This window comes from Haliotis rufescens, unplaced genomic scaffold (assembly GCF_023055435.1).
Source record: "Haliotis rufescens isolate VD_foot unplaced genomic scaffold, xgHalRufe1.0.p SCAF_3, whole genome shotgun sequence".
Lineage (NCBI taxonomy): Eukaryota > Metazoa > Mollusca > Gastropoda > Lepetellida > Haliotidae > Haliotis > Haliotis rufescens.
Genome location: NW_025964001.1, coordinates 44,456,996 through 44,574,038, shown reverse-complemented (window position 1 = coordinate 44,574,038; position 117,043 = coordinate 44,456,996). Strand labels below are relative to the sequence as shown.

General features: G+C 39.5%; 9 protein-coding genes across 14 annotated transcripts; 7 read left to right on the top strand and 2 right to left on the bottom strand.

The window, feature by feature from the left end:
- The first annotated feature begins 8,262 nt into the window (after window positions 1-8,262).
- On the top strand, window positions 8,263-29,254 carry LOC124124228. Its single transcript, XM_046487359.2, has 10 exons — window positions 8,263-8,485; window positions 9,221-9,351; window positions 10,018-10,115; window positions 10,719-10,937; window positions 11,466-11,557; window positions 25,341-25,471; window positions 25,625-25,716; window positions 26,027-26,242; window positions 26,598-26,636; window positions 28,809-29,254. Exons 1-10 carry the CDS (start codon window positions 8,348-8,350, stop codon window positions 28,889-28,891), a joined length of 1,239 nt encoding a protein of 412 aa, XP_046343315.2. The 5' UTR covers window positions 8,263-8,347; the 3' UTR covers window positions 28,892-29,254.
- A 3,380-nt stretch (window positions 29,255-32,634) lies between these two features.
- On the bottom strand, window positions 32,635-38,054 carry LOC125384390. The gene is made up of 5 exons (XM_048403439.1): window positions 37,841-38,054; window positions 36,020-37,032; window positions 35,739-35,805; window positions 35,268-35,442; window positions 32,635-34,337 (listed from the first exon to the last, which is right to left on the bottom strand). Exons 1-5 carry the CDS (start codon window positions 38,052-38,054, stop codon window positions 34,202-34,204), a joined length of 1,605 nt encoding a protein of 534 aa, XP_048259396.1. The 3' UTR covers window positions 32,635-34,201.
- On the bottom strand, window positions 36,897-39,560 carry LOC125384259. Its single transcript, XM_048402999.1, has 2 exons — window positions 37,841-39,560; window positions 36,897-37,032 (listed from the first exon to the last, which is right to left on the bottom strand). The coding sequence occupies exon 1, from the start codon at window positions 39,531-39,533 to the stop codon at window positions 38,070-38,072; it is 1,464 nt and encodes a 487-aa protein (XP_048258956.1). The 5' UTR covers window positions 39,534-39,560; the 3' UTR covers window positions 36,897-37,032; window positions 37,841-38,069.
- A 2,944-nt stretch (window positions 39,561-42,504) lies between these two features.
- Window positions 42,505-48,296, top strand: LOC124124219 (interferon-induced protein 44-like). Its single transcript, XM_046487350.2, has 6 exons — window positions 42,505-43,024; window positions 44,509-44,564; window positions 45,325-45,513; window positions 45,979-46,122; window positions 46,724-46,895; window positions 47,703-48,296. Exons 1-6 carry the CDS (start codon window positions 42,505-42,507, stop codon window positions 47,981-47,983), a joined length of 1,362 nt encoding a protein of 453 aa, XP_046343306.2. The 3' UTR covers window positions 47,984-48,296.
- A 134-nt stretch (window positions 48,297-48,430) lies between these two features.
- Window positions 48,431-55,830, top strand: LOC124124197 (interferon-induced protein 44-like). Of its 2 annotated transcripts, XM_046487317.2 has the most exons (9): window positions 48,431-48,801; window positions 49,938-50,006; window positions 51,005-51,201; window positions 51,917-52,258; window positions 53,204-53,259; window positions 53,458-53,643; window positions 54,179-54,325; window positions 54,635-54,827; window positions 54,988-55,830. In XM_046487317.2, exons 3-9 carry the CDS (start codon window positions 51,018-51,020, stop codon window positions 55,254-55,256), a joined length of 1,377 nt encoding a protein of 458 aa, XP_046343273.2. In that variant the 5' UTR covers window positions 48,431-48,801; window positions 49,938-50,006; window positions 51,005-51,017; the 3' UTR covers window positions 55,257-55,830. The 2 variants fall into 2 exon arrangements, with proteins under 2 accessions (XP_046343273.2, XP_046343281.2); XM_046487325.2 differs by lacking the exon at window positions 49,938-50,006.
- Window positions 55,831-55,895: 65 nt separating this feature from the next.
- Window positions 55,896-68,050, top strand: LOC124124178 (interferon-induced protein 44-like). 4 transcript variants are annotated; one of them, XM_046487294.2, is made up of 8 exons: window positions 55,896-57,863; window positions 59,592-59,650; window positions 60,165-60,530; window positions 62,816-62,874; window positions 62,991-63,167; window positions 63,352-63,495; window positions 63,787-63,955; window positions 64,830-68,050. In XM_046487294.2, exons 1-8 carry the CDS (start codon window positions 57,787-57,789, stop codon window positions 65,123-65,125), a joined length of 1,347 nt encoding a protein of 448 aa, XP_046343250.2. In that variant the 5' UTR covers window positions 55,896-57,786; the 3' UTR covers window positions 65,126-68,050. The 4 variants fall into 4 exon arrangements, with proteins under 4 accessions (XP_046343250.2, XP_046343234.2, XP_046343261.1 ...); XM_046487278.2 differs by having other exon boundaries at window positions 59,465-59,650; XM_046487305.2 differs by lacking the exon at window positions 59,592-59,650 and having other exon boundaries at window positions 56,547-57,863.
- Window positions 68,051-69,211: 1,161 nt separating this feature from the next.
- Window positions 69,212-77,441, top strand: LOC124124209 (interferon-induced protein 44-like). Its single transcript, XM_046487339.2, has 7 exons — window positions 69,212-69,364; window positions 70,988-71,513; window positions 71,911-71,966; window positions 72,721-72,909; window positions 74,326-74,472; window positions 75,000-75,171; window positions 75,838-77,441. The coding sequence occupies exons 2-7, from the start codon at window positions 70,991-70,993 to the stop codon at window positions 76,116-76,118; spliced, it is 1,368 nt and encodes a 455-aa protein (XP_046343295.2). The 5' UTR covers window positions 69,212-69,364; window positions 70,988-70,990; the 3' UTR covers window positions 76,119-77,441.
- Window positions 77,442-83,587: 6,146 nt separating this feature from the next.
- Window positions 83,588-93,507, top strand: LOC124124163 (interferon-induced protein 44-like). The gene is made up of 7 exons (XM_048402998.1): window positions 83,588-83,696; window positions 88,972-89,521; window positions 89,877-89,935; window positions 90,292-90,474; window positions 90,792-90,938; window positions 91,927-92,098; window positions 92,626-93,507. Exons 2-7 carry the CDS (start codon window positions 88,996-88,998, stop codon window positions 92,904-92,906), a joined length of 1,368 nt encoding a protein of 455 aa, XP_048258955.1. The 5' UTR covers window positions 83,588-83,696; window positions 88,972-88,995; the 3' UTR covers window positions 92,907-93,507.
- A 7,043-nt stretch (window positions 93,508-100,550) lies between these two features.
- Window positions 100,551-116,436, top strand: LOC124124148 (interferon-induced protein 44-like). Of its 2 annotated transcripts, none has more exons than XM_046487240.2 (8): window positions 100,551-100,615; window positions 109,454-110,003; window positions 110,363-110,421; window positions 110,716-110,808; window positions 110,949-111,131; window positions 111,471-111,617; window positions 113,076-113,247; window positions 113,706-116,436. In XM_046487240.2, exons 1-8 carry the CDS (start codon window positions 100,577-100,579, stop codon window positions 113,984-113,986), a joined length of 1,524 nt encoding a protein of 507 aa, XP_046343196.2. In that variant the 5' UTR covers window positions 100,551-100,576; the 3' UTR covers window positions 113,987-116,436. The 2 variants fall into 2 exon arrangements, with proteins under 2 accessions (XP_046343196.2, XP_048258954.1); XM_048402997.1 differs by lacking the exon at window positions 100,551-100,615 and adding an exon at window positions 102,628-102,877.
- Window positions 116,437-117,043: the final 607 nt, after the last annotated feature.

The window sequence follows — 117,043 nt, the reverse complement described above, 5'->3', positions numbered from 1 at the left end:
AATGCGGTTTCTTCAACAAATACCTTCGTATTATGCGAGCGATATATAACAATCTTAATGCTAAACGTTTCGGAGCATCGAAAGGGTTTGTAAATAATGAAATAGCCTATTTCATATTTCATATTTGAGCCGCCGAGTAACAGTAACAACGATCTTCTGAAACATTTTGAAAGACACAAATCAGCATAAGCTACGTTCTGAGACCTACAAGCCTGTTAACAGCCTGCATACATAGAAATCCGGTTATCAACTGAAGTTTCCTCCTCGTCCGACCTCACGACACATAAATTCACTGACATGATTCAGTTGCCTAATCGTTCCTCACACTCGAGTAAGCAGGTGAGGTGAAATGGGGTTTAGTGTGGCGATAAATAGATGGTACGTGTGTTTACCCTGCCTGGCGCTCGGCATTAAGGGGATAAAACAAGTACTGGTCAGCTCCAAGTATATTGTGTCTAAATGGGGTATTCAAGTTAAAATGTGGCATGGTATCTCAATGGGCTAGCACTATAAAATCGGCATAAGTCCGGACTAGTACAAACAGACACACACGCCCGTCGCTTTATAAGCGTTATAATCTTGAACGCGACGTTATATTAAACCCCATTTCACCTGACCAATATGTCATGGTGGGCCTACTGCAGATTCTTACTCTTCCATGTGTAGATGAGTTTCCCAGGACTATTGGTTGGGTAGAGATTGTAACTCATGAAAGAACATTTCCCATCCGGGGTTGTTGGATCACTGAAAGAGATTGTGAAATAGTTGTTAGGAATGTGCATATGTCAATACTCTAAAACATAAACATAAACGGGTATCAATATTAAAATGTATCGCATCAGATCAATGCTTGCCAATACTGTTTCATACCACATTAATGTAGATTTCAAAAGCTGACCACCCACCCACCAACCCACCCACTCACTCACCCAGATTGTGATTCTCGGCTCATGAATATCACCTACATCCTATCCGGGGATTTTACAGAGTGGTTATCTTTAGTATTTAGCATTCCCTCGTGCCGTGACCTAATAGATGCAAATACTGTTCAAACGGTTTCAAGGGTAACTTGGCAAAATACTTATAACTAAATTTACTTATAGGCGGTGTTGAGGAAGGAATATGCATGCACATTAACGTTACTTCAAAGGAAGTATTGTACTCCCATGTCTTACCGTCCGTTTATGTAGTTCGTAATGTTGCCACTCGTTGTTTGAATGTAGTTGTGGTAATAGTCATTAAACCTTTCTTCTGGCGAATAGTATGCCGGAGTATGCCACTGATATGCATACCATTTGCCTACGTACTGCAACATAGATGAGATTGGCATGTGTGATCATATAAATACTTGTTTGCCGCAGTCTGATTTGTTGACAAAAGCTGTTATATGGAACGTAAATCCCGAAACCCGTCTAAATAAGTATATTTTTCGCTGTAATAGTCTATTGAAAAAAATATTCATTATATATCGAGTTTCACGGATGGTTATCGAACCTTGTTAGTACTGAAGAACCCCTCTCTGCATTCTCAGAACAAATTCATTGAAGAATATGACGTCATGACAAACCAAAATGACGTCACATCTGTCGTTTGAGTGCATGTAGAAAGAGAGAATGCTGCGGATAATATTTTTCGTTTACAATGGTGACACATATACTGAGGGCGAAAAGTAAATATACCAACTTTGTAATTTTATGTTATTGTTCATATTGATAGAACTGGTGTTAAATTTGATTATGCCTATGTAACCTCAACTCATCCCTGCAACAGTTTGTAAAAAGTAATCCGTGGCTGGGTAATTTTCGTGTAAAAGTAATTTGGTTCAATGAAGACTTAGTAATAAATGAAGTAATAACTGAATTTGCAACCACATGACCCCTACCATGTTTGAAATGTTGTAAATATGTGCTGAAGAAAAAAAACTTATTGATTTTCAAAGATAAGATTATATCGCTAACGTAAGATATATTCAATCGAAAATCAAACATATGATAGAATCTGACTGGTATAGTTTCTTTGGCTTCTCTGTTTGCTATTTGCGTAGAGATTTCTGCTTGTTATTCTGTGCTGGATACACGGATATTTCACATTGAAAACCGGGAGTCACTGTCACAACGCTTTGATGCAAGGCCCATCATATATTAGAAAGATCCGCACATTGTCGCCTCTACCCCACTCAGGGGAATTCGAAGGACCGCGAGCATCGACCCGGCGTTTCTCGATATTCTGCTGTCTGATGGTAACGGATTCATTAAAAACACGTCGACTATGTTGTCCGTCACTGGTTACAGAATCCTAAATTCGTTCACCCAGTGGCCTCATAGATTTATTTACATTCAGACAGTGACGTTCAAATTGCCTCATGCCAGTGACGAAGGCTTAATCGACTGCTGGTGATGATCTGCAGGCTTCCGCCGTGATCCGAATTCAGCGAGATCAAATTCAAATGTTTATTGTACCTGACAATGTCTGAGTTACAATGTGTTGCATAATGCGATTATTTTGGGAAGACCTATTAACTAGCACTTCCACTACAATATCACAAGTGAACGTCAACACACAGTGACGACAACCATAACTTGATTGCAAAAGGCAAACGTCATTTATAATTTGTACAGTCAGTGTATTAGTGTACAGAGGTTTCTCATGTGTGTGTCAAAATGTTAAATGCATAATATACAGAAATAAAAAGATACAAGCATGTGCCTCTAAGCAGTAACAGGAACGCATAAAGAAGATGTAGATCAAATATTACTTACCTTATCAAGGTCGAAGTTGGGCTGAATGAGTAGGTTATCAACAATGCAGCCATTGCCTTCTGTGAGGGGTAACACGTTGAATAGCAGTATACAACATACCCTAAACAAGTTGTTAAAGGACATCGTTCCCTAAAGTATCAAACTCAATTCCAAATCAGGTGTGTAGACACAAACAAGTCTTATCCAAAATGCGTATGTACATGTACCTCTGAGCTGTTTAAATGTTCTATCTCAAGCTGTATCCTTTCAGTATTGCAAAACTATATAAATTCGTCGTTCGTTTACAATGGGAAATCTGGTAATGCTTGGTCAGTCAAGCGTTGAATTACGGGAGAGGTCCTCGGGCCAACTCTACACGTGTGGCAAAACAGATTCGATGCAAACGAATCTCCTGTGTTTGAAGATATGCAGTAGTATAGGGATATCTACCACTTATGCGCCTCAGTCAACTGATCTCAAACATGCAGTGTGAACGTGCAAGTTTATTCCCAAACGCCACTGAACCGTGTATGAACATATTTGAAGGATCTGTACGTTATCTATTCTTATAGTCTATAAAGGGAATAGTCTATGGTCGATGTTATTAGATACCATTTGGATATTATTAGTGAGAACATCCTAACCCGTACACCGTACTACGAAAAAGACCAGGTGACCAGTCAGGCTCTGTCACCTGACTGGGCGCCGTCGTACCCAGATGGCGTTCATTCATTCAGACTCAATGATCTTCAGTGATATAATTTGAATATTGTTCATTGTGGCTTTAAAATACATTTCCTGTCTACCTCCATGCTTTACCTTAAACTTTAAAATTGATTAGACTGCAGTACATAATTAACTCAGGTGTCGGATGAAACCCATCAGTTGCGGAAACAGTTACCCAAATGTATAATAATAGCGAGTAAACATTTTTAGATAAAAACACACACTTTGTAATGCAGTATTAAATGTATGATGATTGTTTTCTGATTGTATAGCATTTCCCCGTACGTTATTCAATTGTCCGGGCTTGTAATCTCAGTACAAACTACGTTCCCCAAAACGACAATTGCATGGAGTCTTGTTTACTCCTCTTGCAGCGTCTGGCCTAGATCAGCTTACGTAGATGGCCTTTGACGTTGTCGTACACGTGTGCGGATAATGTCCCAGACATGCTCTGTGGGTGAAAGGTCAGGACTCAGGTTTCATCCTTGCATGCTGGTGATGTTTTGCTGCAAGAGGTAGTCAGTTTCGATACGTGCACGGTGCGCACGACCGTTATCGTCTTGAGACAGAAAGCGTGGACCAGCATGTCATTACAGACACAGCCCCTATATATGTCATGTTGTCTTAAGCTGACGTTCGCATGACGTACTTTGTACGCCTGCAGACACGTCCACGCCTATCCAGAAAGCCCAGTGCGACTCATCTGAAAACAATACACCAGACCATCGGTGATTCCCCCAGTTTCTACGCTGTAACACCATTGACGTCTGGCTAGAATGTGTCGATGTATGAACGGTGGTTAAACGCGCGGTTGCGGAGCATGAAGATTAGCTAACTAGAACTTGAACTCTGGTGGCCTGAGGCAAGTGAATAGCGAATTGGTTGGCTGTTTTGTCTCGTTTTCTTACAGCTTATTTTGTTGCTTATATTGTTGACCAGGGCGCTCTGTACGGGGGACGATCATGAACAGTTCGTAACCTCAGAAACCTGTTCCAATGTTTGCAAATCACAGACTGAGACACTTTAGACATTCTGGCTTCCTTCTGTCGCTTTGAAGCATGCCAGTAGCCCTCAGGCGTTCATCACTTGTTGACGACGCATTCCCAATCTGATCACAAGTACTAATGAGAGCGATTTAACGAACTTTCGCTTAAGTGTCAAAATCAAGAATGACCCCTTACCCACAGGCACGGAGTGGCAGTCCATGGCAGTAAAATTATATATCATGATCCCCTACTTCCTTTTGAGAATATATACAGCTGAAATATAACCGATAAAATTACTATATTTTTACAATATCTTTTCCTTCTCTTGAATGATCGTTACTGGTTAATGATATGATTTAATATGAATAATTCATGTTCCATGAAGAAATCTGTGGCTACAAAACGTTTTTTTCTTTTTGTCTCATGTGAGAAAGGGGAGAATTTGTGTTCACCTGTTTATGGTTGAAATTTAAGATTGAAATTAACTACATTCAACATCATTGTTCATTTTCATCTTGCGAGTTCAACCATGGATGTCGTTATCTTCTTGTACTTGATATACACCCCAGACCCTATTCATAAAGAAACGCACTGTCATCCTGTTTTTTGTTTGCATTTCTTTACATAATATTCTTCCATAACGCGATTACATTGCGCATAGTATAAATTAGTATCCTATATGTAGTATATTATTCATGGTTAGGTCACTGCGGCAGATCTGAAAATTTAAGCTAACATAAGCTGTTGATGACAGTTTTTATTTGACCTGTTGGCGTTATATCGAGGAAGGGTGGATACCACCAGCTCCGTGACACAGAGCTACAATGTACGTGGAGGTTTCTGAAGATGAATCTCTTTGCCCTTATTACACTGACAATAACACAGTCCCTTTATGCTCTAAGAACGACACGTGGTACAGCCTGTGAAGAATATGTGTGTCCGTAGAACATACGAAGGTTGATTGATAAGTTCAGCGCCTTACTTATATCTACGAAAATATCGAAATGTTTTGTTGTGAACATTACGTGATGTCACAATGATGTACATAAACAAACACGTGCGTCAACTGAGCACAGTTTCCCTGTGATATTAAGTAAAATAACAGGTGTCTGTGACCTTTACAAACATGGACAAGCTTGAGGAACGTGTAGTGATCAAGTACTTGTAGAATAAGGGTTTAACACAATAGCCATCCGTGAAGATCTGATGTTCTCGATATCGCGATACAAGTGGCGTATTACATGGTGTAAATAAAAGCGAGAAATCCGTTACCACAGTCTAAACGAAATCTCTGCTAAAAGCAGACCCCAGTTTTACAATTCCGACTACATTATCAAGTGTTTTTGGATTAATATCAAACAGTAAAGAAATCAGGTTTCAGCCTGAAACACTACCACGGAAACATTTTGTACCAGTGAATGGGGTATCATTTTTGTCGTTTATGCGTCCTCCAATGCGTCACTTATGCGTCCTGCTTTTTAAAAGCTTCACTATAGCGTGAAATGTTGTAACCCTGATCAAACAACTTTCAAGCAAGAGTCGTATGACGCTTCTTGAATTCTTCGCGGAGAGAGTATAACTTTGCTCGATTCATTTGGAAAGTTGAAGCCATCCGTCCCGATCTTGTCCTACGGTCTTGATTTTTGTTACTGAATCTTTATTGTCAGGTTATTAATGTGAAACAAATGAGGCGGTTTCACTGTGTCAGGTGGGTAAATCAGATGAAGTAAATTTGCCCTGTATCAGATACTGGATATACCTGAAGCTTAAGTTATAAAGTTTTGCATAAAATGATAACAACGCACTTACAGATGAGGACACGTGGTTTGTACTCGTATGCAAGCTTAACGTATTCATAACTACAATTTGTAGAATAAATATATGACCATACAAGTACATATTCATGGCTATTTGTAAGATATGTACGATTTCCTAATGTTGTGGAAATTCCATGATTCTAATGCTCTATAAATGTAACCACTGAGATTGTCTTTATTGATATACAGTCAAACGCCGTTGTGCCGAGGTTAGGTAGTTTCATATCGAAACTGATGAATAAAGAAAGAAAACGCAGGGACCATGCTTAACTTCGAGACAACCGTAAGTTAGACACATCAAAGTTCGACACAACGGTGTTTGACTGTAAGTTATAGTTTCTTGGTTCGCTTTCCTTCACATTTACATCCTGACAATGTTCATAGTAATCACTCATATTTAAACAGTACAATAGAACACAATGATAGAGAGGCCCTGTAACATGCATTCTGGTGATAATGTCCACACACTAACCTGTTCATATCTAGGGGGGGGTCGCTCTGACAAGCAGACACTTCATAAGGTGCTTATAGACTCTGCTTACACAGACCAATGACCCCATTGTGCACATACTATCTACTTGTCCCGGCTTGGATGCTTACAATGTCGCGAACCTTACGACCTATGTATAACGTGTAGTATAACGTGCTTCGGTTAGAGAGTGGGATACCAATTGTATGTCCTCCTGTACAGTTCCATTGACATCTAGCTTTCGTGACTGCGATCATTACGAACGCTCATATCATTCCAATGTGTCAGGATGGACGCTACCTATCCTCTCCACCACCATCTGCAAATACAAAAGCGCCGTCAGTAAGGCCTCGGTCGTCTGTAATTTGCAGTCAACATTTTAAACAGATATCATGTAATACAATGTACTTACGTGGTCATGTCTGCACAATAGGATGCAGTGTCCTTGGATTACATGAATTGATACAAATGATTAGCTATAGTTACCTAGGTTTGCATGAAACATAAGATGATATCATTTCACCTGACGTTGCTTCCCAGCGCGTTTGTGTCGTTTGTAGCATCTGCTTGTAAGACATTAATAACGAAAAAATGGACGATAAAGAGAGGGGGTAGGATTACTATTTAGCTGACGTACAAACTATGATTGAGGCATTTGTAGTTGAATATCTCAATACTACCATTTAGTAAACTTCTAAAATTGCTTTTAATCAACACGTATTACTGTGTATACTCAGCCAATAGGTTTTCATCAATTTATTCGCGTGAATACATAACATACAACATGTTTTCACACAATACATGAAGTGAAGCATGCAAATAGTAGTTCTGAAGCGTCCAATGAAGTTACAACGCCGTGCAAACAGTGCGCCTCGGGGTTATGACGCAGAAGGTGACGTCAGCGTCTGAGACTGAGAAGCACATGAATTCCAGCTACCTGGTGTACCTGCAATTTCAAATACGCTCTCTAAGTACTTTGTCTACCTACATTGGCACCCCTATTGTTATATCCCGATAACAATAACGATAACTAGCTACATACATGTAAACATACATGAATACATGCATTCATGCACGCACGCACGCGTGAGGTGGAATGGGGTTTGAGGTGGCGTCCATGATTATTTCACAAAAATAGCGACGTGCATGCCTACCTACCTACCTACCTACCTACCACCTACCTACCTACCTACCTACCTACCTACCTACCTACCTATCTACATACCTACCTACATACCTACCTACATACCTACCTTCGGTCGTTTTTTGCAATATTTTCAAACGTCTGAATAAACCTTGCTTTCATATCATGCGAACAAAAAGCTTGCAACTAACTTTGTGTCCTACTCTGCACGGCGCCCAATGCATTTTTACATGTACACTGTGTTTGCTCTGTAATGTGTATTGTGCATTCAAGAGTATGAGAGGATTTCGTTTTGACACTACCTACAAAAGGACTTGTGTCAATATGTACATACCCTCATTTCATAGATTAGAGAGTCCTATATAAGCCACGGTCAAGCCGGCCTACGTGCTACCCTATATATATATCTACACAGCATATGAAGAGCATATAGTCTTCTTCATGGCCAGTTAACATCGTCATTCAACATGTTGGATTCCATAATCAGCAAAATGTTAGCTGTCATTCGTCTTGCGCTTTTCTCAGCGAGTGTCTTTGTGTTTGTTAAAGGCAATGATTGCATCGTAGACGATATAAAGGTCCAAGCGAACTTTGATACAGATAGGGTGAGTTTTCTTGACATGTTATGGTTCTATTTCAATTTTGAATTGTCCATGTACTAATTACAATTCCTAATATGCATCCCCGTTGTATCTGCACAGCATATATTCATCCCATGCATACATGTGTAATAGTGACGATGGCGTTATTTCTGTTTGCTCATAAATGTATAGCTTTTGAAGCAATTGCATTTGGACAATGGCAATTATGCCAGATGCTTGCACATGGTCAAAATAATAAAAAATAACAGTGATTAATGTTGAGGTGAGGTGAAATGGGGTTTAACGTTTCGTCTAAGATTATAGCACTTATATAGCGACGTGCCGTGTGTGTGTGTGTGTGTGTGTGTGTGTGTGTGTGTGTGTGTGTGTGTGTGTGCGTGTGCGTGTGTGTGCGTGTGCGTGTGTGTGGCTGCTTGTACTAGTCCGGATTAATGCCAGTATTATAGTGCTAGCCCACTGAGATACCACACCGCAGTTTTACATACATACCCCACATAGACATAGTATACCTAGTATAGAGTCCCGAACCGACCAGTCCTTGTTTTAGCCCCATAATGCCGAGCGTCAGACAGTTAACAGTAAGTATCATCTTTTAACTTATTTTGGTATGACCCTGACGGGGATCGAACTCCGGACCTTCCGAGCGGACGCTCTATCCACAAGACCACGGAGGTGGGTTTTGCTGATGAATTATGTCTCTGGTAATGCTACTTCACACATACCTCGTTTCCTTCGCAGTATATGGGGAAATGGTACGAGTATAAATGGTATGCCCAATCGTTCATACCGGAAGAGGAAAGGTATGCAGACTACTACCACTATTACATTCCTACCGATGACAAAAATATCACCAACTACATCAGTGGGCGGTGAGTATCAGATTAGAGTGAGATTCTAAGATGTATACGGTTTCTTTGTTTACGTGAGGGATCTCAGGCATTTACCCATTGTATTAGAAATGTGATTTTATGGCAACTTGGAAACATTTTCCATGACATGTCTGATCGGAATATCGAAGACCAAGCCAATAACAGTTTATAAAGTACCAATCAGTAGACTCGCGTATTTCCGTATCATCGCTTACGAGTCAGCTTTTCTTGACATGAGGCCAATTGTTTTTATTTTTATTTTTTTTAAAGTTTTAAAACAAATTATTTAAAATAAAATACAAAAGTATTCTTTTGGTGCTGACAGAGCGCTAGTACAGCGCATTGTTTTGTTATAATATCACTAACTTAAGACATTTTCAATTGAAAATCAAACAAATGATAAAATCAACTGATATAGGTATAGGTATAGGTTTATTGCCTCCTCAGTTCACAATAAAAATAGTTAACTATTTTAGAAGATTTCTCTCTCCTTCTCCTACTTGGGGTTGTGTTTTTCTGACGTTTGGGAACATTTTGCTAACGAATGTGCCATGCTTAGTTGTGTCAATTCCTGTAGCAGATGATTCTGGCATAAAACTGGCACCTTACTGTTCTTGTTCCCACCATGTCTTATTGCTTTGTGTATACTATCTTTCCCCTACACAGTGATCCATCGAAGCCTGACGGGGAGTGTTTCTTTTACCACCGGGAACTCATCCCGACTACAGTGCCTGGGAGGTTTATCTGGCAAGACACCCCATCAGGTCAGTGATAGGAACACACAATGCCTTTTATAAAATTGTCAAGTTTAACAAATCTTATAGTAAGGATGACACTTACTTTGTAAAGTACACATTCTTGTACTTATATTTGGGATGAATCCCATCCGGCATTCGAAGCCACACCCACAGAGTGAGGCACCTAATCGCCAGCACACAAATTCAGTGATTCAACTCACTCACCCACCGTGACTTAAGTCAGTGATAGGGGCGGTCGGGTAGCCTAGTGGTTAAAGCGTTCGCTCGTCACGCCGAAGACCCGGGTTCGATTCCCGACATGGGTACAATGTGTGAAGCCCATTTCTGGTGTCCCCCGCCGTGATATTGCTGGAATATTGCTAAAAGCGGCGTAAAACCATACTCACTCACGCATTAAGTCAGTGATAACCTCCTGTTAACACGAACATATCAATATTAGGTTATTAATTTGACACTAAATGTTAGTGTTGGGTCCATTACCAAAAGTATCTTCAAAAAGCGTATTAAACCGAACCTCGGTTATTGCTTCTGTGTTTAGTAATAATGTCAGTACGTTTTACCACACTGCAAATCTGAATACATGTTTGTATTTTCCTTTTGATTTAAAAGATGCAATGTCCTACTGGGTGTTAGAAACAGACTACACCCAGTACGCCTTTGTGTACGCCTGCTCAAATGTATCCTCCACCCGCACATGTACTCAACCCCGGGCATGGATCTGGAGTCGCACCAAGATCATTCCTCAGATTGTAATGGATCGAGCCCCTTCGTTCTTCAACAGGACCTGCCTTAATGAGACCTCCTTCCTGGATACTAAACAGGACAAGGGTAAGATTTGGATACAGTTTATCACGTTCAGGTATTAATTTCTTGGGTTCGTGAGTTTACATCAGCTATTACTGAAGTGGTCATGCTTTTCTTTTTTCTTTTACCGTTTACAGAACGCGTGTTATATTGTTCATATGTTTGTAATACTATTTTGTATAAACGTATGTATCTTTTCTTACATGTTTTTATAAATGAATGTGTATTTACATTCATTTCGTCTGAGGGGCGGCCGGGTAGCCTGGTGGTTAAAGCGTTCTCTCGTCACGCCGAAAATGTACATGGGTACAATGTGTAAAGCCAATTTCTGGTGTCCCCCGCCGTGATATTGCTGACATATGTCTAAAGCGGCGTAAAACTCACTCACTCATATCATCTGAAAAGCAACTGCATAGTTTGGTTAAAGGTAACATGTTTACATTGTGTAACGTGTAATCTTCCATTAAAGCGTAAGCAATGTAGGCCCACATTAAGTCACAATCAATAGGTTGTAGACGTGAAGTCATAAATGTTTATTTATATATCCTCTAGAATGTGATATACCAGCGCAGTACAGGACAACAGAGGGTCAAAACTGCAATGTTTCAACATTTCAAATACAACAAGACTTCGACATAGCCAAGGTACATGGCAAAGAAATTTGGGATAACATCTTTTACAAAATCGGCCAGTGTCATGACAGAAAACAAGGAAAGTAAATACACGACGAATAACATCGTACACTCAGTGGATACTTATTACCTGCCTATGTATTTGTTGGGAACGTTAAGTATTTGTGATTTATATGAGGGGTTGCCGGAAAATTCTTAGGCTAACTGCAAAGGACGTAGACTACACCCTTAACAGTTTGCACATAGTACGTATCATACTCGCCATGCTTACAGGCTGCATTTGAACAAAATCCAGCATATGTCTGCACGCATCAAAGGGACTAGGCCTTCTCTGTTGATAAAAAAATGGACAAATTGGCTACCATGCTCTCATAAATGTATCTCTATATGAAAGGGCTACCTCAAACAGCTATCCGTATGATGATGATGATGCTTCCTTTGCTACTGTTAAGGGGTGGGCAGCGGAGTTCCAGAGGGGGAGAGAGAGCCCCTAATGTGATTTAAGATCAGGAAGACATTAAACTGCAACCCCTAAGGAAAACGTTGATACAAAATAATGCAGTAGGCATCTATCATGAGCGATAGAGCGAGAGAGAAAGAGATATGTGTGTTGGGGGGCGGGGGTGGGGGGTTCTGAGGAATGTTCTGCGCCTGACAAGAGTTTCAGCGTCATTTGAAGCTTTGAAGCAGACTGAGCTAATTATGTTACCAATTTGTAAACATGAATGTGGCGTGGCTTCACCACTATCAGCCTGAGACTGAACAATACAATACTCAAATATACCGTATATAACGTCTCCTCCTCTGAAGAAGAAGGCTAAGTTTGTTCTCTCGGCTGAGAAGATAATATGATTCCGTTAGAATCCTACTTTTAGACTACCTCCCGACAGGTCTGACTAGTAATGGCCAAAGTAATGCTAATCTGCTTAGGCAATTGCGTGAGAATACCAATGCTAAACCTCGTGGGAAACTCACTATACATGTGTGTGTGTGTTGTTCCACCAGGACAATGCACTTGTACACAAGTCTGTTGTCGCCATGGCCGCAGTGTATGACTGTGGCTTTATAACATTGAACACCATCTTCCGTATTCACCTGTTTTAGCACCATCAGACGGCACTGCAAACACGAAAACGTCGTTTTTTTCCGTATATGGTCATTCGACAGAAAAACGACGTTATTTGGACGTTTTCAAACCATCGTTTTTCCGTCCAAATAACGTCGTTTTTTGACATCGGAATTTACTGGGAGAGAACGATAGCGTTAAGCTCCTCCCTTTCTTGATTGACATTGTCAATCAAGCAACAGCGTCTACCGGTATTTCTACTTCTCAGATTTCATTGGTCAGTCCCCGCGTGTTAGATTACAGGCCCGCGTTCGACGCTGCACTCGAAGCGCTTAGCGGAAGTACTGAAATCAATCGTTCTGCGCATGCGGATTACTTAATGCCTTGACCAAATTTTCCGTTCTGTGCATGCGCGATTTCGCATTTTGTTTCCTAGATTTAATGTCACCACTATTTGACAATGGTTCATAAACACAGTCACGTGAAGGTTCGGAATCGTAACGAGTAACTCCATTTAAATTGAAAAGGATTCCCAGTGATATGGGAGATTCCAAGATGAAACTATTCTATGGCCATCTAGGCTGCCACCCAAACCGATCTAAACGGGACCCGATAGCTTATTGTATGCTATATAGTCATATGGAAGTGGACAAGAACTATACATTGTATTCCGGCCGATTGTTCTTGCATTTACTTATAAGTCAGGAAAATGGACTTAAAAGGGGAGTTGTTGAATGTAATTATTTTAATTATTAAATGTTGCCTATACACTAATCTCGACGAACTTCTCATTGTTCTGTTTATGTCATCCTATATACTATTAGTATGTTACCGTTCTAAAGTCAACCTCTCACATAACATTATATTGTTCATAGTATCAAGTTTAATCAACAATATCAAGAGCAGCGATGTAAACCACTGAAACTCCCAAACACAAGGCTGTTATCAAGCGGTAGTGCAGACGTGATGCATCGTAAAAACTGTATCGTGATGTCTTCAGAAATTCAATTATACTACGAGATAGTACGGCTAACGCTGACTCACCGGTGGAACAAAGACAATATCGCTAATACAGATATAACGTATTTGAATGTTAATACTAAAGACAAACAATCATTATTTTTGCAGTGACGATATAACACGTATACACGTTTATTGTTAACTTTCATCAGTTTTGCTCTTCATTTTAATAACTTTGTTTTCACATATATATGTAACAATACCCGACAAGCATGTCATACATAATTATGGGGCAGTTTTCAATCTTGTACTGACTTACTCTGGTGTTAATGAGCGAAGTTTATTGGCTTGTTTGTAAAACCCCGTTTTTCTTGTAATCCTATTATTACTTAGTTTAATTCTATCTAATGACACCCTGTTCTCTGGATCATGGCTCCGTGACTATCCATAACAATTAAGATGAACATTCAGTTCAAGTTAATGAATGAGTTTGTTTTGACGCTACAGTCAGTCAAAAAACCAATGCTGTGAGGTTTGATAACACACTTCTACCAGGTCGAACATCGTGGATCCTCATTTTCTGCTTAAAGAGAATTATAGTTCATATGCTAATCCATCTGCGAATACCCTCCAACTCAAGATGACCTTACTTGTTGCTAAATCTATCATCTATTCCCCTAATCTCACCCGCCCCCACCCCCCACACGCACGCACGCAAACGCGCACACACACACGCACGCAAACGCGCGCACGCACGCACGCACGCGCACACACACACACACACACACACACACACACACACACACACACAAACAACTGACCTAAATAACTTGGACAGGAAATACTGCTGATATCCTCTGGTCAACTCAGCCGCGCCACCGCAGAATGTTCGTCCAACTCTGCAGGGGGCATTCTCAGTGGCTTCAACCGCGCTGAAATGTTTTCGCCTTGCATCCAAGATGGTGGACAAGTGAAATCGTATGAAATTTGGCTATTTTAGGTCCTATCTCTTTTTTGATTACCCAATAAAGTCAATTCATAGTTACACGGTTGTGAAGAAGCTTACAACTTTATAAGACTTATTCATCTCATTCCAAAAAGCTACTCGCGCTCACATAAAGTTGTGGTTATTATGTCACTGTTTTATTTCTTTAAAAATATATTACATGTTCAACAATAACAATTAAGATGAACATTCAATTTCCGATATAAGTAAATGAATAAGTGTGTTTTCGCCACAATCAGTCAAAAACCAACGTTGTCCGGTCTGATGACACACAATCTACCAGGTAGCACATTGTGTACACCCTATCCCCCTTGAAGTCTCCACTGTGGGTATTCCTGGGGACGAAAAGTCCCCATGTACCTAGGAATTTCATCAATACATTCATGCGCGGCATTCTCTGCCTAAAGAAGATCATATAGTTAACATGCTAATCCAACTCGAACTACCATCCCGCTCAAGATGAATGTTTTATGTAACATCCAACAGGCCCACATTTACGCACGCACGCACGCGCACACACATATTTGGATTTACCAATCCCTGAATTGAGAAGACGTGCGTTACGAAGCTCCTCCAAGTCATCATCAATATCCGTATATGTCTGTGATATCATTACCCATCCAAAGCCGAATATACATTTATTGTGTTTTCTTGACAACAGATGTTATAATTGGGATAACACTTTCTGAGTAAAGTACAGATTCTCGTACTTTCTTGGGTTGAGCCCCGTCCTGGATTTGAACCCACACTGTGAGTGAGGCACCCAATCGCCAGAACACAAAGTTGGCGATCTAACCCAGCCACCGAACCAAAAATGTTAGTCCAGATGACGTATACTTTGTGTACTCCTCTGACAAGAGAAAAATGGCACGGCTTCTATGACCGAAAGCTTTGAACCAACAATGCCTTTAAGAAAGTGGTCAACAGTAACACACATTATATTTGGATACCACTCTCTCAGTAAACTACATATTTTTAGGGTGGAGATAATAGACGTTGATGGTTGATTATCAATGGACAAATTAAAGCCAAAACTTAACTTATGAATGATTGGTAATGGGAAATGGACAATGGGCAAACGGGAGGCGGGGTAATCAGCGCCATGCCATCTGTTGGCTTCCCTTGTTGCGTTCCCTTCTTTGCTATCTTTTTACTTTTGTTGTTCTTACAGGTACAAATATATGTTCTCTGCCTCATAGCATTTAATAATATGCACCTGATGAAGGAGAAAGTATATATTCCGAAACGCAGTGTTCCTCCGTTGACATCCATGAATATTTTTCCTAGTGTGTATCAGTTCTTAATGCCCCTCAAAGACTCAATCTAGCTTTGTTTTTAAATGTGGTGATATTTGCGTAGAATTTAATATGGTCATGCCTATATACATTTGGGTCTTTGTCTACATAAGCATTTGGATATACAATTTAGAGCTAAGGACATTGCTAATTCTGCAGGCATGAAGTACACGTCATAGCAAGCTGTGATCTTTATTCATACTTATTCGTAATGGAGATCTGTAACTGAAGTTTACCGTAATCTTCCGCAACTCTCACCTCCTGACCAGTTGAACGTCTTTGTGCATTCAGATGCCATTGTAAAATTCCAGGCTGCCCCTCTTTCTGTGATGTTTTGACGGATGAAATCTATTGCGTTATAATAATCTCTGTTTGCTGATATATAATATGTACATGTAAAATATTTACGATATTTTAGACGTGTAATTCGATGCATATGCAATGCAATGTGAACATAAGTGCGGATGCACGAAGGCGGTTATAGTCATAGTTATACTGCGATGGATGTAGGGGAATGGTAGGGAGGGTGTATGTATGTATGAAAGCACGAATACCGATACATGAGGGCGGATATAGTTATAGTTCGATGGATGTTGGGGAATGGTGGGAGGATGGATTATGTATGAAAGCATGCGCATGGATCCATGATGGCTGACGTAGACATAATGGTAGGGAAAGAAGAATGTGATGTGTGTGTGTGTGTGTGTGTGTGCGTGCGATCATGCGTGCATGCGTGCATGCGTGCATGCGTTGTGATACGAGGGTTGGCGAACATGTTGTCAGATGATTGTGTGAGTAAGTTAAGTGGTTGAGGATGTGGCAGGTATGAGTATTGATACATGCAGACTTGGGGTTGGGGGACTGGTTGTGCCTGTACTGAGGTCTTTTGTTTCACTCACTTATAGTGTTTTCTTTCACTCAAATACTGTTTTACGCATTTTAATGACTGCAACTGTAGTGACTCAAAGGTCATACTGGCCGGGCATTCAACATATCTACCCCAACTACATACGTAGCCATTTTTATGGTGTACAATTCTTCTTCTACCTCTCACACACACACACACACACACACACACACACACACACACACACACACACACACACACACACACACACACACACACACACACACACACACACACACACACACACACACACACACACACACACGCATTAATTGTTTTATTAAATGTATCTTCGAGAGTCAGTAAGAAACTAGAAATAACTGCCTTTGTTCTGTAAACCTCACCAAGTTTCAGCTTTCGCCTCTTCCTTTGTGGACTGAGGTTTCACATTTGTAAAATGATCTCTCTTATCTGTCTGTACCATCAACTTAACTGCCCTCACCCCCTGCAGTTTTCCCGTCCTATATTGCCAAGCAGTTGACCCACAAGGAGGAATACCGCCCTCCCTCAGTCCAGTGATACTGTGCCTAGCACAATATGTTGGGGATATGTAGCCTTGCTGTGGGCAAACATTTTGTAACAATTTGGCAAACTTTGATATGTAAACAGCAAATATAATTCAGTTTTATTTCAACAAAAACGGAAAAAATCGGATCCTACTTATTTTGTGGATACCATAACAATAAATCAAGCCAATAGATCGTTTGAGCTGGCATGAATATAAAAAATAATTAGCAAGTCGTTAGTCATAATTCCCTCTGTTGGTCCCACGTGAAATGTTGTTCATGAATAGAATAGATGGCTGATAGACGTTCGACCGAATAATATCATTTGCTAACTTCAACTGTTCATCTAATTTCCATGAATGTATGTTACATAGTTCATATGTTCATGGGCTTCTTCACTGAATGTATAGTGTGGAGGACTACTTCACTTGAGGATAAGTAACATAAATAATGATGATAATTATGATAGTATTGCCATTATTATTCCTTCAGATTATTAAAAAAAAAGTTATTATGTTTTCATAGAGAGAAAGAGGTATGGAGATTGTGAGATTATTTTTAGCATCGGAATTGTTAACATAATTCTTAAAGATATTATGTTTTGTTTGTTTGTTGTTAAATGCTGCACTCAGCAAAGTAAGGATATTAAAACATTACATTTAGGTTCAGTTGTATTTTTATATTTGTATCATTTTGCAAATGTTACAGAGACCTGATAAGGGATATATAATCATGTATAGTCGCTATTCTTAAAGTAAGAATACGTTAGATTTATCAACCAGAAATATTGCACACAAGAGGATAATCATATTTCATGACACTATTCAACGTCGAAGTCAACGATATTTGTGTATGTTATTGCTACATGACACGGATACGTCATGATAAAGCAAAAAATTATTAGAAATTGGCATTTGATGATATAAGATAGCTACACGATAAATCACAAAGAACAAAGAAGGAAGCGATATTTATTTCACGATAAAACATTGTTCTATCATGACGTCATTTATTGAGATTCGAACATGCACTCGCAACTTGAAAAGTAAAATTTGTAAATTTGACCTTATTTTTGAGAGGCATGTGTCTAGTGAGTTGTTCCCAATAAATGTTGCTGGAGAATCCGAAAATGAGAGTGATATGACAATCGGTATTGGGAGGAAAGGTACAGATGATTGACGAGAAAATTGTGAGAATATGCGGGACCAAACTCAAATCCTAAAATGGATTTATCTAGCATGGCCGCTGTCGGATTCTATTCAAGGAATCATCATTATTTAAGTACGGGTAAATATTGTAAAGCGTGTATTTTTTCCTAATTTAACACCCTGAAAGAGGCTGTAAGTAATGTTGATATCTCATATAGAATTAAATGAGTCTCGGTCGTTGTTTATCGTACAATAAACAACTCCCATTCGTCGTTTGTTTCTTAATAACATGACCATATACACTAACATTATATCTTTTCATGTTTATCGGTCAACAAAAGCGACATAAGCATTTCCATTATCATGAGAAACCCTTGCCAAAAGTAGCGCCAACTGCACCATTGCGACAACATCAGGAGCATGTTTCATGATTCATCATAATAAATGATGACATTGGATGCTCGCAAAAACGCGAGCTCATTCCGATCCACTAGTTGCACCCGCCACAAACACATCCAAAGGCAAGCCAATTGTTCACCCGAAAAGGCAGAGAATTGCATCTGACATCATTTTTGTCATTGATACGTCAAACCTGGAAATGCCGTCTACACGTCCAACACAAAGCCCAAGCCAGGACCCAAATCCTTCAAACCCGGCCAAAGTTCTGTTAATTACATACATTTCCCCCTAAGCTTAAATAATCTATACTAGTTCTGAAGTAAATCGTATTTACCCGTATGAATCGTCTTATGTTATTTATTGCCGATAAACAGAATATGCACACTTTCTGAAAGTACTGTGTGATGTCACGCACCAAACCTATACTCTCGATATACATGCTGCTCTTACTTAAAAAAGAATATTGGGTTAACAAGATACGTATATTAAAGTACCATGCTTTCCTGATGTGCTCTCATTCTAATTTGAAATAATGGCATAAATAGTTACCACTCATCTTTCAATATTTTTCAAGTTTGGGTTAATCACGAACATATTTGAATATGTACAACATCTATACTTACTTATCTTTATACTTAAAGGCATCAGGTTTGTCTGTCGTAAGACCCCGAAACAAATATGTCCAACACATCCCAATATTTGGCTCTTGGCTCCTTGTTCTTATATTTTATAAGTATTGTTTAAACAACTGTTTTTTTCTGTAAAATATGTTCATTTCAGAAATTAGATGTTATTCTAGCATTAGGTCTGTGGTACGTTTACTGCATCAGCATTACATTAAAACGATATTACATTATATAAATCCATACAGAGGAAATGCTTAACATTTATCTTTTAAGGAAGAGTGCAGGACGACTTGCTTTATACATATAAATGTGGACATATATGTATGGACATTTGGATGATACAGATATACCTCCTTAAAGATAGTGTTCGTAGATGACTGTAGAAAATGGAATAATTATGTGAGTAATCGGGTTAATACCACGTTCAGCAATATTTAGCCATATTGCGATATTGGTTTCCAACATACAAGACGGACCATGAAATTATGACTTGAATTTAGACCTGGCTTTCTGGTGTGATGTAACAACCCAGAATCTCCGGTAGAAAAAGGGCTCAAAGCACGAATTAAGATCACGAGATGATACTGATGTATGCATCTGGACATACATTTGCGTAGTATTACTACCTTAATTCATCAGTATATATGTATTTTGCATAAAAGGATATTATAGGATCGACGCTGACATGCGCATATAACCTATTTACCAGTGCTGTAATATTTCATTTCTTCTGACACATATCGACACGAGAAATTATATTTAAATTTAAAAGGAGCCCAAGTGGGATAGAAATTTGAGTCTGAACCTGTTGAACAAGGCTTGTTTCATTTTGGGCTATAGCATTGCCGGAAGGCCTGGGCGGAAGGGAACACCTGTTTGCACCCATCAGATACCAATCACAACTTCTCTCTCCAAACGAAAACAAAGTACGAAAAATGTCGGAAGTGTATCCTTCTAATTTTCTATTTAGATACATGTTTTAACTTTAAAGTAATTATATGTATCTCATGTATTATTGGTATCTGTGATGCTGGTACCGTTTTGTTGCCATTGTGTAGCTTTTGTGGAGTTATTATGAATATCAAATACATGCCTTGAAATATGGACTTGTGAAAGAACTCATCATTGAATCATTTGCATTTAAATTAATGCATATACCATTTACTTGGCGTGTATGGACATATTATCCATCTACTTATACACACTTATTATGGACATATACAGAATTTCATTGTACCTTATTATTTAAAAAAATACCCGTGAAGATCCGGGTTAGAATAGGCATTCAACAACCCATGCCTCTACGAAGGCGACTTGGCTCGCTGACTTGGTTGATGCATGTCATCGTATCCCAAATATGGTATATTGCTGAGTGCGGCGTTAAACAACAAACAATCAAACAAAATCTATATAATTATTAAACACCTTCCAACAATGAGAAATTAAACTTATATTTTCTAAATATTCTGTTATATTTATAACATAATTTGATTCATAATTTAATTATTGCGTTGCTTTCTTCCCTGTCATTCAATGTGCATGTTCAAACCCCTAAACTTTTAATATTTCATTTTTCATAAATGGCTACGTTAGTGCGTTGCCTAGATCTCTCGTTACCTACTCACAAGAATAGATTAAAATAATTTGTTTTACTATCATATTTCTGTTTATCTAATTCATAATACAAAATTGATAATTCATTTATAATAGTATAGATCATATTCGTGTATATCACTATCTGATGCTAAGGTTTTATTTCAGAAAATATAATTAATTCAAAATGTAGAAAGATACACAATTTGCCATTATTTGACTTTTAAACTGTACAAAGTATGATATAATGATCAGAATACCTGTAACGGGTAGTATTTAAGAAAGAAATATTTGTCGAGAAGTCCCATTTTTTAGATATGCCCTTCAGTAGTATTATTGCATATCTCCAGAGAGAGGTTTACATTGTAGTTCTCATTATTTGTGGATAATTCAAAAAGCAACATAGAAAATATATATGCTACCATGACGAAAGAATACAGAGTATACATAACTCGCAACTCTATATATTCAGCAAACAGCCCAAAACCGAAACTCCACAACATATCCGATTACACTGATTAAGGCTGTCCCAGTTCTCCATGCGATACTGACGCCCGTTCGTCTCCCAGACCATACAGAATAAATTTAAAAGGAATCCAGCTCAAGTCTAGAACGATTTGGCAAGCCTAGATTGCCTTAATTCTATCCATGAAATTAAGCATTAATAAAACAATATTGTTCTTGTCTGCTTCAGGTTATATTTTGTAGATACTTATTTTAACTAGGAAATTTGTACTGACACCGGCGCTGTCCCTATTGAAGCTATCCATAAGAATTTCGAATTCCCGTCCATTGTTCGATGTCAATACATCGATGACAAGTGAGGATATCATAAAGTAATCGTTGATGCCGCGCTACACTTTGATAAAAATTATAATCAAGTTGACTGGTGTGTACATTACTACAGTGAACATGTACATGATCATGCCCTAATAACCAAATGCCGTAATGTCAAATACTAATTTATTATTGTGTGATGAATTTAACTGGATCAGTGGTAATATGTAATATTAATATTCCATCAATTTCTTTCCTGATTGGTCCATCCATGTCTACAAAATGAAAATAATACAATTAAAATGGAGCATAGAACAATTCTTAATTTCAGGCTAGAGCTGTGGAAATCTAGACTTTCCCAATCATTATAGACTTGAGTTGGTCTCATGTTTTACATTATTCTCTTGGGTCAACGTCACAGCTCATACCATACACTAACAAGACCAGCTTGCCCCCCTCCGGAGCGCCTGGATTTTGGTTATATCATCTAACATGGCCAACTCTGCTCTTAAGTAAACAAGAACCTAATCAGCGAGGGGTCCTTTATCATCCCTATGTGGCTGCTTATAAAAATCTGATATCTTTTCCCAAAGACCTGGTTAATAATATATTTTCTGCTGAATATTCGAAACAAATAGAGTGAGTTGGTACTACATGTACATATGTATACGGTTCTATTTTAAATGCAGCGCTCCATTATGAAAACAATTTGTTTTAACGCCGCTCTCAGCAGTATTCCAGTGATATATGACGGCGGTCTGTTGTATATGAAATATATGCAAATTGAATCTTGAATCTTGAAAGTCGTAACATGTCCGCAAATAAGTATCACATGCAGTATACAGTATATCAACTGCAATATACTGTATACAGTATAAATCAGTATACAGTGTGTCGCGAGCTCTGCGCTGGGCTGGAGCACACATTTCCTACACCTCTCCCTTCGGCAAACACATCACGAGGGTTGCAACGAGGTCACAGGTCAGGCGTGCACTCGTCAGTTGTATAATACGGTCGAGAGTAAGATCTTCCGGAAGACCACTGCACTGGAGGTATGTGGATTATTGAGGAGGTACTACGTGTTTGGAACTGGGAGTTGAACACTAAGCACTTTTAGAGAAGAGCTCACAATAAAACGTTATGGACTCGCGGACGGACTTGTGTTTTCATTTCAAGACGTACATTTATCAGATTGAACTTCCTAACTGTAACAATAACTGAACTTTACGCCTTTTATACACATTTGTGTTGGGGCGACAATGCGACAACGAGACATATTTTGACCTTGAAAATGTCGCGTTATGGCATCGTCGCCCTTTTGTAAAATAAAGAAAAGGATTATCAAAGAGCGACAATGCGAACACGCGACAATGCAACAAATGGCCAATTGTCGCGCTTTTGTTAATTTTGACACGTTTTGCTTGTTTTTGTAAAGGCGTCAATGCGACAATGCGACAACGGGACAATGTCCCTTCCATAGTAATCCGTGCAAATAAAACTGAGTAATGAAATAGAAGTCTGACATGCCAGTTAAAAGATAGAGTGTTGCAGCTTCTGATTTCATAGATCTTCAAGAAGGGTTATCAATAATGGGATGGGTGATGAGTTCAACTGCATACGCTGTGATTAACAAAAGTGCTCCGAGTCAATACATTTTGTCAAATGTATGACATGTATTACGTGAATGAACATATTGTTTATACTCGTCCATGTTTTTGACGGACAAAATAATTTACATGCTCGGTAAAACTGAGGACGGGCATCATTGTGTGTTTCCGTGCTTTGTTCAGGTGAACAATTGACTTGTCCATGCATGTTTTGTGACGGGTGCCACTTGTGTGGCAGGATACGCTCACCATTGGAGGACTTGAACCACTTCGGATTTTTATCCCACATCAGTCTGATACACCATGATATAACTGAAATACTGTACAGTTGAAAATGATGTTTAATGCGATTACCGTAGTGTGTTACTGCAACTGTTCATATTTTGTGCAGTGATGTTATGTAATATGTAAAAGAAAGCATATTCAATTATCCAATTGATTTAAATAGAATATACTTGCGTCAGTGTATTTTATTAACGCCCCAAATCGTAATTTAAACACATAAAATAACAGATCACGCATGGTGCCTTGACCTACTACTAGATTTAACGGGCCACCCCGGAATAAAATAGTTCCCCCAAAGCGAGGAACATATGTTTTAGTATGTTTACAAGAAATATATTCCAAACAATATCCTCATTAGATGAGAAGATCTTTTACAGAATTACCTCAGTAAGTCAATTACAATGACAGAGCGTCGTAATACATTTACATCAAGTACAATACGTCAAAATGGCCGACACGATAAACGTGACGGGAGATATTTTCGAAGTTGTTAATTAACCTGTGGCTATTTCAAGCCTTTGGCATCACTGATCAATTGGCCGATCATTGAAAGGTGATTGTGAAGATGTGTCAAATAGATACTAAGGTAAATTCATAGATTTCTGTAAATTGTCACTGCGACAGTTTGGATTTTTTTTCGTGTTTTTTCTCTCTGGGATGGGTTGCAGCGAGGGTATCCTTAAATGGGCTTGCAACCACGCTTCTGTATGAATTCGTACCAGGGAATTCCAAGGGTTTTCCCAAGGAATGTGGAAGTAGTCAGTGTTTACGCCTTTTCAAGAATACAGTCACGTGAAGAACGTCATGTGACCGACCTCTCGTCCAAGTCGTATATCTTGTAAACTTCACATTTAAAAATTAGTTATTGTTATAACCAAATGAAACACAACCCATTATCCGATAGGGGTAACTGTACATAGCCGTTACCACAATAAACTTAGTAACATTGTTTGGTTTGACTTCTTGGCGCGTGTCTGAATTCCATTAACATGTAACATATCCTAAAACTAGCTTATCAGCAAATCTCGCTGCACTGCGCGCGACAGATACAAGAGCAAGGCATGCCAGAAATACGAAACCTAAAGCTTCCGATTGGAAGCTGATTGGCCGTTAACAGTTGTACAAGGCGGAGTAAAAAGCATCGTTTTTCCGTCCATTTTACGCTTGAAAAACTCGACCCTTTTCTGGACACTTTCTAGACGCTGACCAATTAATCAATTTTAATGAATTTTTAGTCGTTTTTCCGTCCAATGACCATATACGGAAAAAAACGACGTTTTCGTGTTTGCAGTGCGGGAAGAAAGATTTGTCTGGGAAGAATTATGCAAATAATTAGCAACCAAGTCCATTCACTCAGTTCCACATAGTCAGGCCACATTTTCAGCTACCCCTGAACATCAGTAGGCTGGTGGTAGTGTTTGATGACAATATGTATAACAGTTGACATCACATTCACATTATCCAATTTATTTTATCAATTAAGAGATGCGTTTCTACGAAAACGCAGGACGACCAGGGTTTAAATAGTTCATATCTTTATTTTCCCATGCAATATATTTCAAAATGCTGTTCTTTCGTGATTGTACTGACAATACATCTGACCCTGCTGACTGTTGACAGTACTCTGGGAGCTGGTATGAAATGAGATGGTTGGCTCAGTCCTACATTCCACCGTCTGAACTTTTCCAAGACTATCAACACGAGTACGTTGTGGGAAGTGACGGGCAAGTGTCCGCCTTCATCAGAGGAAGGTATGAGTCGTGTACCACTGGAGATGTTGCCCTGAATCTTACTGCAATGTTACTTCTAACCTGAATACCAGAATAAATACACTACGTAGCTTCAGGAAATATTCTCTTGTATACACCAAGACGAGATTCAATAGATATAGCTCTCTTTGTAAGGAACAAGCAAGGCTGTTTCTACAGGGAGGCCATAATGGAACAGTCAGAAACCCCGGGGAAGTTTACCCTCAAAGTGAAAGGCAACAGTGATGGTATGTATTTAGTATTGTATTAGAACAACCACCAACATACTGTATGGGGAGCCTCATCTATTTCATTAAACAGACAAAATGAAATCTAAACAGATGCCTCTCTTAAGCTAGATATTATAACAATATCAACACTATAGTCTTTTCGTTTTAGGAATCTTGTTATGTCAAGACGCTAGGTGGCAGAATGTGTACTATGATCGAGGAATGTCGATTATGTCTAGGCGAAACCTGTCCAACCGTACCTTAATCCTACACCTTATTCTTATCGAAGGATATTGTGTGACCAATTGAGCTGATGTTGTCATTTCAGATCAGTATCCATACTGGGTCGTTGACACAGATTACAGCAGCTATGCTGTCATGTACGGATGCTTGAAGATGAACAACAGCGAGTGTGTATCTGCCAGATCCACTGTGTGGAGCCGCCGCCAGACCTTGTCTCCACGGCTACAGTCCCGAGCCAATACCATCCTACAGATGTTGTGTATAAACCCTGCAGCATTCCTTCTGACGTCACAGAAAAATGGTAACATAAGCAACTTGCAATCACTGAATACAGGTTCCACTTGCAGCGCGCGTTATAATATCCGTCAGTAAGACCCCGGCTCAGTCAAAGAGCAAGAAAAATATAATCGATTTAATAACACGTTCTCGTTAACTATATTGTACAATTATATTAAAGTCACTACCTTTGTTGATTATATTTTATGGATTTCAGGTTCGCATTAATTTTTTGGGGTAAAATATATTTGGGAAAACGATACATTAATTTGTGTTATTCACTGCGGAGTGAAATGAAATGAGTGAGAATAATTCTTAACATGCAATTAGTTATATCTTATTCCTGTACATACTGTCTTCAAACACGTGCACTTTTTCAGCCTGTCCCCCGTACTTCGGACAGTCAGCCTGTGAACCAGGTAGGTACGCCCATGTTATAGGATATTAATCAATAAATAAATTGCAAGTGATTCTATGCCATCTGATTGGTTAATCAAGCAATGTATTGTACGTTTTTGTTCCCCAGAAGTCGAAAAGGCCACGCCCACTTGCGGACTACTGTTTCCTGATTGGCTAATAATCTGATGTCACCGACTTCGTTTTGTTCTCACAGTTTTTGTGGCAATATTTGTCGTTATGGCCTGTTTATATGAATTGATTTCAATAAAACATCGTTTATTGGGGATTTACGCAAAGTCTGCAAAAACATTGAAGTCATTTCTTAATGACATAGTGACCTGTTGTCTTTGATCTGTCAGTTCTTCATCATTATCGTCATATATGTCAACATGTGCATTACGCGCATTTACCTGTCATGGGGTTCAGACATTGTTCCCCCATCCATAACAGAAGAAGAACATTACCCGACCATGAGGTCTTTGAGTCACAAGGTTGCTTAAGAAATCACATAACAGAAGATGATAAGTTAAAATGTATCACCAACGATACGAGGGCTGATCAAAAGGTTCTAACTCTGACTAACTTTCCACTATGGGCCATAACACAGTAAACTAATCAATGTAGTACACTGTTTGAGTAGTGCATTGCAAGTATATTCGGTCTGTTGAGGCCGTTTGTATATTAATGACAGCCACTTCAACGCGATAGGGGTCCAAATGGACTCAGCAATAGCAAAGAACGTTTACCGAGCAGTCATGAAGTTTTTTTATCTTAGAGAAACGTACACCCCAAGAAATCCATGACCGCATGTCACAAGTGTAGAGGGGATACGTTTTTCCCCAGCTATTCCACTGTTACAAGTTGGGCAGCTATGTTTAAGGTCGAGCGAACAGGCCTTGATATGACCCTAGGTCTGGACGACCCTCAACTAACATCAATCAAGGATATAGAAAACGTATACTGTCAGATAGACGTATTACCATTGCTGAACTTGAGGAATGCACATGTCTAAGGAATGGACCCACTGAAACTATTATTCATGAAAATCTACAGATGAATAAGATATCTGCTCGTTGAGTACCAAAGTTTTTAAATTACAATCTTAAGGAAAAGTTGTGGGTGGAGGATTTCGTCAAATAGAAAAGGAGATTAGTAACGGGTGATGAAATATATGCCTACCACCATGATGCCGCTGTCAAAACGTCAATCCAGTGAATGGCACCATGCCACTTCTCCGGCACCAAAGTCTACAAGAACAGTGAAGCAAGTAATGACCACTGTATTCTGGGATGCAAAGGGTTTGATCCTCGTTGAATACCGAAAAAGTCAAAAGATGATTACCGGTCCCTACTATGCTGATAAGCTTTATTGCCTGAGAGAGTTCATCAAAGAAAAGCTGCGAGGAATGCTGACTGTTGGAGTTCTATTTTTGCATGACAATGCCTCACTCCTCTCGACCTACAAAGGCTGCTGTGCAACAGCATGGGTTCCATACTCGCCAGACCTGGCACCAAGTGATTTCCCCCTGTTTCCTAAACTGAAAGAACAGCTTCGTGGAAAGCACTATGACGATAACGATGACCTCAAAGCTGCAGTGAATAGGCTTTTTCAGGGTGGCTACAGAAAACTTCTTTCTTCCTGGCTGGAGTTGAAAAGCTTCACTATCGATATGAGAAGTGAATTGAAAAGCAGAGAAAATTATGTTCATAAGTAAAACTAAAAGCACTTTCGCAGTTGTTGGATTTGTTTGTTAGGCTTAGAAAAAAACCCCTGATCAACCAATTTTCTGTCCCTTTAGACACAAATGTCATTGACAAGATTCCGGAAAAGGTTTTGGACCTCGCTTTCGAATTGTCACACTTGCATCCCTAGTACCCAGTTCTCCGAAAAGTTCTGGGTGGGTTTGACTTTGCAGTGCCTTCTGTGAGAAGTCCCATTCGCTGTCTGGGCTGCGTGTATAAGGGGCAAGGGAATATTGTTGAGCGCGGCTTTAAACGAAAAACAACAGTAATCCATTGAAAAAGAAGCCGTATAATCATTCAGTTTTCTATTTGCCTTGATAGTATTTGTACACTTTATTAAATAAATACACGCAGTTAATACGTATCATGTATAAAGTCTTTATACCATGTTGTGGTAATGTTTTGTTTTGTTTGCATTATAAATTTTCAATATTATATTTTTAATTGCAGCCAACGGGTCCGTGAACGTTGTCAACACTCCACTGATGACTACCGTTATTGCCATGATGATGCCCCTTCTAGTCTTCCAATAGTCACGACATGGCTGAAGTAATGCAAAGCGTTAACATTAAACTCACTCATTCACTCCAATACTTAGCTCTTACATCTGTTTCTCAAAGAGTGGGGCGTTGGGGAAGGCCACTGGTTAAAGCGTTCGCTCGTCATGCCAAAGGCCGGGGTTCGATTCCCCATATGGATGGTGAAGCCCATTGCTGGTGTCTCTCGACGTGACTTTGCTAGAATTGCTAAAAGCGGCGTAAAATTATACTTACTCAGCCGCCCACTTTTACGCTTAAATGACTTGAACTGACGTATATACCTCTATGTATGATGTTCATGGTTGTTTTTACTACTATATTGATTATACATTGTATAAACCGAGGTACAAAACAAAGCATACCGAGTTTGTTGTTTATGTCATTGAACATTGAAAGAAATATTGATGAATTTAATTATGTCTCTTTAACCCACACTCATTCCTACAGTTTGTAAAGTTGTGGCTGAGTAATTTTGTATAAAAATATATTGGTTCATTGGAGATTGAGCCAAGAAATGAATTTAAAACCACAAGACCCCTACCATGATTATTCCGAAGAGAAAAAATAAAATGTTTTCGTATTTCAATTTTCCACGCCGCTTTAGATGTGATTAAAAAACACTCATAAAAAAGCAGGTGTACTTGATCTTCCTTCAGTTATGGTTATCAAAATTTCGTTTCCGAAGCAAAGCGACTCGTTCTACGTCATGCATTTATGCAACACATATTTTAAAGACTGTTATCACGTGTTTTAACCATATAGTGAAAATAAAAATATAAAAAAAGTAATTACATTATTTCGACCACTCGTTTGAGGTTGGAGATGAGAAATATATACATATGACAATATATACATGGATGGCCCTGAAAATTGCCATTCGTATTAGGCGACTAAATGCTTTGATGGTGAGCTGGATTACAACAATACATATACTATTATGAATATAAAGCTCATGTTGTTCGAGCATTGAAAACCAGATGAAATATATAATTCCTTTACAAGTTCATTTCAATTTTCATTATTATTTTGAGGCAAAACCCTTTCCCCTAACACTTGCAACAGTGGAATAATGATTTGTACCGTATCACCTTCATGTATAGCTTCCGTTGATAACATTGACAACAATAAACGCGTGGAGTAATTGTCACGCGATTCGATCGTAATTACGGGTGCACTTTACGATTTTCCACAAATTGCCACTTGCTGCATAGAGTTAGCTTCCTTCCTATAACAGACCGAAAGTTCACTTCCTTGTTCACGAGAGGGAGATCAGCACAGCGGATTGCCCTCTTGAAGTCCATTGGCCTCCTTGTTCTCGGCACAAGACGTGTGTATGTTATTGCTTGTCAATCGACCTTATCCTCATTGCATGTTCATTTACACACAGTAACGTTTATTTATACAGAACTCTGACCAACCCACCGATAACGTTCAGGTACAGCTTACTGTGACATGGGGCGGTATGTTATTGTTAGATCATCGGTCAGCTGATAGAATGAAGATCAGGTTTGTCTGCACAATTATTTCGAGGTATTTTTACCGTTGTAAAAAATATTATTTGGAACAAACAATGTCCGCCGTATACAATGTAAATATAATTGCACTTTGTTAAAAAAGAAACCGAAACTGACATTTACATTTCTAGGGTCCTACTATTTAACGTCCGGGGACGCCCGGGAACGTCCGGGGGCGTCCGGAAACGTCCGGGAGGTTTCATCAGACGTCCGGAAACGTCCGGGAGGTTTCATCAGACGTCCGGGAATTTAAAAATACAGTGCAGTCAATAAAACATGTCTTTCGCAGTTTGGTAAGATCGTGAGAATATCAACTTGCGTACAAATAAATATAATTAAAAAAAAATAAAAAAACAAAAATGAGTACAAGTAACAGGGTAAAAAATATTTAATAGACACAGTCAGCAATATTCCAGCTATATGACGGCGGTCTGTAAATAATCGAGTCTGGACCAGACAATCCAGTGATTGACATCATGAGCATCGATCCACGCAATTGGGATACGATGACATGCATCAAAACCAAGTCAGCGAGCCTGACCACCCGATCCTGTTAGTCGACTCTTACCACAAGCATAGTCGCCTCTTACGGCAAGCATGGGTTATTGAAGACCAATTCTAACCCGCGTACTTATTTACAATACATAAGATGTTTATTATATTATTTCGTAGGCATCAGATGTGGTTTGGGGCTTGGGGAGTTGATGCCGGGGAGTGAGGAAATTCATTAATGTATTTCGTTATAGCGATGTATGTCAGTAAGTGAGTACCTCTTTCTGCGTGTTGGGTGTGAAGGGGGTGGGGGAGGGGTGTATTGTCTTAAAGGGAAACAATGCTCCAACTGTAAGCCGTCTAGCCGGCGCCGTTTAAATTAGCCTGCGTCATCACCGGATGCCAATTAGCCTCCGCAACCCAACAAACTGAGCTTGGGGTCAGGGAAGGGGCAGTTGGGGGACCTCGTTCACAGGCAACAAAGGAATACCTTTGAATTCTCGCTTTTGATTGATGGTGCTTACTATGACCTTTCACCTTGCAAAATCCGTCTGCATGTTAAAATGTGTATGTACAATTATGCAGTTTAGTATACAGCATATACGTCTACGTATTAGTTTTGCAACAATGAAATTCAGTTCATATGCTCAACAGCAACGACCCTTATTTTATCAGGCAAAATGCATATAATAATACAACCATAACCACTCACTTCTTGTGACCCATATTTCATGGTATAAACCAGAGACCACGTACCGGTTTATGGCCTCTGTTTAAACCTACTCTAGTATATTTTGTCGTCATGTTCTTGATGATCAGTTAATAACTTTATTACGAGTATAATTAGTGGTAGAACCACTTAGATTACCCGACAGAAACTATGCAAAATAACTTAAATTACGTTCTCCCCTGCCTCTGAGGGTTTCGACGATATATAGCAATAAGTGTCAGGGCAATGATTCAACCTAAGATTGGGTTATATATCAAGGGCCCACTTGCACAAGCGATCTTAGCGCTAAGATGATCGTAACTCCCATACTTTAACATAGGCTTACAATAGTCTTAGCGCTAAGATCGCTTTGTGCAGGTGAACCCAGGTCTGATGTGTGACATGTTGTGAAATATGTACGTGACAGGGCAGCAAAGGAGGAATGATCAGTTGAGTTATAAAAAAAACATTGATCAAAGGATTAACCGATTATGCGTTGATTGATTAATCATTGTTAATCTTGCACAGTTGATTTGTCAAAAGTAATTGTTTATGCATATAGGTTTACTAAAGTAGACGGAATGCATCCATATCTGGGCGTGAAGTGCACTGTAAAACTTTACCGTGCATTATTACGGTAAAAGTTTGGCAGCCATGCTGCCGGTACAAAACCAGTAGCTTTACGGTATGCCGTAATTATTTATACCGTGACAAATACGGTAAAATTCTGGCAGCCGTGCTGCCGGTACAAAGCCAGTAGCTTTACGGTATGCCGTAATTATTTATACCGTGAAAAATACGGTAAAATTCTGGCAGCCATGCTGCCGGTACAAAGCCAGTAGCTTTACGGTATGCGGTAATTATTTATACCGTGACAAATACGGTAAAACTCTGGCAATTCTAAGGCTCCAGTAGTTTAAGCCACAGCTATAGCAGGGGACTTAAAACTGCTGTAATCCTAGAATCGCTTTGTCCAAATATGGTCTTGTTTACAAGCTGTTACGACAGCCACAATCATTTTCTAAAGATTCATCATGTATGGTTATGATCAGCTTCGAACACATTCTATTCAAAAAATAAGATACAACTGTGTTACTGGAATCCTTGAACCAGATGATTCATGTTTTATTTTTTGTAGTGTGAAACTATTCTTTTTTACAACAGTTCGTATTACAATGTAAAGATTAGTACACATCATAGTAGATATACCCTCTTGTATTTTGGTCAGTTTAAGGAGGAAAATGACAAAACACAACATTGTGTGAATAGCAACTGTAGGTTGACATGAGAAGAGACATTTCCTGATATTCTGGAACCTTCAAGTATGTAAACAGTAACATATGGCCATCTCTTTTAAATTCCGAAATATCTGAGTAGACATGTTTAATTGTTCACTAATAATCATGAAGTCTGTCACAATATAACTGACTAATCCATCTGAATTTGCCTAAACTGGGATGTGAAGGACACATGTAACATGAACAAAAAATCTTATTTGAATGACTCCAAACACAACCAGAGTTACATTTCCAAAACTTGGAATGCCTCTTGCACAGTTGCTCAATACAACCTGAACACAACCCAGATTGAAAAGTAGCCAATTAAGCCAGTGTCCTGTGTTTCTAGAGAATCCAATTACACTAACATGGATGATGGTCACCTTAAATGATAAAAAAGTAAAGTCTTAAAGAAACTCACAAAGGGAGACTAATCCAGAAAAAAACACATCAAATTAAAAATCCCAGAAGATTAAAGTTTTGAAAACTTTCAACAAGAAACAATCGTGATAACACTACTATATGCTATGAAAGAGAAACCTGGAAATATGAATTTCAATTATTGTCGAATCATGTTTTACTAAATGACACACAATCAATCAGTATGACCTAGTCTCTAGCATGCAATAACAGAAAGAGTTTGACAAAACAGGACCTTCTTTGTACAAACTTGTTCCTTTCATTTATTGCTCCTACAGGCTGTTCAAATATTTCCAATCTGAAAGCCAGTATGATGTCAGTTTGCAGAGAAATTCTCCACTTAAATCACAACATTCAGTTAACAAAACTGTCTCTCACAATTCTGAAAGGAATTCCTTTGTGGAAATATCAATAAGCATACTACACTCACAAGCAGTACTGATATTTCCTCAAGTTTAACAAAATATCTGCTGCATTTTGAACAGGAAATAAGCATGTCTAAACTAGGATTTTCAGATTATTATAAATGAAGACAGCTAAATGTCTCAGAAAAAGCCCATTGAAGTTTTAACTTTATCAGCAATCTCTAACCATACAGTATCAAACATTTTAAACTGCTCCTATTACTTCACATCCTTGACGAACACTGACAAGGTATGAATAACTTCTATAGAAAATAAACTTTCAATTATCTGTCTTACTCTCAAAAGACAATGGAATACCGTGAACAGTTCACAATATTGATATAAACAAAATCAAACAGCACCAACTACATACAAGAAACAAAATTGTTCATTATTATCTGATAGATAGACACCATCAGACAATCAGACTATCAATTGCGCCTACACTCTGTGTAGTTTAACAAAATCTCTGCTGCATATTGAACAGGCTATATGTCAGATTCCAGCCACTCAAAATCCGCAAGAGCGTTGATTAAGCTGAGAACCTTGGGGTTAATCTTTGTCTTCTTCCTCTTCCCTTGGTTCCCTTTCGATCCTCTATCAGGGTTGATGCCAATGAAACACCTGAATCACATTAAAATACAACTAAACATTCACTTAGAGATGTGTATCATGTATGATTATTTTATTAAAGAATATTGTACTGTCCCGAGTTCTTTATTTATCTTTATACACAGACCAAAACGTGCCTTGCTTGTGCAGAGTGCATTGTATACTTGAGCTTCACATTTTAATACTAAATGTACTACATGTGACTAACATGGCAAGAATAAATTGAATTTCAAAACAATCAATCAATTTGTGTGAACACACAATGCCATTTAGAAAGTGGTCAATATAACACTTTCTTAGTAAAGTACATATTCTAGTACTTTTTGGGGAAGAGTTCCATTCGGGATTCAAACCAACACTGCCCTAGTGAGGCACCTAATGGCCATCACACAGAGTCACTCACCCTTATTATTCCACAAAATTAAAGTCTGACAACTAGATCAATGCATGTACTTTGTGTACCCCTCTGACCAGTGTAAATTGGCACAGCTCCTATGGCCAAAAGCTTTAAACACACCAGGGTTAGAAACTAACAGTTTTTGTCCACTACTCCTTATAATGATAACATATAGCAAAACCCTTAAAATGGGCCAATTTCTACTACTCCTTAGGATACCTTTACTATTGGGCAGTTTGGTATGGACTACAGGACTAGTGCCAATTTCTAACGCTGCACACAATGCCATTCAGAAAGTGGTCAAATATAACTAATGCTATGTTTTGGATAACACTTTCTTAGTGAAGAACAGATTCTTCTACTTTTTTTTGGGGGGGGGGGGGGGGGGGGGGGGGGGGGGACTCAGCTAAATTCTTTTACAAGAAACTGTACTTTACTAAGAAAGTGTTATCCAAAACAAAAAATCTGACATAATCAATTTGTAGTTGAGCAAACTTTCTCACATAACTTCTGAGTACAAAAAAGCCTGAATGAATGTGGAATACCTCTGAATAAACTCCATGGTTGTTGAAGCCCCAGGGGGATACTCCAGATTAAACACATAGAACGATGCAAAGAATGCAGAGAAGGCGTCCATGAAACTTTGGATTCTGTCCATGGGTGAAATGACCATTCTGTCACACATCAACATGTATGTCTTGCCTGCAAGGACTGAATCACCTGTTTATTGGAACAAAAAGTAAAAGATATAGTGGGTGAAGAATACTATTCTATTATAAACTGACTGGATAGTGATGTATTCTGAAGTTAGTGTCTGATAATCTAAAATACATTATATAACCATCCGTAACTATTCACAGTGAAACTTATAATGTTACTACTAAATTTCAATAAGATTTAGCAAGACTGTTACAGTATGTATGAAAAACTGTTCTGCTGTGCAAGTATGTTCTAGAAAACAAAATAGCACCAAGAGAGCCCAATATTACATTTGAATGACTGAGTAAAACATTTACCAAAAACTATCAGCTGTAGTGATTCCTTTGTTGTGGACTTCTCTGCTGCTCCAACACTTGTTGTTTCCTGTTCCAACAGATGGTGAAAAATATAATATTCTGTCTGTATGATATTCAAGAAACAGCATGTTTTTCAGAAATGTTATAGTCTCATACTGAAACTGAAGACATTAGAGAAACATTAGCAATGAATAGATGTCAAGTCAAGTTTAAACTTTTCATCTTGAAATCAAGTTTGAACGATTTGTGATGGTAATTGTAGTATTAAACATACATCTTACATCAACAACAAAGAAGACATCCTTTTCCTTTTCACCAAAATGGTTCAGAACACACAGAATCACTGCGACCAACCAAGCCTTGACATTATCCTTCTCACTCTGCCTTCTGGCTTCCTCGTAGATCATCTCACACTTGAAACTGGATTTAGTTTTGAAGAATCTATTTATTCTCACCGCTTTGTCTCTATAAGCAGTTCCTAAGGCGTTCCTTATGTCTATTCCCAAAAGCTCATTAGCATGAGCCAAAAGACCCTTGACCTCAAACAGATAAGGCCACTCTTCCTTCAGTTCATCCATCGAAGTTCCACTATTAATCTCTTTGCGCTGTAGAGCATAACTAGCTTTCATGGAGCGTGATACCTTCTCATAATCTGTTTCTGAATTCTCATACATTGCCTTTAAATTATTCTTGTGATGTTCCATATCCTGGCATTCGGTGTCCCCTGTGAGAACTGGCATCCAGTTGATGCAGCCATAAGAGTCTCGTCGTTCAGCTGCTGCAGCAGCACAACCACCTTCAGGATTATCTGAGTTATCACTGGAACCTGAATCACTAGCAAGTGGTCTCTTCTTGCGAGAAAGACACATCCTACTTGCATTCAGTGATCTGTTTAGGTTTTCGTTCCTGGAGACAAGTTTATTTAGAATACTGTCATATCCCGAACCGATTATAGACCCATCCAGTTTATCCTGTAGACTATCAGGATACCGTGCAGTCATCCTCTGGGCGATGACAGACATTTGGGGTCTCGATGCATGTTGAGTCTTCTTCCTGACTGCATCAACAAACAATCTGACAAGGTCCTGTCTGGCACTTGGATGTAGTCTCTTCCCCCTTTCCAAATCATTTCTCACAGCAGCACTAACATCTCTCAATGGGAGTTCTAATTTGACAGGCCAGTTGGGATCAGTGTTTATGTTGTGTATCAATATTGGACCCGGACTCTTCGGTGAGAATGACATGGATGAATCCACACTGGATGAAGGTGAGGGGACACTTCTTGATGGTTGTGCTGAAATTACAGACTATTTTTAAATGGACAAATTTAGTAGTATCATACTGAGAATTATGCAAACATATAACCCTTAAGGCTTAGCAAAAATAGTTGTGATTCCAATTACTTGACCTACCCCAAATATATGTGACTACCCTAACTTTTTTATTAGCATTTACATAACATTTCTGAAGGAGAATCAATACAATTAAAAATTACTTGCTTCAGGTTAAGATACACTCCACCCCCTTCCACAATTGTATTAAAACAAAACTGCCTACACAGCTACCCTATTTTTGACAGCAGCCACAAAAGTTTTTTTGTGACCTTATCATACATAATGACTTAGAACTGTATTTTGTTTTCCAATAGCCATGTCTTACATGGTATGTAATTATTAGTGGAAGGGCAGACAACAACACAACAAACTGTAATGACATGTAACACTATGTACTCAGCTTCAACAACTTTCAAGAATAACCATTTTTACCATAAGAGTGAGTGAGTGAGTTGGGTTTAACGCCGCTTTTAACAGTATTCCAGTTATATCGCGGCATGTCAGCTTAATGTGGGAGGAAAGCCCGTTGAAACCCACGAGCACGGGTATGGTGCTGACAAACCTAGAAACATAATCGGGGTGAACCGGGATTCGAACCCACAATCATAGGTTTCTGGCGTGCCCAAGGGACGCAACTCTGCACAGCGAATCGCGGCGCCTTAGATGACTGGGCCACCCGTGCCCCCTTTTTACCATAAGAAGCTGAAAGACGAAACATTAAATTGGGTGAATGTGCATTAGCTATGAAATAAATATAATACTACTCACACACTGAATGGCTAAGTAGCTTCCTTGCATGAACAGGTTTGACTCTCCCTACCAGATCATCCGGTGTCACCCACTTCAGGTCATCCACATGTGTGACGCCTAAGGTATTCAGAACATCAACAATACTGTTCAAAGTGTCCTCATCCAGGTTACCAATAAGATCAAGTACATGTCTCTTGAGACATTTCTCATCCTCAGAAATCCCACTGGCCATTGTCAGCGTTGACAGTCACTGTGACAATGAATGCTTCAGGGAAATGTAGCTCGTCCCTGATTCAAAATAGATCTCCACTGTATAACAATCTGCAAACTGAGAGAGAGTTAGACACTGCACATCATAATCATGATCAAGTGAACTTTCATACGCATAAAGATCCATAGCATCAATATATGTGCATAAAATTTCATGGACCAAAAAATACACTGTATTTCCTTCTACAAATATGTCTTGAATACATCCAACTAACATTTCATAAGAAGTTGGTTGGCTGATCACCAGTGTGTTTCCCAATTTGTATGTTATACCTCTTATGCAAACCTTTGTGGCCTTCATAGAGTTTGAACCAGTTAAGCCACACCCTGACAGAACAGCTTTGATGTTTTCTGAATACATTTCAGGGTGAAAGGGTAATAGTATTTCCACTTCAAATTCATTTGGAAACAGACTACCTGAATTGTATAGAGCCTGCAAAAGCTGGTGTTTCTGGGAGAGTGTTTTTGCTAGACTTTTATAATTCTGAAGTTTCCTAGCACATTTCTTGAAGTAGGAGTGTTTGCTTTCAAATCGAAGTGTCCAGAGGCGGATCAGAGGCCCAAACTTCAAAATCAGTTCTGGATAATGTACCAAATAATGGTGCTTTGGACGCATCTGAACATTAAAAATCTCTTTCCTTTCATGCAAATAATCCTCTATGACAGAATTCAAAATTGCAATTTGGCAAACTTCAAAACTTTGTGTGCAGACAATTTCTACCAACTTTTTAATCAAAAGGAAAAAGGCCCAAACCCTGACCTCTGTGTCAGCAACATATTTTCCAACAAACAGGGAAAACAGTCTGATGAATACCCAGTTCTGTACTGCATGTCCTGGCATTCTATCTGAGGTGGGGTTTACAGCACAGGGTTTGTCAAGGGCATCATAGCCTGTGTAGGGAAACCCAATCAGTCTTTTGTTTAGCTGGTCGTAGGTAAACCATCTTTTGGTGATCACAAAGTAATCAGTGACCAACTTCATATCATAGGCAAGAATTCCTTCAAATAGGTCATGCCCTATACAGGGTGGCAGTCCACTTACTACATGGAAGTGCTGTAACTCATTAAAGATAGAACTTTGCTTTATTCCTTTGTGGTTGTTAAGACCTTCACTGAGCACTATTTGGACACTTTCTTGATAATTTTCTTGGGTTCTTTTCTCACCTCTAATAGCAAAGGATTCATGAAGCATTTCTGATCTTTCAGCAAGGCAGTATCTACAAACATGTTTTCCACTAAAACTTTCCACAAAGCCCCCAACCATGTGTGAACCCAAATTATCACCAAGAATGCAAAATAAGGAACCTTTAATGAAAAGATCATTTCCCACATCTAGACCAACACTTTCAAGGTGTTTCAAATCCTTCACCAATGGACCAAAAACTTTATCTGGACCAAATTGCTTCAGGTCTTTTTCACGACAAAGTATAACTAATTGCATATGGTCAATTGTGGAACGCTTGAAAGACGGGAAATTTCCGAGAGTAAAATATACTCCTACAAGCTTGTGCTTTCTTTTAGCTGAACCCAGAGGATTTACAACTTCAAATGCATCCTGGTACAAAATAATCTGAAATGAGCCCAATTGTGTTTGAAAGAATTCATTGCCTTTAAACAGTGAGCCCTGGTGAATGTCCTGAAAACCTGACTGTTGCTCACAAGATACGCCACTGTTATTATGGTTTGCCATGTGTGATCTCTGGTAAGTATATATGCTTGACAATGTTTTGAGAATGGAGACATACTGAAATGTTTGTTCCTTCCCACTTTCTTCACTGAAACCCGAAACTACTTCCTGTGGGGGTACATATGGAAAATGTTGTTTGTAGAAAGTTGACCTACACTTTGCTGATCTTAAAGGGCCTGTATTGCAAGAAGAAAAGACATCCGATGCTCTGATGTCATCTCTGATGTCATTAATGATGACATCTGAAATCCCATTTGACTTAAGCCTCTCTATGATTCGGCTCACTACAATGTCATTGCTAAATTCATGAAGAGCTTGGTATTCTGTTATAATATCTTGAATCAAAGATACGGGTAGCAAGTGTTTTGCTTCCAGCTTTAAGTAGAACTGAGAAATATTTTTCAGGAACTGATTTTGTGTGGTGTCATCTAAATCAGCATCCTCATTTTCATTTTCATCATGATCAATTTCAGTGGGCCTGTTGTCGGTTTGTGCAGACATGCAATTCTGACGATCATCTAGATTATTATTTGTGATATTAGCCCTGTGAACTGAATCCGATAACTCTGATATAGCATGATGCTTGTGCTTTCTGCTTATGTGAGATGAGAATGTTGATTTATTTTGAATTTTGGTATTGCATGATTTGAATGGACAAATGATGGGATCTCGTCTCTCTAAATGCTGTCGCAAGTGTTTCAAGAGCTCATCAATAGAAGAGAATTCATGTTCACAAAAGCTTTGCCTGCACACAAGACGTAAATGTGACTGGCCGTGTATTGACCCTGGTTGACTTATGTTTGTGTTAAGCTTGTGATCACGTAATACGTGTGCCCGAAACGCACTGTACGTGCGAAATTTTCTTACACAAAGGTCTTGGCAACAGGGAAATAAAATATTTGGTACATGTCTGTGTAAACGATAATGTCTGACATACTGCCGTAAAATACAAGTCTCAAAATTACATTCTTTGCAATGATACGTCATACCATTTGTCAAGAACAAAAATACAGAAGCACACAATAGAAAACCTAAATAATAAACATGTGAACCCTTGATTTGCATACTCTAGACATCGAATGTGTACAAATTACCAACAGATGAGTCTTGTGACATCAGATTCTGGAACGATTCTTCTCAGGTCAACGTGAAATGGCGGCAGCGTGGATGGCAGTATCCCACAATGCCTTGGGGCCAAACGGTAGCGTCGCGTAAACTTCGTTTGGTGCAGTGAAACGCCGTAAAATATTTGTCGTTCACGGCATTCCGGCGTACAAGTGTCATAACAGAATCCTACCGTTGCATTTTCACGTTATGTTACCGTATATTTTACGGCAAAGTTTTACAGTGTGTCCATGTAAAATACTTTGTTCAAAGGATTAACATCAAAAGTGATACCATCTACTGTACATTGTACTATTGAACATATTGTGATCAGAAATATTCACGAAACCAATTTTTAGGCTGTGTGTGGTAAGGTAAACAGTTTGATTCAGGGAAGGGCTGAAACAGACAGACATACAGGTCGAGTCTGCGGAGAGGAATTGTCGCTTCTTTGAGAGGAAGGTATCTGGACACTAAAATACCCTGGTGTTGTTGTAGCCAAGTGCAGGTGTGTTGACGATACGCGTGAAATACTCTCCGACAAGAAGCTAGGTGAAAGTAGGTGAGGTGAGGTGAAATGGGGTTCAACGTCGCGTCCAAGATTATTGCACTTATATAGCGACGTGCATGCACGTGTTTGTGTGTGGCTGCTTGTACTAGTCCGGACTGATGCCGATTTATAGTGCTAGCTCACTGACATATCATGCCGCAGTTTTACATGAATATCCCACTCAGACACAGTATACTGACTCCGAGCCGACCAGTCCTTGTTTTGGCCCCTTAATGCCGAGCGCCAGACAGGGTAACAACAAGTAACGTCTTTTAACGTCTTTTGGTATGACGCGGCCGGGGATCAAACCCCGGACCTTCCGCTCTCCGGGCGGACGCTCTACCACTACACCACGAAGACGGTCATGTGAAAGTAGGAATTACAGCAATGTTATATCATGAGTGATAAGTCATCAGAGAATGTTTGAAGCTGCATGAAATGTTGTTTGACACTGTTGAAAACGGACAGCTGAAAGTCTCTGGTGGTAGGATACATCGTCTATAAGATGAACACCAAGAACCACATCGTCCTAGAAACGACACCAACAACGATAGGGACGTCAACATACGAGGGGCATTCAATAAGTTTTGCAACTTTAATATAAGATATCTTTTGCACTTATATTTTTCAATATAATCTCCATTCACCTAAATATACCTATTCCATTTGTCCTTCAAGCTTTTAATACCAGTTTTATAGAAATCCACAGAATGGCCCTCTAACCACGCCTCTGTGGCAGCCTTTATGTCCTCGTTATCCTGGAAGCGTCTTCCACTTAGGGCAGATTTCATTTGCCGGAACAGGAAATAGTCACTGGGGGCTAAGTCTTGCATGTAGGGTGGGTGATTTAACTGTAGAGCCTAGACGTAGCCCCCAGTGAAGTGACACAGAAGTAGAGTTAGATGCATAAAAGAGGTCATACTGTGATGTGTGGAACTGTAATATTGCAACAAGTGTTTCTTTGTGGGGTGTCATGTACTTTTGAAGAAAAGACTGTTGATTTTGTTTTCCAGTTTGACAGCTGTTGTTGGTTCACAGATCCTGCTACATGCACAGAAAATGAGTGCGGAAATGAATTCACGTTTGTCTTCATGCCATCGGAAACAATTGTCCACGTGGCTTGGAGGAAACAAACGGTTCCAACTGCTCTACAGCACTGCAACAGATGAATGTGGAAGCGCGAGATTCCACTACAGATGTGACAATGTAGGAGCAACTGTGACAGTTGGACGTAATACCACTGGAGGGGTCTTTGGGGGCTATACCTCAGTGAGCTGGCGCAGTGGAACGAATTACGATGACAGAGCATTTCTGTTCAGGCTTGATAGAAATGGATCTTTTCACCCCAAGAAATACAGGCTTAAAGATGGACATGAAGCAAGGGCAATATACCAGTCTTCAGGTGAAGGTCCAAGGTTTGGTAGTGACATACAATTTCTTAAAAAAGGTCCTTTTCTCAAGTCTGATGGATTTTTCCCATGTGAAACAACAGGTACACACGGGGCGGACTATGACATGGCTGGCGACACAGCTACAGATTTCACAGGAAGCAATCTCAAACTGTCGGAAATTGATGTCTACAAGGTCCAAGGTAAGGGGAAGTTAATGAACCAGAAGCAGAATCATCAAGGGAAGGGCGGGGGGGGGGGGGGGGGGGGGGGGTTGAGATGGATGTAGATCAGGGGGCTGGTGTATTGTGGTTTCCATCGGTTAATTACTAAAAAGTTGGTTTCAGTTTCTTTTAAATAAGCTGCAAGTTATACCAGTCGTCAGGTAAATTGTTTGTGTTGTATGCGATCAGATGATCCCCCATTAAGGATTCCTTTCTTTGTTGTTCAGCACCGCACTATTTCAGCTATATGACGGCGGTCTAGACCAGACAATCCAGTGATTGATATCATGAGCATCGATCTTCGCAGTTGGGATACGATGACATGCATCAACCAAGTCAGCAAGCCTTGACCACCTGATCCCGTTATAGTCGCCTCTTATGACAAGCAAAGTTGCCTGTACGGCTAGCATAGGTATTGAAGACCTATTCTACCCCGGATCTTTACGGGTCTGTCATGGATTCAAATATTGATTGAGTCAATGATCAGTTAAAGGCTTCCGTATCTCTACCTTAAAACATACCTAGCGTATCACAACTTTCACATTTTACAGTCAGAGGTCAGTGTTGTTTAGGCATGTAGTGAATATCATTGTCATTCTTATGTGTTGAGAGAGTTTAGCTTCCATCCAAAATGGAGAACCTTTAATTTATTCTTGCATATATGCATTATGTAGAAACCTTCGGAATGATTTATATTTTACCCGAAATTAGATTTGTCAAGTTACAAAAAGTAATTCTTTAACGTAGAATAACATGATCAGACTGTATCCATAGGGTTACAAGTAGCGCGGGTTTAGATGGTGGTGACCTAAACTGCCGTGCAAAAGGAACTATGCACTTGAAAATTTGATTTGACCCTAAAATTACAAACGTCATCTACACTTTACTGTGGTGAAAGCAGTCACCGAAATACTGCAAACTTAAGATCCAAACGCTATGATACTCGTTTCAAATAAATCACCATCGAAAACCATTTGCTGTTTGTTACATTTTCAGCAACCATGCAACATGTCTGTACACTTTCTTTTGCCGAGCAGCTTTGACTAGACTATGTTATTGATATCCACGCAGTGTTTTGATTATGCACTGGTGTGTGTGTGTGCGCGCGCGCGCGTGTGTGTGTGTGTGTTTTATCGTTTCTTTAATAACCTCATGTCAGACCTAATATATGGGTTGTTGCTCTATTATACATTTTTATTATTTGGAACGATGTTATTTCGAAATATGTAATGGGGATCTATTACTAACAAAACGCAAATAGAGGCAACAATACACACACAATACGAATTACAGACTGGAAACGGTCACACCATGATATTGGGAAATTAATAAATTTCGTCATAGGTTGTCGCAGACACAGAAACAATGAAGACTACGTCTTTATACGCCATTATAGTGTTAACTTAAGGCCATGATTTAGATTCGCTATTGTTTTTCATATCTTGTTTTTTTTCTTGCTTAAGACGCAGATGTCGAGTTCGATGAGCCTTGGCGAAACACCGGCAACACGGACCTGGTGGTTAGTATCTCGCTGACCGGTGTGTAGCGTCTGTATATTGCTACATAATGTCCATGTACCACTACTCGGGATCCCCCGCGTGTCTAATTGTTGCTAATCACGTGACACAGGGCACAGGTTGCCATTCTGTATCAGTAACTGGGTGCGTGACTTGGGTGTGTGTAAGAAACGGGTTCTATCCATTGTTCCCATGTGAGAATCAAACCCGAGCTTCACACACTAGTCTACTCCACCGCAGGTTATCGGAAGATTTAGACCTCGTATACACAATGATGAATTTGAAAGTAGTCATTTTGAACTTTAATGTGTCACGTGGTTACCGATTGGCAGTGACAATCCAGTACTGATAATGACTTATGCACATGATGATTATTAATAGATGACTGTCTTCTGCCAGAAGAAGGTGGGAGGTTTTCACTTTGTTCTTTGAACATTATTTACCCTGTGGGGATACCGGGGTAGAACTGGCCACAAGCTTGTCATAAGCGTCAACTAAAGTGGATCGGGTGGCCAGGCATATAGTCATCTATATACATACTTGGGGTCATTCGGAATTATTCACTGACCACAAAGGACGATTACGTAATCAGCAGTGGACCCGTGAAGATCCGGTTTAGAATATTTAGAACAACCCATGCTTGCCATAACAGGCGACTATGGGTGTCTTGAGACAATCACCCGTAATCAGTATCATGAGCTCTTGGCCGAAGGTGCATTATCTTGTTTTAAGATGTTATTTTTGCTCTTGTATGTTCATCAGAAGCTGATGTCACAAATGGAGAATTACTGCCCCGTTGAAGAAGCGAAACTGGACCATGTCAATCTTTTGCTTGTGGGTGCAGTAGGAAGTGGCAAGTCCAGCTATTTCAACACCATCAACTCCTTGTTCAGGGGCCACGTGACTGGTCAGGCAAGGAGTGGCAGTGCTACCCATAGTCTGACTTCAATGGTACGTAGTTCCTGAATCATGTGTGCAGGGAGATACAAGAAGGAGCTAGATGAAGTCAAACCTGCTGTTGTAAGACAGTACAAACGGTAGAATTCATTCAAGATTATAATGGGAAACTTTTTGTCAGTTGTGTTGGAGGCTTTTTACTTCGCTATTTGAATATTATATACTCAAGATGATTCCGAGTATATTTGGCCTGTTAGTAATGCATTCATGTCGTAAGAGTCGAAGCATGGATAGGTTGTCACTCCCCGTTGCTCATTCTCTTAATCACTGGTTTGCAAAGTCCATCTTCGATTGTTTAACAGGCTGTACTATTACAATCTTGGCCGTTGCTGACTGCAGAGTTAAACAATATTCATCTGGAAATGGTATTCTATCGTTTATACAGCGACTAGATGAACACTTCCGTTTGTCAATCGGTGTCCGTCTTACGTCCATGTATATTTTCTGTATCACATGTAGTTCAGGGTTTACAAAGTGAGGTCGAAGTCTGGTACGCCGCTGAAGTTCCGTCTGTGCGACACACGAGGCCTGGAGGAGGACAAGGGGATGAAACCAGAGGACTTGGTGGCATTTCTCGATGGACACATCGAGAATGGATTTCAGGTTGTGCATAATTACGCGTTGTCTTAGAGTGTCCTTTGTCCGGCAGTATTTCAGCCATAGTGTGGCTAGAAAAATGAACACATTTACACCAGATCAAAATCTGTTGCAGAGGAACTTTACAGTAACCATCAACCACAGATTTGTGTTTGAAAATAGTATATGGACATTAAAAGGGTCAACGTATAACACAAGGATACATGCGGGGTGTAGACGGACAACCATCTGTGTTAAGCCACTACAGTTTGGAGTATATGTATTTACAGTACCTCTGTTTCCTGCTCTGTACCCCGGCAGGATTTACTTCTTCCCAATAGATGCTGTCAATTGTTGGCAATACGTTTAATTGATAGTCTTACTTCGGAATATATGTATATGCAAATAATTCATGTTTAGTAGTATTGCTGTAGATGTGACATGCTTGAATGATGTGGTCTCATACCTTCTCAGAAGAACAGTCACAGATGTGTCAGCATACGGGTTATTTACTTTCAACTAAATCGTACATCGGACCCCCTTAACAATGGAAAGATATTCTAAACATTTGAGCAGTCAGGTTACTTTAGAAACTTCTGTGTCTGCATGTATGTTTTGTGGTGTTCAGTTTAACCCATTTACGAAGCTGGTTCCCGACACAGAAGGTTACAGAAAATCGCCAGCCTTCGGAGATACAGCTCACTGCGTTGTCTTTGTCGTCGACGCCTCCACTGTGGACGTATATTCGGACAAGATCCTACACGTTGTCAAAGAGTTTCAGGAAACTGCAAATGCTCGAGGTATTGTTTATCAGATGGCATAGCATACATAAAGTAACTGTGTTATTTAATATCTGCCGTACCTAGGCATTAGAGCTTGGTCATGGCGCTACACATATAATACCACGGTCAACAGATCAGCGTGCCCTCAAATTATGTTCTCAGCACCAGGGTTAGCATACAATACAAGTTGCATCTTAGGTACAAGAAGGTTTTGTCATCACAATCTCATAACCAGAAAGTGATAAAACTGGAATAATGTCCCAAACGGCGTTAAACCCAACTCACTCACTCACTCACCATAACCAGATGCCCATTGCTGCCTTGTGAATAGGGGCTTATTCGAACAAATCAGTATGGGGCAGGACCTAAGCCCCTTTCAGTTCCCCCCTGGGGCCAGTGTTGGATCACTTTGTGACCTGTACCCTATGCACAGGATCATGCACAGGATTTGTAATATAATAGCAAGGAGTTAAGTGAATCGAATAAACATTTTATTGTCATAACGGCACCCCTTTCTGCTTCCATGATAATTGATTAATACACTGTGCTCTTTAGGATGAATTTTCTCTATTAATTTAGATGTTAGTAAGGATGTAAGCATATACATGTATCACACTGACTGTACTCGAGTAGTTCAGGTTTGTAGTGAAGCAGTGCCTTTGCATGTGTAAAATGCTTAATGGATCTGTAATATTACACTTACATTAATGTTTATATATGCAATGGCCATGTAATGAGTTCACAATCACTACTGACATACCATTTGGACTGGTTTGTATAATGTCCTGCACTTCTACACCTTTGTCCTTTCTGTACTTCTTGCAGGTGTGCCCCAGGTTGTTCTGTTGACCAAGGTGGACAAGGTGTGTCCTGCTCTGGACAAAGATTTGTCAGGTCTCTTTAAAAACATAACCGTGTCTGATCTTGTTGACACGGTTGCCCAGCTGATGGGTCTCCCCCGGTCCTGTGTTCTGCCAATCAAGAACTATGAGAAGGAGACAGAACTTGACGCCAGAGTGGATGTTCCAGCTCTGCTTAGTCTCCAACAGATGCTCCGGCTTGCTGATGACTACCTTTATTATTATCTCGATCAAAATGATGCTTAATGCATATTATACGTTTTTTCAAACGTACAACATTTGCTCAGTGTATGATACCTAGTGCGGGACAGGACATCCAGGCAAATACATGTACGCATGTCTTGTTGTACAGTAGCTCGTTCTCAAGGTGTTTCTCAAGTGTACAATAACACTTTTTACTTGCTTTTTAATGGCTTATGCTTTATAAGATAAGTACTTTCGTCGTTTGTGGTGTTTCTTGTGGACCATTTGTGAAGTAATGGCCTGAAAAAATGTGTGTTGTGGTAAAAATAAACATTTTTAGGTTACTGAGAAAACAAAGTCTGTCTTGAAGTAGTAACTGATGATATATTCTGTTTCTAACAAAGCGTTACATTATTTATCTGAAAGGCTCCGGTCTAACGGGACTTTACCGTCATGCAAATAAGCGAGAGACTGATTTTTCATTTTGTGGCATTTGAGAAACTGTCAGCTCACGTGGCTACGTCAGTGGTTTTATGCTTTACGTCACATCGGCAATATTTCAGCCATATCGTGACGACCGGAGAAGAGGAAATACTCGTACATATTTTCGGGCGTGCACTCCTTGTTTAAGCTTTGTCATTATTAGGTAAATGACTAGAACACACGACGAACATATTTGGCTACTCTAAGACGTGTCATCGGTCGAAGTTATACATATCCGTCAATCATTTCCCCATGTTTGTTTATTTACCTGGGGCGTCATGACAGCAAGCCATGAAATAACAACACGAGTTGTCTCCCTTGATACGTCGCTGGCAGCTGATCGAGGTGTATCGTTTGCGTTCTCCTCGCTCTGTTATGTTCTTCGCTGTGAAATAACGGTAAGTGTAAAATGTAGTAACGATACTCCCCGTATTTGTATCAAGTTTCAGTCACTCTGCATGTATTGACACATCGATCGTTTGGTAACCTAAGTATGTTCTTCCTGGTGCATATGTATTATTCTGTTATGTAAGTAGTTCACAGATAAATAGCTGTCGATGTATTATACTTCACTCTTGTCTATTGCGGGTATTTCAGTGATGTTTCAACTGGGTGGATAATCACATTCAGATATGCTTATTTATATTTTGTTTCAATTAGCTCCTTTTTTACAACCTGACAAAAGTATGGTCACACTGCACACAAGAAGTCTGCACCGAAACGAAACCGAAAGTACGAAAATATCGTAGGTTCCATGACACGTATAAGGGACCGATCATTTGATATTCTGGTAGTAGGGTTGGGGGTGCCTGGCATTTGTATCGACATTAAATATTTTACGGCTGCAACCTCGAAACCAGAATTTTTCCCCTAAATTTAAAACTATAAGCCTGATTTTTTTAAAGGAAAAAACCAAACTTACAACGATGTATTTTTTAGGCAGGCAATATTTCAACAGTCTGAAGCTTTAATATATTATATTTTTTAACTCGTGGATAAAATCCCAGGCCCCATCCCAGAATATCAAATCGTAGGTGGGTGAGGAAGGCGTCTTCCCGAGGCAAGAGAGTCGAATCGTCTATATCAACGTCTAGTTTTCGAGGACTTGTCATCAGCCCAGTGGACACTCTTATCCCGGGAAGATACGTGTGAGGGAAATGCCCGGGATCCACGTACTGAAAGATGTACAAAATAATAAGTAATTATAATCACAGGTGTTGAATGTATAACTAGGCGAATATTGAAGGGATGAGGAGGAGATTCGGGGATCAGTGAAGACCAGGTGCAATCAGGGAGTCTCTGATGTAATTAAGTTACTATCATCGGAACATCAGTCTCATTAATACCACTCGGGAAATAGATCAGCCTTAAGAAGTACTCATGTAAAAATAGTTTTCACATAAAAACATTTGTGTTAAATAGAGGTGATAAAATGGATCGGGTGGACAGGTGCGGTGACCTGGTTAATTGTCATCGTACCCAGATAGCTTTGATATTTTGCTCACAATATCAATTACTGGTTTGTCTGTTCCAGACTCAATTATTTACAGGCCGCCGTTTGATAGCTAGAAAATTGCAGCGTGAGACAACAGAGAAGAAAAATGTAATGTACTTTATTATGTATTTGATAATAAAATACTATATTTATCTTTAAAAAATTAACATTGATATTTCACTCACGTTACTGATGCCATGAAAATCATGCCAGAAAATACACAACAAATAGAACATGTGTCTAATTGTTTTTCAAATAACATCTCATCTCGTGACCTGCAAAGTTGACATTTTCACCACAAAGGAAAAGACAAATATCCTCCATATAATTGTTACCCAAAGACAAAAATGAATTCGACAGATAGTATGTCTTTGATATTTCAAATGTTTTATGTACAGGAAAATTAAATCCAAATTAAACCCAACGTCCAAATTATATATATTTCGTGCGTAACAAAAAAACAAAACGTATGGCAAATGGCCATGTTTGACAATTATAAAGAAAATATAAGTAATGTGGCTGCGGCTGTAACGGCACAGTTTATCGCGACACAATACGTACAATGTCACAGTTCGGATACCATGATGTATGCACATGAAACCATGAATACATGAAACCTCCACACCTCAAGTAAAGTTGTTTTTGTTTTTGTTGTTGTTGTTGTTGCTGCTGTTTAACGCCGCACTCCGCAATATTCCAGCTGTATGACGGCGGCCTGTAAATAATCGAGTCTGGACCAGACAATCCATTGGTTGATATTATGAGCATCGATCCATGCAATTGGGATACGATGACATGCATCAAAAGTCAGCGAGCCTGACCACCCGTTAGTCGCCTCTTGCAGCAAGCATAGTCGCCTTTTACGGCAAGCATGGGGTTACTGAAGACCTATGATCAAACCCGGGTCTTCACGGAATGATGAATTGGTACCTCACCCTTCATCAAAGGCAAAATAACGAACAGAAAGATTATTTTACAATTTATTTAAATTCAATCCAGTCACACAAACACGCGCACGTGTACACAGGAACTCGCACGCACACACGCATGTATCGCCTTCTGTCTTTTCTGGTTTCTTAATCATAATTCAACGTGTGCTGTTTCAGACACCAGTGCAGCATGACGATGTCATTCAACCTTCTCTGTCACGAAATGCTGAAGGAATGGCTTGGGGATACATATAAGTTCAAGATTCTGTTTGATAGTTCACTGTACCACAATCAAATCCAAGAGTTCCACAAGCGATGTGACAAAAGTGAATCCACTGTTACCGTGTTCTACACGAACGGCAACAGTGTTTTCGGTACGAACATATTAAATGGCCAGTTTTCTTGCCTACAAACACAAGTTGCGTTAACTGGGAAATATTTTCCAATTGGCCTCGTTATGACTTATGTTTAACATACGACAAACTCCACCGTTCTCATTACATCACTGTAAGGAGCTTTCCCGTTAAAAGCATTTTTAAGAAACTTTTTTATTTTCTTTCTATGCTAGATTAACAAATAGCGAGTTATAACGTTGCACGACATTGTTTCAGCCATATATCGACAATGACTTTTCAAGATGTACGGAATTTATTTTGTTGGAACGTTAACATATTTTTGTCATATCAGAAATCCACCCCAAAATCAATAATTTGATATGGAGTTTGACGTGTTCTTGTTCGAATTCTGTTTGCCTGATTTGTTATAACTTTAACTTTAACTTTAAATTATGCAATATTCAATACTTATGTCACAGGAAATCTGCACAGAAGAATATTTGTTCGTGTGTCAAGCTGAAAATCTATATTTGCCAAATTGTAATTGGTTGCGTAGCATTTTACCGGTTTATGTTTTTTAAGTATGTATGACAGTTAATTCTGAAATTGCTACACAGAGACAATGTTTAAAATTCACATATAGCTCAACTTATAGCGTCTGGAAGGAAACTAAACAGCGGGCTATTGTTTTTGTTTAAGGCATAACAACTGTGTTAATTTTATATGGTAGACGTTGTCTTGTCTGACCTTCAAGGTGGATATACACGACAGACATGGCAACCCTCCTCCCCACCAGGACACAAGCGGGATCCAAGAGCCTTTCTGTTTAAGCTGTACGATAGAGCCACGTTCAAACCGAAAAAGTACCCGGTTGATACCGCTCGCTGTGCTATCTATTGCCACAGCGATTATGGACCAACATTTGGCGGTGGCAATGTCGACGGAGCGATGGATATTGTCACAACGGAGGTCTCTGATGATCTCATCACAGTGCGAACAGCTATAGGTCAAGCATACAACATTGGTAAACGCCAAAATGAAAACTTTATAGACGGTCATGATGCGGTGGTCAAGTTTGAAGTATTTCTTGTGATAGGTAAGATAAAACATTGTTCAGTTCGGTTAATGAAGTCTCTTGTGTTGTAACGCTGTAACATAATTGCTTAAGAGCTACAGAAGCATTGAACTTTGTCTGGTAACAGTTCATTACCTCTTCTCGCGAACACCTGGTATCATCACTGATTTTCATTTGATCCAATAATACAATCTTCACAATTGTTTTACCTTTTACTGGCTTCGACGTTTTATATTTACAGCATGATATCCATTTATTAAAGTCCAATGTAATTTCTGCAATATACCCGTAGGATTCCGGGTCAAGAAACGTGGCAAGAATCACACTTGTCGGAGCTGAAATGGTGATTGGGCTATTAGGTTTGTGCACGGATGGTGTGCATTGTTGCTCATATTTTCACTCACTGGTTTACCTGGGCGAGATACGATTATTTACATAGCTAATCCAATGGTATAACTGGAGTATTGTTCTTATTGTGACGTTAAGCAACATTCAGTAACCACAGGAGAATATCGCGGTTTACCTGGGCGAGATACGATTATTTACATACCTCATCCCATGGTATAACTGGAGTATTGTGCTAATTGTGACGGTAAGCAACATTCAGTAACCACAGGAGAATATCGTGGTTTACCTGGGCGAGATACGATTATTTACATACCTCATCCCATGGTATAACTGGAGTATTGTGCTAATTGTGACGGTAAGCAACATTCAGTAACCACAGGAGAATATCGTGGTTTACATGGGCGAGATACGATTATTTACATACCTCATCCCATGGTATAACTGGAGTATTGTGCTAATTGTGACGGTAAGCAACATTCAGTAACCACAGGAGAATATCGTGGTTTACCTAGGCGAGATACGATTATTTACAGACCCAGAGTATCAGACATTAACATGTCCTTTGTGACATGGTGTGGTCGCAGTAAGCTGTATTGTTTCCTTGCATTTTTATTTCAGATGATGATGAATATGTTGAAAAGGCATGGCGAAATGTCAGTCAAGTGGCAGTGGAGGTATATAGTCAACATAGTATATTCAAGGGTGTAACCGTTATATATAATGTTTTGTAAAATAAAACCGTGTAGTTTTTTCGCTGATGTGACAAAATACTTAAACGAAAGAGGTGAAGAAAATGTTATCATATGTTTGATATTACATACTATGTTATTATCAAATAGAAAGATGATTGCTCCCCATGATGCATGTTTCAGCCCATTAAAAGAGAGTTAGAAGGTTTCGAGCCTCCAACTGAAGCTTTGGAGTACACAAATATACTCCTTGTGGGTCAGATAGGAGCGGGCAAGTCAAGCTACCTCAACAGTGTTACCTCAGCCTTCAGAGGATATGTCACAAGCTCTGTTCCTACGGGCAGTGCATTGCACAGTCTGACACAAAAGGTACAAAGGAAGAAATATGATTGTGATAATGCACTCACTCAGCATTACTCTAAAACTTGCATTCAACGTAGAACATGGGTAGAATGTGTGAAGTCCATTTCTGCTGTCTCATTTGCGTGATATTGCTGGCTGATTGCTCACAGATACCATACCCACTCACACAGTAAGGTTTGGTACCTGTCCATCTTGTCGTTAAGTAACAATTGCAACATCTTGATCCAAACGTTTCTCAAATGTCATGAAATCAAGTTCAACTGACGATGGTAATATTCTGGCATGCGTTTCTAAGTACAATGTGTGATTATCAGTGATATTGCAGGATTATTGCTAAAAGCGGCGTAACACCATACTCACACACTTATATCCTTCCATCTTGGGGAATCCGGATTAGAATCGGCCCTAAAAAAAGCATGCACAATTGTCGTAAAAGGCGACGGAAATTGGATCGGGTTGTCAGGCTAAGTGACTTGGTTGATTTCAATTGCTTATCATTGTACACCGAAGGCGAGGATCACCCCCTTGTTTGTTGCTCCAGAATGAAGAACACAAGATCTTTACCTGGCCTGGACGGAGGCCTCTCAAGTTCCGATTTTGGGACACACGAGGATTTGAACAAGGGATGGGACAGAATATGGTTTATGCCATCCAACACATCATAGGCGGAAGTCCACCGGGATACATGGTAAGCGTGCAGAAACATCCTTTAACAGAAAATACCGTCCTTGGATTTGTTTTTGATACTCCATAGGCCTTCATGCAGCTTTAAAAACTCAACGTGTTCCTGGTGTCTTGCTAATGAAATTCTACAGAAGATAAATACATCAAAACATGTGTCTTCACCCAATCATGTCCCGGTAGTCTGTATTTGTTTTCTGTTTGGTGGTTCTTACGTCAATTGAATCCAGAAAGAATTAAACCCTAAATCTGTGATTTGTGGGAGGGTGTTAAACTTTAAAAGACCCAGTGTATCATGAGCATTGTTTGGCGACAGAGCATGCTGGCTACAATGATGAGAAACCTGTGGAATAAGCAGCCAATACGCCAGCAGACCCTGAGCGAGGAGGACCTGCTTCAGCAGAAGGTTCACTGCGTAGCCTTTGTGATAGATGGCTCAGTGATCGATGGTCTACCGCGAGAGGTAAAGGAAGCGTTTGACCAAATAAAGAAAACTGCCAACGGATATGGTAAGAACTCTTTTGAGAATTACGTATTTATATGGTGCGTCATATACAATGTCGATTTGATGAAAATAAACGTCTTATGTGAGTGTCAGATTTTCGTGAGAGTAATGTGCATGAGTTGGTAATAAAGAAGTACATGTATGTGCGTCAATGTACGTTTCAGGTATTCCACAGACAGTGCTGTTGAGTAAGATCGACAAGGTGTGCCGGATGGTGGACGGTAATCTGTCGCTGACGTTCCACAGCACCCAAATACGGGACTTGGTGGACCAAACTGCCGCACTCATCGGGCTGCCTCGGTCTCACATATTCCCTGTCAAGAACTACGAGCAGGAGAGTGAACTGGATGAAAATGTAGATCGACTTACTCTACTCAGCCTCAGGCAGATGTTGCGATTTACAGACGACTTTCTTATTCAACAGTTGCAATAGTGTGTAGCGCTGTGTTTGAAAACGCATATTCGAAATATTTGGCACAATGGCCACAAAAATGAAATTAAGTTCTGGCTTGAGATTATCAGACATAACAATGTCGTCGTACTGGTTTGAATCTCACAGGATGTGTTTGAAGTTGTACTTGAGCACAAAACACATCTTTTCTGATTTCGAGTTAAAGTGGATTATGCGTTGTCATTTTATGTATTTACGAAACTCGTTCCAGTTTGTCATAGTTTTAATTCGCTTTTATTTTAGTAGATTCAGCACATCTACACCATTAGAGCTGATAAAATTGTTTTTGACATCATTTTGTTACTGACGGTATGGGTATGCACTAAATAATATTGGATCTGTACAATAGCCCAGACGATCGTGACAAACAATTACAAGTGTAAACAAGGTTTCTATTACGTGTACGTTTAGTTGTACATATGTTGTATAATTAACATAACTATTTCATATTCTTGTGTAAATCATTCAATTGTAGCGGGAAAGTAACAGAATAGAATAAGAATAATATGTTGTAAAATTGTTACAGTTTTGTGCATTAAAAAAAGGTTTTCTTGTTTCTCACTCTTGGTATGACTTTTTCTAAATGTTCTGTTTATGAGGCAGGATTTAACGTTTTAGAAGGTTAGAAACATAGAAATTGTAAATGTATTTCTAATCTACCACGTGACCTCTTTTTGTCACACCTTACAGCTCGAACAAGGAAGAGGCGGCCCCGAGGCCGTAGAAACCACATTTACGCTCCCGCGCGAACACGACACACAGGTCGAGGAGATATCTTCATCAATATGCTTTGGACGATGCATAATATAAGTCCAATCAAAGTACTCTTAAGAGCGAGAGACATTCTGTGGTAAGTTAGAGATATGAGCGACGAAGGCGACGAAGCCACTTCCTAAACGAGGTTATGGACGTGAATGGATACTCACATGTCTGGATAATCGAGGATGTCAATACATATGAGCACACCAGTGGCAAACCATTCTCAAGCAGAATTTAAGTCATTTTGTTCGATCTTATTATAGATCCTACAATGAAAGTTACTAATTACGTGAAGTAGGTTGTTTAGGGCTCATCACACATGTTCCAGGGCACCGTTCCATAACGGAATCTTCGCGCTTAGTCGGAAGTTTGTTTTTAGGATTGGGGGTTATGATGTCCTAGTGAGTGAGTAAGTGAGACTGGTTTTACGCTGATTTTTGCAATATTCCAGGAATATCACGGCGGGGACACCAGAAATTGTCACACATTGTACCCATGTGGGGAAGCGAACCCGGGTTTTCGGCGTGACGAGCGAACGCTTTACCAACTAGGCTACCCCACCGCCCTATGATGTCCTAGAGGTAGATCACTCCATGGTGAGGGGCCCGGCCTTTTACTAACCGTTGTGAAACACACATGTGCGAAACTGTGTTGCATATTTTGCGAGACATTCCATTTCAAGAAAATATATACGCTCATTGGTGGAATGTAACTACGTTGATTGATTGACTGGTTGTCAATAGATAGACATTATAGATTGCTTTTTGGGGATGATAATAAACATGATAGATATCAAAATAAACCAGAATAAGGTATGCTCTGCTGTGCTTCATAAGATTACCATAAATCTTTAGATTACTGTAGTTGAATAAACGTTTCCTCGTCTAGGTACATATATGACTCCTCTCCCTCAGCACTGGTGTGGGCAATGGCGGGGAAGAGATGACACCTACGTCCCTCAGCTTATCTGCATATTTCGGTGGCAGCTTTTTATAATTAAAAATAAAATGTCTTAGCATATCAGATTGGAAACATGGGTATGTTCCATTTGTCTCATTCCAAATTCCATTCCATACTAAACACTATGCACCCGAAACTGCTTATTAATAACATAAATCTAGGTGATCTTACTCTTTTGCACGTTTAGCTTGGTGATTATTCACACGCGTTAAAAATATTTTTAAAAAAACCTATTGTACTACATTTTGGGCCAATCAATGTACTTGTACATACGTTGGCAATGTTCTGTTATATTAATACCAGGAGATATTCATTCTGTTTATAGTGAAAAAAACCCAATGTAGTCAAATTTAAACAATAAGTAAACAGAAGCCACGTGGATTACTGTGAGACACCATTTGTATTTTACGCTTTTCATAATAATACAAACCGTCCACTCTTGTGGTGAGTATTTGTCATTGACATGCATATTACCTTTTATATACCCTCAATTTTGTCTTTGTGACCTGAATAAAATGGTGTTAGGTACATGTATGACCAAGTAAAGTAAGCCTGACAGTCGTGTGTTGGCGTTACAAACAGTAAATGTACATTTATGGTCGTACATTCTACACACATTCATACATCGAATGTACACAACAACCAGGCCTCCTTCACACTGGTGTTATGTCACACCAACACGACACGAGCAGTGAACTGAACACTGTGCTGTACCCTGTTCCTTTACCGAGAACGTGTCATCTATAAATAGATACCGTTGGGCTTTCCAGTGACTTGGGATATGCTTTGATATATGATGAATGCTCTCTCATGCTGTGTGGCTAGGAAGCGCAGCATAGCCAGGTTCCCTGATAACAGACCATCAGATAGGTAAGAGTTGTTTGTACATGTACTATACAAATATGTACTATGTGAAACACGTTTCGTTTCTGTATGTAACGTTTTCATGCAGTATAAATGGGAATACTACAAGCAAACATGTATTTGATATTTATAGAACCTAAATGCAGGCTAATAACAATAACAAAAAAGCATGACTCTATTGTGAGGTTATCTAGGACAATATCCATATGTATTTGCAAGCATTGCACTTGAGTGCATCAGTCTAGGTACACGAGGTTTGCAGTTAAATCTTTACGTCCAATATCTAGAGCATTTACATATCGTATGTGCCAAGGGGCCATTTGCATGAACTGTTGATTTAATATAAAATCAATCATTTGTCGATCATAGAATGCATAATACAGTTAACGCATTTCTTGTTTAACATTACTAATGCCATATCCAGTTTCGTGTGAAATAGAAAGTAGGTTTCGAGGTAAAAGTTCTATTAATAGATCGGACGTGTCTGTATAGGTTGCACTTGCGTCCATATTTGCATGGATACCTGCAAGGAGTAAGGGACCATTTCAAAAGTTTTGACACAAATCTAAATGCCTTAGTTTAGGGGTATGGGGGTTGTTGGCCATGCAGGTTTTCCATCCGACAAATTCAACATACCTGATTTCTCCTTTTTTGAATTAGTACCTCAACTAAGCAGCCGCCATTTCTATGTCACTGATCCTATTCTTATTCATATGATGTTAGGAGTTGTCATTAAATACATCTGGTCTTTCCACGAGATAGGGTTTCGCCGTCGCCGGCACCAGCAGTAAGTCGTTCTCATGCAGTGCGAAATGTAAAATTGGAGATACGATCTTTAAAAAACCTGATTTGCAACACCTAGTAAATAAACTTCAGTCGATAAACGTACTAAAAAGACACAAGAATGCCTTTCTTTTACAGTTGTACCCCGGTAGTTGATCTGTGAACGCAAGTTGGAACAATTCATAAATAAAAATGTTCCATTGGCATGCTAGGTTGCTTTCACATAGAGCAGCGGGGACCATTTTGTAAAACCAACGGTTGACATTTAACACTCCCATATGTTGTCATTTCAGTATATATTCGGTATAACGGATTAGCAACTTGTTCGTTTTTGAATGTCTTCACATTTAAGGAAATAATTTAAGAAGGTAGTAGATCTATACAATAAATGTTAGCTGCCATTAAGAAGAAACTTTGTAATTGAATATAAATGTACCATAGAATATCAACTAAGTCTGACAAGTGTTCGTGTATTATTCTCGTGGATGTAATCGTTTTAAGGCGTGTAAACTGAACTCCCAGGTCGTGTAAGGTGATTGGCCTTTTTAATGGCCATGTTAATATGTTGAATGAATCTCACTGGAAATGCAACAGGCTTGTATAAATCACATTGGACTCTGAAAGACTTTAAGTGCTTATCAAAGCCCTCTGACAGAGTTTAAATCTGTATTATAATAAAAATGGTTTCTTCATCTGTATGCACGTGTAGGCATGCAATTAATGTCATCAACTGATAATTCAAAATTATTACCATTGAGCTACTCTGTCGCAACTGATTATATGTTTTCATGTACACATTTTTTTGTTGGTCGTATAATTTTCAGCCAGTATGGCAAGATCGTTCAATCAACTATGTAAAGAAATGTTAAGCGAGTGGCTAGGAGAGAGGAAGCGGTTCAAGTTGTTGTTTGAAAGTGCAAACGAGTTGAACGTTCCCCATGAATTCCATAGACGTTGCGATAAAAAAGGACCGACGGTGTCTATCTTCTCGTCAGACAAGAACTTGTTTGGTGAGTATATTATGTATAGCAATGTCCAATCAAGTGTATTGTCCAATTAAATATCTTTGCGTCTTACAAAATCGTTAATGCTAAAACCTAACCTAAAGCTACTTCCTTCACAAACGATCCGTATCGTTATTGAGTGGCAAACAATTTATCTAACACAAATTTAAGTATTAAGAAACAAAAACACGAACCACTTTTTGAAAGTGACACATCCAAATATACCAACGCACTTTCGTATACATGACACTTCATCAATTAGGTGGCATAAAAAGAGAAAGATAAATCTATCCTCGGGTATGTACAAGTAAATGAAACAGCCCAGTGTGATTCGATTTACAAAGTATAAATATGTAAATTAAAGAAACGTTTTACAAAAACACTTCTCCAAATGCAACACCCATGAAAGGTATATGAGTATCAATGAGTATTTCAAACACTTAAAGTATATTGTATTGTATATGATATAGAATGCGATGACACAGATATGGATGATTGCATCTTCTCGGTTATAAAATAGGGGGGTACACTGCTGCAAGCTGGGAAGCCAAACCTTCACCGGGATCAAAATCGGATCGATCTGCTTTCGTCTTCAAGCTGTACGATCAAGGATCTTTCGATCCAAGGAAATATGACACTGATGACCACAACTCTTCAATCTATTGTCATCCTCTGTACGGTCCAACGTTTGGCGGAGGTGACTCTGCCAGTGCTAGACGAGATATTGAAACTAAGTGTGAGCGCCGCCCACTGTCCAGGCAGGATGCCATAATGAGGATTAAGACTGACTTGGGTCAGACGTACAACCGCCAAAGAAAACACAGAAAAGAAGATCTGATGACTCACAATCTCATTCCCACGAGATTTCAAGTTTACCAAGTTCTTGGTAAGATTCTTGTTTGTTTGTTTTATAACGACGCACTCAGCAATATTCCAGCTGTAGTGAGTGAGTGAGTATGGGTTTTACGCCGCTTTTAGCAATATTCCAGCAATATCACGACGGGGGACACCAGAAATGGGCTTCACACATTATGCCCATGTCGGGAATCGAACCCTGGTCTTCGGCGTGACGAGCGAACGCTTTAACCACTAGGCTACTCTATCGCTCCTATTCCAGCTGTAAATAATCGAGTCTCTAGACCAGACCATCCATTGATATCATGAATATCTATCCACGCAATACGATGACATGCATCAATCAAGTCAGAAGCCTGACAACCCGATCCCGTCAGTCGCCTCTTACAATAATCATAGTCGCCTTTTACGAGAAGCATGGGTTGCTGAAGATATATTCTACCCCGGATCTTCACAGATGTTCTTGGTGCACATTAATCACACTTGTAGTCACCACCAATCACTAAGAGAACACACATCGCATATAATGTCAGTCCAGCAGTAGGTATATGTGCAATCGTATATGTAAAAAAACTGTTACATATTGTGGCGACTTGCTATATATCAGCTGTGCATCTGTGAAGCCAGTTACATCTCCCATTCCCAGTCCTGCTGAATACATGTATTTGTCCTGTTAGATGCTTATATATATATGTCCTGTTGATCACATGTATTTATCCCGTAAAATGCATATGTGTGTCCTGCTGAATACATGTATTTGTCCTGTTAAATGTTTATATATATATGTCCTGTTGATCACATGTATTTATCCCGTAAAATGCATATGTGTGTCCTGTTGAATACATTTGTCCTGTTAGATGCATATATTTATATACATGTATGTCCAGGCGATTACATGTATTTATCCTGTTAAATGCATACATACTCTTCAAAAAAAAAAGGAAACGCAAAGCCAGATTTGTGTGAGGTAGGAAAATACATTTATACGAGGAACCGTACAAGGTATTGAGCCAAAATGTTGTTGAGAACACTTGGTGATTGTAGTCATCTCAGTTATCGGTACATAGGAAAAGTCCAAGGTGAAGGTCAGCTACCATCAATAACGCGTATGTCCCCCGTTAGAATCGATAGCGGCATGACATGTTCTGCCCATGGAAGAGACGAGTATGTGAATCACATCCTAGGGAATGGTAGCCCACACGGCCTGCAACGCAAAGGCCAACTGCTGCAAAGGCTGGGGTTGTGGTTGACGTCAGCGTAGCCGTCTATCCAATTCATCCAAAAGGGGCTCTATCGGGTTCACATCCGGGGATCTGGAGGGCCAGGGGAGAACATCAACATTGTTGTTGTGTAGAGAGGCTCCTGTGATCCGTGCTGTATGCGGTAGAGCGTTGTCCTGCTGGAATACACCGTTGTCGTTGGCTGCAATTGGGAGGACGTGTGGTAGGAGAATTTCGTTAATGCATCGTTGAGCCGTGAGATTGCCCTGGATATGGACTAAACCTGTCCTGCCATGATGAGAGATAGTTGCCCACATCATAACGCTACCCCCACCAAACCTGTCCTCTTCCCGTACGCAGTTTCCGACGTAACGTTCTCCCCGACGTCTGTAGACCCGTGTTCTTCGATCCCCTCGACGGAGGAGAAATCTTGATTCGTTGCTGAACCAGACATCCCTCCATCGCAGTTGAGGCCATATCAGTGCAGTCGTTGTTGACGATGTTGTCGACCCAATATGACGCGCCGAAGACGCCTTGCTCGTAGACCTGCTGCTCTTAAACGGTTTCTTACGGAAAGGTCGGAGATTCTGCGCAGTCCGAGTATTTGGGATGTGGTCGAGGTGGCTGTGGTCGCCCTTTAGCGTAGCTGGCGCAGTCGGATGTAGCGATCTTGGGCGGAGTCGGTTACTCTTGGACGTCTTTTATGGCCAAACATATCCGTTATGCGTTTCTCTTTTCTTGTTGTAAGAGGCGACTAACGGGATCGGATGGTCAGGCTCTCTGACTTGGTTGATGCATGTCATCGTATCCCAGTTGCGTGGATCGTATTGTATGGTCCAGATTTGATTATTTACAGACCACCGTCATAATATACCTGGAATATTGCTCGGCGCTAAACAACAAACAAACAAACATGTATTAAATTTTGTTCTGTTGCATGCTTGCATATGTCCCGTCAAATTCAATGGCACGTATAAACAAAAGCCACAACTATATACTTTCAGGAACAACTAAAGTTTTTTTTCAACTAAGTCAAACTTAATTTATAAAAGTATAATATGCGAGGGGAATTTGATGTTTTCTCTATCTTTTTCAGAAGATAAAGAGTATACATGTATGTCTTCCCCATGGACAACAATTAGTCACACAAATGAAGTAAGTACTGAAGTAATATGAGAACTCGTTTTCAAGCATTGTTCCCTATTTCGATAATGAAGTAGGACCACATTAACAATATACATATTATCAGACCGACTTAATTATATTTTCAGAGAATAAAGGAAGACATAGTAGCTTGTAGGTTGTCACCTGATCCCATAAAGATCCTACTTGTGAGTCGGCGAGATGCAGGCCAGTCGAGCTATATTCACAGTGTTCGCTCCGCCTTTAGAGGATATGTCACAAGCACCCTCTGCAGTAAAGGTGCAACTGAAAGTCGCACTTCCAAGGCAGGTGGAGAATTGATATACATGCATAAATATAATTCATCCATTTATCTGAACTTTTCTTTCAATGCTTGCATCTTTACACAATTATTTTTATATTACGATCTTTATGATTTAATTATTGATTTATGTGGATGCATCTGTTTGTTTAAACAAAACTATCAATCTATCAATCTATACATTTTAGTGGAAGGAGCATCAGGTCACAAGCGGACGAGACCGGACAGTTCTCAATTTCCGTTTGTGTGAGAGTCCGGGATTGGAAGCACCCATACATATTCCCCGTGTTGCAGACTCCTCTGGACTGATAGCGACAACATTCAAACAAATGGTAGGTTTATTGTTAAGTCGAACATGTTTTAGAGTCCAGTATTGTCGGATAATTTTGATCACCTTGAATATTTAACGAATAACGCGTTATGTCTATGCGTATCTGTTACATACAGGTGCGACTGGGAAGCCTTGTGGTTAAAGTGTTTACTCGTCAGGGTGTCGCCTTCCGTGATATTACTGAAAGCGCAATAAATCAATATTCACTCACTGTTACATTTACAGAATCACATGTATCGATTTAGTTTTCATTGGTTATTAGTTTATAGATTCAAATTTGGTACAATTTCAGAAAAAGTTGTACTCATTTGCGCAAGAAGTCATGGACTACTACGCGAAGAGCTCTCATTTGCAGAGGATGCAAGGCATTGTGTTTGTTATTGACTGTAATGACATTGATGACCTACCAAGAGATATTAAAAGGGAGTTCGACCAGCGGAAAGAAATAGCAAACAAACATAGTAAGTTCATCAAATGTATTCATCGTACTGGAATGAACATATGGCCGTAATGATAACATGCTACATAGTGATCCACCATTTGATACTCGTATGGGCAGGCGAGGGGGTGGGAATGGGAGGGGGATTTTTGTGCTGGGATGTATCTGAAAAAAATATTGTCTACGAAAATTCTTGAAAAAAATGATTATGCTTCAGACTGTTGAAAACATATATCTGTTTTCTAGGTAGCTGAAGCTGAAAAAAAAATCTAATCTCGAAGCAAAATCCAAATATCAAATGGTCGGTCTCTTAATGGATGGAGTGGTGAGGCTCGGTAACGTGAGGTTAGGTAACGTGGTTCATGGCGTATTATCATATTCCGACGGCATGGATCGCTGCTTATTCCCATACATTGCTTGGTGGTATGGTCGGGATTGCATTATTTACAGGCCATCGTCATATACCTGGAATATTGCTGTGTGTTAAACAACAAACGTAAATCATAATGTCCTTGTGATACTGTCAAAGGAAGCCTAGAGGCTAAAACCTTTGTTCGCTAAAGACCAGGGTTTTGTCGCCCCACTGTGATGTGGTTTGGAGATTGCTGAAAGAGACGCAAAACCATTGTCACTCACTCATGATGTCGTATTACTTCACAGTACACATTTGCATGCTGTGTAATATACATTGTACGTTATTAAGGGGATTGTTCATGATGCGAGTACCAAACGTTTAAAATGGCCATCTTACATTTATTTATAGTATGTACATAATATGACAATGCACCAGCGTGTTGCGGCTGTTTAATACAAGATGACATTTACATGTCATGTGTTATTTCGGACCATTAACTACTCTTTGTCCATGTGGTTAAGCTTATTTTCTTTCTGAGCAGAGATTCCACAAACAGTACTGCTGACAAAGATAGACACAGTGTGCTCGGTAGTGGACCAGGACCTGTCTCAGATATTCCATAGTTCCAAGATAGCGGATCTGGTTGGCAAGACAGCAGAGCTCATGGGGCTGCCTCGCTCTCACATCTTCCCTGTGAAGAACTATGTTCAGGAGATGGAACTGGAGAAGGATGTCGACCGCCTCACGCTGTTCAGCCTGAGGCAGATGCTAAGGTTCATACAGGATCGGCAGTGTGACTCTGTGCAGAGTCCAGGCCTTCCAGAAGATATTGTGTAGCAGCTATTGTGTATGCAGTGCAGTGAATGTTTCCATGGTAGTGATCCTAACGATCATATATAGACTGCATAGAAATGAATACTCGTTCGTTTCAGCCAAGTAGCATCGAACGTTTATTTATCATCAAGAAAAATTTAACCGTTCCTATACAGTGTAGCTTCTTATGTTCACATGTCATGTTTTTATGTTTGTCATGTCATGTCATGTGATATTGTCATTATCCCTTTATCAAAGGTCACAAACATGGTCTGCAGATTGTCTCCAATCCGCTTTATTTATTTTCCAAATCGAATATAGCCAGATGTTCAAACTTTCAAGAAACTCTATGCCTAGATAACCCTGATAGACTTTGAACAGTGGGAGTTTCTATTTTATGGTACCACAAGGCGAGTGTGGTTAATCTGCTTCACTGTTAATCCACTTCACTGGGAGTGAAAGTTAATCTCCCTTGACCTGCCTATTTAGTAAACAAGGACTCTGCCTGTCTTTTTATTCCATTCAGAAACTGTTCTTTTTCTATTTGTCCACGTCACCGCGTTTATAGACTGTCCTCACTTAATTTCTGTAATTTCTGAGTTTAGCCAAGTGAAATACATTTCATATGACATGGTTTTAGAGAGTGCATCCATATGGAGTGAAGCGTGAGAAATGTGGTTCTAAACATGTGTGTCACCCACAATATCATCATACCAGGTGGGAGTCATGCACATGAGCTTCCTGTGGGCTCTCAATGCCCTGCACATTCTATACTTGAGCCTGGTGAACAAGAGAGAGGACCAGGGTTCTGTTGGCAAGACTGTGGCTTATAAACTGAAAACGTACCGTTCAACGTAGTAGGGAAGGTTACACGTACATGTAAAACAAATAAAGTACACACAATTTCTAATTGGTTGTTTTTGCAAATACAATTACGTATACAGGTAAGCACTGCCACTGTGATACTAAATCTTACTGCGTTCCCAGCCATCGTGCCATATTTGTTCCTAGGTCACTCCAGCTCGTCAGTTACTTATCCTGGAAAGGTTAGATTCAGAACTTAAGGGAGGCTGTAACACATATTATAAGGACGCGATTTGTTTGTGGTATCCACGTGATCATTTAATATTCCCGTACCATTTAGTGTTTTCGTTCGAAAAGGAGCAAATTTCTTTTCTGTGATATTGGTTTGTGCGCTGCTTCAAATGAAGCTGCATTTCATTATATTGGAACAAAATACAGAATATACGTTAACAATATGCTGTTTGTATTTTGCAATGCCCATGTTAGTTACAGCATAAGTATGACACAATGAAACACGGTGACACCATAGCTGTGTCACAGCTGTATAATTACCCTTGTATTGTCTTTGGCCACTGTAATACTACAGCTGCACTATCAGAATCACATCATATGACAAAGGTCAAAAGGCTTTATGATATGGCGACTGCTAGCCATCAAAAGGGACGGACCATTTGATGTTGAACAAATATTGTCCCCGAAGATTAACCTCCAGACTGTTAATAGAAATGAAATCTGCAAAAAATTACATTGTTGAGACGTGTTTTTCTTAAAAAGAAATTCAGGCTCATAGTATTATATGAAACAGATATCTGGTTTTGTAGCTGTAGCTGAAAAATGTGTAATCTCGATACAAAATCCACGGCCCGCTCAGAATATCGAATGATCGCTCCCTCATAGATATCACAAGAAGAGATGTAAATATATAAATATAAATTATTGAATCACTGTTGACAACAAACTCGATATATCTGGTTTATGTCATGGAGACGCTGTTATCGTTAGGTCATCACTTATGTATTTATATTTTAAGCATCACGTTTTATTAGTATATATTAACATTTTTTCCGAGCTGAGAATGAATTCTTAATCTGTCCCATACGTTCGTTCAAGAAAACATGTGTATATCCATACCTGATTTCGTAAATGTTAAGTACATATTGCACAGTGTTCAGTGGGATTAATCTGAAATTATCATTTACACAAAGCAAATAACATACCATTCGTTTAGTCATCATTTGGCCCATGATATTGATATTCAAGGATAAAATCAACTCAGCATCCACTTTCATCTTTTTGTCGTTTTTCATGCCATGCTATCAATACCTCCATGTCGGAATGATGACATCTGATTGGTCCACGTGATCTTAATAAAATATTGTGTAACCCGCCTTGGAGGGGTATACATTTCTCAGTGGGGGAATGAATCTCCTATACCCCGCCACGAGCCAATCAGGCTGCACTTGAATATCTGAAAGACTGAGTCAATGGAAGTCACGTCACATAGCGCAAGCTAGTCTCAGCTCAATCGAACAGCTGTTTTCTATCAATTTTGAATTTTTTAAATAGTTTGATTATGTCATATTAAAACATGTCGGAAAGATAAATTCGTTTCAGCAGAATGACGAGGGGTACACGGCGCTACTCCATGTAACCCTCGTGATTCTGCTACAACGAATAATGTATCCCACCTGGGAGGGAAATACATTTCTGAGCAGGAGAATAAATCCCTTACACCCCGTCACATAGAAGACACGCTTTACGTGGATTTCTGAAATCCTTTATACCCTGCTTCGAAGCAAAAAGCCGCTCGCCCCTAGTTAATGAAAGTCAAGAAGACAGCACAAGTTAACCTCAGCGCAATCGAACAATTGTCTTTTCTTATCAACTTTGAATTTGTTTGAATTCATATATCTTAAAACATGTCGGTAAGATAAATTACCAGCACGGACACCGTCTGTGTGATCAACCCAACAGAGATGTCAGCCTCAGACGAACTCATCTTCTTGTTGGAAAACTGTTAATTTGTAAGTTATTGTCTTGCACATACTTATATAATACTTGTGTTTACTGTGTATCAAATGTAAAATATTTGCTTTGTGGCGTATTTTTACTTTTAGTTTACGGTAAATAAAATGTTAAATATTTGCTTTGTGACGTATTTTTTCTCATTTATGTTGACTTGCTAAACACTTTGTTGGAGGGAGATGGAATACAAGGAGAAGCCGGTAAGCAGATACCACTGGTCGCTCGGGTCTATAGTTACAGCTATCTTACTATATAGACTACACTCACTGTAAGGAAGGAATCTGTTACACAAGTACATATCATCTCCTTATAGTTCCTCGTCCACAACTCAACCCGAGCACATGTGCACAGCATGTCACACCGCGCAGTTTATTGCTGAATCCATCTATACTCGTGACGAAAGGGAAATAATCGCACATTTTCGTTTTTTTTCACCTACTCAGATGCTTATTCCCACGTCACTTTGATCTTACAGTGAGTGAGTGGGTAAGTATCTGAGAATGGTTTGGCGCCGCTTTTAGCAATATTCCAGCAATATCACGACGGGGGACACCGGAAAATGGGCTTCACACATTATACCCATGTGGGGAATCGAACCCAGGCCTTCGACGTGACGAGCTCACACTTTAACCACTAGGCTAGACTACCCCACCGCCCCATAATTTAGTGTAATTACTTGAGCCCCACTATATGTACAATTCTCGGCTTATACAAAATAAATGCAACCGTAGATGTTATGGCGCTCAAAAAGGTTAATAAAAACTATACGAATGCTTCGTTCATTTGTACCGAGAACTCTGAATCCTCGACGCTGATTGGCTCATTAGAAAGTTCACTTGGCGTGACCTGCTGGACGTTTGGCCTCAGATCTTGACGTAGAGAAATATATATAGCCCGGCTCCGAGAACACGGGGAATAAATACATTTGAATGAAACTCTAATCAAGATTCATTTGGCAATTTTGCTTCAGCTCATGCAGAAATTAAGCATTGTTCTGTGGTCCATTTTGATGTGACTGTTTCTTTTGTAAATATATATTTTTAAATAAAATGCTACTCCAAGAGATATCCTATCTGAGGAAAAGATCTAATTGAATTAGAAATTGTAACTGGTTATTAGATTGACTGCAATTTCATACTTCATTCAAAGTGCACAACTCAACTGTTTGGATAACGTCGAAACAATCTAATTCTAAGTTCACCTGTTATTCGAAATTATATCCTTTTAAACCTCTCATAACTTGAACGCATACAATATGCCACACAGAGTTACCCCCCTTTACCGTAATCGTCATTTTTCCAAGAAACCACGTGATAGGAAATCCCGACACCAAGCACACAGCGAGGCAAGTTCGAGACGAACAGTTGGGCAGGTGGTGTAATATTTAGTGGCCGTGTCAGAGAGTGTGCATAAAGCAGTGGAATTATTGTAACGGTAAACCCATTTTTGTTATTTTGATTTCCACCAAGAATTGTAATTGTATATCACACCCACGCTCAGAAGTGTTGATCTACTTTCGATATCAAACTCTGTTATCGATCCGAGATAGGACCATTCATGAACAGATATTTGTTACTAATATGAATAGTCAGACCTGACACAATGACATTCAACGCGTATGTTACACGGGGTGACCGAATGTAAGCACTACTAGCGTATCGCCAATGTTTATTTCCACAGCGAGCTGGGTTAGTACAACGAGTTGATCGAGGCGGTTGTAAAATACTACCGGCAGGCGCAATGGATGTTGTCCGGTGCAAGTTATTGCATTGAGTGGTGAAGTTTGTTTGTGTGTTTGTTTGTTTGTTGTTTAACGCCGCACTCTGTACTATTCCAGCTGTATGACGGCGGTCTGTAAATAATCGAATCTTGAACAGACAATCCAGTGATTGATATCATGAGCATCGATTCACGCAATTGTGATACGGTCACATGAATCAACCAGTTCAGTCGCCTCTCACGGCAAGCAAAGGTTGCTGAAGACCTATTCTCTACCGGATCTTCACGGGTCGAAAAGACTACTAATCATGTTGACGTATAAAAGATGTATAACTAGATCATTTGGTGACGTGTTTAAAAAAAAATAAAACAACATGACAATCTTTGCAATACAAATTGTTGCCCGAATTCTTTGCTGGCAGTTTTGTATTTTAATTGCAGCGCATCCTCTTAAAAAGAACGAAACAAAAACAGACATCACAAAATAATCTAAACGTTCCAATTGTGCATTTATTTAACGAAAAGCAATTAAACTAACAAAAAGAAGGCTTTAACACATGGTGCACATGACAGACATATGAAAATAAGTCATAGTGTGTAGAAATATTTTTTCAGTGATCTCCTGGCGCGTCAGTAGATTTAGGGGGCAAGCCCGAAGTAATGTAGGTGTGTGTATTTCCACCAGTAGGGGTGTGGTGGTGATACAGAACTATCAGACCGAATATGTGGTGATGACCCTGTGACAAGAAACACGCGATGTTCTCTACTGGCTCAGATTAGAAGTGTGTATAAATATGACCCTGCATGTATATGTAAACAGGTTCTGTAGTTCACTACGACATACGCGTTAACCGTTCACGTTATATTAACCACAATCATATTGTCAAACTAGCGAGATTGTCATCAATAGAGTGCCATAATTCATTTCACACAAACAATCTGATTGACAATATTAATGACGATAAGTTTCTTTATTAATGTATCTCCATTTAAACGTTTATTGCTAAAAAGTTGGAAGGCATTATATACCTCATGTTTATTCCAACGCCTGTCCTGTGTTAACATGACACCAACTGTATTTATTGTGTTATTAGATGTCAACACGTTGACTAAGTTTTTGAAGAAAAATATTTGTTTTGTAGGGATGTTATGACAATGCACAAACTCATGTCAATGAATATCATGATTTTTCGAAGATTTAACAGCTATCATGGGTTAAAATGTCGTACTTTGTTTAATTATGTCATTTCATTTCATTTCAAAGCAACAGTCTGTGCGAGTTCCTATGATAACAAACTATACAGGTACATGTAAATAATTAATGTTTTATAACATCAGATCATGGAGCAAACTCTGAAGAAGAAGGATCAGAAACAACTTAACAAATGGCTAAACGGAATGAAAGCCTTTGAACTCCTGTACAAGGCCTCCCGTGATGGTTGCTCCAACACCGTCTTCCACCAGAAGTGCGACAACAAGGGGCCGACAGTCACAGTCTTCTACAACACGTCTGACTGTGTGTTTGGAGGGTACACCTCAGTCAGTTGGGACTCCACTAATACCTACAAGGTCGACCCCACAGCATTCCTATTTCGTTTGTATTTCAAAGGTTCGAACAGCCCTAAGAAATACCCAACCACAAATGGTACCAATGCAATTTACGGACACGCCAACGGTGGCCCCACCTTCGGCGCTGGTCATGACATTCATAGTTTCAACGGGACTGTTGCCTTGAGTGGTAGATCCTTCCCGCTCAATGGTTCTATGGCTCCTGGGACAACCTACGTCATGACGGGCGACAATGCCGCAACACTTGCATGTTCCAGTCTCAACTGCTATGATGTGGAAGTCTACAGTGTGAAAGGTGGGTAGGTCTGATAATTTCATTCAAAGTGTTATTGGCATAAATAAGCTTGATAAGATCCGATGTCTTTGGAAAACGTTGTGATCTGACTTCCTGAACATGCTCTGGAGGAAATCCCAGTTGCGATTTGTTCCCGAGCAACCTATGCTAGTGCAAGAGGCAACTAAATGGATCTTACAGCCAGTCTCTGTGGCTTGGTTGATTGCGTGGCATACTTTATACGTCGTGGATCGCTGCTCACAATATCAATCACCGGAATCTCTTTCCCAGAATCGATTATTTACAGGCCGCCGTCATGTAGCTGGAATTTTATGGCTTTAAACTACAACCAAACACTATTATCAATATATGTTTTTGTAATATAAGATTACTGAAACACGCAACAAAACCTTTGCAGATGGAAGCGTTCTCAATGAGGACCCATGGAGACCAGTGACAGATTCCAATCCAAAGGTAAACAATCGTTTAACACAGTTAACCAGTGATGATAGGACTGTACTGTTCGACCTTTCTTGCGGATTCTAAATCTTGAGACAGTTAATGCGACCGTCTCTGTAGTCTGGTGGATAGAGCGTCTGCCCGGAGTGAGCAGTGGTTCGATCCCAGGCCGCGTCATGCCAAAGGACGTTAAAAAATGGTACTTTTTGTTACCCTGCCTGGCGTTCGTATTAAAGGGATATGAATATATTGCAAGTGATTCCGTGGCATTTGATTGCCAAACCCAGTAATATATTTTTCGTTTATGTATACGTGAGTCGAAAAAAGATTTTGTTTTCGCCTGTTTTCGAACTACTGTTTTTGGATTGGCTGATGATAGATGAAGCGGGCTTTGTTCCTCCTTAGTTGCGCTTTATTCCGTTGCTGATTTGTCTAAACGATTTACACAGTATGTAGACCGGTATTTACGATATTCCCTGGTACATCGACACTGGAATGTGCGAGAGGAACAAAGCGAGTACCTGAAGGTACATGGATCTTTACCGAAGTCTGTCAAGGAAAACGCATGACATGTTTCAAGTATACTTTTGTCTATTAATTTAAATATGCCTATAGGTTCAGAAAGTCTTTGGCCGCAAGGCGTCACTCTCCACTGTTATATATCACAGGGATTGGGAGCTGGCTTTGATGTGGACATCCTTGTTTGTTTTCCTGGAAACATACATCATGTATAAGGCAGCTAGATGTTACACAGGTGCATGTGTTTCAGGTTCTGAAATCTGAGATCGAAACATATTCCCCCATCGATGGGGTGAAGGTAGGACGAGTTAACATTCTACTGGTGGGGGCGGTAGGAGCCGGTAAATCAAGCTACTTCAATACCATGAACTCAATCTTCAGAGGTCACGTGACCAGTCAAGCCTGCAGCGGAAGCGCAGAACACAGCCTTACGACGAATGTAAGTCTTTTTCTTTGTAAACATTCTGTTCGAAAGGACCAGTGATTGAAATTAAAATCAAGTCTACACATTTGTGATATCTCAAGTGATATCTCAAAAGTAAATGTACTGGAAGCGACGCAGGAAGAAGACTTCCTTCCTCCACTATTCGATATTTTCTAAGTCTCAGACACTTAGAAGAAGTCCCATGCAACCTATGCTAGTCGCAGCAGATGAGACCCCTGAAGTTCCGGGTTATGATCAGTCTTCAGGGATCGGGCGGTCAGACTCGCTGACTTCATGCATGTCATTGTAACCCAACTGCGTAGATCGATGTTCATGATATCAGTCACTGGATTGTCTGGTCCAGACTCGATTATTTACAAACTTCCGTCATATCGTTGAACAGAAAAAACAAAACAAAATCAGATGACTGTTGAAATTGGGTGCTCAGGCTCGGTGACTTGATGGATCGCTTGTAACAGCAGCAAGACGGCGATCAATCACTGGATTGTCAGGCACCCGTCATCTCGCTGGAATATTGCTGAGTGTGGCGTTAAACAACAAACAAACACACTCAGGCTCGGTGACTTGATGGATTGCGTGTAACAGCAGCAAGACGGCTATCAATCACTGGATTGTCAGGCACCCGTCATCTCGCTGGAATATTGCTGAGCGTGGCGTTAAACAACAACAAACACAAAGACTTCTCCCTGACACACAAATGCGTAATGGTAGTACATCTATTCTCAGTATTATTCTACATTTACAGCGCAACGTATTAGTCAGTGAGTGAGTTAGATTAAACGCTGCCTTTAACAGTATTCCAGTTATATCGCGGCGTGTCAGCTTAATGTGGGAGGAAAGCCCGAAATGATTCAGGTCTCAGACATTTATCTTTTCGGTGAAACCCGCGAGCACGGGTATGGTGCTGACAAACCTAGAAACATAATCGTGGCGAACCTGGATTCGAACCCACGTGGAATTATAGGTTTCTGGCGTGCCGAAGGGACGCAACTCTGCAACGCGAATCGCGGCGCCTTAGACGACTGGGCCACAACGTAATGAGCAATGATAATACGTAGAATCAACATGTGGTTTCTCTTGCCGACAATCCTGGGATATTAAAAGCTTTTCGAAGACATTTTGCACATGCTTTATGAACATATATGTCTTTTAAGATTGTTGTTGACATATTTTATAGCCGCATTTAATACCTACACGCGGGAGGTCTTTGAGAAACAGGGTTATTCAACCCATTTCGAGATTTATCCTTGACTTAATTCCCATGATAAAATTAAAATAGTTACAAAGTTGATATGAATATATTTCACAAATTGATAGATCCTTGTTTATGTTAAACACATGTACGTAGAGTAATGATAAACACCTAAGCGCTGGATACTATACTGTGATATATATTTTCTCGTTTCTCAGTATCGGAAGTACAAAGTCCGATCCTGCGAGACGGGCAAACCCCTGAAGTTCCGACTGTGTGACACCCGAGGCTTGGAGGAAGCACAAGGCCTGGACGCTTCTGATGTTGTAGCCATCTTGGATGGACACCTTCCTGACAAATATATGGTACTTCATCACGTTACGAACTAGATAGCCTCATGTCTCCTCGATACTTACACTTGAACAGAAAATTATGAAAAAATGTACAAAATTAAAATGCCAATTAAAAGCCTGCCTTCGTGAAGGTTATCCAAATATATTCTTGTGTAACGTATTTCGTTTCAGATACGTTAATCCACAAGTTATGAGCTACCTTAAATCGTTATGCGGATTAATTCCCCACTCTTCTTTTAGTATGAACGGACAGCCATGATGTAAATTGTATTTGTATAAATAGTGGTCTTTGTTCAGCAAATGTATATTTCTTTGGGGATTTTGGATCAGAATAGGTCCCCGGTGGTTGATGCTTGTCGGAAAGTCGGTTCTTGTTGTCGGACTTTGTGACTTGGCTGCTTCCTTGGCACTGTACCCTGACTCTTCTTTGACTGTTTACCTATCTGATGTCTCTGGAATATTGCTCTCAGTGGTGTCAAACAATATTCACTCACTCACGCAGAATATGTTTCGTATCTAACCTACTTCTGTGTTCCCAGTTCAACCCAGCTGTGTCTATTTCACCCGACACTCCAGGATACAAGAAGTCCCCAGCCACAGAGGACAAGATACACTGTGTAGCATTCGTCATGGATGGCTGTTCTGTGGATGTGTTCCCTGACAAGATTCTGCAGAATATTAAAGCTATACAACAGAAAGCCAACCAGAGAGGTACACAAGTTCAAACATTTTATATACATTTAGGGTGTGCCGTGAATCGCTGTATCCAGTTTAACACCTGAAACCGATGAATATATTATTTGTTTTGAAAGTACATTTACTTCTATACTACCTATATTAAGCCTATAATGCTGTCGGTATCTTGCTATCTCGTTGAGAGGTACTACTTTCAAGTGAGACCTGCTGGGAGGTTTTACATTTTAACTGTAAGACTAAGGTTTTACAGATGAATTGACAACCTCTTAATATGCTTCTAATGTAGAATTTAGATTTCTTGAAAGTCACATTTTTTCAGATGAAAATATCATTATTAGTATTGTAACTCACGGTTTCCTTCTGGGCAGGTGATGAAATTGTGTTCAATCTTACATGTCATGACTGTCTGCATGCTGCACATTGTCTCGCCCTCTGTAATCGAATTCGTTTTATCCCGTGACTAATGTATTGTTTCACTATAAGGTATCCCTTTGGTTTCTTATTCATTATGGTATTTCTTGCATTGGGACGGTACATGAGTCACTTAATACACTCCTTAATACACGCTTTTCCCTGATTCGAGATTTTACATATTCAGCTAAAACTTCGGAGTGGCGTTTTAAACAGTAACTGAAGGGAGGTAGCAATACGTTGTGTGCTGAACTTTATTCATTGCTGCAGGTATACCACAAGTGATCATCTTGACCAAGGTGGACAAGGCCTGTCCGTATGTTGAAGAGGATCCGGGTACACTGTTCTACAGCTCTGCAGTGAGCGAACTGGTGGAGCAGGTGTCCCAACTCATTGGGCTGCCCCGTGCCCATGTTCTGCCTGTGAAGAACTACGAGAAGGAAATGGAATTGGTGGAAGACGTGGACGTTCCTGCTCTGATCAGCCTTCGGCAGATGCTGAGGTTTGCTGATGACTATCTCTACAACTTCCTGGATGAGGAAGAAGATTAGAGCTTGAATCATATAAACGTTGGTTTCCATGTTCCGTCATTTGTTGCCCTTTGTATTTCAAGGTTTAAACACAGGTACTTTCTGTTTGACTGGTGAAGACTGTCGTTTTCAGCATAGATTTTTCAGAACACATTAATAAGATATTACATCCTTGATGAGGAGAAGGTGATTAATAAATATGTGTAATTATTTAACTCCATTTAGTTCCCATGTACCGTTTCTAATCGACAAAATGAATAATTCCTTACATTCACAAACGAAGGAGAGACTATGCTCCATAGTCAGGTGAACATATCCTCCCCACATACGCACGTATACATATTTGTTTAAAATTGCAAGGCCAGCCTCCTGGCCCCAGACCTATCTTCTTGAAGCGGCACTGCATTGGCAGGACAGCGATTACATATAGTTTAGATGTTGGATTAGAACAAATGTTCAATGTAATCAATACACAGTCTTTTCATGATGGACTTCTCTGAGTTTCCACAGATTCTGGAACCAAGTATTTATAAAGCGGCGACTGCTTTATGTACGCACATCTACTGTTTGAATATGTTTTAGGATAGAGATGTTACACTGTTTCAGCTGTATTTAGTCACAGTGTCTGTATGATGGTATAACGTGATATGACAAGTTGAAATATCAGCTTTATATTTTATAATATTCAAATATGTATACTGGACCTAGTCAGTTCTATATTTTCAAACATTTGATGACATGGGCGCTTTGGTTACAGTTGCTGGGATTCAAGATATATACTCCCGATTTGATGTTTTTGCTAAAACATTATAGGGTCGATAATTTCCATGCACGTATTATTAACTTACATTCTATTTTATAGACAGTTTTACATTGCATTATTTTTTGCTTAGTAAGACCCTGTTAGCATGACTGGGTATTTGGTTATGAATGATATGTTTGATTAGATGTAGATTCACTAACGAACAATCAGCACAAACCTAAATGATCTCTCTTATCAACAGCAGATATCTCAAACGTAATAGATAGGTCATTATTGGGTCACTTACATGTAACGAGTAAAGAATCTTGGAACAGCGACGATGTTTTGTGCTGAAAACAATCGTGATGTTAAGTTGTATGACAAAAGTCTACAAACATGACATGTTAGCTCTTTCTAGACAGCAAAAGAGAACTCCGATAAAGAAGGATAGAGAGAGACACATCTTCCAGACGCAAGATAGTTAACTGACTATAAAAGTCCAGTTTTCACCCTTGCCGAACTAGGCTGGAATTACGGAGTTACATTGTGGCTGGACTAACGAGTCAATGCATAGTCCAATCAAAATCGCAAACCGAAATCTAAATCAGGTTCGTAAACTGTCGTTCAGATTTCGGTAGATTGCAGGATTTACAAAGCATGTGCACCGCCAACTCGCTTTCAGCAGATATTTTCCAAATCTTTTCATGTTTTAATCAAGGTGGTCACGTGATTTGATGCATTTCGCGATGTAAGACCCGTTTAATCACAATATAGATCTTGATTAATGATCAGATCGTCCAAACCGGGCGTCACCATTTTGTGTGAAGCAAATGCAAGTGATACGAGGGGTGGAATCTGATTAGTCCATAGGAGAGGCTTAGAAGGGCCATAACTGGTAATAGCCACTGGTGGCGCTACGATCGAGCCCAGTAATTCCAGTCTAGTTCGGCAAGGGTGGAAACTCGACTTTTAAAGTCAGTTTACTCTCTTGCCTCGGGAAGATGAGAGAGACAATGCCCTGAAGGGCAAACATTATCTATTATTAGCCTTTGATACAATGGTAGACAGATGGCTTGTTGTCGCTGAGTTGATGATGAATGTGTGATGTTGCTAAGATCAGAACTGACGCTTATGTTGACATGATGTAAATGTTTTCCGTGGAGTTTACTGGTTGTCAATTAAAATAATCCGATTAAAATATACGTGACCGCTCAGCAGCTTTTGTCGTTAATGATTGTATGAATGCTGTTATTGTTATTTCTAGCATGATGGTAGAGTCTTTTGTTCAAGCCATTGTGGGTGGGGAGGGGCTCATATTGTTTTGAAAACTATAATCGTAAATATGCTGGGAAAAGATTATTTCGTCCCACCCGATACAAATAGTTGGGGGCCTTCGGGTAGCCTAGTGGTTAAAGCGTTCGCTCGTCACGCCGATGACACGGGTTCGATTCCTGACCTGGGTACAATGTGTGAAGCCCATTTCTTGTGTCCCCTGCCGTGATATTGCTGGAATATTGCTAAAAGCGGCGTAAAACCATACCCACTCAATCACTCACTACATATAGTTGCGAAGATCGATGCACATGATCTCATTCACTGGTTTGTCTGGTCTGATTACTTACAGACCACCATCATATAGCTGGAATATAAGTGAGTGCTGCGTTTAACAACAAACAAACAAACAAACAAACAACATATAATGGGATACTAGAGACCAACCCCTTCCCAGAAGTGTTGTATATAATATTCCAGACTGGTTATTCCGGGTTAATATAAGTGTTCTCCTGGAAGCTATGCTTGTCTTTAGGGCCGACTAAATGGATCTGGTGGCCAGGCTTGTTCAAAATGTCGTCGTACCCCATACGATGTGGACCACTGCTCACAATATCAACACCGGATTGTCTGGCCCAGACTGGATTATTTACAGGCGTCCGTTATACAGGTGGAATGTTGTTGGGTGTGTTGATTTACAACAAACAAACACTTGAACGGGTTTTTTCCAATGTGTTATATCAAAGGTGCCGAAACTCGCTGGGCAAAGTTGGCCACGCCAGAAGCCTATGATCGTGGGTACGAATCCTGGTTCGCCACAATTATGTTTCTGGGTTTGTCAGCATCATACCCGTGCTCGTGGGGTTCACCAAAAATCTGAGACCTGCATCACTTCGGGCTTTCCTCCCACATCATGCTGACACGCTGGGATATAACTGGAATACAGTTCAAAGCGGTGTTAAACCCTTATTCACTTCAAAGGTTAAACACCGTGTTTAAAATCCATGATAACGACTTGACAAAACACGTAACTGCAATATTATTACCAGTTAACAAAGGATATAACAAATTCAGAAAATGTTAAATATTGGCTGCAGTGAATCCAGTGTTTATCTCTGGAAAGTGGTTGTTAGCGTGAAGGAATAGAGAATTTGTAATGGAATCAAATCCTTTTAAAGGTTCTGATCAATTCCTGTTCCTATAGATGTCATACTTATGACTATAAACGTCCTCCGTGGTAAACGTCTGAGATCTCAATCACTTCGGACTTTCCTCCCACATTGAACTGACACGCCATGATATAAGTGGAATACTGTTCACAGCGGCGTTGGACAAAACCCAGTCTCACTCAGTGAAGAAACTCGTACTTTATTAATCAACAGGGAAGTAACAGAACAGATCACCTCGAGGTAATTCACGACCAGTCATTTCAATTTAAGCATGTACATTCTCTGGACGTTTTGCGAATTGCTATATATGATGCTATTGCCAGGGAGTCACTGAGAAACAAAGTAGTACGTGTCCATGACATTTGGAACGTCGTCCTTTGCTGTACAGAGTTGCTTCCCTTGCCAGAAACCTGTCATCGTAGGTTCGAATCCCGCTTCGCCTTGAAAAGTTGACTATTGGAAAGTTGAAGTCATCCCTCTTGCCATACAGTTTATTGGAGTGTTATTGTCAGTGCTTGTAGACAAATGGGAAACATGGATGCATCGTAGGGAACACGAAGGAAACACACACGTGGGGAAATTTGCAAGATAATTGGTATCTGACAGAGTCGAAGGCAGTAATCTGTTTCTTACACACCCTGAACTCGCACCACTTTAGGATCGGATCAATGCATATTTCGTCCTTTCTTATCGCAGTGACCCATAAATACATAACACAACGTTCATGAATGAGCGACGTCACTCGGCTTTCTGCTTACTAATCATACCACTATTCATACCAAGTGTGACCCTCTACAAAAAGTTTCAGACATATCTGTCCATTGTCGAGACGATAACGATAATCCAAACTAGATAAGATTAAAGAACGTGTATTGATTACCCGAAAGGAGGCTTGTTTGCAACGCTTTGCACGTGGAGGATCTGCACTTGTGTAAAAGTTGATGTATGACCTGAAATTTGCATAATGTGCGTATCGATGTGCTTGGCATGAGTAACAGGGAGGTGTCGTATTAATTTGGAGACGCGTTAATGTCTAGATTTACAGTACATAGGAAACATGTAACAGATATGTAGCATGTAGAAGATGTGTAGAAAACAGTTATCGGGCTTTAGGAAATATACAGGGAATACATAGAAATTTACGTTAGAGATACGTACGAGACGGGTAGGAGTTAGTGAGTGCATTGGGTTTAACGCCCGTAGTGATGCATGTCTCAGACGTTTACCACTTCGGTGAAACCCACGAGCACGGGTATGGTGCTGACGAACCTAGAAACATCGGGGAGAACCAGGATTCGAATTAACAATCACAGGTTTCTGGCGTGCTCAAGCACGCAACTCAGCGAATAGACGTGACACGCAGGAAACACAATAGAGATACATAGGAGACATAAGCATGATAAAGGGACCAGATAGCGTTTTTGCCTTTCACAATAATTGAAAATTCCCTTAATAAACAACGGGACGGTGGGGTAGCCAAGTCGTTCGATTGCCCACATGAATACTCTCTTTGAAGTCAGCACTGTTTTTGATTGATTGATTTCAATGAAAGAAATTACATGTCTAAAGACAGTGACTGAGAAAGGTAATTCTATCACTAACAAATATCCCAGAGCAATCCCGATGTTCAAACATGAACTATGAACAGGGTGGACTTTAGTCACCGCTATGTATTGTTAGTGCATGTGATTACTCAGTCACAGAATGATAGTGTCAGTTGGGAAAGATACCCTCTGACCTATATGCATCCCACATGACGGCAAGTTCTCGGAAACATCCGACTCGCGTGAAAATACCCATCCCGCCAGTTCTAAGAAAATCTCGATGTATTCCATTTTGCAGTGTTATCTTCCCTGTGAGTCATACAATAAACAAATAGAGGTACGGTGTCGGCTGCATTAGTTTGCTGTCATTTTTCATTTTTGAGACTGTATGTTGATAACAGCTACAATTATTAAACGAATGCGCAATAAATGTATTAGATTTAAGTGAATTGAAGTATGTTACGGCAGGCAAAATAACAATTTCTTCCAGGACATGGTAGATTACTAGTTTTTATTCAGTAAAAACATTTAGCAACACATAAAGGTCTATGATTTTGTAAATTAAACAATATTATATTACATTGACATAATTAATGTTATTTCAACACGAACACATCGATTCCTGCAACAAAACGCTTCTCATCAGTGCTGCTAAAACCTAAGATATTAATGCAAACGCACATTTGTGCACGTGTGTGAGCTCGTAAAACTCAGTTAAAAAATATGATAGTGTAGAGGAAAAACATGTTACACAAATTGTGATTGAACCTTCTCGTTTTGGTCGTGGCAGCGTGATGGCTTTTGAGGAGGCATGTGTTTTGACGCTGGATAACACCCTAGCGACAAGTAGAATATGCTTTCAGTTCATCTTTTTCACAACGTATTTTTTATTCATGGCATGTAAAACCTGAGGCACATAATATTTTTGTCCATAGAGGATAATCGTATTTCATCCTGATTATTACTTGTATCTGCTTATACATATGCTACTCACCAAAACCACAGAAATGTGTATTCACCAAGCTCCGCATATATCGAAGAGTCATAGTTTGTCTTCAATGAAAATATGACTTTACATCCATGCAAATCAGAGGAATAGTAATGAGTTAAATATACAATCAATATATTTGGTGATCTAAATAGGCTGATGTATCCAATGTATGAAGACCTGTTCAATGTATTTTAATCTACAGGTTGCATCAGCAACTGATATCAGGAAAGCATCCATTGAGAATGTTAGGACTCCTGTTTTCTTGACTTCATTGCATTGAGTCAAATGTCCTCACAAAATACTTGTTGGATGTCCTTTACCCACAGGCATTCGGTCCTTGTTAAGTGGACTCAGAGGCTGTCATGCTTCAATATGGCTCGCGTTGTAATATCATTTTCATATCTCATTTATCACATGAATACATCTGATTTGCTTAAATGTTGCATGCATAATTTGGTGATAATCGTTTGTGAACAAGACCGCCTCCGTGGTCTAGTGATAGAGCGTACACCCGCAGAGTGGAATAAACGGCAAAGGATGTCTTTGCTACCGGTAGGGCAGGACATGCTTACAATTTTCGCGAACACTTTATACTCATTGAAACAATACATGATAGATGTCCAACTATACTGTTGCATGGGTACCGAAATGGATTACTTTAAAGTCCGAGATTGAAATGTATTCACCAATGGAAGGGGGTGAAGGCAGCGCATGTCAACATTCTACTGGTGGGGGAGGTAGGGGCCTGCTACTTCAACACCATCAACTCCATCTTCTGGGGCCACGTGACCAGTCAAGCCTGCAGTGGCAGCGCCGAGCACAGCTTGACAACGCAGGTGAGCTTTTCTGTCAAAGACTGTTACTAAATTAATAATGTACAGCATATACATAATTTGAAACATGTGAACATTTTCTATTTCAGTACCGAAAATACAAGATCCGCTCGTCCCAGTCGAAGATACCTTTGAACATTCGCCTCTGTGACACTCGTGGCTTGGAGGAAACGTTTGGCATTGAAGCAGATGATGTGATGGCAGTTCTAAATGGAAATATTCCTGATAAATATATGGTGTTCTCTTCATTATTATTTTCACTTCATTCTTAATAAAGAACTGATTCAGCTCTAAGCAAAAATATCTTATGATTATGGAAAAAGTTTTTGTAGCTTTTATCATAACCATCCTCTTATTGAAATGCAAATACCAGATATAGTAATGAGGTGATATGTTATAATGAAATCATTTGAAAACTCCTGGATACAAGAAGGCGCCGACTCTCCAGGACAAAATCCACTGTGTGGCAACGGTTATGGACGGTTGCACTGTAGATGTCTTCCCAGAGAAAATTCTTCGAAACATCTACGCTCTTACTCTGTCCCCTGTCTGTCCCTCTCACCCCCTACCCCTCTCTCTCGCTCCTCTCTCTTTCTGCCCTTCCTAACAAGCTTGGTGCATGTGTGGTACTCTCAAATTGGTTGATGTACACGGATTTCCGTGTGTTAGAGTTGACTGATGTAGCCAGATACATATGAGAGTAACCGTGCGAATCTATGTTATACACACAGTCGTCATTTCCAGACGTTAGTTTACAGCATTATTCATCGTTATTATATGGCAGGGAAGCCTACTGGTCAAACCGCACTCACTCACAACTCACAGAGACAAAGAAAAATCAGCTATAATGTCATATTATGCTTTTAGTCATCATAACTGTTCGAAGTGTCGTAAAATGTATTTTCTTTCCAGGACTTGTTTTTCTAAAGGGAAACCACTCTGTGATCAAGTTCACGAACAGAAAGTCGGATTCGGGGGAAGTACGTTTACGTGGTTTAATTTGGTGTTGTGAAATCCATCCGGTCGAGTCAACCCTAGTGATTGGAAGGTATATATTTGAGTTTATCTTACGACCTACCTTGACATTCATTAATTATACGTTCAACAACATATCTCATTTTATGAATGTATAATTGTGTCACTTCAAAGTCCATTCGTGGTCGACTCGCTATGTGCCAGATACACGGTTTACTTCCTGATCCTACAACATGGGTGTACGTCTATCGCCGATAACGTCTCCAGTACTGAAATAGATGTGGCCACTAACGTATGTGTGCATGTATTTCAGCCGAGTTCATATGTTGACATAAGGCGCGCTATTGTTCACAAGGGATATGTGGTGCGATAAGGGAATGATAATTAGATTCTGTAGAGGGGTGGGGTGGGGGTGGGGACTCGGCAGTGATTTGGTATTTTGTATGGAGGCTAGATATGTTTTCAGCTGCATCTGTAAAATCAGATATTTGTTAGGCCTTTCAACTGTCTGAGGCATAAAATTCTTTTTCAAGCATCTTGGTGACAATTAATTTTTTCGATAAAATCCCTGGCCCCGCTACCCAGAATGTCAAAAGGTCCATCTCTTAGTAGATACAACGTGCAATTTTGCACCACGATCTGCATAAGATTTATGAGATGAAGTCTCGGTCCTACATGTATGTGTTATCATGGCTTGACTGTCGGACCCCAGCGCGGCTTTCACTGTCATCACATACAATGTAGTTACAAATATCACAAGTAGAGATTGCTGCAGAGCATCAATAGCTCCCCGCAATATAATGCTATGTGCAGAGGAAATAAGTGTAAGCTATGGGAGGAGAGAATTTATGTTCAGTACAAATTGGTTGTTATTAATGTACTTATCTTTGGAAAGCACAATAAAAGAAACAGTGTCTTTAATTGGTCAGCACAAAGAAAACCCAGGCAAGAAAACTGGGCCTGTCAGGCAAATCTTGATATATACCCATTATTAGTACCAATAAAAAAAATCCTATATAGATAACGCAACAAATGTCATTCTAAAGCATGCTTTTGCAGCAAATATTAATATTTCTGGTCAAAATGTTGGTTGGCAAACTTTTAAAATAGTGAACACAAAAAATGTAATGAATCCACTCATTATATACTCAATAGACTTCAGTTCAAATGTAAAAATTCACGCAATCATTAATGGATTCCCATTTATCTAGCAGCAAGTTAGGAACATATCACGTGGTCACGTTATCTATAAATATTGAGAATTATCTTACATATTGTAAAAACAAAGGACATAGGTCACTTTTCTCAAAACTTCGTTTAAGTAATCACAAACTAAAAATTGAAAAAATTGTAGATATAAAAAAACAAACAACAACATTTGAACAACGTCTGTGAAACATGTGATGTCTCAGATGATGAACAACATTACGCATTGTCTTACATAATACAACCAAGAAAGAGAATCACAAATAATCCCCAATCATGATAAAGAATTGAGTACACTCTGTTAAAAGGTGCAGATTCTTAATAAGTTTACCAACAGTTATCCAGAAACAACTTCCAAGATCTGTTAACATATCAACAATTACAAACAAATTCCTTGCACATGTATGTACAACATTACCATAGTTTTGCTCACTTCCCATATTGTTTCCATATCATTATAATACACTTGTTTTACAAATAAAATTGTTATAATGTAGCTCTTTGGAATGTTGAATGTTACTGTGTTTTTTAATTGTCGTTTATTGTGCATGTATTTTGTAGTTTGTGAATGTGTAATATAGCCACTGTTTCTTCATGGAATGTTCCGCAATACATACCTCATCTAAAACATCTTTGTTGTATAATAGTTTCTTACAGTTGCTTACGGGGCATTGTTGGCCCAGTCGCCAAAGCCGCTGCAATTCGCTATGCAGAGTTGTGTCCCTTGGGCACGCCAGAAACCAATGACAGTGTGTTTGAATCTCCGATTTTGTTGTCAGCACAAAACCCTTGCTCGTTGGTTTCACCAAAGTGGTGAACGTCTAAGACCTGCATCACTTCAGACTTTCCTCCCACATCAAGCTGACACGGAATACTATTCAAGACGGCGTTAAACCCAACTACCTCACTCACTCTTGTGTATGGTTCCGTTTGGTTAACTGGGTTTGTGTTGTGATTGCTTCCGGCTTAAATTTGAAATTTGTTTAGAAGAATGTTACTATGTTCAACCCAAACATCGTGGAGATATCATGCAACCGTATTATCTTTTTGGAAAATAATTGCAAACTACAGACCAACCTGTCCTATGTATCCAGAAGCAAAGAACATATACGGGTGTATGATCTCTGCTGGATTTTTTTTTGTTTTTTTGTCAAAGCAATAAACCATGCAGAAACGTAAACCGCCGCATGAAATAGTATGTACCATACATTACATACAGTGAAGTATTAAAAACAATGCTGTGCTCAACTATGCACAGCAAGCGCCATACATGTGATTATGAAGATAACTAATAAAAAAATTCTCATATCAAACCCGTTGTTTTACATGTGTTGTTTATTGAACAAAGTCATACTTTATAGAAGCCTGTTATTTAATCGTGTTGAAAAATATGTTGCAAAAGCAGTGTGAAAATTGAGTGCGCGTGACAGGCTTGGCCTAAATTCCTTCCTGGAACGTTTCTCGATGGCTGCCTGAATAACATACGATACATTGCAAAGGTATTGCGCAATTGAGCTGTTCGGGTAAGGGAGATAATCACTCACTCTCAGTGATACAGCTTGAATAAGGCACGATTTACAGCAATGCAAGGTCAGTGCGTAAATTTATCACTTCTATACTACGCCTATAGCTAAAGGAGATAATCGCTCAATGCGCAATAGTTTATTCTTACAAAATATAGACCGGTTAACTTTAGCGAAATGGGATCATTTTTAGCTCTTTTAAAAACAAAATGAACAAATTTCATGGGTTATCAGCATTACGAAAAGTGACTAAGGCTCAGAATAGCAAGAAGATTTTGAAGTATCTCTTATTGCTGGAAAAGATAAACATCAACATTTCACGCACATTTCACATGATTTGTATGTTTCGTTTCGGTAACTGTGTGGCTTGAAATTTCAAAGAAACCAACATGTCGACTTACATGCTACAAATTTAACCTCTCCCGTATACTTCCCCGCCTTAAGGGCGGGGAAGAATAAATTCATTGTATGACATTCTGGTGTCCCCCGGCGTGATATTGCTGGAATATTGCTAAAAACGGCGTCAAAAAACATAATCACTCACTTACACATTGTATGACAACAGTAACGATTTAATGATTATCAATAATACATTAATATTAATATTTATATTTTGAATAAATGAATTTGCATAAATCAGTAATACATGTAAAACCGGCTTGCGCAGATGATCCAGGGTAGAAGAGGTTTTCAGCAACCCATTCTTGTCGTAAAAGGCGACTAACGGGATCGGCTGGTCAGGCTCGCTGACTTGGTTGATATATGTCATCGTATCCCGATTGCGTGGATCGATGCTCATGATTTCAATCACTTGATTGTCTTGTCCAGGCCCGATTATTTACAGACCTACTTCATATAGCTGGAATATTGATGTGTGCGGCGTTAAACAACAAACAAACAAACAAAACAAACAGTCGCCTAAGGCGCCGCACTTCTGCAATTCTTGCGCGTCAGAAACCTATAATCGTGGGTTCGAATCCCAGTTTGTCCTGATTCGATTGTCAGCAGCATACACATCAAACTGACACGCTGTATTATAACTACGATAATGTTAATAGCGGCGTTAAATATGTAGGCCATATCACAGCATTGTGCTGCTGCCTGTGGCATTAAATAACTTTTACTCACTATGATATTTCCTATTTCTAAAACGTGTATTGATTAACAGTTCCTTTGATGTATTGATGAGTTAATATCAAGGTTGCCAGTGGGTAAATGATAGCAACTGTTCTGGGCCAGTCCACAACACCATTGTTATGTTTTGTCTATATGTATAAAGTAAACCTGTTTCGGCAGTCGTAGCGCTGCGGTCGCTCTGCGGAACGAGACCCAGGGAACTGGTTTCTACTTTAGAGATGAACCTATTGTGTTTTGAAATTTTAGGTAGTCTAACTGTAGATTATATATATCTTATTCGGTTTTCGAGCCGAGCGCATTAGCAATTCTACTATGCGTGGCGACCAGAACGCTTTAAAGGTGGTACTCTTTTATAACGCATAATTACAAATGAGTAAATAGATAGGAGAGGTTGTAGAAATAGCCACAAGAATAAAAGCTGTACTATTCCATTTGTTAGTAAAGGTTGTGAAATAACTGTATTTGTTTATTTTGAAATCTAAATTATGTGCTGGTTGTTTTTCACGAGTAACAGTAATACACATTCAGTATGACTGCCTCTCCCCAGCAAACTTCAAAACGGCTGAACTTCAACTTGACTTTCGGTTACTCTTCACCGCCCATGGCTGCTAACATATTTATTACCGGTGATAATGTTCTTTTCAAGTAGCATAAAAAAGAAGAATTGGCACATTGTTGTGACTCAGTGGTTATTGTATGTTTTGCTTAATTGTGCGTGTTATGAAATATCTGTCAGAATTAGCTGTTGTGCCCCTGTGCTTTTGCAGTGTACCAGTGAGTGACACAATCATCTGATAATGTTCCCATATCGAACGTATATATATATTTCTATTTGGGTATCGACAGCCAGTGTCATAGGCATCGATATGTAGGCTATAGATAATCAGATGTTTTATACGTGAGGTTTTTATGGGAAACGGCTTGTTAATTTTGAGGCATTTAATGGAATTAGACACCTAATTTTGACCATATTTGGACCAATCAAAACCAACGATTGTGTTCCGCTCCTTGTTATAAATATGAATGAATAGAACGGGAAATATTTATGTATAACAAAATATATAATATCCAACCCTACTAGCCCCGAGTCAAAGTAAGAAGACGAGAATACACATGATATTTCAGGTTTTATTCTCGTTATTTAAGACATGATCATTTGAAAGACATATATATATGTAACATATGAATACTGTTTCATTGTACTAAATGTGAATGTCCAAGTTTGATCAAGCTGGAAACGTCATGGTGCGAAGTTACAGATAATGTACAGAAATGTGGATACTTGTGATGTTTACAATTAACTGTACATCCAACCTACATGCATGAACATCTGTCATTTTGATAAAGTTGGATAAACAAAAACAAACTTCATGGTGTTATATTACATATCTACACAAATATGAATACAATCGAAATGTACTGTACATCCAACTTATATACATGAACATCTACCAGTTATGAAATATTCTGTTTATTCTATAGGGTCATTGAGGAGACACTTGGGTCATGACTAAACTAAGCACAACGTACAAGGATCAGTTAAGTTCATGGCTGGGAGGGAAGAAGGACTTCACCCTGTTGTACCAGGCAACCAGAGACGGGTGCAGTGCCCAGGCCTTCCATCAGAAGTGTGACCACAAGGGAGCAACTGTCTCTGTCTGCTACAACACAGCTGGCTATGTGTTCGGTGGCTACACATCGGTCAGCTGGTCAAGTGATGGAAGCTACAAATCAGACCAACAGGCCTTCCTGTTCAAGCTCCAGGCGGCGAATAGCTCTCAACCACAACAGTATCCCGTGAAGACGGACAATCTACAGCATACCGTTTATCATGATGCTTCATATGGGCCTACCTTTGGAGGAGGACATGATCTACACCCTTTTTCTTCAACAATTAATAAACAGAGCAATTATTTCCAAGGCAATGGATACACGAATCCAAACCACACTTACAACATGACAGGAGAGAGCGCCGCTACCTTCACAGGAAACAATTTGCAGTTTACCGATGTCGAAGTGTATCAAGTTACAGGTACATCGGTGAAATTCACTTAAAGACTTTATTGAGCAATCGTATTTGTACATTCCGATTCTTAACGACAACACTTCATACATATAACGGTAATATCTTATTGGAGCGTACTGGCAGGCTTATACCATTTTAGGTGCTTTTGTGTGGTGGAGTATTTTTAGTAGCATGTATGTGTACAAATATCCTTAAGGATAGATCTTTGTGAACATATCAACGAGGTATTCTACACTTTCCTGTTCAGTTTGAGTGTAACCACAACTTAAACATGTGGGTCGATAAGTATATGCTACATTGTATGTTCTATAAAGTACTTGACAATATGCCCAAGTGAGGATATTTCGAGGTATAATTTCAGAATGTGTGGAACCTCAAGATGAGACACCGTGGCGGAAGCTCCCCGAGCTGAAACAAAAGGTTTCGATTGTTATTTCTCTTTGTAATGAAGATCAGAATAATCGTTTTATGCTACGGGTTAAATAATTCCTGAAGACACCGTGTGCTTACTTTGCTTTTGGCAGGAAGGTGTACCTCTAATGTCATATGCAACTGTTATGTGTACATTAGTCAAATATATTTTATCTGTTTCATCAAACACATACTTTCTATATGTTATTTTCGGATTGATGTGATCATAAACTGACACAGTCAGGTTCGTCTGTCATGTCACTGTACAAAGTTTTTATTCTGCCAGTTTCAACCTGATGCCTGTAACCGTCATTGCATCTGCAGCTGTTCACAGTTCCCTATTGAACCTTAACATGTCTCCACAGGTACTGAAGTCTGAACTGGAGACGTACGCACCCCCAGGGAAGCTGAACTATGTGAACATCTTGTTACTGGGGACAGTGGGAGCGGGCAAGTCCAGCTACTTTAACACCATCAACTCTATATTCAAAGGGCGGATAACCTCCGTCGCCCGCAGCGGAAGTGCAGAACACAGCCTAACTACTACAGTAAGTTGAATGTATCTGTGCTTAGTAGTATCCACATATTTTATGATTTTATTATGGTGTTTAATCATGCTGATACTTTACTTGAATGAAATAAAGGTATATGTGTCAACGAATTACAGCCTCTAATACACCACAGACATTGTTGGTTTAGCCTATGACAATATAAGAAATCACGAAAGAAATTTAATAGACCATTTGGCCTTCGTGTCAAAGTACATGTTTAATCTCATCTCGTGACCCGATGAAGTTGATATTGCCCCACTTAACTGAGGAGAAGGTAACCAAGAAAGTAACTGCATTAACCATTTCATTTACAGTATCGCTTGTATAAGATAAAATCGGCCGAGAGTCGGCAGCCCTTGAAAGTTCGGCTGTGTGACACGAGGGGACTTGAAGATGGTCTCAATCTGGATTTGACGGATCTTATGGCGATCATCGACGGTCATTTGCCGGATAGATTCACGGTAATATTTTGTATGATATCAAAACATTTATGTGTTGTACTGTACACCGATTGAAGGCAGTCGTGGCGACCCACAGTCTAAAATCATGTCTTTGTGAAAAATTAATAATCTGACTATAACATTGATAGTAGCAATGCAATAAATCGATGATGCCAAATGCCAATATTCATTTGAACATAACACGCAAATGCTAGAAATATATTAATCTCGAGTGTCTGCTGAAACTGATTCCATTGTCAAAGTCAAAATAGTAGCGAAAATTATATGAATGGATCACAGTGTTAGGACCAGATATTCACGGGAAGGGTACGCATGTCCTGCTTTACCAGTGCATTAGCCATTCACACAATTTGCATAAAAATGTGAGTGTTTGTTGCCTGACGTCGAACAGCAGTATTCCTCCAATACGACGACGGTCTGCAAACAATCGAATTATCGTAAAAATACGTTGGCTTGTGCTATCCAATCAGGATATAAAGCATAATAATTTAATCTTGCCAAACTTAACGGTAGTATCATCAAACTATAAATGATTCCATCTAAAATGATTCACACAGGTACATAGTTTCAACATCATTTCTAAATAATGTAGGGTATGTAATGATTTGTTGGCAGTGGAGAGATGAATCATTTTCTGAAATGTATATAAATTTTGAGCAGAAAAGGTCCAAAACATTCAATTTAAAACTATAGAATTAGTGAAAATGTAACACGGCATACTTGATCACAAATTAGAAATTATTATAAATTTAACTTTAATCCATAACGAAAAAGAATAATTAAAAGGTTTTCCATCAAAAATTTTGTTGGACACGTTCACATTTTATGGTTTTACTCGTGGATTTCGTCAAAGTGGAAGACAAATGAGCCCTGCACATCTTCTTGCTTTCCTCTAATATTAAGCTGATATGCCCTGATATAACTGTAAAACTGTTGAAGGCTGCGTTAAAACCCAACTCACTCACTCACTCACTCTTCCCTATTGCAGTTCAACCCGTCTGTTCCTGTTCGTCCTGACGTCCCTGGGTACAAGAAGGACCCAACCCTAGATGACCGAATCCACTGTATTGCTTTTGTGGTAGACAGCACCGCCATAGATGTCTTCCCAGACAAAATACTACAGACGTTCAAGGCAGTTCAGCACAGGGTGAATGTACAAAGTAAAGGCCTGATGACATAATGTTCATACTCAAAATATCCATGACCCCGTTAGTGTGCTTACATTATTACATTTTGTAACCACTGGTCAAAAGTAATGGCTTTTGATAGAAGTTACCAAATGAGACTCGTGAACATGTATGTAAGTTTTACTGCTTCTTGAGTATATATTCTTTATTCATACTCAATTTATTTGTGACCCTTATGTACAGTCCAGGTTTCATTGCTTTTGACTAGACTTAAATATGCTTCATATCATTACAGCCATAGCACGACGGGTGGATGTCATATTGCTGCTTCGCAAATTGTACCCATCTGGGGAATCGAAACGATATTAGTAACATATTATCTTTGAACCTACTTCGTGTTCTAAATGCAACATGCAACGTGCAAGCATTGTATCGAGGCTTCGAAGTAAAGCTACCCGGCTTTCCCTCGGGCGTGTGTGTGTGTTGTGGGATAACAAATGTTGTGTATCATATTTGTCCTTGGATCACTGAACCACTGTCCACTGATTATTTCCCGTTAGGTTTGCCCCAGGTGGTGCTGCTGACCAAGGTGGACAAGGCATGCGAGGTGGTCAACAAAGACATGTCACAGCTGTTTCTCAGCGCTGCCATCGGAGGCCTTGTTGAGAAGACGGGAGAGTTGTTTGGCCTGCCTCGCTCTCACGTATACCCGGTTAAGAACTATGAGGACGAGTTGGTCCTAGATGACAACGTGACCCTCCCTGCTCTGACCAGCCTCGTCCAGATGACCAGGTTTGCTGACGACTTCCTCAACGACTGTCAAGACCTTGATGATGACTGACTACCACGTCCAATGTCCAGCACCGTATAGTAGAACACAAGCGTCAAATTTGAAATATTTGTTTGCGATAATGCTGAATGTTCGTGTTTTGTTCAATGAAAGTTCTTTACAGCCCCTATTTACTTGTCCAAATTATACTGAGATTAGATCTAAAAGCAATTATTGTGTTAATGGATGACCTTCGAACCGTCCCGTTTGGCAACGTCAACCTAGACAAAGAAATACTGCTTAATATCGTTGACTCTGTACATCATTTCTTCTCTATGAGGGAAATATTTGTCTAAACATGTTTACCTTTGATGCACCTTTGATGTACCATATGTGACAAAATAGTAAGTTTAAACTACAGCATCTCACATATACTACTGCTGCTGCTCGAAGGATATGTATATAGGCTCTGCCTGTTTATCAATCCCCTTTACCTCTATCAATTGGAAATTAATATTGATTAAAAAGAAATAATTGTAGCATTGTTTCATTTTCTGGAGTAGGTAACTGACAATTATTTGATCATTTGAAGTAGGTGTAATTGTTAGACATTAAAAGAGCTTCCACGTTTATTTTATCCTTATGTGGATATACCATTAACCTGTACTTTAACTGGTGTTTGATTCCTTGTTTTTGTCCATCTTTTATAGCTGATCAGAAATCAGCCGATTCTGAATATGTATGTGGGTCTAGGTCGAAACAACATATATGCACAAGAAATGTCTCACAGCTCGTAACCTAATATAGATCGCGATTTCCTGCTTAAAACGTTCAGAAAAACATGATTTAACCAAAACCTTTCGTCAAAATCTGAAAATTATCATACACGAGTACGTTACCATTGCTGTAATTTAATGGGCTACCTTAAGTCACGTGCTTAGATTTGACTAATCACGAACATTGTTGCAGATTTCGGCAAGAAAGCGTCACTAGATACCAATTTGTATCCAATAAAATCGCATGTTTACAGCTACGAAAAGACTCCAGTGGATGTTACTAGTATCATTATGTCGGTGAATCAATATAAGCTTTTAAATTGATACTGACATGGCAGCATTCGATGTACGAATTTTATTAAATATTATATTTGCCGAAAATTTTCGCTTCCTTGGTCTTTAATCTGGACGTTATGAATGTGTTAGCTTACATTTTTTTATTTAAAACGAAGTTGCAAATGAATTATTCAGATAATGTGACACACATAATTTTCATTTTTATAAACAATAGAATTAATTAGACCTTTCAAATGGTGTACAGCCAAACATGTAGCAGCAAATATATTTTACAAGCAGATAATTTCCTTGATAAATGTTGGCTTCATCTATGACACAAGAATCTCTGGGAACTCGGTATCACAACAGTATAATCTTCTGGTTGACTGGTGTTGAAAGAGTAAATCGTCGCCCATGTTGCCAAAATGGCGGCGTCGTTCATGCATTGCAACCATGACATGAATATTGTTATGTTGCCATTTGCACTCAATATTGAGTTGTTTTACTTTTGCTACTCCAGAATAATTTTATTATATACCTACCTTACTTTTTAGGACAAAAGTCAAGTAAAGAAATCTGAGACATGTTGTTGTTTTTAAATTGGCCTACCTCACTTTTGAAATGAGTTTGAAATCCGTAAACCAAGAAATAAAAAAGTGTCGCCTTATCAGCGCTGAGTAGAGGACTTCCGCTAAAACAATACATAGTGCTTTCCTAAATACAACAGATCATTTTTGTGTTTATTCTGGCACTAAGGATGATGAAATTAAATAAAATAATTGAACCAACCAAAGTTAAAATCTTCGTCTCCAATGTTGAGGTACATATATAAATAACATTACTAAATAGTATTAGTATTCATAATCATGTTGTACGTCACGTTCACCAAGAGGTTCCCTGCTCTGCCTGGCCTGCCTGATCCAGCCAAGGCATCGACCCCTGAGAAAACTGCCAGGATGGGAACAGTAAACAAGACAATCCCTGACGCATCACGTTCAGATGAAAGTGGTATCAAGAGAAAAAATACCAACCTCAAAGTCGTGCTAAGATTGCCAAGTATGCCACTGAACATGGTAACACTCGAGCTTCAAAATATTTTAGTCAACTCTTAGATGTTAGTCTGGATGAAAGTGCTGTCCGTGTTATGCAGAAGGTTTATGCTTCTGCTAAATCTGCAGACAAAATAGCTGAAGTGACCAAACTTACTCAAGAAACGTACTCGACCATTGTTGTTGGGCGAGTTGGACAAACTTATGTTTTGAAGTCAGAGCAGCTTGGGGAATTATATACCGACATATTGTAATCGATACTGCACGTGGCATTGTGTTACATGAAAACAGATAACTTCTTGTAGAAAGTGGTGGCCCAATCCTACTAAATATGACGTAGTTGAATTCCTTCCTCATCAGGTTAAAAGAAAGCTACAAAAGCTTCAGGAAAATAACAGGTGACTTGGAAAAGAAGCGAGACGAATTCATTTCGAGTGTGGGGGAGACAGTTGCATCAAAATCGATCCCATCTGACTAAATTATTGTCCCCCGCCGCGCGAAAGCGCGGAGCGGGGGATATAGTATTCACGACCGTGAGTACGTCCGTCCGTACGTCCCACCTGTTTGTTGCCGCGATATCTCAAGAACTAAACACTGGATTGTCTTCATATTTGAAACTATGGTGTATATACAGACTCCGCAGACACCAGTCGGTTTTGGTGACCTTGACCCCATTTTCAAGGTCACAGCAGGCAAATCTGCTTTTGGAGTTGGAAAACAGTGTTGCCGTGATATCTCAAGAACTAAACACTGGATTGTTTTCATATTTGGAACTATGGTGAACATACAGACTCCGCAGACACCAGTCGGTTTTGGTGACCTTGACCCCATTTTCAAGGTCACAACAGGCAAATCTGCTTTTGGAGTTGGAAAACGGTGTTGCCGCGATATCTCAAGAACTAATCGCTGGATTGTCTTCATATTTGATACTATGGCGTATATACAGACACCGCAGACACCAGTCGGTTTTGGTGATCTTGACCCCATTTTCAAGGTCACAGCAGGCAAATCTGCTTTTGGAGTTGGAAAACGGTGTTGCCGCGATATCTCAAGAACTAATCGCTGGATTGTCTTCATATTTGATACTATGGCGTATATCCAGACATCGCAGACACCAGTCGGTTTTGGTGACCTTGACCCCATTTTCAAGGTCACAGCAGGCAAATCTGCTTTTGGAGTTGGAAAACGGTGTTGCCGCAATATCTCAAGAACTAATCGCTGGATTGTCTTCATATTTGGTACTATGGTATATATACAGGCGGGGGACATTTCGTCACTTTGTTACAAATACTTGTTAACTTGACCATACTGGTGTCAAAATCGACCCAGTTTCCAATTGGATACTAGCGAGTCCAACCAAAGGCAAATCGACGTGATTGGTGTTGAGGACAAACTGGAAATGACCATGCCGCTTGGCAGCACTGCTTCCGGAAACTTTAGGAAATGTTTGGAAACTACAGCAAGATGATATGATTGCGTGTGGTACGAGGGCTGGGTGAAAACTTCTAAGCCTAAGTGGGATATCTCAATCGGATTTAAACTTTTGCCACCAACAAGTACAATCATTTAATGAATTATAGACATAAGAACTGCAGCTGTAGTGTTATTATTGTCTTTTTACCAGACCATCTTGTGAACCTACCCAATGAAATCACCAGAAATGGACAAAACTGGCTATAGGGCAGTCATCAAGTACCTTGCAACTGAAAGAGCTCACTCCAACACAGATACAGTCCGTTTGACTCCAAATGAGAACGATGAATTACAAAATTACTCGAAATCCAGAAAAGTGTATGAAACATCAATACGGCACTTGACCATGAATACCCTGTACCCGACAAAATCTGAATTTTGTTTATTTTAAGACCCATGACAGATGATGTTCTTTAAAAAACTATCATGTAATTTTGTATAGAAATGTGTACATGACACGTAGGGGGGACAAACCGTGGAAGGCACAGCGCAAGCACGCATGCACTGCACGTTCTGTGGTAGGGGAAATGACAGAGCGTAAGAGGGGCCGTCTCATGATAATTTCAGTCGCAATCTGACTCGCTTATGCCATAGATCTCGTCGTCGGAACTGCTGGTGCCTTAACCGACTGCCACTATTATAGGTTGGACTGTTGCTGGCCGTAGTCCATCTCGTCAACGACTGTGGCCACACAACGCCTCCATGTTTCTACTGTTACCCGACCAAGGGATTCCTTTACGAGTTGTTCAACGTCTCGTAATTTGAACGTTGTGTTCGATCGTCCAACGTCACCCTTGACGATGCCCCATACGAACTCGATTGGATTCAGGTCGCAGTGATAAGGTGGCAGTCGTAAGACAGCGTGACCCTGACCCTTGATGTAACTTTCAACTTTATACACGGGGTCAGGTTTCATAGTTTTGATGATTTCATAGAGCTGTGGTTTCGTCGCTCGAGAAGGAAAGGTAATGTTCCTCCGTTGCAGCCAAGTAACCATGTCTCCTTTACGGTTATTAGAGGTTGGAGTCTTGCTTTCTAGATCCTGCACACTACGATACGGTGCATTGTCCATGACAATGAGAGGCTTGGTAGGCAAAGCAGGGACTAATTTATCTTTCACCCATTCCAGAAATACATTGCCGTTCATTTCTGTGTGGTAGTCCCTGTTGTCTTTGGCCTTGGCTCTAAAGACGAGGTCACAGTCTGGGAGAAAACCCTGACTAGCAGAACCAGCATGGAGAACTATGAGTCTTTCACCCTTTCCCATTGGTAACTTTCTACCAGACTCCTTACAATCACCACCGGGTACCCACTGACTGCTGGCTGTGTGTGACGCATTTACCCATGTCTCATCTAAGAAGACGGGCTCATATCCTTCTTCACGTTTCTGCTTGATGGTACGAAGGTAATGATTTCGGAGACGAACAATGTCAGACCGTTCACACAACACAGCCCTATTTTCTCCAGTTATCTTTTTGTATTTTTGTAACCAAATGTATGCAACAGCTGCCATACTTTGTAACACGTAAATCATGGTCAGTTTCAAGGTGTTTCTTCAAAATTCTTAGGGACAGGTACTTATTTTCTGAGTGCAGTTTAACAATTGCACGTCTGACTTGATTCCTCTGAAAACTGTCTAATTTATCAACCTTGCGTGGTTTTGACATGTTCCATTTCGTCGACTAACAACATTTTTAAGTTTCTGAGGGGACATACCAAGAGCTTTTAAAGCTCGTTTCAAGAATTTATTAATTGCATAAAAAGGCTTTGCTCTTTCTGCTTCACTTCTAAATAAATCATACACATTCAACATCAACTGTTTAATATCTATTGAGTAGCCCATCTTGTCATTGAATGAAAACTGTCACTGTGTAGCACGTGCAGACCGTGCTTGCGCTGTTCCTTCCACGGTTTGTCCCCCTACGTGTCATGTACACATTTCTATACAAAATTACATGACAGTTTCTTAAAGAACTTCATCCGTCATGGGTCTGAAATTAAACAAAATTCAGATTTTGTAAGGTACAGGGTATTCATGGTCAAGTACCGTATCGATGTTTCATACACTTTTCTGGATTTCGAGTTATTTTGCAATTCATCGTTCTTATTTGGAGACAAACGGACTGTACATGCTGACATGATCTCCACTTTAGGAGATGATGCCCCTTCCTTTTCCACTGTAAAGAAGTGGGCTGCGGAATTCAAGCATGGCAGAGAGAGCCTTGACGATGACCCGTGCCCAGAAGGCCTTCAACAGCAACCATTCCGGAAAACATTACCCGGGTGCATGACATGGTGATGGCTGATCGACGATTGACCACTCGACATATTGCCAGTGATGTGGGCAGCTCTCATGAGAGGGTTGAGCACATTATCACCAACGAGTTGGGAATGACAAAAGTTTCTGCAAGATAGGTGCCAAAGCTCTTGACAGCGAATTAGAAATGTGTCAGATTCCTGACGTCCCGTGACAATTTATGCCGTTTTGAAGCAGATCCCGATGATCTTTTGGCCCGATTTGTAACCATGGATGAGATTTGGATTCATCACTTTCAACCAGAAACCAAAATTCAGTCTAAACAATGGAAGCATCCGGAATCACCAGCCCCCCAAAAAGCCAAGTCGGTTCCTTCTGCTGGAAAGGTGATGGCTTCAGTCGTTTTGGGATTCCAAGGGTGTTCTGCTGATTGACTATCATGAAAAGCGCCAGACTATCAATGAAAGATATTATGCAGACCTACTGAGACAGTTGTGTGAAGCTATCAAAGCTAAGCGACGGGGAATGCTCACTAAAGGAGTCCTTTTCCACCAAGACATTGGTACTGTTCACAAATCGGTGGTTGCCATGTCAGCGATCCATGATTGTGGCTTCGAACTCATTGACCATCCCCCTTATTCACCCGATATGGCCCCGTCAGACTTCCACCTGTTTCCCAAAATGAAAAAGGAACTAGCCGGTCGCCATTTGCCTAGTAATGATGACGTCATTTCCGCTGTGAGGTTTTTTTTAGGGTGGCTGAAGAAAATTTCTTCTTGACCGGCATCCAGGCCTTGCAGCATCTCTGGCAAAAGTGTGTAAACCTGGAAGTGGTCTATGTGGAGAAATAAATGAAAACCATCGACTTGGTACGGGTCTTTCACAGTTAGGCTTAGAATTTTTCAGCCAGCCCTAGTATATTTGTTCCCTAGGGCACGGGATATTCACAATGACTATTGACTTCACTATTTTCATACAAGGAGGGCCATAAGTAACTGTGCTTCATATAAAGTGGTGTAAATGTTATGTTATTGTTATGTTATGTCATTCGTGGGATCAATGCGTTATCATACCAATTTCATTGACAAAACCTATATCCGGTAACAGGAAACGTAGCGACACGCCCTAAGAGAAGGATGGTGTCAACAACTCAATTAACAGTGTCAATATCGGTTGTGAGCGTTGATACAGGCGAGGCAGCGGCGGTGCATTGAAGATACATGTACCATCTGATTGAAAACGGCCTTACTAATGCTGTGCCAAATGTCAACAAACGATTGGTCCAACTGAGCTAGCGTTCCCGTTTGGTTCTGGTCCTTTCGTATTCGTCCTTCTATGTCATCACAGACATGTTCTGTAGGGGAGAAGTCTGGAGAAACAGCCGGCCATGACACAGCACAGCAAAGTTGTGTTGCCTTAAAAAGTCTTTGCAGCACGAGCAACGTGTGTGCGGGCATTTTCCTGCTGCAGGGCAACGTTACGTCGTGTTTTCATGAAGGGTAGAACACGATCTCAAACGATGTAGTCCCGGTAGCGTACGTCATTCTAATTTTGTTATTTACAATGATGACTTGTGTTCTTCCATGAGTTGTGATGACATCCAATACCATTAAACTTTCGGGGCGGTCGGGTAGTCGTGTCCCAAGGTTCATATGCCAACAACTTGGTTTCGGAACCGCCGTCGTATAGCTGGAATATTGCTGAGTGTGGCGTTAAACAACAAACAAATAATCAAACAAACGGAATATGTGACTGACATATGCATCCGCAATAACCTCACATGACCATGTGGGTCACGCCAATCGCATGATCGCAAACACTACCTAACGCTGGGTCGATTTCCGAGAACTCTGTTCTCTGAATTTCATTTTCCCTTCCTTAATAGAGTGACACGGGGACCTGGTGTGTCAGATGAGCCGTAGGAACTCCCAGTCAGCACTGCAGTCGATAGTAAGTATTCACACATATCATATGCAAGTATTCTAAATCCGAAAAAGAGTACGCTAGTATACTGATTTTGTTTGGTAAACCAGTTGATATATGTATGACTGTTTCAGTTGAAGTTATAATACTACAAGCATTGTGTTTTCGTCAGAGCTTCCATTTCGACAGAGAGATAATAAAATCCCATTTGGGGCGTTTGGTGCCTATTTGGAAATATGTTGAGTTATATGCTGTTATACTTGTGGTTAGACGAAATATATTAATCCAAATATAAGATGTTGTGATATGTAAGAAACACGTATGACGAATTAGAAACACTTAGAGCATATGAAGACAACATGTAAGAAATACGCTGGAAGCACATATGAAATATGTAGGAGGACGACAATATGCACGAAACACGTATAGGCATTCGGAACACATAGATTATATGTAGGAAACGCATAAGGAGATACGTAGGAAACACACACATTGGAGACATAAGGGAACAGATAGGCTTTTTGCCTTTCACAATAACAGAAAATTCCTTTAATAAAATTATTCAGATTTTCATTTTACGTCTTTTCCCATGATCATCGATTTATTTAAGAATGACATTTTCATATTTACATGATGACCACATTCACCTCAATACTGTAGTATATTTTGTATTTATTTCCATACAAATGAACTTAATGACAACCGATGTCATCGTGATTTTCGTGGCAGCAGGTTTTAAATAACTTAAACAAATAAACGCAAACACCGCCCTATGCTCTCTGTTCTCCATTGTTTGAATGTCACCTTCACTTCCTTAATAAAGTAACGCAGGAACCTTTTGCACCCGAAGCTGTAGATGAACAGTCAGCACTGTATTCTTTAGTAAGTAGCTACATAAGCATATGCCCGACCAGAACGACATCTTGATTCTAGAGCTATATATAGATCACATTTAGGACACATATGCATAAAGCATATGTAAGCATACGATTTAAGAAAAAAATATAATCCACGTAGAAGATATGAAGGAAACACGTACATACGAGGCATGCAGTAAACCTGAAGAAGATATTCTGACACACGTACCAGTCTCACTAGACGGGTATGAAATGGGTAGTAAATACCGATGGGTCACATCAGAGACATGAATGGAACACAAAGAAGATATGTCAGAAACACATACAAATGTATGACAAAAGTCGGAGACGTGAGGGAAACATTGTGTCATCGGAGGAAACACGAAAGGGACAGTAGTAGGCACGTTGCAGACGCGCGGGGAACACAGAGGACATGTAGCGGGGGCTAAAACAAGGACAAGTCGGTTGGGAGTCTGAGTGGGGTATTCATGTTATTGCGGCATAGTATTTCAGTGGACTAGCACAATAAAATCGGCATAAGTCCGGACTAGTACAAGCAAGCATCCCCCAACACACACATCCTTTATGTAAAAAGGGGTTTCTTTTTGTTCTTGTATCAAGTGTTGTGAAAGAGGTACTTTCAAAAAATACTTTTCTGTTAGATCGAAATCAAAATATTCACTGGACATACTGCATGTCCTGAAAACAACAGGGGAAGAAATTGTCATAGTTACTGAGAAAGGAAGGTAATTCTATCTCTAACAAACGTCACAGGACAATCCCGATGTTTAAACATGAACAATGAACAGGGTGGATTTTAGTCATCGCTATGTATTGTTAGTGCATGTGATTACTCATTCACAGAAAGATTTGGAAAGATACCCGCTGACCTACATTCATCTCACATAATGGCAAGTTCTCGGAAATAACCGACTTGCGTGACGGTTAGTTCTCGGAAAATACCCATTACGCCCATTCTAAGAAAACTCTCATTGTATTTCATTCTGCAATGTTCGCCTCCCCGTGAGTCACACAATGAACACAGGGAGGTACGGTGTAAGCTGCTGTGATTTCCTATCATATTTCATTTGAGGGACTGTATGTTGACATTATGCAACACAAAAAAACTTCTATCATTTTGTAAATGAAACAAGAAAACTGATTATTTTATACTGACTATATATAATGTATTTTCCCCCACAAACACATCCATGCTTGCAGCATCACGCTTCTCATCCGTGTTACTAAAGCAAAACAAAAGTGCAAGTGTGAACTCATTAATATGACAGTGTTGAGGAGATACATATGATCTGTGACTGAGTAAGAAAACGTACAACTTTATGGATTTACTGCACATTGCGACATTTCGCTGTAGATTCTTACACCGTTATCAAGCTGGAGTGACAAGTAATAGATGACAAGTAGCAAACAGGTAATTGGATTAAGCTTTCAGTTACTACCATGACTTGTCCAGTGAACATATATTTTGTTTCTGTCAAACCTGAGGCCAGTAATTTCTTGAATTGTCCATAGGGAATAATGGTCCATCGTGAATGTTGCAAGTATATGTCTACATATATGTTTCTCCACAAACCTACAGAAATGTATTGACGACGCTCACCATACATCGACGAATCACATTTTGTCTTCCGTGAAAGTAAGACTTTACATCAATGCAAATCAGAGGAATAGCAATTTGATTAAATATCATAGAATCATTACATTTTAGTGATTTATAGAAGCTGATGACCCTCATGTATACCCTATTCCATGTAGGATATTTGAATTAACAGGTTGCACCGGCAGTTGATATATCAGGAAAGCAACAATGGAGAATGTTGGGAACTCCTGTTTTCTTCACTTTATTGCATTGTATCTAATGCCTTCACCTTCAAACAAATTACCTCCTGGACGTCCTTTACTCACAGGCTGTGGGTCCTTGTTAAGTGCATTCAAAGGCTGCCATGCTTCAATATCGCTCCCGTTGTTTCAACAACTGCGTAATATGTTTTCAATCATGCACGTGTTTGAAGATGTCGAGCTTAACTGTTTAAAAGCTTTCGGATAAATCCGTTTCTCAACCATCACTGATTTCTTTAACTTATTTGTGAGAGGAGTTTTTTTAATGATTTTTCTGTTCCACTTATAACTCCGTTCCCTATTTAACCTTACAACATGTAAAGCGTTGACAGTTTCCATTTTTATGTATTGTGACAGCCACTTCTTAAACCTATTGTAATAGAACTATCATGTTGATATTCCTGATACTTTCAATTGACACTTGATTGTGGGTGGACATAATTGCACACTGTACAATTATTCTTTGGAAAGATCTCTGCTTCTTGTGGATATTCATTTGGATATGGAAACCAGCTTGTAGGTACCATTATATTGCTATGGCAAAAATGGAATTATACCCAATTTAGTTAACATTATGAAACTAATTTCATGTAGTATAAATGCATCAACCCAAGTTCAGACATTTGCTTCATATTTATTCCGATGCCTTCCCGTTTCGTCACTACTGCAAACAAGACTCGATGAAGTTTTGTATTTCGTTTCTTGTTTAACGTCGCACTCAGCAATATTCCAGCTATATGACGGCGGTCTATAAATAATCGAGTCTGGACCAGACAATCCAGTGATTGGTATCATGAGCATCGTTCTACGCAATTGTGAGCCTGACCCCCCGATGAAGTTTTAGGGCGCATGTGGAAATGTTCATAGGGAACAAGATGATCATGTATGCAGCGTCATGTTGTCTTACTGAATGTCATGGAATATTTCTGATGAAAAATATTATCTCAAACATACAAAGTGGTGTTTGTTTATTTAATTATGTTCGTCTCTGATGGACATTGACATTGACATTGAGTTTGGTTTTACGCCGCTCTTAGCAATATTCCAGCAATATCACGGCGGGTGTCTCTGATGGAATATGCGAATGCTTCAAATATTTAGAATTGTGGAGACCAAGCCTGAAACATTGGTCATCATACAGTCAGATATAAGAATGCCTCGGTTCATGGTATAAGTAGATGAAAACACCAATAAATACGACGATACGTCATAAGGGCACAAAACAGCTACATGGGTGGCCCCGTTGTCTAAGGGACCGCAATTCGCTCTGTGCAGAGTTGCGTCCTTTAGCCGTGGCTATGATCGTGGGTTCGAAACCCAGATTCGCCCTGGTAATGTTTGTCAGCGCACTGCCCGTGGTAAATGTTTTTCTGCGCACTGCCCGTGGTAAATGTTTTTCTGCGCACTGCCCGTGGTAAATGTTTGTCTGCGCACTGCCCGTGGTAAATGTTTGTCTGCGCACTGCCTGTGGTAAATGTTAACGTCTACTCACATCAAACTGATGCGTATAAATGCAACTGGAATACTGACAGTGTTAAACGCAGCGATACACCAAACTCTTCCACTCAGTACTTTATATTTTCATGTTATTGTGCATCTTCCCAAAAGCAATGGAGTGAAAGTCAAGTTTCAACCCTGGCCGAAATAGGCTGGAATTCCGGAATTACATTTTGGCTTGAATAACAAGTTTATGCATAGCCCAATCAACATCGCGTCATGAACTGGACACCCGGTTCGTAAACAACATGGAATTTCAACGTGCAGATTTCAGTCGACTGCAGGATTTGCAAAGAATGTGTACCGTCAACTTTGCGTCGACAGATATTTTGCGAATCTTTTTATGATCTTAATCAAGGGCTCAAATAATTTGATGCACTTCGCTTGGTGAGACCCATTTTATTACAATATTGATCTTGAATATCGATCAGATCGTCTTGACTGGGCGCCGCCATTTTGTTTGAAGTAGATGCAGGTGTTATGAGAGATGGAATCTTATTGGTCAATAGGAGGGACACAGCAGGGACGTAACACGTATTAGCCACTGGTGGTTCTACGTTCGACCCAAGAAATACCAGCCCAGTTCTATCGTCAGGTAACGCCCTTGCCTCGGGAAGATGGTTATTATGTTATAACTAACATTTAAGAATGTTTATATCTAAAATGAAGAATACACAGTTTGCGTGATAGCGACCAGAGCCAGTGGGCGACTGGACAAACCGGTGTTTGATGTCGGGAGTAACGATAAACTCCTCTCCATAATAAAAATAATAATAATAATAATGTGCATATTTATAATGCGCCAAATCCATGCCCTAAAGGGTGCCCAAAGCGCTATATTATTACACCGGTCTATGGTTCAGTGTGCACTCGATCTTCTTTCTCCGCTTCCTGGGGAATATACAACCCAAGTCCTTGAAGCGCTAGAAGGCTAACATCCACATTACCATCTCACCCTCCCATTCACTGCTGGGTGACGAGAGGTACATTTCGAGCAAAATCAAGGAGACAGAAGACACCACATGCACTTCATGTGCTTTAGTGTTGGCCAGGACCGAAACCAATCCAACTACTCTCCAAGGCCGACGTTAGGACCGACGTTATGTGCAACCACAAGACCACAAAGACTAACTTTAGGATAAATGCTTTGACGATAACCAGAACAAAGGATTCAAGCTGAAAGAAACCACTCGAAAAGTGCCTTGGAATAAACTGGGAACACATCTTCGACATGTTGATGACAAATAAAAGCCCAGAGGGACCAGAGCCAGTCTATGATATACTATGTCGTGTTTTACTGTAGGTCGTCAGTCTGAGTAAGATGGTTTTGCCCGATCCCAATGTATGCGTCAGCCGGATCGGATATACGAATCTTCATGTGTTCCTGTTGACCTGATTCATAAGTTGAGTAATATAATATCAACCTGAAGGAACCTGAAGAAACAAATTGCACTTCATCCCATAGAAGTATAGGAAATAAAATGCTTCACTTACATACTCCAAAAACATCAAATAAACCCATCCCTTTACTTATCACTTTACTTGCGTTCGATTTGAAAACCCTGGACGACCCAGGTGAATACGTGTTGACCAAGGTATAACCCAAGTATGTGCATTCTGCAATGCGTCAGAGAAATTTAACTTTCGATTGTTGAAATAAATACTTTAGAATCAATAATGCAACTTTGATGATGATATTGCTTTTCGTTTGATGTTATAACCGTCAGTTTGAACTTTCTTATCGTTTTTCCATGCATAGAAAGGATACAATGATACAATGACAGCTATTTCAAGAAATGAAACACTTTTTGACTTCTCATAGCTGCATGTTGTTGTGCATGGTCGTTGTGTTTCGCCATCTCCTGGAAGCCATAATTAAATATAAGGTGGCAGTTTATACGTTCTATTTCGTATACTGCCCTCCGTTATCCTTGATTAACAGTGGTTGTCAGAATTGTGGTAACCTTGGGTGACTCATGTCACTGATATTTCCATAATCGAACGCACCTACTGGTTGATGTGTAGTAAAATTAGCTATTTATTCAGCTATTAATATTTATAAGTTAGCTAAAGGGAGACAACTCGGTCAAGTTGCAAATCGCTCGAATGGGCGGATAGAGGGTGCCAACGGCAACAGGTTTAAGTTGGAACAATATTGACAGTTATAACTGTCCATCTGACAAATCACTGATGTTTTGACTTAATATATATATATATATATATATCAATGCACTATTTCCAGAAAACTTGCAATGTTTACGTGCCTCTTGTGAGCGATAAGAATTTGGTTTTTCAAAACGACACTTAAAGAATGACATTATATGAAAAAGGTTTTATAAAACTTGTATTTTAGGAAGGTAAATGTCATATATTAGGAATAAACACTAGGCATAAAGCTTGCCCAGACTCACTAAATACAATGTCATAATTAACCTCCATGCACATTTTAAATATTGTAGCGGTAGCCAAGTCGATATGTTGACATGCGCGTACTATAGAGGTTTGTCCGCAATATAGAACCTGGGGAAATACGAGGTGTTATCAAGGTGTTAAGAATTATGAAGGTGATGTTTCGGCTGTATATGTTGTTGGATCATGTCTTCACTATCTGACTCCATCGCGGCTCTCGGCTACATGATCCTATGCCTGACTGAAGACGATCAGTGCGTGGTGACAATGTTTCAAGATTTAACATCATAATATTTTGGGGCACAGGTGTATGACAAACCATCTTCACACGTAAACCGATTTACTGAGATCATTAATTCTCTTCAAGGTATTGTTTAAATGATACAATAAAATTGTTCATGATGTTTGTTATCTGGGTGCTAATATCATTAGAACGATAACTATTGATGCAAATAGATTTACTGATATCAAGAATTTGATTAATGGTTTCCAATTAATTCAATAGCATTATCTGATGATATCAATATTTCCTGATTTTGTCATTAATGAATCTAGTACTACCAGAAGCAAGAATTAATTTCACAACAGTATTTCAATTCATAGCATTTAGTAATTCCATTAATCAAATAATAAATTGCTGTTACATTACTGATAAACCATTTATTGACATTAATTCAATGATTGATATCAATTTCACTTACTGATACTTTTGTTAATGAACTCGTTTAAGGAAACCATTAATGTATAATAATTCCACTATGTCATCAAATATGTATTGGGAGAGAGGGGGGCCAGTCGTCTGAAGATTTCGCTGCGCTGAATTGCGTATCTTAGGCGGGCTAGGAACCTGTGACCGTGTGTTTTTTGCCTTGATTATGTTTCTAGCTTTCTATTGTCAGCACCACACCCATGCCTATCTCAAGGATTCAACTCTTAATACTATCCATCGCATCTAAGTTACACGCCGTGATATAAAAGTGCAGTTAAACCAAACTCATTCTATCAACTATGTTCAGACCATAGCACGGTATTGTAGTGCTGATTTTGACGGTAAACAACAGTTACTCACTCACTCACTTTGATCATGATCTTTCATCACTTTGAACAGTTCCTCAGACGTATGGGTTAATTAAGCAAGGTAGCTAATGGTGTAATGACAGTTACTCTCCGGAATCCCGTTCCACAAGACTATTGCTATGTTATACCTATGTTAAAGTATGCCAGTCAAGGCAACTCGGCTCTGTCGAACGACACCCAGGGAACTAGTTTCAGCAATGCATGGCGACAAGAACGCTTTGAATATGGTATTGTTTGGAAATCGTAATGACAAATAAGTAATTACGTAAGTAAATAGGTCGGACAGGTTGTAGACATGGTGACAAAATAAACGCTGAACTAGTTTAAGTCTCTATAGTCATTAAGAAATAACTATATTTGTTTCTTTTGAAGTTGAATTGATGTACTAGATGGTTTGAAATAACTCCCTAGTAACAGTAATACACCCCAAACTGCAAAGCAGAATACCTTAGCCTACTTCTGTTACTCCTCACTGTCCATGGTTGTCAAAATAGTTGTTGTGACAGTAATATTTACAAACAGCATGAAAACGTAAGAAGCGGCAGTGGGCGATACGAGAGGCTGCTTATCGTTGTGACACAGCGGTTAGGGTATATTTTCCTTATTGATAATGTTCAGAAATATATTTGAAAATGTTTGTTGTGATGTTGTTACCAAGCGCTTGTTGATTGTGCCAGTAGGTGAAAATAGCATCTGATAATGTTGCGATATCGAACTTATACATTTCTATTGTGTTATCGGCAGCCATTTTTTATTGACATCGATATGTAGGCTATCGATAGATCGACGTATTCACACGTATGGTTGTTGTGTGAAAAGGCTTTTTAATTTTTAGGTGTGTATTGGAATAAGATAACTGATTTTAATCTCATTTGGACCAATCAGAATGAAGGAAACTCTCAGTGCCATTGTAGAATGTCATTGCGAAAATATTTATGTACGTATTAATAGCAAATTCACTCGCATCCATGTAGCAGATTAAAGTTACAAAGTAACATTGCACTAAATTTGAATTTGCCATTTTGATAAAGTTGGATAAAAAACAACAACTTCATGCTGTGATGATACAGATGTACACATATATGAATACAAGTGAAATTTACTGTACATCCAACCTACATGCATCAACATCTGCAAGTGATGAATTAATCTGTTTATTCTACAGAGGCATTCAGGAGATACAGTGACCATGGCGAAACTAAGCACAACGTACAAGGATCAGTTAAGTTCATGGCTGGGAGGGAAGAAGGACTTCACCCTGTTGTACCAGGCAACCAGAGACGGGTGCAGTGCCCAGGCCTTCCATCAGAAGTGTGACCACAAGGGAGCGACTGTGTCTGTCTGCTACAACACAGCTGGTTACGTGTTCGGTGGCTACACATCGGTCAGCTGGTCAAGTGATGGTTACTGGACATCAGACCAACATGCCTTCCTGTTCAAGCTCCAGGCGGCGAATAGCTTTCAACCACAACAGTATCCCGTGAAGACGGCCAATGTACAGAATACCGTTTATCATAATGCTTCATATGGGCCTACCTTTGGAGGAGGACATGATCTATGCCCTTTTACTTCAACAGTTTATAAACTGAGCAATTATTTCCAAGGCAATGCAAGCATCAATCCAAACCACACTTACAACATGCCAGGGGAAAGTGCAGCCACCTTCACAGGAAACAACTTGCAGTTTACTGACGTGGAGGTGTATCAAGTTACAGGTTACATTCACTCAGCACTTTATTGAACAATCTTATTTGTACATTCCGATTCTCAACGAGAACACCCCGTACATATAACAGTTATATCTTATTGGAGCGTAGTGACTTCTACCATTTTAGATAATTTTGTATGTTTGAGTGTTTTTAGTAGCATGTATATGTACAAATATCCCAAAGTCGAGATTGTAATATAAAGATAATATTTTTAGACAAACTTGGCGATAATATCAACGTGAGTAAGTAATACTACCATTTCCTGTTCAGACTAAGACTTACCACAACTTAAACACTAGGGTTCGTATATGCTATGTTGTATAAATTATTTGATAACAGGAGGATATTTCGACACATAATTTCAGAGTGCGTTGAACCTTTAAAAGAGACAACGTTTGGGATGCTACATGATGTGAAAGCAAAGGTTAGTTCGTTTGTTATTTCGAAATGTTATGAAGATCAGAATAATTCTTCTATTCTTCAACTTGATAAAATCCTGAAGACATTTTGTGCTAACTTTGCTGTTGGCCTTGAGGGTGTACTGGTCATGTGATAAGCCACTGTTACTTGTACATTTGCCAAATAACCATACACTGAGGTATGTCGAGTCACTGTACATAGTTTTTATTCTGTCAGTTACAACCTGTTGCATGTAACTGTCATTTCATCTGCAGCTATTGTTCACAGTTACCTGTTTAACCTTTATGTGTCTCCACAGGTACTGAAGTCTGAACCTGAGATGAAGTCACCCCCGGGGAATCATGTGGACATTTTGTTACCGTGGAGGAAACTACCTGAGGTGAAACAAAAGGTTTGCTCGGTTGTTACTTCGATTGTTATGAAGATCAGAATAATCCTTCTATTTTTCGAGTTGATACATTTCTGAATACACTGGGTGCTATGTTTGCTATTGCCATGAAGGCCTACTATGACTTTAACGTGTGTCCACAGGTACTGAAGTCTGAACTTGAGACGTACGCACCCCCGGGGAAGCTGAACCATGTGAACATCTTGTTACTGGGGACAGTGGGAGCGGGCAAGACCAGCTACTTTAACACCATCAACTCTATATTCAAAGGGCGGATAACCTCCGTCGCCCGCAGCGGAAGTGCAGAACACAGCCTAACTACTACAGTAAGTTGACATGTATTGCAAGTTGGTATTAACCATGTATGTTATGATTAAATCATGTAGTTTATTAGGTATTTGGAGCGATGAGATACTGCATCCATCTACTTACAGTTCTTAATGTACCCAACAGATTATGCTTTTCAGTCTATGACCCATACGACAACACATAGTAAACAAAACAGCATGTTTATCTCAACTCGTACAGTTGATATCGTGAAGTTAATATGGGATTAATGAAGTTGACATGACTGCACCACTCAACTCACTCCATGAAAGAAATGTCCAAGACCGGCTAGCATATATATCAATGTATATCTCATGTATTAACCATCTTATTTTCAGTATCGCTTGTATAGAGTAAAGTCGGCCGAGACTGGGCAGCCCTTGAAAGTTTGGCTGTGTGACACCAGGGGACTTGAAGATGTACGCAACCTTGATTTGACGGATCTCATGGTGATCATAGATGGCCATCTGCCGGACAGATTCACGGTAGTATTTTGTATGATATCGAAATATATGTGTGTTCTACCGTACGTCCCTCGAAAGCCGTCGTCAAAAATCTGCGGTCTATATGCAATTTTCTGTTTACTGTGTCAGACATTTGACAGAGATAACTACAGATGGATAATACGGTCGTATTTAAATACAACAAGCTGACTATAAGATAGTAGCATCAAAACCCCGGGCCTTTGTTCATCTAAACTAGGTTTTGTGTAACATATTGTTGCGTGTCGACTTCCAAATTGACACATTAAGTTAACAAAGAAATCTATACAGAAATATGCGTGACACCAACACATAAAAAAGAAATGTTGCCCAGTTAACAAATTACAATAAGTAATTACAATTGCAGTACACAATAGAGTTGCAGAATTCATTGACAATACAATGGCAGTATATAATATTATTCACCTAGCAGCAACAGTGGTCACGCATAAAAAAATGTGCCTCAGCCAGAGTGAAAATGTAATCTTCACAAGGCCGCTGGTCTTCATGTAATGGGAGATGATAGAGGCATGCACATGCGCACTTATACAGTCTCAATACCTTCAAGAACGTTCATACCATGCTGGGTTAGTCTTTAGCTGTTCGAGAAGATTACACTCCAAAAGCATCAACATATAGTAACTTCCTCACCATTCTTATATTAGACAGTGATACATCCCTGACAACTAATTATTGTTAAACACAATGTTATGAACTTCTACTGAATCTTAACAGAAACAATGCAATACAATTACAACATTGTTTAACAATACATTACCCTGCCATGTATAGCAACATATTACATGGGCACTGCCTGTCGGTTACCTGCCCGAAGAGTAAGACTCTAGACATAGTCTCTAAAATACCTTCACGCGGGCTATCCAACCCGATTTTAGCAGATAAAACTTCAACAGTGCGCGTGCACATTTCTAAATAATGATATGACATGATTCGTTCGCAGTCGAGTGATGACTGTTCTATATAAAATGATCCTAAAAAAAGATTAACAAATGAGTGAAAATGTAATATGCCGAGCTTGATCACAAAAAATAGAAACTATTACTCAATTTAACTTTGATATCCATGAAAGTAATCATTTTTCAAAAGTTCTATTTTATCATTCGTCGGTCAATTTTCACACATGATTTTACTAGCATCAACAGTTTGTTGGGATTGGATGCAATTAAGTTAAGGGGAGAGCTGAAGAGATCATTTAGTCAATATTACCGTGAGTGAGTGAGTATGGCTTTACGCCGCTTTAAGCATTATTCCAGCAATATCACGGAGGGGGACACCAGAAATGGGCTTCACACATTGTACCCATGTCGGGAATCGAACCCTGGTCTTCGGAGTGACGAGCGAACGCTTTAACCACTAGGCTACCCGACCGCCTCTCAATATTACCGCGATTGCAAAAAGATTCAGCTTCAGTTGTTTCCGATGGTGACCTCCATGTTGCAGTTCAACCCGTCTGTTCCTGTCCGTCCTGGCGTCCCTGGGTACAAGAAGAACCCAACCCTAGATGACCGAATCCACTGTATTGCGTTTGTGGTAGACAGCACCGCCATAGATGTATTCCCAGACAAAGTACTACAGACGTTCAAGGCAGTTCAGCACAGGGTGAATGTACAAGGTAAAGGCCTGATGACATAATATTCATACTGAAAATATCCCGTTTGTGTACTCACTGGGACTCATGTGTAGAGACATGACGACATTTGATAGGATTTTTTAAATGAGGCTCGTGAACATGTGAGTTTTACTGCTTCTTGACTGGACCTATATTCTTCATGTCAGTGAGAGAGTGAGTAAGTAGGGTTTGACGCAGCGTTCAGCAATATCACAGTCTTACCATTACAAATGGATGTCATGGTGCTGTATGCACATTGTACCCATGTGGGGAATCGTAACCATGACAGTAACATTATTCTTGAACCACCTTTGTGTTCAAAATGGAAGCCTTGTATCGAGGTTTTGTAGTTACCTCCAAGGTTTCCTCAAGCAGGTGTGTGTATTCAGTGATAACAAATGTTGTGTATTAAATTTGTCCTTGGATCACTGAACCACTGTCCACTGATTATTTCCCGTTAGGTTTGCCCCAGGTGGTGCTGCTGACCAAGGTGGACAAGGCATGCGAGGTGGTCAACAAAGACATGTCACAGCTGTTTCTCAGCGCTGCCATCAGAGGCCTTGTTGAGAAGACGGCAGAGTTGTTTGGCCTGCCTCGCTCTCACGTATACCCGGTTAAGAACTATGAGGACGAGTTGGTCCTTGATGACAATGTGACCCTCCCAGCTCTGACCAGCCTCGTCCAGATGACCAGGTTTGCTGACGACTTCCTCAACGACTGTCAAGACCTTGATGATGACTGACCACAACGTCCAATGTCCAGCACCGTGTAGTAGAACACAAGCGTCTGAAAATCGGACACATGTTCTCCATGTTTATGAGCATCATACAGTGTTTATTAATTGATCATTTGATAGGATGAGGCGTATTTGTAGGACATTAAAAGAGCTTCCGATTTGAAATTAAGTTTACGTCCTTTTTGCATATACTATTTACTTATCCTGTACTTTAACCTTATATATGCCAGGTTTTTTTAAAAGACCTGATTGATTCCTAATTTTCGTCCATGTTTTATAGTGTTAATCAAGTAATTCTGAATTATCTTTACATCTCACAAGACCTGGAAATTATATAATTCATATCGGCAAATTACACCGCGTTAGATTTTTCTGTATATAACCTTGATAAACCTCGAACCTACTTTCGATTATCAACAGTAATCTAATGAGTCAACTTGTAATCACGTGGTTTCAATTCTGTTGCGAACTATACCCATTCTTCAGTACCATAGTAGACCGTGAAATGCTTATGCATTTAAAGTATCTATGTAAAGACATCATAGGGAAACTAAATCTTGTTTCAATGAATAAACCTTCATCTTAAGATATCTAGTCGTGATTACTTTCACTTTGCAAACAACTAATGAATGATGAATAATCTAAATTGGTGACAGACGGTCAAACTTCACGCATCAGCTAATCAAAATCCCTGCAGGTGTTTTGACTTTCATATTTAAATGCCTTTGATATTTTCGTTTAATACCTGTTAAAACCACGTCGAAGCTCACTTTATTGATGTGATTCTTGTTACTCATCAGATATGTTTAATACCTTATATAAGATTGTTAGAAGATTCTGCTTATTACCTTTATTTAATATGTGCGATGTATTTGTGTTAATTTGTATAATCGATTAAGATTTGTCTTTAAACTTAATCTATTTGACTTGGAACTTAATGACCGTTACGTCAAAGTTACTCTCTCACCTTAACGCGATTGGTTTACATATAAATCAGAGGAACATAATGTGAACTTGCGTATCGAATTGAACTGCTGCAGAGGCGGATTTTGAAAGTATCTGGGTTTCTGGTGTAAATGTAAATGTCATTGAATATAACGACATCATACATGGTCATTTGTCTTTCAAAGCTCATACCTGGTGATAGGAGACAGAACGACGCCCCCAAAAAGAGGGTGGTGCAAAAACTCTAATTATAGTGTCAATATCGGGTGTGACCACCATTTGATACAGGTGAGACATCAGCGGTTCATTGAAGATACCAGATGTTTAAAAATAGCCCGGGGATGTTGTTCCAAAGAGTTAGTCCAACTGATCAAGCGTTACAGGCTGGTTCTGGTCCTGTTTAAACTTTAACAAAACTGTTTAATTAATACAGATTGAAACGTTTAGAGATCTTTACTTTTATTCTGAACTTTCAATCACAATAAAGGCTTACCTTTTGGCCAAATTCATTGGACAACATTTCGGAAGAACAAGCAGGTTTTATACAAGGCTACTACTAGGTGGACAAATTTATACATTTTTTGTAGATTTCAGAAAAGCGTTTGGTTCTGTAAACAGGAATATAATGTTGTCATTGTTCTTTCAAAGAGTGTGAGTAACAAGATTGTAAATTATTATGCAAAATGTATCAAAATTTATCAAATTGAGTCACGTATATTATGATGTTTTTTACATGACTGTAACATTGGTGTACACTAAGGTTGAATTTTTCCCCCTTTCCTGTTCTGTATTTCATCAATGACATTGCTGCACAAATACCGGATAATTGTACGGATGGTACACAGCTGTATCCAGATATTGTTAAGATATTTCTGTTGCTTTTCGCCGATGATGTAGTTATGTTCTCTAGCACTATAAAAGGTTTGCAGCATTTGATAGATCAACGTGAGCTGTATTGTTCGAATTGTCAACTCCAAGTAAACACTGTAAAAACAAAAGTGCTGCTTTTTGAAAAGGGAAATAAACTACCAAGTAGTTAAAATTGGTACTTCAACTCACAACCATTACAAATCGTCACTCCTTAAATATCTAGGTTTATTTGCCACATCAGTAATGCAGCAATGCAGGCAACGAAGATACAAATGGGAATCTTACATACTATAAAAAGTTTGACTGATCTTTCATATCAAATCTTATAAATTATTTGATACAAAAATTACTTTATCATAGCATCTTTGTATGGAGCAGATGTCTGTGGTCATCTGAATACAGAGCTATTGATCTAGTCCCTCTGTATATTTGTAAACGATTTCATGGCGTTAAACACTGTACATCGAGTGTTATGCCATATGGTGAATGTGTACATGGTGCATATTTAAATTGAATACCGCTACTTTTCATAACAAAATTAATCAGTCTTGTAATCCTTCTTATCAATATAAATAACATTCATTTACACACGTCTCTTCGAAAGTGAACATCAACATAACGAATTAAAGCTTATAGGATTATACTTTGTTGTAATTATTCTTTCCTTTATTGATAATATTGCGTCAGGTTAAAATTCATTGTCATATAATAACTGCCATTTGTGACGGGAAGCTTAAACAACAAACAGTTTCAGAATATCTTATATCACTAGACGACTTGGACGACTATGGATGGCGTCTTGAATATTGAGAACGCCGATATATGTCCAGGACACTGTTCACAACGGCGTTTAACCAAACTCACGCAATCCCTCATATTGAAAACATGTCTCATATAGATGGCCAAAGAGAGCTGTAACTATCCCATACAGATTTCTAATGTATTCCAAAGGGATATTTTCCCAGATGTCCCGAATCTCTGTTCGTTCTGTTTGACTAAGCAAACCTTGAAAGTGGACGACGTCGTGCATCTCGTCAAGATTCACTTTTCTCAAACGTCCATGTAAACGTGTATAGTTTTTCAATGGATCCTAACTGTTAATAACTTCGAAGAAATTAGTAAACTGTACTTCCCAATTGCTAAATATTTTTATTAAATTACGTTTTTGACGGCGGTCGGCAAATCTGTTGATTTTCACATTTATTCCAGGAATGCTGACATGAAGCAGACGACAAATTCAGTCACTAG

Coding starts and splice junctions, on each gene's coding strand:
- LOC124124163 (XM_048402998.1), top strand. CDS start 88,996: ATGACTAAACTAAGCACAACGTACAAGGATCAGTTAAGTTCATGGCTG. Junction 89,936..90,291: donor TCCCCGAGCTGAAACAAAAG/GTTTCGATTGTT, acceptor ATGTCTCCACAG/GTACTGAAGTCTGAACTGGA. Junction 90,475..90,791: donor AACACAGCCTAACTACTACA/GTAAGTTGAATG, acceptor TTTCATTTACAG/TATCGCTTGTATAAGATAAA.
- LOC125384390 (XM_048403439.1), bottom strand. CDS start 38,054: ATGGCCAGTGGGATTTCTGAGGATGAGAAATGTCTCAAGAGACATGTA. Junction 37,033..37,840: donor GCTACTTAGCCATTCAGTGT/GTGAGTAGTATT, acceptor CTGTAATTTCAG/CACAACCATCAAGAAGTGTC. Junction 35,806..36,019: donor ATGTCTTCTTTGTTGTTGAT/GTAAGATGTATG, acceptor CTGTTGGAACAG/GAAACAACAAGTGTTGGAGC.
- LOC124124178 (XM_046487278.2), top strand. CDS start 59,470: ATGGCAAGATCGTTCAATCAACTATGTAAAGAAATGTTAAGCGAGTGG. Junction 59,651..60,164: donor GTCAGACAAGAACTTGTTTG/GTGAGTATATTA, acceptor GTTATAAAATAG/GGGGGTACACTGCTGCAAGC. Junction 62,875..62,990: donor CAATTAGTCACACAAATGAA/GTAAGTACTGAA, acceptor TTATATTTTCAG/AGAATAAAGGAAGACATAGT.
- LOC124124148 (XM_046487240.2), top strand. CDS start 100,577: ATGAGCCGTAGGAACTCCCAGTCAGCACTGCAGTCGATA. Junction 110,422..110,715: donor TACATGATGTGAAAGCAAAG/GTTAGTTCGTTT, acceptor GTGTCTCCACAG/GTACTGAAGTCTGAACCTGA. Junction 111,132..111,470: donor AACACAGCCTAACTACTACA/GTAAGTTGACAT, acceptor TCTTATTTTCAG/TATCGCTTGTATAGAGTAAA.
- LOC124124209 (XM_046487339.2), top strand. CDS start 70,991: ATGGAGCAAACTCTGAAGAAGAAGGATCAGAAACAACTTAACAAATGG. Junction 71,514..71,910: donor GGAAGTCTACAGTGTGAAAG/GTGGGTAGGTCT, acceptor AAACCTTTGCAG/ATGGAAGCGTTCTCAATGAG. Junction 71,967..72,720: donor TGACAGATTCCAATCCAAAG/GTAAACAATCGT, acceptor CATGTGTTTCAG/GTTCTGAAATCTGAGATCGA.
- LOC124124228 (XM_046487359.2), top strand. CDS start 8,348: ATGTTGGATTCCATAATCAGCAAAATGTTAGCTGTCATTCGTCTTGCG. Junction 25,472..25,624: donor TCCGCCTTCATCAGAGGAAG/GTATGAGTCGTG, acceptor TCTCTTTGTAAG/GAACAAGCAAGGCTGTTTCT. Junction 26,637..28,808: donor ACAGTCAGCCTGTGAACCAG/GTAGGTACGCCC, acceptor TTTTAATTGCAG/CCAACGGGTCCGTGAACGTT.
- LOC124124197 (XM_046487325.2), top strand. CDS start 51,018: ATGACGATGTCATTCAACCTTCTCTGTCACGAAATGCTGAAGGAATGG. Junction 51,202..51,916: donor GAACGGCAACAGTGTTTTCG/GTACGAACATAT, acceptor CTGACCTTCAAG/GTGGATATACACGACAGACA. Junction 54,326..54,634: donor GAAGTCCACCGGGATACATG/GTAAGCGTGCAG, acceptor GTTTGGCGACAG/AGCATGCTGGCTACAATGAT.
- LOC124124219 (XM_046487350.2), top strand. CDS start 42,505: ATGAATTCACGTTTGTCTTCATGCCATCGGAAACAATTGTCCACGTGG. Junction 44,565..45,324: donor CCGGCAACACGGACCTGGTG/GTTAGTATCTCG, acceptor TATGTTCATCAG/AAGCTGATGTCACAAATGGA. Junction 46,123..46,723: donor ACATCGAGAATGGATTTCAG/GTTGTGCATAAT, acceptor TGTGGTGTTCAG/TTTAACCCATTTACGAAGCT.
- LOC125384259 (XM_048402999.1), bottom strand. CDS start 39,533: ATGCAATTAGTTATACTTTGTCGTGAAAAAGACCTGAAGCAATTTGGT.